This window comes from Sinohyriopsis cumingii, chromosome 12, assembly GCF_028554795.1.
Source record: "Sinohyriopsis cumingii isolate HCF-2022 chromosome 12, ASM2855479v2, whole genome shotgun sequence".
NCBI classification, from domain to species: Eukaryota; Metazoa; Mollusca; class Bivalvia; order Unionida; family Unionidae; genus Sinohyriopsis; species Sinohyriopsis cumingii.
This window is the reverse complement of record NC_142972.1, coordinates 121,872,086-122,016,264: the sequence shown is the minus strand read 5'-3', so window position 1 is coordinate 122,016,264 and position 144,179 is coordinate 121,872,086. Positions and strand designations below refer to the sequence as shown.

The following is a 144,179-nucleotide window of genomic DNA, read 5'->3' as shown; positions in this document are numbered from 1 at the left end:
TCTAGTTGGTTTTAAATGATAATGGTGTTGCCCGGACATCCAGTATGGCGATCATGGATACCAGCTTGTTGTAGCCTCTGCTTCTGAGTGGATGGCCGTATTGATATGGGGTTTTCACTAAAGACTTGTTAAGATGGCTGAGTGGATGGCCATATTGATATGGGGTTTTCACTAAAGACTTGTTAAGATGGCTGAGTGGATGTCCATATTGATATGGGGTTTTCACTAAAGACTTGTTAAGATGGCTGAGTGGATGGCCATATTGATATGGGGTTTTCACTAAAGACTTGTTAAGATGGCTGAGTGGATGGCCATATTGATATGGGGTTTTCACTAAAGACTTGTTAAGATGGCTGAGTGGATGGCCATATTGATATGGGGTTTTCACTAAAAGACTTGTTAAGATGGCTGAGTGGATGGCCATATTGATATGGGGTTTTCACTAAAAGACTTGTTAAGATGGCTGAGTGGATGGCCATATTGTTATGGGGTTTTCACTAAAAGACTTGTTAAGATGGCTAGTTAGTCTTAAATATAAATTGTACCAGTCTGAAATCTTGAAATCAGTGGTTATCTTGAAAATCTTGCATACTTGCCAAAATGCATGTTAAGTGAAACACATGATTATTGACTCCTAAAACCCCCATGACATAGTCACGTTTTGAAGAACACAATTTAAAAAAGTCCTATGTTGGAAAAATAAATATTTTCTGACCAATGTCTGAAAAATGATGACTGCGTCTATATCAGTAGTAAATAGTCCTGCCTTGAGCCCATGTAACACTATCCTCAGTGCAGTTTATACAGGTGATTACCATGGAGTGAGTTAACATATAAGGCAGTCAGAGATAAACAACCACAAAATCATAGATTACTGAATTGGCTAAATATAGATAGAATGATGCAGTATCATGGCATTTGAATAGTGTTGTGGGAGTGCCCATTACGCTAATTTGAACAGTCCAATTTGTTTGAGTTACCTACAGGCTGAGAGATGTATATTGAAGAATGTAAGCTATTGCACATAATTGCCTTGAATGAGAATGTTTAAGCTGTCATTATTGAAAATAATTGTCACATTTGTGATCAGGTTTGATTTATACCATCACACCAAAGTGGGTCAGAGTTTATTTGGTATATTAACAGTATTTAAAAAAAAAAGCTTACACATGATGCCGATTTAAAGTTCAGAATGACTGTTTTGATGGCCATGCTGGAGATATTTACCTGGCTGTTTCTTCTGAACATGGTCTTATGGACACAAGATTTCATTTAAAATACAGTTATAGCACTGCGTGGCTGTTTCTTCTGAACATGGTTTTATGGACACAAGATTTCATTAAAATACAGTTATAGCACTGTGTGGCTGTTTCTTCTGAACATGGTCTTATGGACACAAGATTTCATTAAAATACAGTTATAGCACTGTGTGGCTGTTTCTTCTGAACATGGTCTTATGGACACAAGATTTCATTAAAATACAGTTATAGCACTGTGTGGCTGTTTCTTCTGAACATGGTTTTATGGACACAAGATTTCATTAAAATACAGTTATAGCACTATGGCTGTTTCTTCTGAACATGGTCTTATAGACACAAGATTTCATTAAAATACAGTTATAGCACTTTGTGGCTGTTTCTTCTGAACATGGTCTTATGGACACAAGATTTCATTAAAATACAGTTATAGCACTGTGTGGCTGTTTCTTCTGAACATGGTCTTATAGACACAAGATTTCATTAAAATACAGTTATAGCACTTTGTGGCTGTTTCTTCTGAACATGGTCTTATAGACACAAGATTTCATTAAAATATAGTTATAGCACTTTGTGGCCGTTTCTTCTGAACATGGTGTTATAGACACAAGAGTTCATTAAAATACAATTATAGCACTTTGTGGCAGGGTTCCCACGTTGGCATGTGCTCTCTGCTTGATAAACCAGACTGGCCAGATTGCTGGTTTTTGCAAAAAGTATCTGACTTTCATTTAATATAATTGAATTTCTGTACAACAACATTAAAAAGAAGTTTGTTGTTGATATCACATGACTATTGGACTTCTAATGTCTTCATTTGAGATTTGTGAAGTCATGTGACTAGTAATGCAAATGGAAAGTACTGGGTCAGCTTTCATCTATGCCGTAGTTTCATCTTGTCTTTCAGTGGATTAACGACATAACGATTATAATACTTGTCATTTCTGAGAAAATAAATCATTTTTCCATCAATTTCATGCAGATATGAGTTGATATAACATAAATTTTTTAGGCCTGCTGGTAAGTAATTACTATATGTCTCTACCACATGGTGGCGGCAGATTGCAAATTTTCGATATACAGTTGCAGTGACCCCACACCCCAACCTAAATGTCCAAATATGAAAAATGGGGAGGGAATATTCAGAGGAAACTTGGATTAGAAAATGGACTGCTATTCGTTTTAAGCCAAATTTGTAGTCCAAATTGCTGAATCTCAGAGCTGAAATGAAAAATTGTCATCCCTTGTATTATATATGAAAAAACATTATGAGCCCCTGGATCAGTACAGGTTTGGGGACTGGTTTAATGAATTACAAGAAGAGAAGATGATTTTACAGAAAATTCAGTCCTTGTTTATATAACAGTATATAATTTTGAAGGTCTTTTGTCAAAATTAAATCAACCCTTTTGAAAATGTTTTTTTATATGATTTTATTGGTACAGATATATTCAGGGTTAAACTCTTTCGTTACAAGACAAGAATCTAATTATTTGCATGTATTGTTTTTTTTTTATTATACTGTAATAGGAAATGTTATTTTCTCTGAGATGCATATATATAGTCAACTCTGCTTATATGCATAGCCTCGGGACCGGACCCAAGCTATGCATATAAACAGAGTATGCATTTATGCAGGATTCATGTATATTTGCAATGAAAAACAGGACCACACTTTCGTTATGCACTCAAGCAATCTGTGCCATTAAGTGATATGCATTTAAGTGGAGCCAACTGTATTGCTGTAGAATTCTTTAGAATTAAAGGTTTGAAAGAAAACAAAAGATAGTTTATGTTCATCACGTTCTTCCCACTTAGCAACATAATGCAACAAAGTAAAGTTAGAACTTTTATTCTGTACATTGAAATGACTTTGTATGCCAATGTATACGAATATAATCAAACATGTTTCATGTGATACATTTTGTGGTTTTGTACATGATCATCTTTTCTGACTTTGATGTTTTTGGAGAGTCTTCAAAGAGAAACATCTTTAGATTTAGAAAATACATGTTTTATAATCTAAAATGTTCCATAATTCCATTCAGTAATGGTCATATGTGAACCTTGAAAAAAGTAATTTCATCCTGGAAAAACCCTGGAAATGACCTGGAAATTTATCTTTAGAAAAGCGTGGGAACCATGTGTGTGGCTGTTTCTTCTGAACATGGTCTTCTAGACACAAGATCTCATTAAAACACAATTATAGCACTATGTGACTGTTTCTCTGAAGGAAAGTTGTGTTCATCTCATCTATTACATGGCACCATAGTGGCTGTCTCAAAAATCATGATATCACTTGCATGAATAGTGGCATTGATATGGAGTCTTTACTTCCTGCAATAATTAATGAAAATGGTACCAACCTGACTGCAAATATCAGCACTTTTGTGAAGGAGTTTTGATAACAAGACTTTATTGATGTTGGGGTCAAGTCAGAGGTCATATTAGGCATTTTTGTACTTCTTTGAGTTTGTCAACACAGTAATTTATATAAGTTTATATAATTCGTATATTTTGACATTACTACTTTTTATTTAGTTGCATTTCAATCAACAATTTGATAGCCAGCACTCAGAGATTGATTTTAAGGACAAAGGCTTGATTGTGTATATAGCTGTACATTACACTGTACTGATATTGTCTGGTTCAGTGACTATCTGTCCATTATATCCGGTTTAAGGTCAGAATTTTAGCATGCATTTACCAGTATCTTATCAGCATGTTAAATGAGACATTTAAGAATCTGGTTTTGCTATTAAATTATTTATGTTAAAGTTCTCAGGAATATCAGAGGTAACTTCATAACTCAGCAGTTAACAAGAAATGTTTTATCATAATTTCAGCCACTAGAGCATCAGGCCCTTCATTGGGCTCTTGTTTTAAGATCCTACAGACATTAATAATTGTATAAAACCTCATTTACTCAAACTACAGGTGTTGAAATGATTTACTTGATCCCTCAGGTATTAAACTATCATGATTATACCTGGCTCCAAACCAAAGCACTTGCATTCCAAATTTCAGGCCTGTAATATATCCCTTGTTATTTTATTATAAAATATAAAAGGAGGGGATTTCAAGTGCCCCTTAAATTAAGATTTGAAAAATTTAAATGACTAATTGCTCAAGCTGGACCAGTTTTAAGGATAAGGTTATGTATTCAGTTCCTATCAAGGTACCAGTCAAAGAACAATTGCTTTAAGGTTTTTGTTAAAGTTTTTTCATTTGCAAATGTTTTTCATCATCCTGCCACTAATTTATTATGAAGCTAAGACATGTCGCTAAGAAGCTATTGTTTTCAGAAAAGGTATCTTTGATGTTGGGCTGATAGTAGCCTTATGATTTTTGTGATCTTAATTCAGTTTTTGCATCTTCTTTTGTTCATGACATCAGCAGCATGTCAGATTGGTTATTGTCAGGGTCACCCATTTTTACCTGAAGAGGGCTTTTTGGGGTCAGAATGAAATCCCAATTTGATAAGATGTAGGTGTAAATAAGTGTAAAGACTTAGATTTTCTTGTGGTTTAAGAGGAAGAGCAATGAGGGTGGGGGGTAACTGCTTCTCTAGATGCCATTCTTTTGGCAGATGAGCCCAGATAATGTTTTTGTCATTTCATATTTTTCAGAGTGTTTGGCAGTCTTCAAGATGGTTATTCCTGTTAATGTTTGGCCTTCCTACAGCAGTAATCAGCATAGTGTGTTACAGTCTGTGCTGCATGGACACGATTGAGGAGGAAATTGAAAGTGATGAAGATTCTGATGAGGAGATAGAACCACCTCCCTATGCTAAATGTACGGCACTCCTTGAATATTATTGCAAATCATATGGTTTCACCCTCATCAAATGTTCATGCATTTAGTAATTATATTTCTACCAAAAAATTGATGCAAGTAAGTGTATATCAATGTATGTTGCATACACGGTATGGCATGCACAATATAATACCCATTAGATATGCAGTAAGCCTAATAAGTAGGTAGGGTGAATTAGTCTGACTGTCCAGTAACTGGATATTATGATCAGTCTTACTGCCCTGTCACTGGACATTATAAGTAGTCTCACTGCCCAGTCATTGGGCATTATTAGTCTGACTGTCCAGTCACTAGACATTATGAGTAGTCTGCCTGTCCAATCACTGGACATTATGAGTAGTCTCACTGTCCTGTCATTGGACATTATGAGTAGTCTGACTGTCCAATCACTGGACATTATGAGTAGTCTCACTGCCCTGTCATTGGACATTATGAGTAGTCTCACTGCCCAGTCATTGGGCATTATTAGTCTCACTGTCCCATCATTGGACATTAAAAGTAGTTCTCACTGTCCAGTCACTGGTCATTATGAGTAGTCTCACTTCCCAGTCATTGGGCATTATTAGTCTCACTGTCCCATCATTGGACATTAAAAGTAGTTCTCACTGTCCAGTCACTGGTCATTATGAGTAGTCTCACTTCCCAGTCATTGGGCATTATTAGTCTCACTGTCCCGTCATTGGACATTAAAAGTAGTTCTCACTGTCCAATCACTGGACATTATGAGTAGTCTGTCCAGTCACTGGACATTATGAGTAGTCTCATTTCCCAGTCATTGGACATTATGAATAATCTCACTGCCCAGGAGAAACTGAAACTTTGAATTCAGACATATTGACATCTGAATATCTTTACCAAATGGAATCATTTCCTCTTCACTTGTGAAATATTCCCTTATATCTACTAAAAAAAGGAGTAAAAAGTATTTTATTATTTATTTTTTAAGTCAAAAACCAATTTTTATTGGATTTGTTTTCTCCATTCTGTGCCAATGTATATAATGGGTGCAGTACTGCATAATTAAAAATAATTTTATTTTACAATAATTTTGTGATAGTAAACTTTTTTTTACAAATTTATTTTGTACAGCTAATGTTTCAGATTACATATTTTGTCCAATTTTTTGCTGTTTTCTTATGAAACTACTGAGTTTTATTTTTGATAACTCATGTCTTACGCAGATTCATTCAACGAACAATGTTGGGGAGGGGATACCATAGTAACATCACAGAGCAATGTGTCTGCCAAACTTCATGTTATAACACATGTAAAACAAAATATTTAAATGAATGCAGCCTGTATCACCGTTTCCAATTTACCGGAAAATATAGCTTGACAGACTCGTAAGGACCACCTTAGGCTGAAGCACAGGGCCCCCTCAAGAGCGGGGCCTGGGGCTGTCGCCCCACTTGCCACCCCCAAAGACCGTTCATGGGTGTACTGTTTGATGTAGAGTTTAACAAGCATACCATGCTGTATGGGTGACTCAGCATGTAAAATAGAAATGGATCAAGGAAGTTCATTTGCTGAGAATTTACACAATCCAAATTGAAAACTATTTGTAAAAAGTTAACACTTTAAGCTTTTTGTTGTTCGTAGTTTGTTTTTAGGCATTGTTTACCTGGCACACCCTCATTAAGACATATTTTTAGTTACATTCATCATGATAGATGAAGAGGAAGATAGGTACAAAAAAGATGAAGAACACCAAAAAAGATCAGTTGTGTCAATTTATAGAAATATGAGTTTGAATAACCTAGATAAAGGCAAATATATTTCCTAAATGGGAAGTTCAGATATTTTTCCTAAATGGGAAAGGAAAGTTGTTCCAAAAGATGTACAGTAGAGCCTGTCTTGAAAGACCATCCTCTCAGCCCCAAAATTCTGGTCTCTCATTACAGATTATAAACGCTATATAATTGATCAATCTGCATTTTGAGGACCTACTTTCTCAAGACTTGGCCTCTCATAGTAGTGGTCTTTGAAGAAAGGTTTTACTGTATTACCACTGTGGTGATGAAAGCAGTATTGTTGCCATGGTGATGAAAGCATTATTGCTGCTGTGGTGATGAAAGCAGTATTGCCACAGTGGTGATGAAAGCAGTATTGTTGCTGTGGTGATGAAAGCATTATTGCCGCTGTTGTGATGAAAGCAGTATTGCCACAGTGGTGATGAAAGAAGTATTGCCACAGTGGTGATAAAAGCAGTATTGCCACTGGTTATGAAAGCAGTATTGTTGCTGTGGTGATGAAAGCATTATTGCCGCTGTTGTGATGAAAGCAGTATTGCCACAGTGGTGATGAAAGAAGTATTGCCACAGTGGTGATAAAAGCAGTATTACTGCTGTGGTGATGAAAGCAGTATTGCCACAGTGGTGATGAGAGCAGTATTGCCACAGTGGTGATGAAAGCAGTATTGCCAAAGTGGTGATGAAAGCAGTATTGCCACAGTGGTGATAAAAGCAGTATTGCCACTGTGGTGATGAAAGAAGTATTGCCACTGTGGTGATGAAAGAAGTATTGCCACAGGGGTGATGAAAGCAGTATTGCCACAGTGGTGATAAAAGCAGTATTGCCACTGTGGTGATGAAAGAAGTATTGCCACTGTGGTGATGAAAGAAGTATTGCCACAGGGGTGATAAAAGCAGTATTGCTGCAGTGGTGATATAAGCAACATTGATGCTGTGGTGATGAAAGCAGTATTGCCACTGTGGTGATGAAAGCAGTATTACTTATGTGGTGATAACAATTTTCTCCCATATATACAGTTCAGTATCTCATTATGAAATACATTGCCCTCCAATCAATAGCCACCCAGACCACCAGTCACCCCTCAAGTATGGCCACCCTTCTAGGCAGGATATTGATGTAAAAACTGACAAATTTACCCCTCACAAGCAGACACATAGTAGTAAATTTGTTGATGTCTAAATTCAATACATGGACATTTGTCCCAACATGCTAATAAAGTCATTTTAATCCATTCAGTGAGTTAAGTAATTTGATTATCCTTACACGATCATATGTTCCTTAGATGTTAAGTTTTTGTCACCTTGATTATTACTGGCTATTAATACCACCAATAATTATCAAGATAACAAAAGCAAATCACTGAGAAGCACAGTATTGTTCAGATCAAGTCAGCATGAAATCCAGTTGCCAGGAAGTAAAAACAGTATCTTCACTGATGTTGCTTTTCTATTTTTAATTACCCATTATACCAGTACTTTACAAGGCTACCAGACTAAAATGAGTTGATCACGTGACCAGCTCACTAGCTTTGTAAATAATGAGCATCTTGTTAAAAAAAAGTACACATTACAAATAACAGGAGTAAATTGTTGCACAAAGTGAAATTGTTCTCAGTTTAGAATGAAAGGGAAAAGCAATTTGACTGAACAAAAAGGGAAGTAACTTTTGATCACCAATGTAAAATTTGATGTTAGAGAGATTCAAAACCACATCATCAATATTAATTCTACCACAGTCAGAAACTGGAATAGACAGATAGGGATAGTTACAACTATATATTTGTACCCTGATTTTACTGACGAGGTGGTTCTGTACCACCTTTTCTATAATCATGTCGACATGGGATTTTCACCACAATTGCTGATTATTCAACATTGATAAAGTTTTATCATATTGATTTCATAATATTTTTTGTGATTTGTGAAGGAAAGAATTATGTTTAAAATCTGTTTTGCATTTCATATTTTGTATATTGTTATCGGTGTGATCCATCTTTGGAAGGGCCACCACTCTTATTAGGCCATTTCCCTGCTGTAGAAATGCATGGCCTTGAAAAAGGGATACCACTGTATATAATAATATAAGATATTTGCATGACAATTCAGGAACCAGTCAGATATTTTCAGTGTTGAATATGCATAGTATTTAGTCATACAGTCACACAGGGTAGGAGCTTAATGGAATAGAACCCAAATTACAGCCACTGCCATCAGGAATAGAAGTACAATCTTACTCCGTGATATATTATTACTACCTAATTTGTCATGCTTATTTCAACAGCAAGATAAAAAAATAACTGTACATATTGACATAAGCTCTCAGTTCCAACTTGAACAAATTCTTTGTTTTCTTATCGTTTATGTCAACAAGATGCCTGTTGTGACCCATACTTTGCTCTTCAATTATTTGGTGTTCCTGGCAGGCTTTAACACTGCCATTGCATTAACAGATGAGCCTGTTTGGTTTTCAGAGGTTTGTTTTTGTTTTTGTGGTGACTTCAATAGTGTGTGCACCCTACATCAAAACAAGCCAGCTACAGCCTTTTTTAAAAACAACACACCCTTCATCAAAAGAAGTTCTCACCAAACCACAAGTGGCCAAATGGTCTAAAGTGCTTACCGTTACGAATCACTGTCATCTCACCTCTGTCTGCGTGGATTTGAGTCTTGGGCTCAGCCAGGGTGGGTATATAAGAAAGATTGCCGGTATCTTCTTATGGGCCAGTGGGTTTTTTTCTAGAGTTTTCCTGGGTTTTTCCTCCACCATTTATACTTTCTGCCATGTATATCCTATCTTGTGCTGAAAAATGGCATTAAACCCTACAACAACAACATGAAATCTTATCAATTGTTGCATTTTACAAAGTTAACAGTGATTGGAACAAATTTACTGTGTCATGCAGTTTTCATTTTGTGCAGGATAAACCTAATTATATGCTTTATTCTATTCTGAAGCTTGTGAGTGTTTTACAAAATTGCAAGTTTTACTTGTGTTTAATTAATACAAAAGTTTTTGACAGGTTTTCTTTTCCCTATGAGTAGCCTCTTTCCCTGTGAGTAGCCTCTTTCCCTTGGTAGTCTCTTTAAGAAGTATATGTTTGTTGTCTGAGGCACTTGGGCAGCCCAAAATCTAGGTAAATTTAAGTACATAACATTAAATACTGTAACAATTAACACCCATGTGCTGCTGGGGACAATTTATATCGTAATTAATTGTTTAGTGACACATGTTGGTTGACAATAGATCACACAGTGCATAAAAAAAGACTACCATTTTTGTATAGATGTGTTTGTATATGGTATGTGACTGATACAGGAATTTTTTAACATGTGACCTATAGCCAAATTCATGGATTTTTCAAGTGCATGTACTGTATACATCATGCATTATGGATTGTATAACACAAAGGTAACACAGATGTAAGTTTTCAATATGCTATCGTATTTGAAACTGGTTTTGTATTAATTTAATCAAAATTTGTATTGTTTACTTTCTCAAAGTGTAAATCCTATGCACTGATAACAAATTTCACTTGTATGTTAAATTTTGATTTTTTTATAGCCACCCCAACTTATCTTGACAGACACTAATGTCAACAGTATTGCTTCAGGCCCGAGGATGTCAAGGTAAACGGGCAGTACTGTAGTTTGTCTCTCAGCTAGTGCACATACCACAAGGCTAAAAGATCTGGACTGGCTTTTTTTGTGGAGATTTTATATTAAATTTATGAAATTTATTGAATAATATTGATTTTTCACCTGCAAAGTCTTGAATATCATATAAGGTATTCAGTATATTTCACAATCCTTAAATGAAGTTAGTACTTCTTTGATATCCTGTTTTCAATATTGTATACATGATGATTATTTTTCCAGTATCGGAGGTCATAGAGTCTGAGGCTAAACAGAAAGAGCTGGGCTTGAAAGAGACACCAAGTGGAAAACAGCAAACAACTCTAGAGAATACAGGTGGCACTAGAAGGCGATTGAAAGACCTGGTGGAGAACAAAGATTGATGGGATAAAAATTTTAAATGATAAAATCAATTTTGTATCCATCATATAATGATACATGCTAAGTGGCAAATGAAAGACAGGACAGATGTTAGAATTTGCTTAGATAATGTGTTCATAAAATGATATCCCTCAGACTAGATGTCAGTTTCTTCTAAAATAGGTTTCTAATTCTTACTGTGCCAATTAAAGTTATGATACACTGACTGAAATTAAGTAAGAAAGTACATTCATATGTGAGATAAAGTAATTTGTTCCTTCATTAATCAAATGTCAAATATAATAAACAGTCTAAACGTTTGATTTCATTGTGACGTTGTAAATCATAAGAAATTTTCCATTTAGCAAGCATATTAATTGTCTGTTACATGCAAAGTTATTGGATGAATATGATATAAATTCTAACACTTGCATGGGATTGGAATATTTGTAGCCACTGACAGTTTCATGATGGCCATGTTTCTAAGGATATAATACATGTAGGCAGGTGGACATTATTTATTGACATTTTGTTTATGATTTTGGCATTTGTTCACATTGCATGAGAATCCTTTGTACTAGAACACAACCACAGTTCAGTTTGTCTTGTATTATGCAGCACATCAAATAAGTTAGAACTACTGCCAAAACATTGCCCTTTAGTAATTGGCTGAAATTCTGTGTTGCCAATATGCTCAAATTAACGAGTGGACAAAAACTACATGGCACTAAAATATGGTGATTTACAATGTCATAATTATGCTTTGTAACATAAAGAAAATGACAAGTTCTTTGCATAATACTTTTTTTAAGTATTTGTCATCACTTGGAAAATTACCTATTATTTTTGGATTTTATAACTTTAAAAGTGGTTTTACTGTAGATGGTATTTGTTTTTTCTGATTCTGCTGCCACATTGATACATTTGCAGCAGCTAAACCATTGTTAATGTTCTCTAATTCTCAAGTATGATATAATTTTACTAAAATTCATTATCTTGTCTTGGTAGGCAGGTAATAAATTTACATGTCTTTTTGTGGCTGCAGTGACAACACAATCATGAATGTTGACATGTTGTATTAAAATGTTTTGTAAGTCATATTTCAGGTCTCACTTTCCTATTAGGTTGTCAAATCAGTATTGAACACAAAATATTCTGGCAGGAATTAATAAGAATTTATTATAAAATGCATTCCAAATTTATGTGAAAACCTCAGATGCAGTCTGGTTATACATTTTCATGGATTTGTAAATCGTAATGAAACAATGAGTAGGAATTGTAATATAACCATCATACATTCACATGACTATCATATATTCATTAAATAATTATTACAACCTAAAATAATTAATAGTCTAAATTGTTGAATAAAGATAAGACTAGATTATTATCAATTTTGTGGGAAGGGCTTTTGATTTTAATTTTAACTTGCTTTTCATTCCCTGTTAATTTGCAAAGTTGGTTGTTTTTTACTTTGATTTTATTTGTTGGAATACTCAGGTGATAATATATCCAAACCAATTTTATGTTTGACACCCTGAAAATTCCTCTTGAGAAGATTGAATTTTGTCAAGAGGTAATGCCAACTTTGTACATTGCAAACCAATTAACTCTCTTAAAGTCTGAATGTTTGGAGGGATACTACATGGTTCATGATCGTGGTACTCTAATTCACCCCAACCACCTCCCAAAAATTGATATTAATAAATCAAGTCATAGACCGTTGAGAAAGGTGTGCACTTTTGATCAGTTGAGTAGTGAGAATATTACAACAATTATCGTAGCTGAGTATACATGTCAGTATTAAAGGTCGCTTGAATCAGAACAAGCTAACACTTATATTTATTTTCAAATATGTTTAAAGCATTAGTCTGTTTTTAAAATATGTTTGTAGGCAGTTATCAAGATCAGTGCAGGGATGTGTATGATTTGAAACCAGTGTGTACTTCTTTTTATGTCAATTTAAAATTTCAGTATACTTGAGGTGATGTGATGGTGTAACAAGGTCATTCAGTGCAAATGATGAACAATTGGCATGGTTGCAGTATCATATCACATTTGAATGAATGTGGTATTTAAATTTTCAAGGCAGAAAATATTGTAAGCACTAGAGACTGGTAATGGTTTTGATGTAATAATGCACAAAGCTCTAATAGTTGACTAATGCAATGCAAAGTTATTATCGGTGTGGTTTTAGCATCATAGCCATAGTAAATGGTTGTCATTGTCCAATAATACTGAGTGTTTACCCCAGTGTAAAAAAAAAGCATGGTAGTCATATTCCAAATTAAAACTCAAAAAAGGGTACTTGAAACTTTAAATTTGATACAAGTTACTTTGAATTCTATCATTCTTAAAAGGGCACCTTATTTCATCATTAATTGTTGTTGTTCGTAGCTTAATAATGATAATAATAATAATCATTATTATTATTATTATTATTGTCATGATGAAATATGTCATGATGAAATATGGTGCCATTGAAAATGATATCCTCATTTAAAGGGGCCTTGATATTAATATTATTATTAGTATTATTATTGAAATGCTATCAAATTATGAAAATATTTAACCAGTTAAAAAAAGAAGTTAAATACTCAGTATTGATTTTCATCTTTTATCTTTCCTTAGCAGAAGATACATGTGGCAGTAATGCTATGAAAGGAAATTCAGTATTTACAGTAACTATAGGTGACATGTAAGAAATTTATTTATTTTACCAGGCTGTATATTTTATTTTTATTTTATGCATGTTTTAATTCCTTGCATGAAATATGATTTAATTTATTGAGGGACAGGTTCTATTTGTTTACTTTTTTCATTAGATGTACATTTAATAAATAATTCTGTAACCAGTCAATAGCATTTAATGTACCTTTGATTTCATACTTTTGAAAATACAGTCCATTGTAGGAAATAAAAATGGGCACTGTGAGTGAACACATTGTCTGAAGATATTCAAATAAACAAAGACTTCCTTTATCACTGTTTTTGTATCACCACATAGTGTTAATCAGTGGACAGAATGAATAGCCTAAGCTTACGGTACATGTATTGGCACTGTGCATGTACCAGCTTGAACGGAATTGTCACTATACATGTACCACTTTGAGCAAAATTGTCAGCAATCATGTTTTTTCATTAATCTGAGATTTTTTGCTGATACATTTTTAGTGACATGCTCCTAATAAAATCCAGTGTGTCAGTCAGAGTTTGTGTGTAATGTACATGATGCTGTATTGAACCAGGTTGGATCTGGCAATAACAGCTGGTACATCACCAATCCTGTCACTTAATTTAGCAGAAAAATCAGTCACTTCCTGGCAATTACTTATTTTGCAATATGACTATTAGAATTAACATAATTTAAGAAATCAACATCCTGAGTACTAGACCCAAACAAGTGTAGTTCATCACGTGCAGTAACCAACGGGAATATCATTATCATCATTGTTATTACTGATAATGACATCTGTTTGCTTACTTTAGCAAAACCGTTTCCAATACAGCCCATGGGAATGTTGTCCCATGTACAATTAATAACATACTGATTCATGAAGGCCCGTGAAATATGTTCGGATTAAAGCATTGATATGTTGATCTCAAAATGAAGACAATGATCTCAAAACAAAAATGACTTCTTGGAACACATTGCTTCAAGCAGTGCCTAATTATTCAAAAGGATATCTCTAAATTATTTAGTCAAAAAGTACAAACGGAATTTCTTTTAAATGATTTGGTTGAAACATGTGCTTCTAAATTTAATACTGATTATGAATGAGGTAATGTTTACACTTTTCTTACCTTTTATTACACCTTTGTTATTTAAATGACACACATTGCTAACCAGGCTATGACATGTCCAGTGATTAAAAACAAAATTTAAAACATTTTTTTTTTGGGACCACACAAATCAAAGCAGGTAAACATTCTAAGAAAGGAATATTATAACAGAGCATTATGTAACAATTAGGAATTTGGCCTTCAAAAATTCAACTTAAACATTCTTACAGAGAAAATGTATTCGAGAACTTAATAAACAATCTTTATTTGAAATAGAAATACATGTACGAAGAAAACAGGTGAAAATTTAACCTTTTCATTGATCTTTCAGATTAACCTAATTTGTTTTAAATTTAAATTTATTCAGTAATGGAAGTAGTCCACTAACAACTGGTAAATCAGTATAAAATACAGCAATTTGGAAAAACAAAATAAAGAAACAATTTCATGTGTTCTAAAACTCATAGGACACCAAAAATATTACTTTCATTTTGTGTCCCAAGTTTTATGGACCATGACAAAAATATTTTTGAAAATAATTAAGATGCCTCATGTTTCATAGTGTCCCTTTACAGTTTGTTTTATAATGTGTCATATTTTTGGTAATCTCTGCATATAGTTGAAAGAAATACAGATATATATTACCGTATATACTTGCATATAAGCCAAATAATTTAGGAAAAAATAAAGGCCTGTAAGAAGGGGGTGGTGGCTTATACGCGGGTCAGTATCTAAACTTGACAGTTTTTAGGTCCTTTTGTTGACTACTGTAATGGCTGTAAATCTTGGGACATGAAACAATGATTTTTTTCTGTGTCCTAAGACATAGGCATGTAAAATGAAGTAACTTTCGGTGACCTGACAATTATTAAACTGTTATAAAGTACTATGATTGATTTTTTTATTATTTTGCATGTGCATGTTTTCTGATTTCTCCAACACAAGTTAAATAAAGGTAAATACAGACTTAATAATTTACGGGCCGGTTGAGTTTTCCAGGGAGACCATGCTGAACTATAATGTACAGTACTTGCACAATGCAAAGCATCACTTAAATTCTTACTTATTCCAAAACATATTAGATGCAGATTTTTGCTTTATTCACTGTTTCGACCAAACTGCATTCTTCCAGATAACATTTCAGCTAGTCCTTAATAACTGTTTCATTTAAGTTGAATCACGCGCTCATGAGTTACTCATTTTCAATGATATAAGCGATCCTACAAATGGAGGTAATATTTTTAAAAAGTTACGTTTAATTGTACAAGGCACGTAACCAGCATAATTTACATGTTCACGAAAGTGGTAATAATAAAGGCTAAAATTCTCAATTAGTTCAACTAAGATCAACATCAATCAATTTTAGTTTTGTGTTTTAGCTGAAAAAACAACTTTCCATTCAATGGAAAGCGTGATGTTTCTGCATCTCCTGTGTTGATAGTCGGCAAATTTCTTTGGTTTTGCGACAGAAGTACAGGCCAGTTAATCATTAAAACCTTGAAACTAGCTTATGATAAGAGGGAATTTTGGCTGGTGACTATACAAGTACATTGATGTGTAATTGACTTTTATTCCTTAATATTAGCACGATTACCATAGTTTTATCAAACAGGGTCAAAGGCATACCTATGAACTTTTCAAAAGCCAAGTAGGGAGACTGGATTAAAAAAAATAAAGATTGGGACCTAAAATTGGGAGGTTTTTCATCGCATTTTTAAAGCCTTGTTTTCACTAAATATTGATCGATTTTCCTGGTCCAATATGCATGTAATTTGCAAAAAGACTCGCCGTTTCTCACTGTGACATGCACTATTTTCCCCCAGGACATGCCCTATTTTCATATTCTGGTTAGCTGTGGGCAAACTGCACAATAACCAAAGATTAGTCGTAAATAAAGAAGCAAGAAAGCCAGCATGACTAGTTAAAAGTTAATCCTTATCCATGCAACTATTTGTGAAAATGATTGGCCCTCCACTGTAATTCAAAGAAACCACGTACTACACTATTGTGTGTTACACAAGCACCAGAAATTGAATGGCAAATAAAGGATTTCCAGTTTTTTTAACTAAAGGTACCAAAATAGCTAGCCTCATTGTGCCGTACATGTGGCAACTATCTTCCCCTCTTTGTATATCTGACCTTATTCCCTTACTGTCAACTCATAAAGCATTTAGTATTGTTCATTATAAAACATGTATTCTGGATTAGTTTTTTGAGGACACATTTGCTGCGTGGTATTTATTTTCATTCCTTGTTTTAATTGAACAACGGTAATTATTTGGTATATACGGTATAAAAATGCCAGGTGTTCACTCGTGTTAAGTTTCTTTGGTGGGAATGGCGTTATAGCATATGGAGTTACAGCATTCATAGTGATCATTCTTGGGATTGAAATTAATTGTGGATGATTTTATTGTTATGGTTTACTTTTTTGTTCCAGTTTAATTTTTAGTTTTGTAATAATGTAGAGGTAAAAAAAATGATTAATTTACATGAATAATGTTTAAACTTAACATTCTATTTAGTGAAGAAGCGAATTCTTTATAGTAAAGTAATTATTTTGTCACAACAGTAATTCACAGGTGATACAACAGAACATGTAGGACTTTTCTTGTTTAGAAGAAATGAAAATCGAAGGCACAATGTAATAATCAGCGTTAAAGTTGACAGATATGATGTAAGGTCGCTTACATCAAAGCAAACTACAAATCAGCTTTTACGGTATTAGCATCAAATCGTATTGTTTGTTCATTGTGTTGTCATACTGGGTTTACATTTTAATAAGTTAGGTATTTACAATTTCAAGTCAAAGTAAAAACGTAATTACTGGTGCACTGATTTAAAATGTCCAATGCAATAATGCATAAACAAACAATAATCAAGTCAAAAGAGAGAGGTAGTGTTACAGCAACTCGCGATTCCTAAATTCTTGTCATTGTTCGATCAAATTATACACAAATCTAAATTAGGCAGAAACAAAAAAGAAAACAGAAAATCAAATAAATTACTTTTCAAACAAGTTTATACCATTTCTTTTTAATAATCAAAAACAATACAAATATATATTATACAGAACAAATGTATACCATACAAAAATACCAGTGTATAACATATTGACTACCACTTATAAAGTCATTTTAAAAGATTTAAATCATGAATCTCTCAATCTGTATTAAGGAAATGGTTCTCTTTAGAGCCAGATGGAAAAATTAGCTTAAATTCTGTCAGGTCTTTACATGGTTTGTTTCCTTCATAAAGTTTGGCAATCGACAGTCTGCATGATTGACCTACTTTTCTATACCAGACATGAAGTCACTGTACTTGTTATTATAATTTAAATACACAGCCTTAAAAAGTTAACAAAAGAAATATAAATTATATGATTGCTATTTATCAGACATAAATTTATTTTGACTGGAAGTTTCAATAGCTGAGACACAATGAACACTATGCTTGATGCAGGATTTATAGTCAGTAGCTAGATTGTTTGTGTTTATTGTTCTTGATTGGAATTTCTCATGTAGGTTTGAGATTACATAATATCCGTTGTCTAAATAATGATATATGGAATACAGTTTGCTCATGTGAGAAAACCATGTGAGATACATTTAGCACATATGAGTGTACTCATTGACACTGTTGATGGTGTTTATCAAGGACAAATTTGCCTGGTCAGTAAGCAGTAATTTGTTGCATTGGGGGTATCTCATTACTATGTAATCAACTGAATTAGCCTCAAAATTTGTCTTGTCTGTTCAGCATAACCATATTGGTAATGACAACCTACCTCCGAAGTTGAGAGCATCCAAATGAGACAAAGGAAGCTAAGTCTTCAAATATTTGCATACTTGTAATGGGGGCATTTTTTTAATAATATTTGATGGTATGCACTCATTACGAAAAGCTTAAGCCTCAAAATTTCCAAATAATTGTTAAATACACAGTATAGTTATTACATTGAATACAGTATGTGATATTTTCCCGGGCAAACATTCTAAGAATACAGTATGTGAAAATTTCATTGTACCAGTCTATGAGGTCTAATTAAACATTCTAAAAATACAGTATGTGATATTTTCCATGTACCAGTCTGTTATGTTTGGCAAAACATATTCAGAATACAGTATATGATAGTTTGCACATGTATATTAAGTCTGACAAAACATTCTAAGATAACAGTATGTGATATTTTGCGCATACCAGTCTAATAAGTCTGGCCAAACATTCTAAGAGATTTTAATAAATTGTGTCAAATCATGGGAAGAGGGAATGATTCCATGTGTATTTATCTGGTATTTATACAGCTATAGTGTGTTCATGAAATCAGTACACATTGTTTCCAAATTTTTATTTTGGGTTTTGGATAAATATTCTTACACACTGTTAGGAAAGCTGGTTCAATATGCAGCACAAAAATATGATGCAAATTAACTGACAGCAGATGATGAGACTGTTGACCACCTGTACTTTGATATTGTGAACTATATTTTGGATTTATTGTAATCTGGTATGAATACATTATATATAGTATGAATTGATGTATAGAGACGGGGATGACTGAAATTCATCTACATGTTACTTGTGTATTACTCAAACTACTGAAAACAGATTTAAGGGATGGTCAGTTGGTGCTCACATTAAGTTGATGATCCACAAGACAGTCAATTTGTTGTATATCAGACATTTTGTTTAGGAGCAGTTTCACACTCCTCAGAGTGAGTTACCTCCCATTACATCTTAGATAACACCACTGCCACTACAAGTTATAATTTGCTAAAAACTTGTAAAGCCTTGCTTTCAAAACTAAATTAGAAAATTTAAAGCAGTCTTAATAAATTTATCAATAGTTTCATAAAAAAGAATAGCTAAATTGATTGTTCCAAAATATGACCGACCCTTGGTGTCATTGGGTTTGTGCAGACAGTGTTACAGTGCGACCATGCCATAACGTGCCCTGTGATAACACAAATTCGGATATAACACAGTTGTGGCATGGCTCCAGAAATTTCATATATTCAATGACACATGAAAAAATATTTGTTGTTCAAAGTACATGAAATAGTGTATGAAAAATGTATTATCATTTTGGGGGAGAGTTCGTGAATGAATTCGAATATAATATTTATCTTGGCATGCCTCCTAAAATTTTAAATTCATGTACGTGTATTTTTCTCATACTGAGGAAGAAAAAAAATTTTAAGTACAAGAAATAATGTGTAAAACATTTATTATCATTTTGGGGAAGAGTTCATATATGAATTTGAATATAATACGATCGTGGCGTAGGTTCTGAAATTTAACAATTTCACCAGGTTCTTGAAGTGTTATGCCAGAATAAACATTATCACAAATGTTACTTATTACTGATCCATGAGTAAAGCCAGTAAATCGTCTTTGTGATTGTCTTCAAATAAGTCTGTATACAATCGTTGCTCAAACAATAGCCGACATGTGTTTCTTCTTTAACTGCATACACAACCAAGCAGTAGACAATGCGGTGGTTGATAAAAGATTCTCATAATTTAATAAACTTCAAAAAACCAAAGCCGCCAACATGTTTGCTGGGCTTGGTGGTTTTATTAGATGCAGTCAGTTAACCAGTAAATAATGGCCGCTTTATTAACCGGAAATTGAAAGGGTATGAAATTGTACATGCGTTCAGCTTAAATTTTTTATAAAAGTGACTCATGACGATTGCAGACCTACTGCACTTAGTTCTCGGGTTTTACATGTGTATGGTGTTTGCTTATGAACTCGTTATTAATTTCCTATTTATTATAAAAATATTTTACCGTCATTAAAAAGCAAGTTCACAAATGCAAGTCGTTCTCAGAACTTTGCACAATGATTGGCATAGTAGTTTTCACATGTTTCTTTCGATATTCCCAAAATCTGAAGTAAAAGTTAATGCACATTGAAATCATGTGTTGATTGTTAACTTTATTGCTGTAGTTGTTCAATAGAATAGGCATACAAGCATTAAATATTAGAAATTTACAATGGATAAATGTACATGGAAACACATATGAGAAAATTTTAGCAGTATGAAATTTGTACAGACACCATTCATAGACACTGGAATGTAATGAACCATACACATGCTTTGTCTTTCTTAACCTAATTTTGCTGTTAATTTTTCCCATTGAATTCAGACACATAATGATCTGTGACAAAATTATTGAATAGCTTAAATATGTATGCAGTTTTTGCAATGGAATTACATATATTATGGATTAATTGCAAGCCCCGACGGTACGATATCAGACGGCAAGTAAACGGTGTTGATTCTCTGTTCATGGTGTATATTAGATGTTGAATTCAGACACAATGATCTAGGGAAAAAATTATTGAATGTTGTAAATCTCTGCAATTTTTCAATGGAATTATATGCATTATGGATGAACTGCATGCCACAATGACACAATAGTAAATGGTGTTGATACCCTGTTCATCATATACATTAGACATGAATAGACGTATGTGTGCCAATGCGTTGTTCTCTGAAAAAAGTAAAATATTGTAAAACCCCGCATTAATGCGACCCCACTACTAACGCGATCCAATATTTTGGACCCAATTATTGTGTTATTGCGGGGTTCCACTGTATTGTCAGTCATGAGGGGACTTTATTTTAAAGTTATGTTAGTTCAGAGTTATTGTCTGTTGCTAATATTTCAGTCAAACTTGAGGGAACTTGGCTTAACAAGTCTTGCTAATGTTATATAACACAACTGATTTGTGCATACCAGGCATTATGTAAAAGCCTTGTTGTATTAGCTATAGATAATTAGATGTCCAATGTCTGGATGACTGACACAGTCAGAACATTTTGAACTTACATTTGAATAAGAAATTGAATGTTGTATATTTTCCAGATATGTATTTAAAGTGACTGTTTATGTTGCCCATACTACCACATGAACACACATGTACGCACACACAGACATATGAATATGCACATAAACACAAAGTTTTTTAGATGGTGGCCCAATTTTAAACTATTGTACCAGTTACGGATGATATTCTTGGAAATATCTTTTCTTCAGTGATTGAATTAATAAGTGGTCCAATGTAAATGACTTGCATGATTTAAATAAAAGATAAAAACCTATGTGCAATTTATTTACTATTGATGAAATATTGATAAAGGATACACGTGTTAAAAAACCAGTAGGAACTGAAACTTCTGTGCTGTGCTAGGTTCTGATTTATATGAACAAGATAGCATTTGTTAGTTTAAATTTACTACTGGTAACACGTTAACCCCTGGAGGTTTTTGTCGTTTTCGCCTGAAAATCGAGTGGGAAACACATTTTGAAAGCTATTTCTGAATAAATCCTAATAAATCAACTTCAGTGTGATTTTCCAATAACATAATGCCTAGTTGTGTTAGAAACATCATTTTACATTGGCTATTTGGCTCGCATATGATCAGAAGCATAAAAGTTGGAGGTTTTTGTGGGTTATTTTGCTTAATGGACCCATTATTTTCATATCGAGACCACTCTTTATTCCAAATGCCCATCTTATCCTACTTTTTGCAAAGGTTCATCTGTCTGTTTACAGTTCATACCAGTCTGCCTTAGATCTGAGACCAAAAAGTCTAAAATCCATACACAAAATCGGGTCCAAAAATGAAGTTTTTCCCTCTGTATTTTGTAGTGCAACTAGAACTTCCAAATTATTTGGTATCATTGTAGAGCTACATCTGTCTACCTTTCTATAATACCACCCACTTTAGTGTATCATGCATGACCTTGACACTACAGAGCTTGGCAGTAGGCTACTACCTCCTCCCGTGTAAACTTGTCACCAGAGGTTAATGTGTTAACAAGGATTTTTTAATTTTTTTACAAATCATTAAGGAATGGCTAAATTTGTAATTTATGTGCAGTGTCGATGCACAAGTGATTAAATGCACAAGGAATATTCAAATTTGGTGACATCATCAAAATGCACACATTAACCCCTGGAGGTTTTTGTTGTTTTTGCCTGAAATTCGAGTAGGAAACACATTTTGAAAGCTATTTCTGAATAAATCCTAATAAATCAACTTCAGTGTGATTTTCCAATAACATAATGCCTAGTTGTGTTAGAAACATCGTTTTTCTTTGGCTATGTGGCTTGCACATGAGCAGAAGGGTAAAAGGTGTTTTTTTTAGTTGCTTAATGGACCATTATTTTCGTATCAAGACCACTCTTTATTCCAAATGCCCATCTTATCCTTCTTTTTGCAAAGGTTCATCTGTCTGTTTGCAGTTCATACCAGTCTGCCTTAGATCTGAGACCAAAAAGTCTAAAATCCAGACACAAAACCAGATTCCAACCACAGGCGAATTTTGGGTGGAAAAAAATCGTCCAAAAAATTAGGTTTTTCCCTCTGTATTTTGTAGTACAACTAGAACTTCCACTTTAGTGTATCATACCTGACCTTGACGCTACAGAGCTCGGCAGTAGGCTACTACCTCCTGCCACGTAAACTCGTCACTAGGGGTTAATGTGTTAAGAGGTTTACACTGTGCTGTCTTTTATGAGTGCGTTTTTATATGAAATCTCTTCCTAACTTTATGTGATATGTAATCTGTATACTTGAAGGTATATCTGTCAGTCTGTGTACTTGAAGGTATATCTCTCAGTTTGTGTACTTGAAGGTATATCTGTCATTCTGTGTATGTGTCACTCGAAGGTATATGTCATTCTGTGTATCTGTCTACTTGAAGGTGTATCTATCAATCTGTGTACTTGAAGGTATATGTCATTCTGTGTATCTGTGTACTCGAAGGTATATCTGTCAATCTGGGTACTTAAAGGTATATCTGTCAATCTGTGTACTTGAAGGTATATCTGTCAATCTGTGTACTTGAATGTATATCTGTCATTCTGAATAAAGTATTTCATTCTAGAAAGTTGCTTTCTTTCTCCCTGAAGTTTTTGTGGAGAATTTAATTGAGTTCATGGTTGACGATGACTACAGATAGTGTACAAAGTACTGTTAATGGTTTATTTATGTAGCATTTTGCATCACAGCAAGGTTTTTATTGACCCAGACATATTTATTGCTTTCCAACATGCTGCACAGGTAAATTCACAAACACGCAGTATAATGATATCTGACAAATTTGGTGTTACTGAAGTTTCATTAAGGATAAACAGACATCAAGAACCAGCTGAGGACATATTACTGAACTTTGAGAATAATCATGTTGCACGTGCATATCATCGTTTGATGTCATTCATGGGACGTGATCAAAATGTTGACACTGGTTTACAAATATCACAACTAGATTTTATAAATTTATATCTGATCTATTACTTTTTGCTGGAACATCTGGATTTAGATAGACAATATGTTGTTGATGCATACTTTCGAGCTCGTGTGGAAAGAGGAGCTATAGCTAATTACAGAGCAATCGCTGTTATACTCTCAGACAAAACAATATTGTTTGAAGGTGTTGGTGGACGAATGAGAGTTATTGATGCCCCAGTAGAAAATATGTAATTAAATCGCTCATGATATTATAATGTCATATTATCACGTTAGTGTCAGCCTGACTCCTGGTAAGATTAAAAAGCTTCAATCAGTATAAAAAAAGAACTCTGGAACATAAATAACACTATAAAAAGATCAGATCACAGGTGGTCAAAATAAACTATCATTGACTGAACGTCAACTCAAGCACTTCAGTAATGCCAAATGATGAAATACTGGTGTTAGATTTGATCTTTCTGCAGATGCCATTAAAGACATAGTTAAAACAGGTGGTATATTTCCACTTCTTGCAGCTATGCCAGCATTAATAGCCAATATGGATCCAGCTCTTGCAAAAGCAGCTGCACTTGGTACTGTTGGAATTGCTGCTGAAATGGCATTAAAGAGAGCAACAGGAAAAGGATTAAAGACTTCTAAGAAAAGGGAAAGGGTCTAAGGTTGCCAGGAACACCTCATTGGTATGGAAAAGGTCTGAGACTTCCAGGAACACTTTGATGATTCTTCCTGTCAAATTTTGATTGATGCCGCTAAAAAATTAAATATAAAAAACTTCAGAGATGTTTTTATGCGTGATCAATTACCAAAACAACAAAACAATTTTGAAACGGGCATTATTAATCTCAATAAAAGTTCCAGTCCTGGTACTCATTGGGTTACATACGTGATTGATCCACATGGAAGTGTTTATTTTGATTTGTATGTGTTGTCTCCACCAAAAGAATTTTTTAAATACGCAAACACAAAAACTCCAGTATGGCATTTAACATTAACAACACAAAAAATAACCGATCTGCCAATATGTGGGCATGAAATAATTGCTGTACTCAACACTGTGTCAAAGTCCCTAATACCACCTCATAAAGTGGTACATGAGTATGCAAGAAGACAGTCCAACATTTTAAACAGATCTTAAAGTATAATAGTAATTATTTACGAAATATCTTCTCTGAGTAAAACTCGGGGCAAACCTCAAGGCAACTTATCTAAATATGCAACCTTTGATGAGGTCAAGGATGAACTCGCTAATCTTTTGAGTCTTGCAAATGTGGAAATATCCTGCTGACAGGTATTATTCTGTGGGTTCCAGCTACAACAGAAGATAACTTAGTGGTGTTTACTAAAAACGGTAAAATTACGAACTCGGAGGAATCAGTTCTATCAATCATGGGAGAAATTGCTGGACGTTTCAGAAGAATTGGGGATATTATGTATGGCGATCTCAATATGAGTAAAAATACAATTATTAATGTGAGAGAACCAAAATCAGATGATGAGTTGGTAACAAAAAGATATGAAGACAGCAACAACAACAACATGATCAGAACTGAGATCAATGATCGTTTGTTAACCACAGGTGATACAATCACGGGTTCTCTCAATATGACTAATGATAAATTACTGGTCACAATTTCACGGTGTTATCCACTTCTGACTCCATCAGGTAGATCCTCTGGATATATGTTAGTTATGTTGGAGCAAAACGACGAGGAAACATTAGTGGTGGAACCCAAAGTATATAAAAAAACGGCTTGATTTATTATTGGTGTCTTAAATTAGTTGCTAAACTACCACCTACTTAAAATATAATGAGCTCCCCAATCAGCGTTCAACATTACAGATACAATCAAGCATGTGAATGGCAAACAAAACTAAAAGAATATCGTTGACAAGTATAAAGTAAAAGTAAAAAAAATATCGCAGATGTATAGTTGTCATTGACATAATTGTGTATTCGCTGTCTGCTGTTATGGCAGGACCAAGCATATTGTTATCAACAATAACAATGACATCACCAGCAGTTGTAACAATTTTGATTCAGCTGCAACAACAATTGCTGGTGTTGTTAATATCATTCAAAAAAAAAAATGCACATGCACAGACACAAAATTACATGATTATATAGTAAAATTACACGCATCAACGTTAGAATACTTCAAATTATCTTCGTTTTTATCAACATGTCTAAATGATGGAAAAATATCAGATACTGAGTTCATGGAGATGATTAAGATTTACAAAGAAGAAATGACTGTGATAGAATCCACGTCTGATTTAGAAAATCGGGATTTAGAAAATAATAATAATAATGTCAACCCCGAACGAGTTATTATAGCAGATTGTCGTTAATACAACTCTGTTATAAAAAAAACTACGATGATTTCAGTAAGTTCAACCAATCCTGAATTTAGCATAAACTTTCCAATGGAAATTCCAGCAAAAGAAATAGCACTTGCACAATTAAAAGTATATCATAGCTGGCCAAATATTAGATCAAATTCATTCAGAGGATTACCAACAAATAATTCTTTGTATTTGCAAATAAAAATAAACCAAATGGAACTCCCGATTGGCGATTTGTTGGAATTCCCAAGGCAATTATCAAATTGAAGAAATCAACGATGAATTCCAGCGCAGAATTAAATCTATCGTGGAAAAAGAATCCGAAATTGGTATCACTATTCACGAAACAACTTTATCAGCAGCGATATAAATAAATTTACAAGACTACCCTGTAGATATGTATCAATCATTGATTCGAAGCATTTTAGGATGGCCTGAAATAGCACCAGAGTATAAAAGACCGCCAGAACCTCAACAATTTTTTTTATATAAATGAATCACAATATCGAGAAAAAGAATCTCCTTTACAGCCTGTTCTTCGTGTTTTATATCCTGCTTCTCTAGTCATAAGTAATAAAAACGATGTACATTTTATTAAAGAAAGAATATTCAAATCATTATCTAGTAAAATTAAAGCTGAACAAGCAATTATATCAGCAGTACTGGAACGGTTATTTCAAAATTATATTCTGGAGTATGCTAATGACAATCTGAAAAACAAAATCATTGAAAAAATAAACATTTAAATCAAATTACATCAGGCCTTGAGTATATTAATCAAGCAACTGTTTATGCTATAAAAAGTAATGCAACAATTTTAACACATCATAAAAAAAGAAATTGGTTTATAGAAATATTTCTCAATCATTATAAAGTAACCGAGGCAGATCTAGCAACATTTATAATACCAGAATTTGAAACTGTCAAACTCAAAATACGTGTTAATGATATTGTCAATGTAAATTTTCCAAAAATTGTTGAGTCATGGAATAAAAAAAAATCCACCGGTAGGTATTCTCAAACATAATAATGATCCGGACAGTGGTGGCTGACATATTTCACTAGGCATTGTTAATATAACATCAACGATCGCAGTCAGTCTTTTATGTAATGCAATTGACGGCAGCTATCAAATTGATCTTGAAATATCTAGTCAGGCCCAGCAAGGACATATTTTTTACACATTTACGCCTCAAGTACCTCCTGGATATTTGATCGTACAAGAACCCATTAATCCAGTCTATTTGACATGTCATAATCAAGGATACATTTCAAGCTTACTGACCAATCTGGACGGTTACTTGATTTACGAAATAAAATTTTGAATTTGACTCATAGATCTTAACGTCAGTCATTGATTGTTAATCTTGTTTCATAATTAGGAGAAATAAAATTATATTATTACAGAATTTAATTTTTTACTGATTTCGTTCAGATTTCAGATAAATAATGCTCAAAATAAAAGAAATTAGTTAGATTTTATAATATGATGGGGTATATGATACTTGAAATTATGAAAATTATTCAGATTTTATAATTGATGGGGTAAAATGATACTCAAAATAACGAAAATTAGTCAGATTTTATGATTGATGGGGTAAAATAACACTCTAAATAATAAATATATCATCGAAAACACAAAAAATAAAATACTACATAATAATAATTTCATCCTTGACTTTGTCAAAAAAAACACCCAAATAAATATATTACAACAGAATTTATTTTTTTAGGGATTATCGAACAATTTCATCAATTTGAATGGGTTTATTACCCATAATTTTTCAGATTATTAGTCAATTTCATTAACACTTTTAAGTTCAATAATTTTATTTTCATTTTTATTGTTTTTAAATATCATTTCAGATTATCAAACAATTTCATCAAATTGATGGGTATATTTCCCAAATTAAATCAGATTATGAAACAATTTCATCAAATTGATGAGATAAATAATACTCAAAATAATAACAAAAATCTCATCGAAAACAGAAAAAAATACGTAATAATAATAATACTTCATCCTTGAATTTGTAATAGAACAAATAAATATATATATAATAATTATATTATTTACTTATTCTCATTCAGATTTCGGGTAAATGATACTTGCAATCATGAAAATCAGTTAGATTTTATAATTTAATGGGGTGAATGGTACTCAACCTTGACAAAGTCAAGGCAGACAGATTTTATAATTTTATGGGGTGAATGGTACTCAACCTTGACAAAGTCAAGGCAGACAGATTTTATAATTTTATGGGGTGAATGGTACTCAACCTTGACAAAGTCAAGGCAGACAGATTTTATAATTTTATGGGGTGAATGGTACTCAACCTTGACAAAGTCAAGGCAGACAGATTTTATAATTTCTTAGAGTATATGGTACTAAAAATTCTTAAAATCCAAATAAAAACAGAAAACATAACAAATTATATTATCAGAGTAAAAAATATTATCAGAATAGATATTTTAATTTTATTCTTCACTGATTCTCAAATTTAATGAGGTATATGGCATTCGAAATTGTTAAAATCAGTCACATTTTATAATTTAATGGGGTATATGGTACTTAAAGTAATAATTATGGGACTGATTTTATTATTTGATGGGGTATATGATACTTAAAATAAGAAAATCCTACTAAAAACATAAATTACATAATAAATATTATTATCAGAACAAATATTATTTTTCTTCTTCTTCTTCTTCTTATCATTATTATTATTATTATTATTATTATTATTATTATTATTATTATTATTACTATTATCGAATGATCTTTGCAAATCAGTTAAATTGCTGATTTTCGAAGGGTCAAACCTCACGCGCTTTCTTAATTGAATTTGATGATTTATTGATAAATTGTCATGAAACACAGTCTGAAGTAATTTTTGATCTGATTCTGATTACATTTCCACTAAAACAAATTTAACAAAATTAACAAAATTATCAATAAATCCTAAAATCCCTTAGAGAATTGTATCTGGTTTCACCCTTCGAAAATCAGTAATTTAACGGAATTTTTACTAACAAATTGACTAAAATCAATGAAAAACAACGATAAATGTTTATTAAAATCTCAGATTTTTTAAAGAAAATCAGCATCATTCATAATTATAGGTTACTGCATTTGTATGGGAAAATATGAGCGAGCTTTTTGGATGGAATACTGCACGACCATGGGAGTGCAGTATATTCATCCGACAAAACGACTTCATATTTTCACATACAAATGCAGTAAGCTTTTTATTATATGCTCATTTTTTATTCTACCTAAGGTTTAATTATATAAACACAATACACTACAAGAAACAACGTAAATGAATGTATGCCGCATTCCAAACTAAATACAAAAGCGCAGATTTATCAGTACACAACAACATTATTAATGCGCATATAACTCCGCCCAGATAAATTTGAACTTAGTCGCGCACTCGACATAACTTTCGAAAGAAAATGGCGTGTCTAGTTAAAATTGAAATTTGCAGTCATATTGTGAATGAATGTGCATTGCAACAACTTTTCCATTTGATCTTGAATGAATAGATTTTGGTATTTTTCTCGATTCTAGGAAATTTCGTGATTATTGACTGGATGTGTATGTGACGATTCCACATGAAATACATGAGATTTAATAAGCTAGGGAGAAGCGTGTTGACATCTGCAAATGTGTTTCTGTTTCTGTCATTGAATGTTTGAAATGATAATGTGGGAAAAATATGAAGTCTTTCAATTGCAATTATCAAAAAGACGCTATGAAATTTAATGCTTATTTCATTTTGAGTGCAGTAAGGAAGATGCAATTGCACTTATCATCGAAATTACAGCACAATTTCAAAATGTGTAATCCAGATTGAAAACCTATGACATGGCTCAAGCAATTCGGATTTGCAGAATTAAGAAAATACATTTTGAGGAAATTCAGGATGTAAAACTAAGTATATTTTATTTTTCCATTCTTATCACCAGATAAAGAAGAGAGTATATGACTTGTCACTTGTATGTTATTTGTAAGGACCTTATCTTGCGTCTGTTATATAATGTAGCTAGCCTAAATCCATAATATTCTATCAATGCGGAATGTGCCAAAGCAGCTGGTATGTGGCAGGTCACGAAACATCTGTTTTAGTTCATTCAGAATAAAATTTAAACAACCACAACGTAAAGAGCCTCTTACGCGAGTGTACATGATTTGTGTACAAATCAAAAGTGCTGGCATCTGCGTCATTGTTTGTTTACAATAGAAAGTAGTTCCTTTATGCACGTGAATGTTATATGTGTATTGTCGCGCGAATTCAGTATCGGGTAATACTGGACGATTCTGACAATGTAAAGATAACGGGGGGGGGGGGGGGAATGAGCATATAATAAATATTGCTATTATCAGAATAAAAAAGTATTATCAGAATAAATATCATCAAAATTAACATTATTATCTGAATAAATACGATTATCAGAATATAAAAATATTATTTTCAGAATCAATATTATCAGAAATAAATCTGAATCTGGATAAATATTATCAGAAATAAAATATAAATAAATATTATTATCAGAAATAATTCTGAATGAGAATAAAATAGTATGAGAAATAAATCTTTTCTCAATCAGTTACACAAGAAAAAGTTGAAACGATCGTTGCCATAAATTTCACTTTCACAATTACTCACACTTTCATTTTCACGATCAGACATAATCTTTATCAATTGCCTCACACGTGTGAAAATAATTTTTTTTGTTTCGTATTCGTTAGATAATTCTGATCTAATTTTTTCAATTTCGCGTGAGAGAAATACGAATTATTTAACTTCTGTATCTTTTACTGTCGCCAAGGATTGGAACATAGCTTGTTGAATGAGCTTAAGGAACCTATATTCTGCTGGTAGTGTATATCTGACTTCAAATTTTCTCTGCTGTAGTGATTCAAAATCACAAATAATTTTTTTCAGGATTTAGTTCATCAGATATTTTTATATTTTCATGTTTTAATATTTTAATTGCAGAAATAATAGCATTACTATTTTCGCAGTTCATTATATTATATTATAAATATATATTTAAATTACAATCCTCAACCAAGACGATATAATACAATTGTGTAGTATAGCGCAAACACAACCGCTAGATTACTAAATAAATATTTCACTTAGTTCCGTTCACTCCCGAATGCACTTCCAGACTACAATAAACGATATTGCTGAATTAGGAACGAAATTAAAATTCCCAATAATAATAAAAACAATAACAGCAGAGATTTTGTACGAATCGAAATATAAATCTAAAGGAGCTCCAATAGATAATAATGATCATAATGAGCATGCGTAGACATCGGCTATAACAATATTTCCACATGATCGAACTGTTGAATTTTATAACGGTGATATATTTGATTTTATTAACGAAATAAGTAAAAGTGACCCTGTATCAGTGAACAGAGTTTCGATGATGGAAACCATGATCAGTTTATACGACCTAATGGAGATATTCATCGCACAGAATCTCTCCACGAAGAAAAATCTTGCGCTGAAAAATACCAACGATCATGAAAAGATGCTTAGTAATTGCTTTACGATTCCATCTATCGCGGCTCATTTTGCTAGAGAGAAATATTCGTGGAAACCAAATAGGTTTGATTTTTTCGAAGATATAATATCGAGTTGTGTCGAATACGGACATGGTGGATTGTGGAATAGTAAATATGATTATCAGGATATTATCTCGGTTGATATGGTTGCATGTTATCCAGGAAGTTTTCTTGGCATGGGAACGTGTTCTAAATATGTTGAGTGATTTCGACATTCAACACACAAGATGTCCAGAATATCGATAAATAGAACCTTATCAGATTTTGATCTGACTGGATCCGCTTGTATCGAGTCGTGTAAGTTTGCCGAAGATCTCCATAAGATTTGTTATGTCTGGTTTGGCAAACATTTTCAGAAACAAATGTGGGCAACAGCAGTATTATTACCATATATGCTTGATGTAAAAATACTGATATCGTTGATTGTAAGTGAAGCAATTATATCATATAGTTCACAGAAACAAGTTTGGTTACCACAACAAAAGAAATATTCTAATGATGAAAATCCTGACATGACTGATTTTGAGAATAAAATCGTAAAAGATCTTGGCAGAAAAATAATCGGTAAATTCACCCAAGGAGGATCATATGATTATAAACGACATTGTACAAGATTAATTATAGATGATGCTGAACTCGATTTTATAATTGATGATACAACGAATAGGAACATATTTATAAGTCAAGAAATAGTTTTCTTGCCAAAGGGAACTAAATTAGGTACAATTGTGAGTTATATTTTGATAAGAAAATATACTTATTTATTCTGAATCCGCCGACGTTGAAATCAAAGATATTTATTTTAAAAAATAATAAAATATCAAAATTGTCATCTGCGGCATCGGTATATGAACCTATAGCTAGACATAAGACTGTTTAACTTAATGGGCTTGGAGGATCAGGTAAAACAACTCGTGTAATCGAATTATTCTTGAACAGTTGTTTAGAAATAGTTGTATTAACACCTACACACAAACTCGTAAGAGAAATGAGAGAAAGAAATATTAAATCATGCACTTAACAAAAATTCTTTCGATGGAAGGGAGATAAATGGACTACTGAACGAATGGGAGAGAAATATATTCCAAGGATTATCGTTTGGGATGAAATATGCATCGTTCACTAGAAACGTTAAAAATATTTCTTGATTGGTTATTGACAAAAGATACTGCTGTAAGAATGTGTGGTTCATCATGGTCAACCACCACCTTTTGTTGGATTATCTCCGCACGAATGGCTAAACAAAAGTTCATAGATTATTATGAAGAAATAATTGATGATCATAGACTGCTTGATCCAGACTTAAGAGAGTTTAAGAAAATAATAAGACTACAACCGGAAAAATTCTGTGTGAAATAATGAGTGACATAATTTCAGAAACCCCTATAAACAATTTTTTTTAATTTATGGAAACCAGATGATTTGATAGTGGCAAGTAGAAAGATAGTTTGTGATACACTTCAACAACAATTATTTGTTACAAAAAGAAAAATTTCAAATCTACCTGTACCATTATGTTATCGACCAGCAGATACGCGACGACAGAATATTGACGTTGATATACCAGGATCGTCAGAGAAACAAAATCTTGTATTAAATGATAGTGTTTTAGTTCCTGACAGTGTTGTTGAGAACGCGTTGACTATGGACAAAACTCCGTGGACGCTCGGATACTCAATGACGATTCATTCATCACAAGGATTAACCATCTTTGATACCAATGTTTGGATGGTCGTTGATCGTATCAAATGGTCAAACTTAGTTTATCTTGCAGTGTCTCGAGTTAGAAGAACATATCAGTTGCGGAGGGTTATAAAAGACTTCACAGAAATTAATAATCAACTTCAGGAAACTAACGATGATGTAGCAAGAAATAAGTTAGTTATAAACAGTGTAACAAATAAAATAATCGCGACTTTGATCTCGATGCTGAATTTATCATGACAGAATAATCATTGTGCGAGCTGTAACACAGTAATGTTGTGGCAGTATTCAAATAATAATCCAATACAATTTACCATAGACAGAATTAATAGTAGTCTTGGTCACATAAGCGAAAATGTGATGCTGACCTATCTTGAGTGTAATCGACGTCGAGGTGCTAGTTTACAAAAGTGAATGTGGTGGTAAGTGTGTGTCTTCAGGAATTACTTGTAACTGCCCGCGTACAAATCCACGTTGAGGAGCAGTTGAATCTAATCTGTAGATTGCGGATCTACCCGTGGATCTTATCACGCTGAAAATTGTATGTGTCGTCACACTCCAAAAATAGCATCAGTAGCTCTTTTTTTAACACCTTCAAGTTCACCGGGTTTATATAAATATCTTGCAGTCACATTTTCTAGTACTGGTTGTTTTGAAAAGTCGTGTCGTTATATTGGTATATGTTTTTCTTTTGTAATTGCATTAAAGGGTTTCATAGAAACTGCACTAGTAATTTCATTATTTAACGCAGCTATCACACTTGGTAATCTTGGACACATTCGCGAGATCTCATATCTTTCTGAATTATTTCCTTTGCATATTGATATCCAAAAAAAAAAAACGCTCAGCAAGTGTTCGATTAAATCGTTAAACAATTGCCTGATTAAGATCAATTGCGGTGTGTCGTCGTCTGATTTTGACGTTATGTTCTTTTTATATCAGAGATGATATTGCATCAAGAAATTCCTTGCCAGGATCAACCTTAGCAACTGTGGCCATCGCAAGGGTCCCCGTTGATAAATTCGTTCAAAAGCATATTCAGCCTCAGCTTGTTTTAGTTCAATGTGGTTCTGCTTCTTAATATCTACTTGCAACGTCAACGACAGTGAACGCGCATTTGTATGTACGTAATTGACTTCTACCATTTTAATAGTATCATGTGGTAAAAACAAAATATCTGCGTGATGAATTTCACTAGGAGTGCTGACATCAAAATGTGCATACTGAATTTATTTAGGTGGTGGTAGATATATTTGCCATATTGCCTGTCGTACTAACCAATTTTCAGCAACAGAACGTGTAACATTTGCTGCATCAGCAAGTTTACTAAAAGCTGCTCTACCCCTCCATTATCCTCTTGGGCTATAATAAATCGATTCCATTATTTTAATAATCGGATGATTAATTACCGGCTTCTAATACTAGTTTAATTTTCATCTCACATTTTATCAACCAATTAGCTAATGATTCTCTGAAAGATTCTTTTTTAATGGAATTTAACAAGTGAATCAACTTCACATCTGCAATATGTCGTTGTTGTAAATCCATATTTTTATATGCTACATCATGAACGTGACATGCTTGATCAATCACATTTACTGGATACTCTCCAGGTCTTGGTTGATCTCGCTCGTCAAGTCGGATGTCAGGTCGGGTTCCAGGATAAAAATAATTATATCCGGAAAGATGTTTTTCTCCTGGATACTAAGCCCATGGAACTCCTGGTAATTTTCCTAATAACGCAACGATATCACCATCTGTTTTCATACGAGACGAAATAAATTTATATTTTTTTTGTACCACATTTTACACAGTTACCTGTAAGTGCACGCTTTTAATTTTCTGTTATTATTGTTGTTAATCCACTGGCGGGGGTGGATGATCTACATCGAACGCAGTATAGATCCATATTATGTCATTGATTTCTCAGCGACACGAAGGCAAGAACCAGTAAAAATATTTTAGCATTACCGAATTCCATCAGAATGATAATAATAGGTCCATCCGGATCGGGTAAAACACAATTACTGCTTAATCTGATAATGCGACGGCTCAAGTGTGATAGGTTATATTTAGGGGCACCATCCATAGATGATCAGAGATGCTGCGATGTGCTTAAAGATTTTAATGAAAATGCAAAATTGTTGTACGAGGACGGAAATGATATTATTAATTTTATCACCGATATTGATTAAGCCCCATCTGTAGATGACATCGATGGATTTATTAATAATTTAGCAGTATACGATGATGTGATGCTGGACAAACAGTCAAATCTTCCTAGAATATTTTCTCGAGGCAGGCATAAAAACACAGACGTGATTTATGTTACTCAGCGATATACACAAATACCTAAAGGGATCAGAGATAACTGTAATATTTGAGTTGTGTTTGATAGAGCCGATACACATATTCTGTGAAATATTCATCAGACTTGGTGTTCAGGAGAATGGACATGATTAAGTTCAAAAACGTCTTTTCACAAGCACAATTTACCCCACACGGATTTTTCACGATAAATTTACATAATCCTCGATCACGATATCGTATAGATGTTCATAAAATATTTGGTTGAGAGACTGATATAATAATGATTTAATTACTCATACATTACAGCAGCAGAGAGGGTGCAACTTCAATGAAACATCCAGTGGGTAAACGAACACACATACAAATTTTGAAAAGCACAAACGACAAAGAAAAAGTAACAAAATAAACTAACCCAATTAGGGAAACTCTCGGTTTTTGTTTACAGGCTTCGATTAGGCGTTATTGGCCTTATATTTTTCATTTTCGTTGGAAGCCTTTTTTTTCAAAAATGACGTTTCAGCAAAGGGGCTGTTCACCCTCTCTGCTGCTTCCGCACCACATTTAGAATACTGATGAATCTCTTCATCGTCCTCCTTCTCCTTTTCAATATCATCGGTATCATGAACAAGAACTCTAACGGCATATAACATATTAACCTCCTTCCCTAAAAAGAGAGCAAAGAATAAGCTTGCAACAAAAAGAATAATGTCCACCTTCCCCTTTTCTCGCATTGTTTGTCTTTATCTTCTGTTTTGCTATCAGCTTCGTAATTGGCACTTGATGCGAAATGGAGATCTTTAGTAGAAACCATGTCAGACGTGAACATGTTTTAATGGTTCTTAGACATAAAATCCACGTGTAAATCCTACATATTGAAAACGCTATTCTAGCGGGGCCTGGTTAAGGCGTTGGGAGCCCAGGGCATTAAGATAGGGGTCCCTTTATAGAGCTCACCATAAAAACTGTGCTTACACTGCCCTTTATAGGGTAGAGGGGGCAAAACGCCTCCATGGGGTAAAAATGGACTGGTCTTTATACAGCCAATTTGCCCAGGTTACAGGCCTCTTGAATGGCGGCCATTGCTGGGTACAACCGCACGCACGATTTTTATGCAAAAATATTACATTTTTGGCATCTTCCTATACAAGTGTTCAATCCATTTGTTTGCAGTATTTTTGACTGGAACTGCCTTTAGAAAACAGTGTATGATGCTTTTAAACAAGATAGTATAGAGATGCATTAAGTATAATACTTCATGATTCTCAGGAGTTGTTAATTCCGCCTATTGTTAAATTGTCAATGCCGTACGATAGGGGTAAAACGCCCCCAAGGGGGTGCGTGTTGCCCCATAAATGTTTAAATGTTGTACACTTTTTTTTAACTAACCGTTCATATGCCTAAAATTATTCTATACTTTTCTGCAGATGGTGCGAACTTATAGAAAGAAAACTGATCGAGGAAATTATAGGACACCAGCTCTAAAGCGGCTCTTGAAGCAATTCATTCTTCACTGAAAGCTGCTGCCAGGAATTATGGAACACCAGATAAAACTTTGCGCAGACATAGAGATTTGAAGGTTTCTCAGCCTGGATTGTCAAAACTGGGAAGAAAGACTACTGTTTTCAAGCCTGATAACGAGTTAATTCTAGTTTAGCACATCCAGTCCATGGAAAAGGCATTATTTGGACTTACCACTATTGACGTACGGCGTTTTGCATACGACTTAAACAGTTCATCTGAATATTAAAAACCATCCATTTCAAGGCAATACAGCAGGTATTGATTGGCTGAAAGGCTTTATGTATTGATTGACTGAAAGGCTTTATGAAAAGGCATCCAGATCTAGCTATTAGAACTCCAGGGGCAACCAGTGTCAGCAGAGCCGTAGGCTTTAACCGGCAACAGGTAGTCACTTTTTACCAAGTATATAAGGAATCTCTTGACGCAGCACTTCCTGCTGGTCTCAGAATATGGAACATGGATGAAACAGACATTCCACAAGCCAGTAAACATCATTGCATCGAAAGGTGTTAGATCAGTTGGTAAAGTTACAAGCGGTGAACGTGGTCAAACTATTACTGTAATATGTGCCATGAATGCGGCTGGTACCTTTGCACCGCCAGCATTTATCTACCCACTTAAATGAATGGTTCCATCACTGATGACTGGCGCACCAGCCGGAGCACTGGGCTTGTCTAGCTTAAGTGGGTGGACAGACAGTCATATATTCTTGTAATGTCTGGACCATTTCACTTGTTTTGTGAAATGTACGAAGGACTCTCCACACATTCTTCTCCTCGATGGGCACCATAGCCATAAAACGTTGGAAGCTGTTCTCTCTACACGCGAGAAAGGGATTGTGTTGATAACCTTTCCTCCCCATTGCACACATCGGCTCCAGCCTCTTGATATCAATTTTTCAAGGCACTAAAAAGTGCCTTCAATTTGGAGCCTGGAAACTGGATGACAAGCAATCCAGGAAGTCGAATAAGTGCATTTGAAGTTGCTAAAATAATTCTGCAGCATATAACCGATTTGTGAGTTTACAGAAAGCTGTCATTGGTTTTGAAGCCTGCGGACTTTGGTCTTTTAATCCAAATAAGTTCAAAGATGACGATTTCGCTCCTTCTATGGTAACTGATGCACCTCAGCCAGTATCAGATAGGCCCAATAACAAGCACCACCTATGTCATCACAAGTGATTGAATCAAATAAGACAGTTGATCACCTGTTGGTTACTGGCTGCAGAGACATGTCGGAGGGGTCGGCTGATGCAGAAACATATGTTCAAGAGGACAAGACAGCTGGCAAGCAATCAGTTGGTATTCCTATAGCTATTGCAGGTGAGGCAGGCGATACAGAAACATTGAATGAGGGAAATAAGTCAGTTGATGATCAATCGTTTAGTAACGTTATGATCACTTCTGACAATGCAGAAATATTGACTGAACCAAGCGAAACTGTTGAATTTATGTTAACTGGTAGTTCTACAGCCACTGTGAATGAATCGGGTAATCTAGAGACAGACAAAACAATTTATCCTGTTACCTGATAATCAACAAACACATAACTCTGCCATCACCGTCAAAGAGACAGGCAATCGGAAAATGTTTGACGAAGCTATTCTTGCTGGAAGAACAGAAAGTGCTATCTTGGAAGTATCTCATAACGAATGCAAAAATGCAGACGATTCAGCATTTATGAACATATTGCTTAACCTTTCTCTAAAGCCTAGAATACCCAGTCAGCGCACAAGAAAGCGAAAGGCAGAATCAGCCACGAACTTAACATCATCACCGTATAAAAAGAAAGATGATAACAAATACAAAAGGCAAATGTGATTGTACTGTACAGGCAAGTGGGAGCAAACGGAATGAAACCAATGCTTCGAAACAGAAAGAAATACAGAAGAAAAAGAAGCAGACATGTAGTGAGGAGAAAAAGATAGGCAGAAAACCATCTAAGATTACGAATTCAACTTGTATATAGAACCATGAAAAGGGAAAATAGGCCTCGGGTCCAAAGTCAGCTGGTAAACAGCCTTGCCTTGTCAGCAGACACAACACATAATAAAGACAACATTTGTGGAAACGGCGAATTTGAATATAGAGGAAGTGATGATCCCTTAATAGAAGATTCCTGGTCGCAGTGCAAGGAATTTTCCAGGTGGTGCCATGAATCCTGTGACACCACCCTCAGTATGCAATTTTGTTGTGCTAAGTGTGAGTAATAAAGAATTTACTAGGAACATTCACGACTTTTGGGCTTTGTCTTTTTCTTCAATAACGGTGTTGTTGTTGTTGTTGGGTTTAACGCCATTTTTCAGCACACGATAGGCTATGCATGGCGGCCAGTATTAGTGGTGGAGGAAGAACCCGGGAAAACCCCAGGAAGAACCACCGACCCACGAGAAGCTACTGGCAAGCTTTCTCACATACCCACATTGGCTGAATCCTAGACTCGAACCCACGCAGACAGAGGTGTGATGGCAGTGATCCGTAACGGAGAGCGCTTTAGACCACTCGGGTCCCCCATTAACGGTGTAAATTATGGACTATTTAGACTTGAGCATTGTTGTAGCTGCTGTCTTATCCGCATTGCTGTACTAATTTAAATGATGCAACATTATGTAGTTTCGGCATCTTTGCCATATATATCATTTCCATATAGGAATAATACTCGATTTTACAGTTCAATAGTATCCCTGTAGTTTTACAGACTTTTACAGATGTCGAATGCATTGTGGGGCAAAATGACCCGGGGGGGGGGGGGTGTTGCCCCACCATAGGGGTAAAATGCCCATTTATAAAGTTTTACCATTTTTCGTTTTTCTTGTAAATAGTTTATTCATTGTAACCAAACATCATTTTATTATGTTAGACGTAACGCATACTTTAAATAAATTGTCCATCTGCGAACACATTAATGTAAATCATGCCCTAAATTACAACAAGTTGTTAAATGGGGCGTTTTGCCCCCTCTACCCTATGTGAACAATTATTATAGCTGTATTTTGGCTAAATATAGACCATATTATATCTATATTTGGTCTATTTAAATACGTGTCATTTTATCTACAGCAACCAGCCCCCACACCATATTCGGCACTGTATTCAAGTTGGTGGTCCGATTTTAAAAAATTTAAAGTAAGGTACGGTACTGAATGTTCCTTATCCTTGAGAATGGTACATTGCTCAGTACACAATAGTTATTTTCAGCCGTATATTATGAAGACAGTGAGCAGACATAGGCAAAATTCAAGCACCTTTCTTTGAGAGCTCACCCATTTTAAAAACTGTATTTTTTAACGTTTGAAGCTTGGTCCAGATTAGGTGTCCCTTTTTCAGTGTTTTCATTTAAATTACTTACGTACAATATACGAGATATTTTTTAAAAAATCTTTTGAAACGCGTGAAATGCCATTTGTGGATTATGATAGGAGTATGGGGCACAATTATCAGCAAACAAGTATAATATATGATCCAATCTTACAAGAAGTTAATACACGTTTTTAAGGATCATTATTGTAATGAACAATATAAAAATATATATAAATAAATAATTTCAGGAGATATTAGATGAAGATAGATGAGAACAATTTTTAGTGCAGTGAAACTTGCATAATTTTAATGCATTTAGTTAGATACGTCTTTCATTAACTTGTATTAGCGATAGATAAAGCGGTTTTGTGGTTTGACGGTTAGTTGACAGTATTTTATTAATTCTGAGCATTTCTTTTTTATTTTGGCACTGGGGAGTACCCGGGTAGAATCGCCCATCATGGGTGTACTACGTAGTTCTCAATACCCCTGAGGTGCATCGCCAATTTAGTGTTATATGACACTCTGCGAGATCTGGTTTCATAGCAAATGTCACATGTCCGACGGTGAACTTAAAAAACGGGGGAATTTAGAGTTGGATTACGTAAGCGTATCGTGTCGCATATTAGACTGAAAAGAATTTAATTACACGATGGGTATGCAGCGACTGAAGAAAGTAAGTTACAATTACAGATATAAATTTACAACCTTGCCTAAAAGAAAGCAAGTTCAGAATTTATTTTCTTATGGTTCCTACCATCACAATATATTTTATATTATTTATAATTTTTAATGCGCTATTTATTTAGAAATATTAATCAAATTTTTTTCTTACGATTTAGATAAATAAATTGATAGTATAATTTTTAAAAAGAAATGATTTTTTAATTCCCAGTTGAACATGCTTCTTTAAAGCAAAGTGACAGAATAGCACACACACACACTATTGTACGTTATTAATTATATGTTATTAAAACCATATTTATTATTTGTATTTGTTCATCACTTTTTGTTATGAATTATTATTATTATTATTATTATCATTATTATTTTGTCCTTATGTTATTTTTATTTGTAGTTTACTTTTTGTATAAAGTCATTAAACAACAATTCCTTCTTGATGCTATATTTAATGATAGCAGTAATTTATTCAATTAGAGCCGTTTTATTTCTCCATTGTTCATCATCGTGACACATTATCCATGTCTCATAACCAACTGTTCATTCAGGTGTGTGTATTTTATGAAGAATACACGTTTGCGAATTTGGAATCATTTTTTATCTTTCTTTCTATAATATGTCCTAAAGTCGCGTGAAACGTTGAGGACCAGCAAAACGATTCCTTTTTTTTTAAAAAGAAACTGAAACTAAGTTTCAATATATTTTAAATGGAGCAAATTGTTAAGTAGTATAGAAATTGGGTAATTGGCTTAATGGCTCTATACACGTAACAGCCTCTAAACCCAAAGACTTTAGCTCATTTTAGTAAGCAAGCAACACACGTTGTACAGCCCGTGGATTATTAGCATTAAATAATCATGAATGTGATGTGGCCCAAGCAAGAGTCATACACTGACACAAACGTAACTGGCAAAAACAACCACTTTCACTCCACTCAAGTTCTCAACTGTAATCCACTTCCCACTGCCAGATCTGCAATCACTGAATCTGAGTCACTGTAGAGCAGCATCAATAATGGTTTTACTAACCGCAGTTGATATTATTAGAAACAACTTTCCAAATGAAGTCTTTTTAGAAGACAATATCAGACATTTTCTTCAAAAATTAGGCTCCAGTCAGGAAAATCGAGAAGAAAAAAATTATAAACATTTTCTTAAATGAAAAGAAAGATGGTCCAGTTTTCGGTCTAGATGAGCTTGAGTTTTCAAAATGGATGGAAGATTGCTCGTTAAATTTCAACAAATATTCAAGGTTCAACTTGTACCATGATACGTATTTTGTCTGCAATAGTTAGCAAAGTGTCTCTTCAATCCACGGAAAACCAAAACCATTCTAAACTTTGGACTAATAACAATGCCGAATCTCTGAAAAACCAATGAAGCAAGCAACTGAATGGAAACACCTTTGACTTCCGAAACTTATGGCCACGGTTTCAAACACTCCAATCATAGACTTGACGCTCTCTGTATAGGAGTGAGAACCATACATTTTTGGGAAATACGTGTCATTCCTTATGAATGAAAACACTTTGCACAATGTAAAGCCTGAGCTGAGAAGAAAAGAAAAAACTTATTTTCCCAAAATTTCATAATTCCCAGCTTTACACAAAAATTAAAAGTACCATTTATATTCTATCAACATGGAGCATGCAAGTTTAAGAAACCGAAAGATACTGCTGGTCGAAATCAGGGCAATGCAACCGGCCGAATGCTGACGGGGCAAAAGTATTAAACATCAATGACTAGGACAGGTTTTGTTAAAAACATGCCTACATATGTAATTGTGTGCTAGATAAATAATGTGACTGCTTTCTCGCTCCGAGTTTAATTTTACATACAGTTTTGGGCAGTTGTTTTTTTATATATATATAATAGTTTTGGGTATTTCCTACTGCGGCATTTAAATAGGTATAGTTATTCCCTTCTCAGTATGCAGCGTCATTTGGGCATTCCGTCCCCAATCCAGTCTTTAGTGCATGTATGCCAATCTGCCTTGACAAATATGCTATTCCGTCGTACTGGCAATTCTGCCTCATAGACAGTGCCTGTCGGCTGGCTATTCGGCTTTGACAATTCTGCCATTCAGTAGTACAGGCGATTGCGCCTTTAGTGTATGTCGGCTATTCAGTCCTGACAATTCTGTACTGGCGATTCCGCCTTTTGTCGGCTATTCGGCCTTGATAATTCTGCCATTCGGTAGTACATGTACTGGAGATTTCGCTTCATAGATACTGCACTCTTCTCTATCAGCATAAACTGACCTCATAACAATAATGTTGACTTGCCATTGGTACAATGCCTAATCTTTACAAGCTCTAAGTACTTTACAATATTAGATACGGTCATAAAAACATATACAACGACAACATTACAAAAACACACAAAAACATGCAAAAAATAATTAAGGAAGTAAACGTTATCACGTCTTTAAGTCTGTTCTTGTAGTCGAAATAGGCGAATTTTAAGAGCAATCTTGAACGAGATCACAGTGTCCTTGTGTCTAAAATCAATAGTCAATTTGTTTCACTTAGCTCGGCATTGGTACGCAAAAGAACGTCTGTATGACTTCACTTTAGCAGTGGAAAGAATGCGAATATGAATATCGGAAAAGGAGTGCAAGTTTCTAGATGTGGTGTACGCATGGGAGAGGTCAGTAATTATATTGGACATGCGCAGCAGAGGGTTAGACTCAATGAATGCCAAAGATATCTAAATATGTACTTTTTAATAGCTATATGATAGCTGTTTAATTAAACATTTTGTATAGACTGCTTCTTTATTATTGCTTCATAGGCTATGAAGCATATTATGTATAGCTCAAAACCCCATATGACCTAATTCCAGGTGTTTTCCAGAACAGCATAAAATTATAAAACCCTTCTAAACCTGTGCGAACCCTGCACTCAAACCCCATGATGAAGATGAATCCATAGTAACAACAATACAGAACTCGTCTTAAAACAATACAATAAAGAGGACCATATCAAGTTTTCACAGTAATCACCAACACCCACACGACTGGTTTCAGTGACAAAATTCTATCATAAATTACCTCCAGCTGTAAGTCAACTCTTGCCGAGATATATACCTTGAGATGATGGCTTTAGTATGCATTGAGTTTAACAGCAATCAATAAAAATCTTCAAGAAAAAATGCTGAACAAGTTGTGCAAATGGGACTGTGTCACATAAAACAAAAAGGGCAAGAACTCGAAGAGGCACTGCAGATGCAAAGTGATCTGTAGTCATGTACATCTTCAGGTCATGATCATAATATCTGCCAGGTTTCAAGGAAATCCATCAAAAACGGGGGACAAGTTGCACAAAAAGACAAAAAGGGCAATAACTCTATATAAAAAATATATGGGTGCAAATTCTGTCAAGATACACATCTGCATTATTAACAATGCTTCTTGGTAATATATCAAACACAGAATGAATAGTTTTGTTGTAAAAAATAAAGTAAGGATGGACAGAATGGACAGATGGATTACAATACACTACAACCCCAGGAGTATAAGTGATTAATAAACACTCCCCCCTCAGGAGTATGATGGAATACTAAATACCCCGATATCATTAGTATAATGAATTATGACAGGGATATAATGGATCACTCTATGTCCCCACCTCAGGAGTATAATGGATTACTAAACACCTGACCTCAGGTGTATAATGGAATAATATACACCCAACCTCAGCAGCATAATGGATTACTATATTACCACCACTTTAGGAGTATAATGGATTACTAAACACCTGACCTCAGGTGTATAATGGATTACTAAACACCCAACCTCAGGAATATAACTGATTACTATACACAGCCACTTCAGGAGTACAAAACAACAATATTCCTTAAAATACAAAATCAAAATCTTCGATATTAACTTCAGTTTTAAAATGTGAAAGAACTTCTAAATGGAGCATCTTCATGGGATGCATCCTGGTGCCTCCATTAGCCAAATATTTTGATGTGCTGGAAGATTTCAAATGAACAGGGAAATAAACTGTGATACAACCATAAACTGTGTCCACTTCTCCAAAAAGTACTTGCCTGGTACAAAGGTATCAAAATATATAGCATCTGAATTTCAACTCAGTGATCCAAATATCATCAACAGGATACAGAACCGTCTAATGTCGGCAGAATGCAATGACAAATAAACAGATGGATTTGCATGATGTTAATGACCAAGAGAACAAACCTGTAACAGAGCTGTGCTTTTATTAAATATCAAAGAAAGTAAACAATCTCACAAGCAAAATAGTGATTTTTGTATAAATAAATATAAACAAAAATCAAATGGCAGCATGCTCATTCATTTAACTGAAGCAACAAAGGGAGAGGACAAGGAATTTTAAATGCTTGAACGAGGTATAACAAACATTGTTATTATTCAGGGGTAGAAAAATCCATTGCCTGGGACTGCACAAGCAAATGATTCAAAGTCGAAGCCCAGCCAGAAAACCATTTCTTGCTGAAAATGTTCTACAAGTATGTCTGCCATGATGCAAAATCAGTAAAACGGGCTCTCTACATTAAATGACATGAAAAGTATACTTTTCTGCACTAATTTCACAAATTTCAAAAACTACATTGAAAAGATTCAAATACGGGAGTAATTAAATTAAAATTATCTTCAAGAATTTGAGCTAGACAGCCAGATGTTTCTGCTGGGCACCAAATTTGTCAGTATGCTTGTCTGGTGGGTAACAATGCCTTTAAAAATATATCTAACCCTGTTAATGATTACACTTTGGTAACATGTTTGCAATTTTTTTTTACAAGTTTAAGCTTATTTGCCACAAAGATTTCTGCTGACCAAAAACTGTATGACATCAATTACTCAGGAATCATTATTTTCTTCAAAGTCAATTATTTGTCAAGTAGTATGCAGAATTTCAATTCAGAGACTGAATCTGAACCACTTTAAATACCATTATTCTATGAATTTGTCGGGCAACTGAAGGTGTGAAGTTAGTTTGATGCCATTTCATCACAGACAATGGTCCTAAACTGCACAATCAATATCTAATAACACAAGAATAAGGTGTTTATGTAAATAGATTTTTTAATGTTACTTTCCTGGGACTGAAAACATTTCAAATAAATGACAAAATAATGAATGCACATTGTTCTTTAGTTTCTACCTACCATTTTTGGGGAGTGCATTTCGAAACCATAGACGGTGACTTGTTGAGATGACGGTTTAGTTCACTTTCCTGAACTGATATTCCATCAAAATGTCAGACTGGATAAGAGTAACATTTGCACCAGACAGATTACCAAGTTGAGAAAACAAATTTGGGGTTAAATTAATTGTATTCGATTTAGCAGATGAATAATACTTGCAGTCCTCATCATAGAAATCATAAGAATGTGAGAGAAAGATGGAGAAAAAAGCTTTTTATAAACACTCTGATCGTCATTTACATTGAATCAAAAGATTTCTCGATTATATAAAGTACAGCCCACTGGTGCTTATCTAAGTCTATTGCATTTAACTTTTTTTGAAAAATATACTCAACTGTTGGGTAACAAATAATTCCATGTGTATCAAGTTCCTTTAAAAGGAAAGAAAAGCCCTAAAATCATTTGTGCTGGATGCATACCAACTATTCCTTTTCATGATTACAAAGTACATCATCACAACTGAACCAGTCTCACTGCTATTTCAGATATCCTGAGGTGATACTTTGTGTCTTGAGAAAACTTTGTCTCAAGAGTAACTTCCCTTTGGTGGTTAACGCTTCTTTATGGTATAAAAAGTTTTAGCCTTTCCAGAGGAAGCATGCTGCATAAATCCCCAAGATTTGCATGGCTGCAAATGGGTTGGAACAAATGGGATTTTATTTGTCCTATTACAAAATAATGCTCTATTGATATTTGCCATTGTCTGTGGGAAGGACTTGTGTAATGACTTGTCAGGACTAGTAAATTTCTCAATCAAATAGTCCCTCTGGCTACAAAGAAATTTATTTTAAATTATAGGCCTGTGATCTGGTATGCACTGATACTGGCAGTATTTAACAATATGGTAAATCAGACAAGTTTATGTATAAATGGATTGTTAATTATTTACCTAACACAACTAAACTAATAGTACAAGTCTTTAGTTTTACAAGAATGACAGAAAAGATGAACAGTAATTATAAAACAGTTGAGTTTCCGGTGTCTACAAAATCTTGTATCTTATTTGTGTATTAAAGCCTTCATGTAACTTCTAGACATTATTAAAGACATTATCTTTTCTGATATGCACAATTATGGCTTTTCACCTGAAAAGTAAACCACAAGCTCAAAACTTCATCATATTGTCAAGCTTCATCTTTTGTCTTCATTAAATGGAGGGGAACCTACCTCCCCAAGACAAACATGTAATTTTCATTTCAAGAACAGACCCTGTATGAATCAGTTAAAATGCAAAATGTGAAGCATAAAGATAAGCTAAGAGAAAGTTATTAAAATAAAATCAGAGAAAATACACAATAGAGAAATGGGTAGCTTCAGTTAGTATACAGTGATGTAAAATAAAAAGATACCATTTCATGGCACAGTTCCTAACACTGCAGGGACCAATCCTCCAAATTCCAATATCAAGAGATTACTTCTACATGTTTGTATACCACAAAAGAGAAGAAAAAATAACCAATTAATTGTGAAAAACACCTTGATTAAATTATCACCATTTAATTGTAAAAACATCCCATATTAAATCATCACCATTATACAATGATAAATCCTAACATATATACTCATTTATAAGGCAGGTCCAACTGCAAACAACATTGACCTGATCTGCCACTGCATAATGCACCTGCATATCATGGTTTATATTTGTTCTATTGATTAGTCATGACAAATTATGCAATGGCAGATCATGGTTTATGTTGTTTGTTCTATTGATTAATCCTAACAAATTATGCAATGGCAGATCATGGTTTATTCTATTGATTAATCCTAACAATTTATGCAATGGCAGATCTGGATATGCAGCTTGCTCTCGACTTATATATCATAATTTTTTCCCACTATTATTTGCAAAAAACATGCAAACAAATAACATGACACTTATGTAACTAGTCAAAAAGCCCCTGAAACACATTTTCAAAAAGTGCAAGCATTTTTCTGCTCTCACACCTAAAACAAATTTCAGTTTTAACAATAGAACAATTTGCCAAAAACAGCTATTATTACCCTAAAAACATAACTTTAGTCTCAATATGTATAAAGAATTACATTTACAGGGATTTACAACAATGGATGTAAAACAATTTAGTGTCCAACTTAAGAATGGCACCGAATTACCACAACTTGCCTTCTGCAAGTCAACAACTTAAAGACAAATTTTGACAACGCACAAAAGAAACTAAGAGGAACAATCAAACATGTATCGATTAATGGATCAGTTATATTATCTACATTTATCATACATCTATCGCCTGTGAGCTTTGATGAAGTTGATGAGACCATTGGTGGATGAGTCATGCGATCCAACTTTTTCTTTGCCTTGTAGTTCTGGTTGAATGACCTTTGCAAGTTGTTTACCAAGCTCAACTCTGAAAAGACAAGAACAGATATAATCTAATGTCTACAGTACTTGAACTTTCATACTCACACACATGAGCACTGCAATCAGCCTTGAAATGGCTAAGAATGAACATATATGCCATTGCTATATGTTGCTGTTTTAGGTTTAGCACCAATTTTTCAGACCTTGATAGTCCATAGATGGTGGCCAGAAGGAGGAAGAACCAAGAACCAATGGCCACAGGAAGCTAATGGCAAATTTTCTCACATACCATATGATGATCTATAAAGATGAGTGCCTTAGACCACTCACCACCCATGGTTCCAATTGATATATGAACTAGAGCAATAGTAAACATGTGTTCACATAAACATATCACCACCTCCTGGGCATGTAGCCCATACACCAAAGCTGGAGATGAGCCTAAAGTACCATTCCCGCATAAAAAAGGGCAACAATTCTGACAATCTTGGAAGCATCATGATTGGTCATTGTTGAGATCTTCAAAAGATGACCAGGATGTTACAACCAACTGCTGAAATCCATCAGCAACTGCATACTAACTGAAGTGACAAAAAAATCTCATATTTCAAAAAGCAGTAAATCAATAAAGGCAGAAACTAGTACAAAAATAATTTTTGTTTAGTGATTACCTTTAGATGCTAAGCATTAAATATACCAGCTTTAACAGCAAAATCCACCAATAACTGCAATAGTTTATCTAACCTGCATTATTACTAATGTTGATTAAATTATGTAATATATTACATCTTGCTGTAACTTCACAAGTCCAAAAGGGGCAATAACTCTTCCAATGCTGTACAATGATCGGTCCAAGTGTGCATCTTCTGAGAATGGCCAATTCCACCAAGGTCCATTAAAAAATTCTGTGATAAGTTGGGTTCACAAAGTTTTTGATTTCCTGAATCCTGCTGCAAGTCAACACCTCCCACCCCTGAGAAATCTTAGAAGCAAAAAGATTTGTCAATGTGTGCATCTTAAGCGTGTAAGAACTGTAAATAAAAAGTTTCACAACAATCCATCAGAAAACTGGGAAACCAGTTGGGTTGAAAAGAAAGATTCTGTCATAGACTAGATACAGCTGGCAGTGCAAAAGGGCACTAACTCTTACAAAATTGCAGCACAGTGATTTGTCATAATTTGTGTAATCTTAAGGCAATAACCCTTTAAATTTACCAAGCTTCATAGAATTACTTCAAACAGGAGGCCCAAGCAGGATGGAGATCACTCATCTGATTCAGAGACATGATTTTGGTCTTCCACAAAAAAAGCTGAAAAAATTTTAAGGGGGTTGGGGGTTGGAGCAGCAGGGGGGGCGAATCGGACATTTTGTCCAATCGTTATTTTGCTTAATTATTACTTCTGCACTCAGCGGATCCGGTGTAATCAGCGCTGGTAAAAAAAAAACGACGTCGGTCCATCCTACACGATGGTGACGTCATTTGGTTTAATTAACACCTTCTGCGCGTCGATCCCCAGCGTCGTCAGCGTCCGGTAAGCACATCGACGACCGCGTCGATGTCATCGCCCCCCCTGCTGCTAAGTGGTTATTTACAATGAAAATTATTTACAATTCAACCGAATATTTGGTCAAGTCCGATACGATATCGTGTCCGAGGATCATGTAAATTTATCGTTACAAATCCATGTGGGGTCGACTGAGCATGACTAAAAAAGTTTCGAAAAACATTAAAGTCCATGTCACCGCCGCACCATGTCTGCCAAATATTTCGTAGCGTGTGTGTATCAACGCCGTTGAACACAGCAAGAATATTACAGTTGTCTCTAATTACTTTTGGAATCTGAGTGTATCGTTGAGTGACATATATCACGTCAGTGTTTTTATGCCTGCCTCTGGAAAATATCCTAGCTGGGTTTTTTTGATTGTCTAACATAACATCATCGTACACGACTAGATTGTTAACGTCGCCATCAATATCATCAATACTCGGTGCATCATTGATATCTGTAATAAACTCGATGACATTTTTTTTAGCGATCGCTGATGCATTCTCGTTGAAATCTTTCAACACCTCGTAGCATCGTTGATCATCTACGCTAGGGGCGATTAAATACAACTTATCCCACTTCATCCATCTCATTATTAAATTAAGTAACAATTGCGTCTTGCCGGATCCAGATGGTCCGATGATAATCATCCGGATCGAGTTTGGTAACGCTGCAACATGCTTAACTGGTTCTCTTGTTTTAGTCGCCGAAAAATCAATTATATTCATATTTCTATACATAAATTATGGATCTATATTGTGTGAAGTGTAGAGTACGTACTGGCACAAATGATATGACAACCGCTACAACAAGAAATAACAGACCGGCGCTTACTGGTAAGTGTGTACAATGCGGTACAAAGAAATTTAGATTTATTTCTATTAGACCAGGAGATGTTTTAAAAAAAAGCGAGGAGGTGACATCGCAGCCAAATTGGCAAAACTCCCCGGAACACCGTGGGCAAAGTATCCAGGAGAAAAGCACCTCCCAGGATATAGCTACTGTGGCCCCGGAACACGATTAGATATTAGACTCGATGATCAAAATCAGCCCAAACCCGGTGAGTATCCAATAAACGCTATCGATAAGGCGTGTCATGCTCATGATGTTGCTTACAAAAGTAGCGATCTGCAACAGCGTCATATCGCGGACGTAAAATTAATTCACGCGTTAAATGCTATTCCCGATAAATCCGTCAAAGAAAAATTGGCCTCATGGTTGGTAAAATCGGCTATGAAAGGTAAATTAATGGTGGGCGCTGGTAATTAATAACAACATGGAATCCATCTATTATTCTCCGAGAGGATACTGGAAGGGGAAGGCCGCAATTGGTAAGCTTGCAAGCGCTGCAAAGGTAACAAAGGCCACTGCGGCTAATTGGTTATCCAAACAGGCTATATGGCAAATTTATCTACCACCGCCTAAACAAATCAACTTCTCGCGCATTGATGTCAGCGTACCTAATGAGGTTCATCAGGCTGATATACTATTTTTGCCGCATGACAACGGTTACAAATACGCGCTAACCGTAGTTGATGTTGCGAGTCGATACAAACAAGCGGAGCCGTTAAAAACAAAGTCAGCAACTGAAGTAGCCGCTGCGTTTGAAAGAATTTATCAAAGAGGTCCTCTGCGCTGGCCAAATCTATTACAAGTTGATCCCGGTAGTGAATTTCGCGGCGCTGTTTTATCAACGCTGAAACATCATAGCGTCGTGATACGACGAGGTCATACTGCGCTACATCGTGATCAGGCAATTGTTGAACGATTCAATCGGACTCTTGCTGAACGGTTATTTGGATATCAATACGCGAAGGAATTCATCCAAGAAAAACGATCTCGTGAATGGGTCAAAAGGTTGCCAGGCGTAATTGCAGCGTTAAATAACGAGATTACCCGAGCAATCAACATGAAGCCCAGCGACGCGATTAAATACGAGTATATACCCGGAAAATCAAAAATAAATAGCGTTTCCAAGCCGATTCTTGGCGATGTCACTGTTAGATATCTATATGAACCAGGAGAGCTTGAAGGCGGTAAAAAAAGAGCTACTGATCCTATTTGGAGTGTTACCACACATAACATATCAACGATAACACGATCAACTGGTAGACCACCGATCTACAGACTGGATTCAACTGCTCCTCAGCGCGGATTTACACGCGAGCAACTACAAGTGATACCTGACGATACTCAATTACCCCCGCGTGGTCTTAACTAGCGCCGTTGCGTCTATTGCACTCAAGACATGTCAACCTCACATTGTTTTTAACATGACCGAGACTGTTATCGATTCTGTCCACGGTAAATTGGCGAGCGTCTTTATCCGAATAACGCCAGCGCATTACACAATTACAACTCGCGCAGTGATTATTCTGTTGTTGTCGTAACGCAATTATTAATTCGGCATCAATATCAAAACGCCGCTGTTTTTTTTTATCCTGTTGGCGGTAACCCGAGAGTTTTCTATCAATGACGCTTGCATCGATAATGTCGTTGTCGTTGGTGACTCCGTCACTGACTTCGTCAACAACAATTCTTCGAAGCTGATTTATTCTCCGTACTTGGGATACTGCAAGATAGACTAGATTTGACCATTCGATGCGATTATCAACCATCCAAACAATGGTGTCCGTGATGGTTAGTCCCTGCGAGGAATGTATTGTTGTTGCGTATCCTAACGTCCACGGGGATTTATCAGCACGTAGCGCGTCCTCGACGACGCTGATATCAACGAGCACGATATCATTCAGCACGAGAATTTGTTTTTTTGTCCCTGACGCTGTCGGGGCCGGGATTTCAACTTCAATGTTTTGCCGCCGTGTGTCCGCGGGTCTATAACATAACGGCACTGGGCGCGTTGGAAACTTTTCCTTATGCAACGTAAACAACCTCCGCTGAAGTGTGTCTCTGACTACCTTTCTACTCGCTACAATCAAATCGTTTGGTCTCCATGTTTCCCAGAATTCATTTAACGGCGTTTCCGGAATCACCTCGCGAATTATTTCACATTGAATTTTATCCGGCTGTAATCTGATTAGTTTTTTAACCTCGCGCAGTTGTTCATCAAGTGCTCGATAATCAGTATCGGTTTCTTCATAATAGTCCACAAAACCCCTTAACCAATCATGTGGACCCTCGCCGACAAATGGTGGTGGTTGGCCATGGTCGCCACACATGATCACCGCTGTATTCGCGCGCAGCAACCAATCAAGAAACATTTGTAAAGTATCTAACGAAACAGTACATATTTCGTCCCAGATGATAATGTCGGGAATAAATTTTTCACCCATTCGATCAGGAGTCCACTCACCGCCGCTGTATCGAAAAAAGCTGTGATAAGTAACGGCGTCAACATTTCGTTGTTTTATCTCTCGCGCTAGTCTATGGGTCGGTGTAAGCACGATTATACTTGCCCGCGTACGAAATAATTCAATTGCCCGAGTCGTCTTTCCTGACCCGCCACAGCCGCTTAAATAAACTGTTTTGTGTCTACAAATTGGATCAGAACACGATGGTGCATTAGACCATTCTGACAATTTATCACCGCGTAAGTAGTTGTTCTCAACGGTGACATCTGCTGACGGGGAATAATCGCGTCGTATTTCATTTTTAATTCTCCATGTACCCCAACTCTCGTCCGGACTAGTAAACTCGGCTACGTTTTCCTTATACGCTACGTCAACATAAAACGAATCAACGGCTACTCTAACCGCGGTATCGGGGAATCTATTTATCATCGAGAATAAATTGATAGCGGCATAACCCAGCATAGACGCCCTCAAATGTGGATACGCCGGGCTGTCTCCGTCGCTGTAGGTAACAACTGTACCCAACCTCGTTCCATTGGACAAGAAAGCTGTTTTGCAGTTCACGTATCTATTTTTTGCCACTGCGTCCTTGATTACGAAATCATATTCTGCGTCATCTATAATCAGCCGTGAGCAATATCGTTTGTAGTCGTGGTTTTTTCCACCTTGTGTGAACTTACCAATTATTCTTCTATCGAGATCTTTTGCCTCGCGGTTTCGTTGGTTGAATATCCTCCTAGACCATTCGATGATATATTCCTCGTCGGCATCAATGTTTTTTCTGGACTCGTCAATTATGCTATCTAGACGCTCTGGTTCTGGTAACCAGACTTCAGTCTGTGCCCGGTATGATATAATTGCGTCACTGACAATCAACGAAACTAGCATGCTACAATCAATCATATACCGTAGCAGCGCTATTGGCAACCACTTCTTTTCAGCCATGTGTCTACCGATCCAAATATAGCAACAGCGATGGAGTCCTGCCGCGAATTCAAATGATACTATGCGAGCGAATCCGGTTAAATCAAAATCAGGCAGTGGTCCATTAATAGCAACACGAGTCATTTCATGACTGGGGTGTCCAAATCGTCTAAAGTACTCAGCGGCGGATCCATACCCGAGAAAACTCGCTGGATAACAGGCAACCATATCAACCGAGATCATAGCGTCGCGGTTGTATTCAGTGTTCCATAGTCCACCGTGATAGTATTCCAAACAACTGGATTGTACATCCGGTAGAAATTCCTTGCGCGTTGGTCTCCACGCATTTTTCCTTGCTGCAACATGAGCTACAACCGATGGAATCGTAAAACAATTTGTTAGCAGTTGTTCATCATGCTCTTCAAATTCCATGGCGGTTTTTTTCATCCTGTTGTGAAATGCTTCAGTGCGATATAATTCGCCGTTTGGTCTTACAAACTGATCAAAGGTATCCGCATTGTTTTCAGCGCTGCGAAGTAACCACACTGATACAGGGTCGTTTTTACACAAGTAGGCAATAGCATCAAATAGTTTCCTCTCCGCGAGAAAACCATCCCTGGAGAATTGTTCTCCCAGGAATTCTTCGGGTATATACTTTACTGTTCTATCCCGTGGAAATATTGTGATCGCGGGCGTCCATGCGTGTTCGTTATGATCAATAATTTTGATTGGGGCTCCCTTCGATTTATACTTCGATTCGTATAATACTTCACCGGTTATCGTTGTAACGGTTATTGGAAATCTCAACGACGTTTCTAATCTCGCTATGTCGCTGATGGTCGCTCCACGCTCTTTTACGGTTAGTTCCCACTGGTTGATTTTGCTACGTCGTAAATCAGTCAATTTGTTTCCTCGACATGCATTTGTAAAATGCTCTATTATTCGTTCTGCTACACAATTTATCCCCGTTGACTGTTTCATCGGTTTCAGTTTTCCGATATCAGGTTTCTTATTTAACGGGTATATTCCATAAACAACTGCTGTTTCAGGATACGCTCGTTCATAGTATGGTCTGTCAATTCCGGTTAACAACCCCGGCTTGGAGTCGCGGCTGACAGTGACTGTTTTCTTGTCGCTGAAAACTGGTTCAAATTTATCACGTATGATCCAATCGCCTGATTCCACCCGGACAATAAATTTTACTCTGAAGAAATACTTTTTACCGTCAAGTTGTGATATTATCATTGCTGCGCGGTTGTCGTTCATGGTAGCATCAACAACACCATCAATTCGAAATGTTGACCAACTATGAGATGCACCATCACGTTTGAATTCATTGATACAATCGCGTATTTTACTCAACAGGGTTTTATCGTTTATTAACGCTTTTGGTGTGTCCTTGAGGACTCTATCAAGATTGAACTTAATATTTTTCCAGGGCTTAATTACTGCTAATCTCTCAAACTCATCCATATAATTAAAACAAGTATTTAAATAAAAGAATATAGTATAATGAACAAATGCAAATGGTTGATGATTGGGTCGATAACCCCGTGCAATAAATCATGTAGAGGTGAATTCTGCGGGTATCATTTACAAAGCGTTCGTAATGGTTCTCTTGGCCCCCTCCCGTGCTTGGTTTGCCACGTTGGTGTAAGAGGAAAATCACAGTTGTGTATTAATTGTGGCGGAAAGCGATACAGAGAGTTAAAACGCTATTATGACAAACGAATTAAAAACGCCGTCATTGACCCCACCGCCGACTTCGTCATCAAAACCCCCCAAGACTACATTGAAAGGTTTATAAATAAACCAAATAATGAATTAGACAAGTAGTATTATTATACAAATGGACCAAGAATTTCAGCCGCATCCTGTGCTCGTTAATTACGAGGCATCTCGCGACGGTATTGTTAGAAATTGTAGACTGAAGAAGCCGGTTGGATGGAAAAATAATCACGGGTATTTGCAATTTGGTGCCGGAAAGAAGAAGTATTATGTTCACAGGATGGTGTATGAAGCGTTTAACGGACTGATCAACGACGGTCTCGTTATTGATCACATTGATGGATGTCCTCAAAATAACAGACTGTGTAATCTAAGAGCTGTTACACCGAGTCAAAATTCCAAATTTGGAAAAACAGGAGGGACGAGAAAGGCAAAACCCGTAAAGTCATTTGATACAATAACGCACGAAGAAAAAATATTTCGCTCTATGAATGCGGCTGGTAAATACTTCGATATTTGTAGTAAATCAGTTCGAGATGTTGCGGAGAATATAACTAAAACAGCGATCTCAAAAAAGACGGGTCACAGAATTCGATTTTCATATATAACATCAAAGGGAGATAACTCGTTTTGTGATAGCGTCTCATGACAAGAGTTATGTCCCTTGAAGTCCAATTAATGTTGCGATTAATTAATCATTTTACGATGAAAACTAATGAAATACACACTGTTATCTAACAGCTGTATTCTTTTTTTTAATGTTTTATTTGAGTATTTGGTTTCATTTAAATGCCGTGAAACACCATTAATAAGTATTTAAGGGTTTAACGATTCAAGGGAATTCAAATTAACACACACCTTGTGACTGACGCCGCTGTATTAGTCACTTTATATACAAGATGACTCGTTATAAGCCTGGGGCTTTCGAAAGCCAATTCAACTAATCAAAACTAACCCACGCTCTTGACCCGGGCGTGTGGTTGTCTTTTGTTCACAATCATGCAACCGGGTTAATTTAATTGGGTTGCTTTTGATTGGTTGAATTGACCATAGAGTTCCGCCCCGCCGTTTTATGTTTGTGCTGTCTTGTGCCGTCCCATCATCCATCAATCATTTCATCCTTAATTAAGTACATGTAGTGATGTCCCTAAGCATATCTTCTGGGAGGTCTACGATGACGTTTGTCACCCTAGGCCTCCCTCCCGGAGATGTATGTTTAGGGTTCCAAGATGTGAATGTCCTTAATTAAGTATATGTGTATGCCTGTAATCTGCCACAACACTCGAGTGGAGATTTACGGCATTGTACTGTCCATGTATGCCTGTAATCTGCCACAACACTCGAGTGGAGATTTACGGCATTGTACTGTCCATGTATGCCTGTAATCTGCCACAACACTCGAGTGGAGATTTACGGCATTGTACTGTCCATACAAAAAACGGGGTCAAAAATGACCCCAATAATTTTATTAAATTTTAACTTAAATTTTATTAAAATTTTTGATATTAGAAATAAGATGTTTTATAAGAATAATGAATATCGAAGACATCAATAATATATTAGCCGAGATTTCAAAATTAAAAAATCAAGGAATTGAATTATCTGATGGTCTCGACAGTGAAAAAATATTATCCGATTATGAGATTATTAACGAACAGTCGAAACGGGGGCGTTTTACCCTGGCCCGCGAGTACTTTTTTATAAAACGATTGCAACATACGATTAATGAAAACTTGTACCACAATGACGCAAATGCATTCATTGGACTATTTACTGCCGTTGAAATAATACGAAAAAAACTCGGACGTGTTTATGAACGACGCCGGGAGATTTCTAGCAAGATCAAAAACATTAGAAGAATTATAGACGAAAACTCCGTGGAACCCCCGATGGTACACTCGGCGGAAAATTAGAAAATTGCGGATCAATTTACAATAATGGTAGGTGAATCACTTACTACTCGGCTAGCCAGAGAGCGGCTAGCGGCGCTTAAAAAGTTTATACCGTTACGAGATAGAGTGAAAGAGAAACTTCAAACGCGACAACAAATGCAAACTGATTTTGCTGTTGGAAGTGAACAGTTATTTGCCCCGGTAACTAAAGCGACTAAGGATGTTACGGCGGCAACTGTACCCGTTCTTGGTGCGCTTGAAAAGATAGCGGCAGAGACAAAACAAACAAAAAGGTCTTTAGAAACACTCCCTGCAAAAATAGCGGCTGCTACAACACGGAGGCCACCACCACTCGCTATAACCGAACCACAAGAACCCTATGTTACAATGGCCGATGAAGAAGAACTAGGCGCCACCGCAAGAGAACCAGAAGAAGAAATACCCGAAGAAATACCGGAAGAAGAAATACCGGAAGAAAAAGAGGGGAATATACCCCGTATTGTACTCAAGAAGAGCACAATAGATCAAATTAGAGGCTTCAGCAACAGGGAAGAATTAATTAATTTTACTGCCAACAATTTTGCTAAGAGCATACGAGATAAGAAGCATATCAATAGCGGTTACGAGAAAAATATAAAGTCGTTAAAGGACTGGGCAAGAATAGTGTATTTAGCAAGTAAACATAAAGATGCATTACCACATCGTAGTAAATCCGATTACGACGCATTCCACAAGGAAGTTAAGAGTATAACACCAAAAAAAGGAAAAGGATACCCTGTTGGTAAAGAATCCTACGGCGTTACCTGCCCTAATAGTGTTCTCAGTGATATATCACGGCTAGAGGTACTAATTGGAGGAAAACGAGCCGGAAATAACTCTACGGAAATAATCAATGAGGCCGCTGATATTTGCAAGCGGTTATTTGCAGGCGGTATTATGGACATTAATGCATATCGAACGCTCATAGACGAACTCGTGGATGATTAATTGGAAAACTGGTGTTTTTAATAAGGATGATCATACACTACAACCATGATAAACCAGTACTCGTCTACGTGGTAAACTCGCGATTGCCTGTTTACCGCGCGTACTATGGAGATGGTCTCGGTAGCACCATTGCGGGGTTATTTACAAGAATGGCTCCAAAAGTAGCGCCGTTAGCCAAACAATTAGGAATGAAGGCTATTGATGTTATTCGTGATAAGGGTATTAGTGCCATTGGAGATGTTGCCGGAAGGGCGTTTTCTGCCGCGCGGGACAAACTAATGTCATTGGTGAAATCTAAGAGAAAAAAACAGAAACCACCGGTAATGCCATCAACGACAGTGATGCCTGTAAATGTCAGTAAAGTAATAAATAACGCCGTGGAAGAAAAATTAGAGTCGTTGGCGACGACTCAGTCGTTGGCGACTTCGCCATCCGCCGATGCGGCAACCAACGCGCTCATGAACGCGATAGCGGGGAGTGGTTTAAATTCAAAGAATTTACGACGAAAAAATCGCAATTGAAAACATCAACATGATAAATAATAAAATGTTTGCGCGAACCGCTGACCCCGCGTTTGATATGGACGCCCCAGTGCACAGGGATGATTCTGTCCGCGATTATCAATATTATTCTTATTATGCAGCGCAACCTGACCTACGATCGCGAATTGAACTTCAAGTCCAAGATACCAGTAAATATTTTTTGCCGTGTGAAGCGTTTATCGAAATCGAGGGAGAACTCGTGACAAATGCCGCCGATAATGCACCATACGCAGATGACCATCGTGTTCGAGTTGGCTTCGTCAACAACGGTATCATGGCGTTATTTGAGAGCGCCAGATATCTTATTGACGGGCGAGAAATTGAATCAATAGAACGCGAGGTTGATGTTGCAACGACGATAATTGGGTTGGCGAGATACTCGGATGATTATACAAGATCGGCGGGCCCATCTATGATGTTTGCGAAGGACTCCACCGATAACGCTGACCATCTTCAGTACATCAACGTGCTGGTGGAAGAAGATACCGCAACTAACCCACAGGCTGAAGCAAATAACCCAGACCGCAGAGCAAGACCAGGCGCTAATTTCACTGTTATAAAAAGTACTAACGATAATTTTAATCTAGGATTTGCAACACGAGTAGGAATGTTGCAAGGACCACGCCGAAAGTTTTCATGCGCGATTCCACTCCATCACATATTTGGATTCTGCAGAAATGTCAGGAAGGTTATCTATGGAGCTAAGCATACAATCGCGCTGACGCGAAGGGGCGATGATAACAATGCAATATGGCGTGCTGCTGGCGTCATTGCCGGTAAAGTCATTTTAACTAAAATGGCATTGTGGATGCCGGTGCTGACTCCATCAGTTACCACGGAAGCACGATTGTTAGCATTTATGGAACAGGGAGGGAAATCGCTGTTGAGTTGGCTAGCGGTAACAACTGATGCTAAAGAGGATAACGTCGCCGATACGTTTACATGGCACCTAGCATCAAAACAGGGTGTTTCAGCCCCGCGTCATATATTCATAGCGCTACAGAATAGGAATCGATTGGGTAATCAAGAACACAGCCATATGATATTTGATCAATTAGGAGTCAGGGATGTTTCGCTGAGAATAAACGGACAACAGGAACCATCCGAGGATATACAGCTTAATTACGGTGACAACCATATCGCACGTGTGTATCATCGATTGCTGTCATATATGGGTCGTGATCAAAACGTCGACACTGGTTTGCAAATATCACAACTTGATTTTAAAAAACTGTATCCGATTTATTATTTTTCGCTGGAACATCTTGATTTAACGAGACAATCCGTCGTTGATATACACTTCCGAGCTCATATAGCCCCGGGTAATGTTAATTATAGAGCGGTTGCTGTCATTCTCAGCGATAAATCAATGCTGTTGGAAGGCGTTGGTGGACGAATGAGAATCATTGATGCACCAGTGGAAAACATGTAATTGAAAACACAAACGCGTTTACAATAAAATGTCGTATAGTGTCGTCAGTGTAGAGTTGACTGATGGTCAAGTCAAGAAATTACGATCAAAGTCGGCTAAACAATGCGGAACCACAATAACGCTGAAGCCGTCGCAGATGGCGGGCGGTAATCATAAGATATCGTTGACGGCGCGTCAAATAAAACATTTCAATAATGCGATGAAGAATAAAAAGGGTGTTCAAATAGATTTTTCAGCCGCAGCGATTAAAAACATGGAAAAGACCGGTGGGATATTTCCGCTGTTAGCTGCGATTCCAGCGTTGATTGCCGCGGCCGCACCAGCAGTGGCTAAGGCGGCTGCGTTGGGGGCCGTTGGTACCGCGGCGGGAATGGCATTAAAGAAGGCAACCGGGAAAGGCTACAAAAAAAAACGACCCGTGGCCGGAAAGGGTCTAAGACTACCGGGGACCCCGTATTCATGGTATTCGGGAAAGGGTCTAAGACTACCGGGAACCGTTTATTGACTCGGGAGTCAATGACTCCTGAGTCTATGATTCCAATGTCTAATTTTGATTTAATAGACGCCGCAAACGCGTTAGCGATAAAAAACTTCAGAGGTGTTTTTATGAGGGATCAATTACCGGCGGCCCCAAGGAATACTGAAACAGGCATAATTAACCTCGATGGGTCCTCCGGAGCGGGGACTCATTGGGTTGCATACGCGATTGATCCACGTGCAATCGTCTATTTTGATTCATACGGGTTAGCCCCGCCGAAAGAGTTCATGCGGTATATCCGGGCGTGTTCAGCCCGGGCGTGTTCAGCCCGGGTTTTTTATTCCACGCTGCCAACACAGCAATTAAGTGACCCACCGATATGTGGCCGTGAGGTATTAAACGTACTTGCGGCGATTTCATCATCGCGGAAACCACCTCATGTGGTTGTAAACGAATACACTAGTGGGGTCGTAGAAGCTCAACGGATTTTAGAGAATAACATTTACAATAATAATGATTGATATCTGGGGACGACCGGTTTCGGCGCTGAAAAAACCCCCGGAAACGCCCGCCACCGATGACATAAAAAAACTAATTGAGGATGAAATCGCTGATACGTTGAACTTAACCAGTGTTGACCCAGATGAAATAGTTGTATTTCAAGACCGCCAGGGTAAATTGAAATCCAGTAATGTGTCGCTGGATGACGTTTTAATACGACAGCGTGATACCGCCGAGGACACTATCGCGCTGTATACCAGCGACGGATGACTCAAACCGGGTGAATCCATCTTGACGATAAATGGAAAAATAAGTACACTTGGCGACAATTATATAACCATGTCAAATTCGTTAAAGGGTTTACGTAGTGAAATTAAATTATATGAAGAACGGATCGTGTTGACGCTAACGCATTTCGACGATGTGCGACACATTGTCGATAGTTTTTTTCGGGGACCCTCGACGGCAGACGAACCAAATCTTGTAATAATAAAAAATGCTATTTCGGAACTTACGGCGATGTCGGCCAATTTACCCCCGTTGCGAAAAAATGTTAACAGGATCGATGACAACTTTGATAAATTCTTTGGTAAAAAAAATACCAAGCCGGATGAGATTACAATAACTATAAATGATATCACTGCGTATGGACAGGAAATAAAAACAATCAAAACTGATGTTGCAACAAACAAAAGGAGTGTAGACGCGCATGAACGGGAAATAGAAATAATCGGCGCTAATGTTGCAACGATCATAAATAATGTAGACTCGCATGGACGGAAAATAGAAACAATCAAAACTGATGTTACGACGATCATAAATAATATGGACGCGCATACACAGGAAATAGGAATAATCAAAACTGATATTGAAGCGAACAAAAAGAGTGCGGACGCGCATACACAGGAAATAGGAACAATCAAAACTGATATTGAAGCGAACAAAAAAAATGTAGACGCGTATTGGCGGGGAATAGGATTAATTAAAACTGATGTTGCAGCGAACAAAAAAGGCATAGACGTGCATACATATGAAATAGAAACAATCAAACTTGATGTTGCAGCGAACAAAAAAAGTATAACCGAGAATACACGGGAAATAGAAACAATCAAAACTAATGTTGCAGCGAACAAGAATAATATAGACGCGCATTGGCGGGAAGTAGGAATAATCAGAACTGATGTTGAAGCGATTAAAGACGGGCTACCGAGAGTAGCAGAGCAACTCGAAAAAATAAAAACCCCTCATGAGAACATCATCAACACAGTATACACAATTCGGCATGGATCATTCGATTGGACTCCTACACAGAATACAGTAAATATCACCGCAACTGTTAAGGGTATTTATCGACTGACACTGGTTTCAATGATGCAGTTTAATATATTATCGTCGAGTTCATCCGGGTTTAACAATACAATATCAACAATTATAGACAAGAACGCAACTGAACTGTTTACAATTTATGCCGTTGATAGAAATCTAGCCGGGGCAAACATCACATGGTATGTGGAATTTGTAGCGAATCTAAGTAATTAAAAACACTAGCTCTTTTAAAATAAAAATGACCACCAAGGAAATTGAATCAGAGGTATCACCGACGTCACATCAATATCGATTCGATACCGCAAAAGAATTATCCGCGAATTTGAAAACGCTTTCCGAACAATACCGTATAAAAATAAAAAAATACCGCAGAAAAATAACCGCCATCGACGCGGTCGTGTACTCGGTATCGGGTATAGTAGCTGGCGCCGGTGTTATTTTATCCACGATGACCACGATAGCCCCGATCGCTGTTCCAATCGCTGTCTCCGCGATGACAACAGTTGCTGGAGTCGCCAACGCAATCACTAAGAAGATATCATCGTGTTTTCAGAAAAAACTCAACGAGTATACAGTAAAACATCAAATAGTATCCGACGCGTACTCGAAATTATCCGGGTTGATCTCGTTGTCAATTGATAATTTGTTCGTATCCGATGTTGAATTCTCCACGATGGTCCAGTTGTATAGCTCCGCGATGTCAAAAATCGAGGATTTTCAACTGGAAGCCGGAACCACCTGGTTGTTGAAATTAGACACTAAAGACAACGAATAATAATAATGTCGCTGAACCCCGAAGGGTTTCAATTACTTCAGCGGATCGCGGAGAACACCACTCCGGTACAAACAAGTATGATATCGATAACGTCAACGAAACCCGAATTCAGTGTGAACTTCCCATCGCCGGTTCCAGTGAAGGAAATAGCGCTGGCAAAATTGCGAGTATATCACAGTTGGCCTAATATCCGAGCGGACGCATTTAACGGACAACAACCTAATAACTCGCTGGTTTTTGCACGGACAAATAAACCCGATGGAACCCCAAACTGGGATAAGGTTACAATACCAACTGGGTCATACCAAATAGAACAAATCAATAAAGAATTTCAGCGCAGAATAAAATCGATCACAGGAAAGGAATCAAAAATCGCTATTACGGTTCATGAACCGACGTTATCGTCGACGATTGAAATAAGCACACCGGGGTATATGGTTGATATTTATAACAGTTCAATAAGAACCATACTAGGTTGGCCTGAGAATCCACCCGCGGACACCCCCCCATCAACTATCCTCAGACACGATAACGGAGATGGTGGTAGGCATATTGCTCCATACAACGTAAATATTGCATCAGTGATAGCGATTAATCTAGCGTGTGATGTTATCGAAGGGAGTTACCAGGTAGATACCAAGCAATCAAATCAAGCTCAACAGGGATATATCCTTTATTCATTTTCACCAACAGCCCCTCCGGGATTTTTAATCGTTGAGAGTCCGATTAATCCGGTCTATATGCGATGCCATGATCGGTTTTTAACGAGAATTAATTTTAGACTTACCGATCAGTCAAATAACCTAATTGATCTACAGGAGGAGGAGTTAGTGATCACTCTGTTTGTAAGATCATTGTAAATAACCACTTAGCAGCAGGGGGGGCGATGACATCGACGCGGTCGTCGATGTGCTTACCGGACGCTGACGACGCTGGGGATCAACGCGCAGAAGGTGTTAATTAAACCAAATGACGTCACCATCGTGTAGGATGGACCGACGTCGTTTTTTTTTTACCAGCGCTGATTACACCGGATCCGCTGAGTGCAGAAGTAATAATTAAGCAAAATAACGATTGGACAAAATGTCCGATTCGCCCCCCCTGCTGCTGTTGGTGGTCCTCCTCCAATGGGGTCTTGAGGGACAACACCCCTGATCCAGGGGGCTGAAGGTCCCCATCCAAAAACTCATTTTACACTCATAAAAAACTGCTCCTGGTGCAACTTATAATCATAAAATAAACCATATTCATGGAAGAAAGGCATCATTTGTTTATAATATATAGACTTGTCTAGGTGTTTGTCATATTTGGTCAAATTCTGTTGAGCAATTGTTGACAAGAAGTTATATGTTTTTATGTATAATAATGGTGGCAATATTTGACTGAATCAGCACAAGTTTGTACAATCTTGAAAGGTCTTCATGCCAGGAAGCTTTATGTCAAGTTTGTCCAACTATTATTCAATAATTTGGAAGAGATATTGTATCAAGGTTTTCTGACTTTTAGTACTACTAACCATATCTGACAGCATATCAATGTCGCTTCTATCCATTGGAAAGATCTACAACTTTCTGTAAGATATGATAAAATTCTCTTCAGCAGTTTATGAGAAGTCACATAATGTGTTTTTCTAATTCTGGTAATGGTGGCCATATTTGATGGTGGCTCATTGACAAATTTCAAAGGCCTTCAATGCAGGACAGTTTTCGACAAATGTATGAACAAATTCTATACAGCAGCATTGGAGAAGATTTTAAAACTTTTTCGGCCCATCATATACGATGGTGAACCTGCTGTAAAAATCTGAAAGTCCTTTTTGCACGGACTTGGTTCAGTTTGATCAAATATTATTAAGCAGTTTCGGAAAGGTAATTTAAGGGGTTTTCTGTTTGTAGTAACTACAGCCATATTTGATAGCAGACTGGCATTCTTTTATAAAGAAAAAAACTGAATGTTCTTCATACCAGGATGTTTTCTGTCAAAGATGATCAAATTCTGTTAAATGGTTTTGGTGCTGAAATAATTTTTATTACAGTTTTAGTATTGGTGGTCATATCTGATAGTAATTTAGCATCAGTGGTACAAACATTTCAGATCTTATCAAAACTATTAAGCAGTGTTTGAGAAGTTGTTAAAAGGAGATTTTAATATTTATAGTAATATTGGCCTTATTTGACGCAGACTGGCAACAGTTGTACAAATTTGAAAGACCTTCAAATCAGGGTACTACTTACCAGATTTGGTCTGGTTCTTTTTAAAGAATTTTAATATTGTAATTGTTTACTAATGCATGACAGATACAAGGTCATATCATAAGTTCACTTGACCTTATGGCTAAAAATGGGGCACTAGGTGCATTCACAAGATCTCAACAATGCATCCAACGACAAGTTCAAAAGGGTAAAAACTCTTGAAAATTGCAGGAGAACAAATGATTTGAAATATTTACAATCTTATAATTAATGACCATAACATGCATAAATTTTCTTAACAACCCAGCAACAAAAGGTCCAACTGAGCCTGAGATAACTCACCTAACATCTTCCCAATAACCAAATGCAAAGGCCTGAGATAACTCACCTAACTGACATCTTCCAATTGGCCAAATGCAAAGGCCTGAGATAACTCACCTAACTGACATCTTCCAATTAGCCAAATGCAAAGGCCTGAGATAACTCACCTAACTGACATCTTCCAATTAACCAAATGCAAAGGCCTGAGATAACTCACCTAACTGACATCTTCCAATTAACCAAATGTGCCTGTATAAAGCATCTCTGCTGATGTTTACCCTTAAAAATCTTGGGTTTATAATAAACCTGGGCACTCAATGAGTAAAATCCCTAAAAATGCATTCCAAATTCTTTGATCTGAATTTCCTCTGAGCTTCTGTACAATATATCAAAACTGTCTGCTACATCTTGGATAGTAATATCTGTCTCTTTTCAAATTTACATTCACAGATTTGACTATTTCTTTTGAAAATGATGTCCTTTGCCTACCTTTTCTTGTATCATTTTAACAGTCTCACTACCACCTCTAAATGTTTCATGCATCTAGTTACTCCAGATTTAGCACTGCTTTAGGTCCAAGTCAGCTTTTATTTTCCTCGAGTACAATTTTATAATCACTCTTCTTGAAATTGGACTTATCTGCCCTTTTTCCACAACATATAGGTATATAACAGAAAAAGATGACACAAAGCATGTGGCATTATCATTTCAAAAATGACATCATGTCCTAAATTGGGATATCTTCAATTATAAACATGCAAATTTTTAAGATGTTGGGTTCCTTAGCTTAAAAGGCAAGAGATATTGAATTTGTCGCAGAACGTTTTTAATCAACAAAAGTACGAGGCATCATTTGAATTAATTGGAAGATCTTGATGCATGGGTGTTTTAGGTTAAATTTGGTTGAAGTTTTTTGAGTGTGTGTGTGTGTGGGGGAAGTCATTTTAAGGTTTCTCTATTTTTAGTAACAATGGCCATCTTTAATTGTGGATTGTCATCATTTGCAAAAAATTGGGAGATCCATGCCAGGATGTTTTCTGTCAAACAATTCTCAAGAAGTTGTTTCAAGGTATTTCAATGTTTAATAATGGTGGTCATAATTGGGGGTGGATCAGTATCATTTGAACCAATCTGAAAGACCTTCATGCCTGGATGTTTTCTGTCAAATTTAGTCAAATTTTCATCAGTAGTTGTAGTCATCATGTTTTATTTAATTCTTTAGTAAGAACTGCCACATTCGACTGCAGCATAATTTGAAAAAAGTTTTAAGCCATCTATGCCTGGATGCTTTCTGTAAAATCTGTTAATGATGTGTCCAGCACTTCTTGAGAAATTGTTGTTTTAGAGGTATTTGTATTTATAGCAATGGTGTAGATGAGCATGATCTGAAAAAGTCCAAAAGTATCATGCCAGGATGCCTTATACATAATTTGGTCCAATTCTCCTGAGCAGTTCTTGAGAAGTTTTTTTTAAAACTATCTTTCCATTTATAGTTGATGTTGTTGTTGTGGGGTTTAACGCCATTTTTTAGCACAAGACATATTTGGCAGCCAGTATTAATGGTGGAGGAAGAACCTGGGAAAACCATGGAAAGAACCACCAACCCACGAGAAGCTACTGGCAAGCTTACTCACACAGGCTGAACCCGCGACTCAAACTCATGCAGACAGAGGTAAGATGGCAATCATCCGTAACGGTGAGCACTTTAGACCACTCAGCCAATCAGGGCACCCTCCATTTATAGTAATAGTGGCCATATTTCATGGCTGATCTACATCATTCTAACAAACTGGAAACAGCTTCATGCCAGGATGCATTCTGTTAAATTCGCTGATTTTAATATATAAACAGCTACTGTGAATGGACAATGCACAACTTAAGATGGATGATACACTCATGACAAAAGATCATATCGCAAGATCTCTTGTCTTACAACCAGGGGAGATAAAAACTGCATGACTAGTATCATGGACTAGACTATGCAATGCATAAAGGAAGGATGTCCAAACAGACCTAAGGAATAATATATAAACCTGCTTTACAAAAAGAACTGATCCAAGTTGGACAATTACAGTAAGGTACTGTAACATCTAGTTAATATACATACACCTCTCCCTTGATAACTCACACACATTGGAGTCCACAAACACAGACCACACTATAAGCCTCCAAAAAACCCACTAGTGATCTAAAAAAATGCAGGGTTTGGGGGGGGGGGGACTTGGCCATTTAATGGCAGAATCCTCATTTTATAATAGAGTCAAGAAAATTTGTCAATAAAGCACTTTTTCTGATAAAGTTGTTCGTTATTCTCTATAAATTACATTTATTTTCAAAATGTCCAACATCTGAAAGATCAATAACATGATTCCAACTGGTTTCAACAACAAAACATGGTATGCGAAAACATTAGTGCATTATGTAACAGCTTTTTGTTTTGTTGATAAGTCTGGTTCCCAGATTGATGAATAATAGTATTTTGTGAAACTGAAGCAGGGAACCAGACTAACTGTTGATACATTACCAAAAACAAGATTCCTTTTTATCAAACACATGCAACATTTATTTCATGAGACAAAACTAAATTTTTGTATTTTCAAGTAAGATATTGATGCCATGATTTCACTGCAAGTAATAGTGAAACTTCTTATCACTGCAAGTAATAGTGAAACTTCTTATCATCTCTATGTGCGAATTCTGGAATTCTATGAAGCTTGTTTTACCCACCATGGTCCATATCTGTGAAACAAAGCTCTTTATTTTAAGAAGTACTCATTTCGCTTGGTTGCCTTGCTATCTTTAATCAATTATGACTGAGCGAGTTAATATAATATAATTAGATTACAAACAAAATAAAATTTATAACAGTGTTTGATTGATCAACTGAAATGAGCTACCCAACATACGACCAGGGCTGCTGGTTCTTAAGCATGTAGGATTTGTATGCCTTTGAACTTTTTTAATTCCACCTCCTTTGATTGATTAAAAAGATGTAATTAACATGATAACAGTAAAGTAGGCCTGCTTTTTATTTAGTGCAACAATACAACAATGCTTCTGTTTGTCTGATATCAAAACAAGATGGGCACTTAATTAGGTTCACAGAGAAATGCTTATGGACATAGCTTTTACAGTAGACACATTTTACATTTACTTACAAGAGGACACGTTGCATTTATGATGATTACACTTAAAAGGAAGATAGAACTAGAACACAAATTTTAATTGATAATTTTTAACAAATTGGAATATTTTTATCAAAGTACTCCTCCACTAGGTGTGACATTTTCAATGACTGAAATGTCCTTGAATATTATTAATTGCCATGTACTAAGAATATCGTTTGAAAAGAAACTGACAAATTATATTACTTTTTATTAAACATTGATATTTCATAATGTTGATTAAAATTTCCAGGTCCTATCTACCGTTTTCAAAGATAAAACAAGCAGTAAATCAAAGTTTCAGTTACCAATTTTGATCACGATTTTCATCAAGTTCAACAAATAGGGATCAATTTTCCAGTATTTTCTGGTTTAAAAAATGGGATCCACGCCTGACCCTGAGTTATAAGCGGGTTTGCGAGTTAACAGGGCACTTGTTATCGAGGGATTGGTGTATATGCCTTACTGCTATTTAAATTATTGAGGACTATATGGTGTGATCTTTGTACGCACTTGTTGCCAGCAAAATTTAAATGCTTTACAATATGAGCCATTGGAGTTTTTGCATAAGGTTTTACCTTTGCCACTTTCTGTTTCGAAACCATTAAAATATCAATATCTACATTAAATTTATATCTGTGGAAATGTTATATTTGTGGCAATTGCATAAATTTTGGGTTAACTGCTCCAAAATGATGCAAATTATATCAATAGCAAGCTGAGGTCAAAGGTCAGTCATATTGGCCAAATAGCCTTGAACGTCAGAAGCTTTACTCTCTAGTCAAGAGCACTCCCACCTTGTTAACCTTGGAAAAAAATCAGTGGCAATATTGATGAAATTAAAAATAATACATACTTCATCAACAACGGCAAAAAATTAAAAAAATAAACATTGCATTACTTTAATATTGTATACAATTTCTGCATGTGCAAAGTTTTGTCTTAAAAAAAAAAATCGAAAAATCCATACATGCTCTTATTTTGTTTATTTTACATATGCAGTTATGGTACTTACTAATACAGTACATTGGTTATGGTACTTACTAATACAGTACATTGGTTATGGTACTTACTAATACAGTACATTGGTTATGGTACTTACTAATACAGTACATTGGTTATGGTACTTACTAATATAGTACATTTGTTATCAATGAGGAAATATCTGGAGCTTTGATGCAATTTCTATAAAAATTACGGCATTATTGTAAATAAATGTGTTGAGTCAAGAATGGAATACTTAACAGACAGGAAAACTAAATTACTCAAAACTTGTAATAAAAAGATACCTACCCCCACTGATCATAGGAATTTATATCCCAGATCACTCCCTGTACAAAGATCTTGTGTTCATACATCACTGAAACGGATAAAACATTGAGATTTCCCTTTTATTTAATCTTTATGACAGAGAGTGGTGTTAAAAGAAATTTTAATATGGATTACTAATGTGTTATTATTTTATGCTGACATAGCAAATTAAGCTGTTCACCCTAACCTATTTAGACATTTTTGAATTTCTGTAGAATGTTGGTGGAGCAATACAATAATCATAATCTTCAAAACTTTTAACAAGAGATTAATAATGCTGATAATGTCATCACTTCAAGAAAAGTAATACCTATATTTTGACATTCATAGATGAGACAAGAAGTTAATGTTTATGATAGACAAATAATTGTTACTTGCTCAATTTATCAGTACCTAATTTCCAGGAATGACTCTTGGAGATCTGAAAAATATTGCCGATTTTTTTACCAACAAAAAAGATTCCAAAATCTGAACATTGATGGCAAGCACAATTAATGCAACTGTCATATAAACTGACAATGTTTTTGAATTTCATAATTAAATTCAATTTTCGAAAAGACCAATTCATATATTCTGTATCATTAATGTCATATTTTACATCATTATTATACTATTTATTAAGTTTTACTTTAAAATCTTTTATTTCTGAAGGAAAATTAAATCAATGAACAATTCATATTAATAAATAATTAAATATCACACAAGTATAAAAGTAAATATTTTTGTTCAATTTCATAAAAACCTCACTTCAAAGAAGTAGAAAATTTTGAGATTCTTTACAGAAGTAATTAATATGGTTCGAGGATCATACCAGTCAAAGCCCCTAGGACGAATGGAGACAGCTTCTGAAACAGGATGGAGTTACTGGGTCTATTGCCCTTGAACACCTGCAGATAGATTTAATAGTTTCTTAAGTGACAAATGTAAAAAATATTGGAGAAATGAAACTTATTATTTTCATAAGGTTAGTAGCGATTCAGATCAAGTGTCATTTAATACATCATGTATTTCTGTATCATTTTCAAATAAAAATGTACCTTAGCCAACATTCAAAATAAATGTACTTTCAGCCTGTAACTTGTACGACTGTTCAAAAAGAAAAACTCTCAATGATTCTATTGATTCTCTCTATTCATCACACTACCGATTACATTTGTCAAACTTTATTAATGATTTTCAATGGTACAATCCAAAAGTGTGATCTTTGTTGTTTGCAGTTTGACTCGACTTATAAGCAAGTATATATCGTAGATACAACACCAAAGCAATGCAAAACTGGGAACTTGTACTGAAAATATTGAAACTGCTCAAGACTTTAAATCTGTAAAGATTTAAAAAGGCTTCTTGAGGTACAAAATTGATAGTGATGGGTGGACAAGTGTTTTGCAAACAGAATTCTAGCTAATAACCATCTTATATAAAAGACCACATTTTTGATTTCCACCCCAAGGTCTGAGCATAATGTGTAGGTTCCTGCAGGTAGGAACTGAATCAATGGCAAACATCAGTTGGGAGGGTGTATGTCTTTTCATGCACAGTAAATACATAGCTGCCAACCTTCCAGGCTCACAATTATTGAAAATAGGGAATAAAAAGTCGTGAATTTGGACATGAATTAGTGAAAAATACCATGACAATAACTCCATCCACTCTGACCATCAATACAACACTATATCAAGATCGCAATATAAAACTAAAACACTACATATACGCAGAAATATATCTGCATTTCTATTTATTATGGTATTCATAAACTTCACTTGTTCTTGTGGTTATTTATCAAGACATGATACTGTGGCAGACTTGAACTTCCTCAACTGCTTGATCGTAAATTTGTTTTCTAAACAGTTCAGACTTCTTGCCTGCTGGCTGATCTTTGTGACTAAAATTGCTGACAAATTTTCAGCAGCTAAGGAGGCCTTAAAGTCTGTCTTATTTTTCCTCACTAGAGAAAATAATTTTGCTATCACTGCTGCTGTAAGGAATGCACAGGAGCTGCAGCACTTTTGGTTCTTCCACAGGAAAATCTGGAAGCGATTTTAGAGTCTGGGAACATTTGTCGAAGCAAATGTTTTGTATGGTCTCCAGCTGATAAAGGTAGATTGTGTTCAACAAGAAAACTCACAAATAATGCTTCAGTGTTGGTAGCTTGCGGGTCTTCGGCCAATGGCTTAAAATATTCCAGAGCTGAAATCTGCGAATTCTTAATTTTCCCAACTTCTACGTGTTTTTTGCAACTGATGTGCTTCCTCATGTCGTCTCTTCCACTATGCCCAATACTACAATTTGTGGTACACTGTGTGCAAAAAGCATGATGTATATCAATGTTTAATGGCAGAATGCATGGCCAATTTTTGATATATTCCAAATTAAAGTTCACTTTTTGAGCAATACATTTCTTTTTCTTGGTGGTAAAGACATTTTCAAGATCTTACATGCGATGCTGAACAGTAACTCAAATCAGTGCTGGTGACGTATGCATGAGAAAAATTCCAGTTAGGCCCTAGTTTCTCTCAAAAGCATTTGTAAACTGCTCTTATACATGTACATTAAAATAGGCTAAAATGTTTGCAAACCGGGCAAACTGTAATAATCGGCTGTAGATCTAATATCGTGACCAGCAGTACCAGACCGTTTTGGCAATTGTGAATATCACGACTAGTGCTTAACGGGAAATCGGTTATTTTATTAAAGATCTAAAATAATTGAGAATTGGGGAATTCGTGAATTTTTGGCTTGCGGCGTGAATCCGTGAATCACTGAAAAAGTCGCGAAATTCACACCAAATTCGTGAGGGTTGGCAGCTATGTAAATATGTAGATTATATGGTGGGATCTAAAACGTTCTCAAGCTATGACACAAGGTCTTAGACCCTTTGAGAGTAAAGACCCTGAAGCCAATGACAGCTGTATGTATAAACTGCCCCATAAGTGTATATAAAGTTTACAGGGTAGTGATCACAGAGATTTCAAAGCTCTGTCCCTGGACTGAATTCCTGGGGTAGGGATGAACTTTGGGGTTTATATCAGTTTCAAACCTAACTGTTGTTGGGTTTAACGCCATTGGTCAGCACAAGATATGCTTATACATGGTGGCCAGTATAACTGGTGGAGGAAGAACCCGGGAAAACCCTGGAAAGAACCACTGACCCATGAGAAGTTGCTGGCAAGCTTTCTCATGTACTCACATTAGCTGAGCCTTAGACTCAAACACACACAGACAGAGGTTGAGATGGCAGTGATCTGAAATGGTGAGTGCTTTAGACAACTAAAGCCTAGTAATTGTATATGTGGTTTGTGGTTATAGGATGGGAATCTCAATAGTTTATGTTATAACACATGGAGCAAAGTTATTGGGGGAAGGAGGGGAGGCTAAAACTCCTGGCAGGACGTTTTAGTCTGACATGAATGTGTTGACACTTGGGTCAATGATGAAACTGGTCAAAATCTCAGACATGTGAGCAATTGAGGCAAACAACTCTGAAATTTATGTAAAATCAATCTTGTCCCCTCCCTAACTAGTCCCATCCCAAGAGGTGATAAAAAAATTCCAAAATTGTTGTCTGCAACTCATAAACCTATTGATCGTTGACCGAAGTTTCATGTGCTTAGCTATAATTATAGTAGGGCAGTAAACACATGTGTGACAATATTACATGTAACTATGATAATATTACATGTATGTGTGACAAATTACATATGTGACAATATGATATATTAATGTACTGTATCAGTTTCCCTGTGCTTCTTTGCATGTGTGGTGTAAGTATTATTTACCTTATGAGGAAGGATGTGCTCCAGGTCAGCTCGCTTCATTCCTGACTTTTCAAGTTCTGCTCGAACCTCCGTTTCTGACTTTCCAATCATTAAAGCCTCAGTTTGTGCCAAAAAGTTGGCCTGCAAGATCTGAGGAGGTGACAGAAGACACGATAAAAATACTGAGCAACTTAAGTATAATTAAAATTCCTATCAAACATTAGAAAAAGGAGGAAGTTCAAAAAGGAGAGTTCCCATGTGAATTTCAAAACCACAAAACTCTGAAAATAAAATAAAATCCTAACACTATATCATGCCGTAAGGGCTAGTCCAGAGTAAAATCAAGTTGTAATTGAGTAGCAGTCCACAAGATATATCATGCTGTAAGGGCTAGTCCAGAGTAAGATCAAGTTGTAATTGAGTTGCAGTCCACAAGATACCTCTGCTTAGTGCCACCAATCAGTATCTTCAAAAAAATTCAATATTCCAAAGAAAACAAATGTAAATTATGTTTCTCTGAGAATACGTACACAATCACATTACATTAGGAATATTAGCCTGCTATCTTGCAAACCCAGCCCTACTAAAAGACGAAAATTTGTCTTTCCCTATCTATGGGGGTGCTCACCAGTTATTATGTACCTTTGAGAAAGTGACATATGTAAGGTGAAGTTGTTTGCATTTAAAGCATGCACAGTAGACAGAATGTTGGCATACCTCTAGGCTAGTTTAATGTAATGTAGCTGACATTTCTTTGGATATTGTACTTTTGGAAATTGTACATGATATAAGCACACTGCTAACTAAAAAAGACTGCTCCTTTGTGCTAAAAAAAATTAGCCTGAATTAGTCTAAAGTACACTATCCATAGCAGCTATTAAAATAGGGAAAATGAATTTTGCCAGACTAGACAATACCTGCTCCTGAAAGTGCATTAAATGAATTACCAAATATATAAAATGTAAAAAAAGTTATTAGCTCTATTTTTACAATTAAACTTTGAATTCGAGGAAGTGAAAATGACCAAGTGGAGCTAGCAGTTTTTTGAAAGGTGCACATCTGGAGTACAACCAAGCTGTGTACTCTATAACCCACAGTACACCCATCAATCATACACCAAAATAAAGGGAATTAAAGGTTCTTTGAACTATACCTAAGATATACAAGGTATTTTTTTAAATAGTTAGTATAACCTGGGAAAATTATTTTTCTTTAAAATTGTAACCCTATGCAAAATACGAAACTCTAGAGCGCCACCTATATCATTAGACAAAGGGCAAAAACTCAGGCCCATTACCTTCCCTTGATACCACCAGGTGTCACCAGCTTTTAGGTGAACAAGATACCAATAAATATGCTTGTATGGTGGGGTGGTTGTGAGGGTGTTTAAATAATGTGATTGGGCAAATATTATCGGAGAAACTTAATTTACTTAAAAATATGCTCTCCTTTGAATACATTCCCCAGTCACATTATATTAGGAGAATAAATAATAGGAAGAGGGGATGCTAAGCATCCGACCCTACCTTGGGTATCCTTGTAGGGAACAATGGCTGAATTTCCTATATGAATGATCACCCATTCTCCTAACTATATAAGTAACACAGCCTGAGGGCACTTGACCTGTGACCCTAACATACAGTTAAGAAGATTATTGAAATAATCTTACCTACAAAAATTTCACCAGAAAATCCAGCAAAACTAACAGACTGTGTTGATTGTTCCCAGTTGGGTCTGGTGGCCATCTGTGCTGCTGCCACTGGACCCACCAGACTCTAGGTTGCCTCTGCAATGCCAAATCTCTGAAATGGAGGCTTGAGAAGTTGGTTCTGCTTGCCAGCCAACAGCTTCTATTATATCTCAGCTTGGAAAGTTGTGTTTGAATGCGAGGCTCACAGAGATTGGTCAAAACTTCTGAGAAGTATTCTGTTAGGTTACTCTGATCTGGTGAGCCATCAGTACACCAAGTATATGACCCACTTCAGCCACAAAGAAAGGGCTTAAAGCGTAATATCCCGTGTTCTGGCTCACAGGTATTGCTCAAAACTTTGGAGCAGTAAGCTACATGTGGCAACTCTGATCAATGACATGTCTAGAGTACATCAAGTGTATGACCCACTTCAGCCCCAAAGAAAGGGTTCAAAGCATGATATCCCATGTTCCAGCTCACAGTGATTGCTCAAAACTTTGGGGCAGTAAGGTAGGTGAGGCAACTCTGATCTAGTGAGACGTCAGAGTACACCAAGTGTACAACCCACTTGATCCCCAAAGGGCTTCAAGAGTGATATCCTGTGTTACAGCTCAACCGGAAGGAAGAAAGCATTTGCATATGCCACGACTTGTCTCTGCACTTCAAGTTAGTGCTTGAATGGCTGCTGTTCTCGACCCGACTATGGAAGAGAGCAAGCAAGTGACAACTGAATATCTACAGATGGTAACCTATTTGTGCTATGAAGCCAAATGGTGTCATGTGAACCACCAAACCCTCCAGTCTGAACTGAAAGGTCGACATAAAGGGGCATAGAGCTCTCTTACCCTGCATGCAGAAGCTAAAGCTATCAGTAAACATGATCTGTATGATAGTGACTTTAGTGTAGGCTACAAGTTCAAAGGAATTTGAATCGAGCCAAGTTAAAACTCAGGATTCGATCCACTTGGAGACAAAATGAGTGATGCTGGTCAATTGAGACCAATATTGTCTAAAAGATCTGACAGGTCATGTTTGCCATGTTACAAGAATGTGTTAAAAATCATGAGACAGTTGCCTTTGGTAGCAATTGGGGCCCAAATGTTTCTCCTCAAACAGCCAGAGAAAAGTCAGCTAGCTGAGGGACAGAGGTACGCAGAGGAACAATGTAGTTACTCTCGACATTCTCTCTACAATCAAAGGTTTGAATTGCTTGACAGGAAAGGTTTTCCTGGTAAAAGTGAAGCATGTAGAAGAGGGTGGTCTGTGCAGGTAAGGACTACCTGTGACAATGGATGCTGGAGAAGATTTGGGTTGGCCAGTATCTTCCTGGGTGTACTATTGCTAGAAAGAGTAGATCTGCGAGCCAGGGCTTGTCCCATTGGAAGGGAGGAACTATCAGAATCATCTTGTCTTTCTGACACCATAACTTCTGGGTCCTTTTTTGTCTCAACAGCATAGGAGGGGAGGCAAAGGCCCACAACCCCTCCCAAATGATGGACAGTCAACCATGGCCTCCAAATGATGGACAGTGCAACCATGGCCCAAGTTTTTGAGTCTGGAACTGAAGAAACGAAGGTGGGTAGCTTTTGATTCCACCTCGTCGCCAAGAGGTCAATCATCGGATGCCCTCAAAGTGCACAATTCTGAGTGAAGATCAATTGATGGAGAGACCATTCTGTGTGAAGGATATGACCATGTCTGGATTGATTCTCAGTCTAGACATTAATACTACTAGGAATGTGTCTGATTTGTATGTTGATAAGGACTGTTGCACCTACGGAAATAATGCCAAATCAGAACAAACCGGTAGAGGGATTTGGTGGTGCCTCCATGTTTGAGGTCACCACCACAGTTGTTGGACAGAATGCGCACTGGCAGCAATACCTACTGTTATTTCCACCTGGGGCTTCTTCAGTGGGATCCCAATGGTCAGCCGCACTGGAATGCCCCACTTATGCAGGAATGATCAAATCTCTGGCATGATCATGACTGTTTAAATGAAAGGACATTAAATGGGGAGCCAATATACTGGCAAGACCTGCACAAATATACAGCCAAGCAGGATCAAGTCTGCTGCCACATAAGAAACCAAGGAGTTGCAAAAACTCTCCCACTGAAATCCAATTTCTGCTGGAAATGGACTCGATGAGATCAATGATTCTTGTAACATGAACACAAAGTGTCACATCAGATTCTGGTTGGTTAAGAACTCCATTCCCAGATGGCGCGTTTGAGTAGGATTGAACTTGCCATGTGTTTCTGAAGGATGCCACCCTGGTATGCTGCTGTTGATGTAGATGTCGGACGAACAGGGAGACGACACAATCAATACTGGGAGTGAAAGCACAGGGGCTGATGTTGAAGCCAAAGAACAGAGGGTGAATTGATAAATGGTGCAGTGATAAACAAATCAGAGAAACTTGTGGAAGATGTGGATAGGGATGGTAAAGGATGCATCTGTCAGATTGAGGCTGATGGCATATTTACCCTGTCTGACCAAGAGGCGGACTGACCTCACAGTCTCCATCTTGAATTGGATGATGGTGGGCCTCAACCTGCTGTTTGCATTCTGAAAGAGAAATAGCCTTGAGTAAAAATTATGGAGATTGTGGTCACTGCACAAGCTCCTGCACCCTTGTTTTTGGATGAGTGACTGTATCTTCTGTTGTAGAAAGCATCCATCTCCCAATCTGACCGTGTATTGCTGAAGAGGGGAGAGGGGATTTTTGATGAACAAAACCCAAAGCCCTTCCGAATGACCTGGATAAGCCATTCTTCTTTCTGAGGGGATAGGGAGGTCCAGTGAGCTCAAAAACTGATTTCATACTGCCCCTGTACAATTGCATCCTGGGGATCAATGTTGGTACACATGTGACTAAGGAGATCCCCTGTCCTGAGGCTGCTAAACATCCCTTCACACTGATGGGGACTGAGTGGTTCCAAACACCCATGTTGGTTGAGCAGCAAGGTGGAGGGGCAGTTCCTGAGCTGCCTGCCTTTAAACTTCCCAAAGTCTTCCTCCAAAGCAACGGTGACACAAACAGGGTAGTCCAAAAAGAGAGGGTATGATAAGGTAAAAGTGACATGGATCACACACACGTGACATCATATCAAGAGCAGACTGGTCAAACAAGTCAGAGTTGGTCATGTTCCAGTGAGCAGCTCTTGACAATGACCTTGGCAATCCTGGCCATCACCTCCCAAGCCTGGTTGTTGCCATGTGACTGCAATGACATTTTTAACCAGCTCTAATGGACATGTAGCAGATTTGTCCGTCCTAAAAAACAAACAAGCATATGTATGAACCACTACTAAATTCCTGTCAAGTGTCGGAGATTCTGAAGGCATCTGTCACCTTAAGTCCATTTCTTCCTCTTCAACAATGGTAAGGGTGAGGGCATTCTGATATAGCCAAAACCCGAAAAAAGAAATTGTCCTCGAGGGTGGCTTGAAAGCTATTTTCAGTCCGTTCCATGTTGGATTTTAAGGAGTTCTGTTGCACACACTGTATTGAGGCCTAACTGGGCCTACCTGCAGCGCTAGAGAATACATACAAGGTGGTATGAAGGCTCAATTCCATCCTCTGTACAACTTCACTAGCTCTCCGTTGTGGCCAAGCAGTGAACAGATGGAAGCCCAGCACTGCCGGCAATCCCAGATGGTCTGCATGGTGAATGGTTGGCATGGAAGCTGGCAGTATAGAAGGCGGTCTGGCTATCCACGTTAACGGCCACTCCTAAAGCTTGGCTGGATGGATAGATTTCTCACTGAAATCTCTGACACAGAAAGGATATGTCACTGACAGTATGGTTTTATGAACGGATCTGTCAAATAAAGTCATAGGTACATTAACTTGTAATGACCTTGCATAAGGTCAACAATAGCATGATGGGACAGTGGTCTTAGAAGACGAAGTCCTGACAAATGACAGATCACTAAAAAGGTGGCAGAAATCGTAAAATAAAGCATATAACCTGCAATAGATCAATAAATGTACACAATAAATCCAAAATGAACATTGGATGGGCCCAAAGGAACACAAAGGGTTGGATTATCAAAGGATAAATTATATGAAAATGCAGCAAAGCTACGGTCTGACAAGACCTGGTGGTATCAACAGGAGGTAATGGGCAAGACTTATTGCTTGTTGTCTTTTGATATAAATGGGAAAGACAAATTTTCGTCTTTTAGTAGGGCTGGATTAGTGATTATAATGTTACTGGTGAATGTATTTGAATGAGAAAGTAGATCATGACTCGGTATCAACGTTCAACACAGTTTAATCCCATGCTTAATGCAGGTTTGGTGGCAACAGGTTTAAATGCGTAAAATCTGACATACAATCCATACAAAATGTTCAAAATCACTGAAAGAAAACAAAATGCCACAATGACAGTTATTATGCATAAATGTGTATACCCGAAGATGCATCCAGTTTAAACTGAGTGGCAATATATGAGAAAGTATTGGAAATAGAGACCATATGCAATTTATAAAAAAATATATCAAATTCTGGGAAGTGGGTCACAGTCACCCATTTCTGGTGCATGATACACTCATTTCAAGACATACATGTGATCAGTTTGATGTTAATAGATGTAGTAGTATACAAGTTACAATCTGATGACACCAGTGATAGTCACCATCATTTAGCAGTAAAATAATGAAAAATCTGCAGATGTAACTTATCTTCTTATTTAATTACCTACTGAAGGAAAAAATATTTGCTACAAATGTATCAATATGTTGTTGGCTCAAGACAAACAAAATCACATATCACATGCTAAATCTGACAGAGGAGAACTTTAGCAACCACTATTCCACACTGAAGAGAATCTGGGGAAAAAAGCAGTTCATATCAAATTATTAACAAGAAACCCCTCCTTGCAGCACCCCACTGTCTATTCAGAATGCTTTAATTTCTGGTCCCAAAATGTTCAGAGGAGTAAGGTTTTACTGAATGTTGAAATGGTATAGTGGATTCTGAACAAAACAGGCACATGAACTGGTGCACATGATTTCTTGCAGAACCGTGGATAAAACAGCTGCAACATATCTTGTCCAACGTAAGACAAACAAAATTTGAAATGTAAATCAATTTAGAAGATTTTAACTTTATTATATCTGATAAATCATTCATAAAACTTAAATATAAAAAAGACAAGTGCACACCAGTATACCTTCTACTTTCCCTTAAATAAATGCATGTAACTATGTAAGGAATTCTTTCCAAGACAGACATGAAAAAAGGTATCATACTGACTTACCTCATGGTGTAGACCATTCTGAATAGGATTGTGAGTTTCAATTGGCATCAGAAAGTCACAGGGAATCAATCTGGTTCCTAAAAAAGAAACATCTGTAATACTCCTGTATCTGTATGTGCCAAAAATAACAGGAATGAAGATGTGGATAATGGGAAACTAATTTAGATCAAAGAGAAGATACTTATCTACTGCACTGTAACATTGTTCCTGACCCTCCCTCCCTCCCTCTCTCTCTCTCTCGCTATATATGTTGCATATGCATGAATACTTTTTATACACGTTCAGTGCAAAGTCCAAAATTATGTACTGCATTGTTTTGTTCTTCATAGTTATGATACAGCCTCTATGAACTCCAAGAGATTTACAAGTAGTGATTAAACATGTAACAACTATTGTCTTGTATTGTCATTTGGAATCCAGCTGTGCCAATCAGACTGACCAGCAGTTTTTATTTGTTGCCTTCTAAATTACTGCTGCTGCCTTCAAGAATGCTATAATCAAAATTATTCAATTTGTGTCATATATAATGTTATGTAACACTATGTATATAATGTTATGTATATCTGCATGCTTAACTTTTCGTCAATGATTTTGCTGGTTGTCATTTAATGTAAACAGAATGTTTATGTAGCTAACGTTTGTCCATATTTGTTAAGTTGAAATTGAATAATTTTTTTGTTAAGTTTGCTTTTATTCTGCAAGTCCATATTTTATGAATCATTTCTGTAAGACAAAATCATAAGGGGAGGCAAGTCAGCATAAAATAGGTTTCCTTACCCTGGTGAATAAGCTGGTAGAAAGCATGTTGACCATTAGTTCCTGGTTCCCCCCAGACGATTGGGCCAGTTTTGTAGTTTACCACCTGGCCATTCCTAGTGACATATTTGCCATTACTCTCCATGTCTCCTTGTTGGAAATAGGCAGCAAATCTGTGCATGTACTGTCAAGTATATAAAAATGAAATACTGTAAAGCAGGAAGTTTTATAACTGCAGATAAATTTTAGCAGACTCAGAAATCCTGTCAAAATTTACCACCTTGAATACCTGAACCTGTTAGTTAGAATCACTCAAATTTAACTACCCAAATTTAAAATCCTCTTTTTAACCGAAATTGACATCTGCAAAAACAAAATACCACTATACCACTATGTGGCCACCCAAGTGTGAAACATGTTAAAGAAAATCTGCAAAATCTGGTGTAAAATCTTGGTTAGGTAATTAGCTATCATTACGGAAATAAAATACTACAATCTAAACATGCAAGTTAAAATATTTTTAAAAAGTTATTTTTTAGCTGTGAAAAAGAGCTTGGAACAAAGCCAGGTTTTAAAAGAACAAAGAAGCCAGAAGACCCTAAGTGAAAAGTCTGGTCCATAATTTGTGTGTGAGTGTGTGTACAGTATGTGTTTTAAAAATGAAAGAAGATATAAAACTTGTATTTCACCTTGTTTTCCTTTTCTTCTAAAAGATATTGTTAATCGCTACAGGTTTCTTTTTTAAATCATAAAGTTATTCTGCACATATTAATGAAATTCAGTGTTGTTAGAAAACATTCATCAAGTCTTATGATTTTTTCATTTAAAACACAAAATGAAAAAAATATAACCAAGAATTTACAACTCGTGTACATGTACAAATCTGCTCATAATAAAACACTGAACTTCTTTATGATTAAGTCTACTGACCCAGTTTACTTGAAATCGGATTAAAAATTCTAAAAAGCAGGAACAAGATTAACCAAAATAATATATTTCAGAGTGGAAAGAAGCAAATGATGATGGATAGACAAATAGACACAGCACCATACCATATTCTCATATGGTCTTACGACCAGGTGGGCTAAAATGCAAAAGTGCTCCAACTCCCAATGTTTCCTTGAAGATCTCACCCCTTTTACAGTTCACGTCTACATAGCATGATTCTGGATAATACAGCACTACTATGGACCTCATGACAAAAATCACACCAATGTATAACAATATCTACTGAAAGAAAGCATTTCCTTTTCAAAACACAATTACTGAATGAGTTTTAATAGTGCCTGATATAGCACAGCTCTGTATTATTTTCAGTATATAAATGTTCCATATATATCCCAGTTTTCAATATAACATGGTTTGGCAGTTATAGACTATCATATTATAATGATGGAGAGCTGCAATACTAAACAATCAGAAAAATTAGGTTCATTTATTAATTTTAGAATTCCACCCAAACCAAACCTAATGAAGTTTATTGCAACATGTTATCAAGCTAAAACTGTGTTAGTTTAGTATCAATACGGTATCAAAATTCCCAATTCTGATCTTGCCATCATATAACATATATCGTGATACAGAGATGTTTCATGGAGGCTGTATGTATCAATTTTATATGCAATGCAACACATCAACTGTTTCAAGAATATACTACCTGTCGTATACAAGAACCATCTTTCACTTTCATCTACTACAACTTACCGGTCGTATACAAGAACCATCTTTCACTTTCATCTACTACAACTTACCTGTCGTATACAAGAACCATCTTTCACTTTCAACTACTACAACTTACCTGCACAAAGCAGACAGCTGATAAAGGGCAAGCATACTCTATATTTACCTGATCATAAGGAAGAAGTGCCTGTGTCTCAGCTCCAAAAAAGTTGATGTACCAGATTCCAATCAAGGCCAGAATGACTGGGATCTGAAAAACAAACATCAATTAAAATGTTTCATGAAAAGGAGCAGTATTCTTTTAATACACTGTTTACAGCTTTGTGCCATGCTTTAAAGTTCAAGAAAGAAATCAAATTTTTGCTGCCCTTCTATTTTTTTTTACATATTTAATTTCACTGTGTCATAAACATTGATTTTACTAATAAAATGTTTTTAAAGAAGTCTAGATTTTCCTCCCCTAGTTTGATTGCCAATGCTGTATTTATCAAAGCATTTATTGACGTGTTGTGAATGTAACATAATGTAATTCATTGTAATACAAATATTGACATTACAGATGAGACTTTGGTACCAACAGAAATTAATTGACTGCAGTGGACAACAGAGAGAAGAGTAAGTGGTGTCAATATGAGCTGCAAACATTACTATAGGGTTATCATTTACCATTCAACTTCACATTAACAGGAGTATAACACTATAACACTTGTACAGATTGGCTGGTATTCAACAGGGTTAACATTATTCAAAGTAGAGCACCATGCTCTATCTCTCTAATTTGCTTACTTGAATGTGAAAGAAGAAAAGCTTCAATGACAACACACAAGACTGTCATTTACAAATATGGTGAAGCTGTTCATTAATGCTTTAAACGGGATTTTTCAAGGAGTTTGTTTGCTATTAGTATTCTTCTTTTTTTTCTTTGAGTGATTGACTAACAACGTCTATTTGACGCTGGGGCAAATGCATTCAACATATACTTTATAAAAGGCAGTTTATAATTTGGATAGGGTATCATGCATGTGAGTTAGCAGTTACCAACAAGTTACCAAATCATGAAATGGCTTAAATTGGACAGATTCATTTATATTTTAAAATTTAATTAAATGGTATTTAAAACTGAAGTTTATGCATACCCGATTTATTAATTTATATTTTGCTTTTTAGCAAATGTGTTTTTTGGCAGGAATATTATTAGTTTCAGAACAGAGTTCTTGCCACATCCAATACAAATTTCTTTGAACCATCAACTGATGTTAATATGCACACACGAAAAATGCAATATAAAAATATGTCATTTGAGAAATAGTACTTTTCAAGTATTTTCCCACAAAATACATGTTAAACTGATAATTTCATACAGGAACTACTGACCATCTTCTACAGGCAGTGTAGACTATCCTGGTTTCTGTCTTTCAGAGAGCTGCATTAAATTACTGTTCTCTCTCTTCCTGCAAACTATTCCTGATTTTACTTAGTGAAGAAAATTATGGTCAAAAAAAAAAACCGCCAAAATCATATGGTGTATAAAACAATTGTTCACAGAGAAAACAAGGGTGTAGAACGGTCAGAAGACATAGGGTAAAGACCGTAGTTCAAGAAAACCATTGCAATATCAAATGCTGTTGCACTCACATTATGTTCCAATGGTGTGTTTAAAAAATGTTGATCCATGAAATGAGCACCACACAGAAGATCTACAAAATTGTCCATACCTGTCAAATAGAAAACTTTAAAATATAAATATTTATTGCACAATGACTGTAAGCTGCCAGCATATATTGATATCACAATGTAATTAATATTGATATATTACAAAGAGTGAGATAATACCCAGCCAAATAACTGGCTGACACGTCTTGGCAATTTAATGGTACCCTGTTGAACCAATAATAAGTGGTATGATTCCTAACGATTTACATTTCTCAATTATGCATCCATGCTGGCCATGATGAAAATGTCATAACTTTCAAATTCCATTATCTAAAAAGCTATATAAACACACACATCCAGTCATGGTTATTTTCTTTGATGAGTACCAATAAATCTAAAAATCATTAATAAGTCATGATTACTGTGTAATTCTTGGTGAGCCAACAGTTAGTTTCCTCTGTATATTTGCCCATACAAATTATGTGATGCACAGTATCTGCAATTCTGCATCAAAATGGACAGGCTGCTGGAAAAATGCATTGCTCACTGAAAACTATTCAGAATTTTTTTTAAAAACAGAACATTTACTTGTGTAGATCATTATATACAATTTTGTATGTTATTATGTATATCTGTGAATATCATTATGTACACTTTTGTAGGTCATTATGTATACTTTTGTATGTTATTATATATATCTGTTTACAGATTATTATGTACACTTGTGTAGGCCATTATGTACATTTGTGTTGGTCATTATGTACATTTGTGTAAGTCATTATGTACTTTTGCAGATTATGTACACTTGTGTAGGTCATAATGTTCAATTGCATAGGTTATTATGTACACTTTTATTATGTACACATTTGAAGGTCATTAAATACACTTTTGTAGGTCATTATGTTCAAGTCCCAGCTGCAACAATAGATATGTCTAAAAGATTTTGTGACAGAAGAATTCATCAGTTGATTCTTTGTATGCACAAATGAAATCATGGCATGATCATATACAATATTATTTCCTTTTTTTATATAAAAAACTATAAACTGCACTCACCTATAAAAAGTGCTATAGACAGTCCAATGGCAGACCACAGAGAATATCTTCCACCAACCCACTGTAAAGAAAATTGACAAAAACCATAAAAAATACTTAATGACTGGTTACATTTACTCTAATTTGTGACACTAATAAGAAAATTCAGTAATTTGTTTCTCCTGCCCAATGTATTGCATCAATAAGTATACAATGACGACATCTATGATCTTTGTGACAAAACCTTAATTAATTAATCGGCAGATATGGATAGTAAGCAAGTTTCCTGACTCTACCTGAAAGGGCAATAGGGTACAAGAGGGGAAAACAGTATGATCAGTGACTTTGACCATGGAGATAAAACCACAACTGTGATACACAAGAAAAGTTATAAAATTGAAAAACAGAACTGCAGTATTATTTATCTTTGTACATCAAACAACTTTTGCACACAAAAAAGTAGAAACAAAAGAAATCATAAATTTTTGATCTGGAAAACAGAACCCTAAATGTGAAATGCAACAAAAATTCAAATGACTACAAGTATACCAAGTTTCATCCATTTATCTTTAAATACTCTTAAGCTGTGAAGGTGAAGGAAAAATGTTACCTTTGCCTTGAAGACAGAACCACAATGTGTTATAAGTAATGCTTTCCAGTGAATGATAAGTTTTCCAAGTTTCATCAATTAATCTCAAACTGCTCTAAAGTTATAGGATGAAATGGAAAGAGCAATGAAACAAAAAATATTTACCCACGGCATTTACCTCAAATATACGTCCCACCACCCATCAAACCCTACATGGCACACTTTCTCGTGATAACTATACAGAGTTTCACAAATAAATCTCAAATGGCTCTAAAGATTACAGTACAGCATCAAAGTGTTTTTTTAAAAACAGGCCACTACAGGCACATCAACACCTTCAGCACTGGATCTTATTTTAAACATCACTGGAATCTAATTAGAACTTTATTCATTAGGATTGGTGATAAAACTTTCTATTTGTTATTTAATTTGCATTACTGTAAGTTCTTTTTTAAATTTTCACTTTTATATTGTAGGGAAATAAATTTTTGTTTAATTTTACAAAACTGTGTTGCTTTTCGCTCTTTCTATTACTTAAAGACCATGTAGTCATAATAGTGTACTATATCATTAGATTGCCACCTATATGTAATGCAAAGACATTTCTTGTGTACTGTGTCATTAGACTGCCACCTATATGTAATGCATAGACATTTCTTGTGTACTAAGTCATTAGACTGCCACCTATATGTAATGCAGACATTTCTTGTGTACTTTGTCATTAGACTGCCACCTATATGTAATGCATAGACATTTCTTGTATTATGTCATTAGACTGCTACTTATATGTAATTCATAGACACTGCTTCATGTTTTTATGATAGGGTAACTTTACATGTAAATCCAAGGCAGAGGTTATAAAAAATTTATTTCAATGACTGAATGAGTTTTTTCCCCCGTTTTCAAAAACAAATTACAAAACAATTTCTGATTCTCAAAGTATTTCAAGCCATTTAAGTACTATTTTGTTTATTTTGGTAAAACTCTCTTGTCATTATGTTGGAACTCTCTTCTTCAATGCAAGTGTAAACAGCTTCACTTTCCTTATTTTTCTGTGTTCATTTATTGCACTTTGAAGTCCTTTCTATTTAATTATCTCTAGCTGTTTCTCCATTCTGTTACATGGGAGGTCTGGGGCAGAAGGCATGCAAAGGTAAGACAGCCAATCAAGACTCAACAACTGGCAATTACATCACTGGTATTTTTTCCATACAGAGCTGGCATAGACTTCCAGATATAACAAGTAAAACATTTGGAAGACTTAAATTTGCCTACAGTGCTTATTTTCTGTGCTATCATGAGCACAGAGACAACAATATTGCAGCATATTCTTACAATTTGCAGGAACTGCACAATCAGAACCTACTTGTAACCCCTGACCAGATGAGAAAATGTAATAAAACACTGCAAACAATAAAACCATTACCTTAAATGTGGAACTTGACAAACCTTGTCAAGATGATAAATCTGTTTCATTACTTAATCCAAACAATTGTAATTGTGGGATGGAAAGTATGATGGAAAAAACAACTTCAAACATTGAACAGTGATGATAAGTCTGTAGACAGTGTTCTGTTGAGTTGTTTTACTAATGTCAATGTTCTTGGGTAATTTATTTGATGGAGAAATGAAAATGTCTCAACTGATAGAAATGTAGATACAAACTATGTACCCTGATAGGAGATAATAAAATGCAAGTTTGGAAGCAACGTTGATGGAAAACATGTAATGGTAATGCATTATATTCTGAAATGTAGTAATGGTAATGCATTATATTCTGAAATGTAGTAATGGTAATGCATTATATTCTGAAATGCAGTAATGGTAATGCATTATATTCTGAAATGCAGTAATGGTAATGCATTATATTCTGAAATGCAGTAATGGTAATGCATTATAATCTGAAATGTAGTAATGGTAATGTATTATATTTTGAAATATAGTAATGGTAATGCATTATATTCTGAAATGTAGTAATGGTAATGCATTATATTCTGAAATGTAGTAATGGTAATGCATTATATTCTGAAATGTAGTAATGGTAATGTATTATATTCTGAAATGTAGTAATGGTAATGTATTATATTCTGAAATGTAGTAATGGTAATGCATTATATTCTGAAATGTAGTAATGGTAATGCATTATATTCTGAAATGTAGTAATGGTAATGCATTATATTCTGAAATGTAGTAATGGTAATGCATTATATTCTGAAATGTAGTAATGGTAATGCATTATATTCTGAAATGTAGTAATGGTAATGCATTATATTCTGAAATGTAGTAATGGCAATGCATTATATTCTGAAATGTAGTAATGGTAATGCATTATATTCTGAAATGTAGTAATGGTAATGCATTATATTCTGAAATGTAGTAATGGTAATGCATTAATGGTAATGTATTATATTCTGAAATGTAGTAATGGTAATGCATTATATTCTGAAATGTAGTAATGGTAATGCATTATATTCTGAAATGTAGTAATGGTAATGTATTATATTCTGAAATGTAGTAATGGTAATGCATTATATTCTGAAATGTAGTAATGGTAATGTATTATATTCTGAAATGTAGTAATGGTAATGCATTATATTCTGAAATGTAGTAATGGTAATGCATTATATTCTGAAATGCAGTAATGGTAATGCATTATATTCTGAAATGTAGTAATGGCAATGCATTATATTCTGAAATGTAATCATTTACATCATATCAGTATTTCTTTATGATCTTTAGTCTAGGTGTCATTGTACAAATCGATAGTCCTTTAATGTCTTTGCCCCAAGTAACATAATATCATAGCTAAACTTGCTCCAAGCAACATGAAATCATAGCTACAGTTGCTCCAAGCAACATGAAATCATAGCTACAGTTGCTCCAAGTAACATGAAATTATAACTAAACTTGCTTGAAATGGTTAATGAGATTATAACAGGCAAAATTTATAATGAAGACTTGTTATGAATATTGTGTGTGTGATTTATATTTTTAATGTAGCTTTAACAATTTTCCAGTCATATTGCTACGATGTCTGCAGTGTGGCAGTTTAAAGTGATGTCTACACTGGGGCATCATGCTGCAGACATGTAGTATGATGTCCCACCCAGTCACATTATCCCGACACACCAGTCCTAACACTAACCTCATAATGCTGAGCGCCTAGCGAGGCAGTTGTTAGTACCATTTTTTTAAGAAGTCTTTGGTATGACACAGCTGGGTTTCAAACCCACGAACTCCAGCATCCATGGCAGACCCTTTGACCACTAGGCCAATGGGTCTGTTATGAATATTGTGTAATATATCACCCTTAAAATTACACCACTTTCAATTAACTGAAATATAAAACCCAAAGTTACTTATGCTATGCACTAATTCTGCATGACCTAAGCCTATGATACAAACATCTGCAATACTTACATCCCAAAATTCAAACATGTTTTTCTCATCAATTCCAAATTCTTTCACTTTGGTCTGAAAATAAACATAAAAATATAAATGTAGACTAAGATATCAAACAATTTACAGATGTTTTTCTGTACTGAAAGAAAATGCAACATAGAACAAGAAAACCAGCTATAGTGTTAAGGCCAGATTTCAAACCTTTGCTAAAAGGTTTTGTACTTCTTATGATTCATCCTAAACAGTCAAATTTTCACCCTTCTGAACATGTGTAAGAGAAATAGACAATAAAAAACATCTTTTATACACCTAAAGATCAGGCTAAATGAAAATCTCTTTGAAGCAGGTGTTTGGGTGTAATCATAAGCAACACAAAAATGCATTTCCAAACCCCATTTCATGCGAAAATGAAAATATCCAAGGGTCATGAGTTAATGCAAAGGAGAGTAAAAATCATTGATGGAAAATTTTCAATTACACACCAATTAATCCATAAGCAACAATAACTGAGAAACTGATCTAAATCTAAATGCAAACACAAATAAAGGGACCATGAAATACAGGTTGCAGTGACACACATTTAACTGTACAAGTAACAGTACCCGAGAAAATGACCAAAATGCAGATGGAGATGGACAATCAATGTGGATGAATAGCTTTGCAATCCAACCAAAAATCTTGTCTATCTTATCACTCGGTAGGTGTTCTATTAATTTCATTTTCAAGGTAAGTTCTGAATTAGAATGTTCTGGAGAAAAGTGAAGTATTATTGTGGCATTTTAATATTCAGGTAACATGTTACATATACTCATATGAACTGATATTATTCTGGTTTGTAATAAACACTTTGAACAGCAAGCATGCAATACTTACACCATTTGTTGACAAGGCTACAAAATGTTTTGCAATGGCACTTGCCTGGAAAAAAAATAAAGTTACATTATATACTGAAGTGCAGAAAATATTAAATACATGCATATAACAAGGAGTAAAATAGCAAGACAACAAGAACAAGAAGAAAAATAATTCTTCTCATCTCACATGTAAGTGGTGAAAAATAAGCATCACTTTTAATGGCAATGATGCCTTGGTCAACTACTAGGTGCTTTACTAACTGACTTCACATTTTTTTCCTGTGCTCAGATTGGTATTTTGTCAGCAGTGGACTTTACTAAAACATCAGCAACGACATATGTGCATGTGAGGGTTAAGTTAGATTCCACTGGTTAGTCCAAGTCTCTGATGTTAATCTGTATATGACATTCCATTGGCTGAGTCTCTGATGTCACTCTACATGACATTCCACTGGTTGGTCCAAGTCTCTGATGTCACTCCACATATGACATTCCATTGGCTAGTCAAAGTCTCTTTGACATCACTCCTAAAGTGACATTATTGTCTGGGTGACATCTGACCCTCAAATTACTAGTAGAAAATATCAAATCTAAACTTGTACTATTTATCTTTATTAAAATCATCTTTCATCATAATTCCAATCAGTTAAACTACATCTGAATGTAATAATGTAACAGCTTCCTTTTTGTTGCACTTTTCCTATGAAATTTCATTTGGAATGCACTTAAAACAGTAAGTGTCATCTAAGTACTATCTGTAGAAAATTAACACTCATATAATAAAACAATTACAGACTTATCAGTTGGGTTTATACAATATTTCACCAATCCCAACCTCCAATTATGTATGACCTTGCCCAATGGCCTCAGTGAATATCACTTTTCTGGAGTTAATAAATCCTTGTATCTACCTCAAGAAAAGTTATTAATTGCCAGTGTTGCAAGTTTGTGAAAGTCACATATCTGCTACTGTGACTAAGTGGTTTAGGCACTGGACTTGCAATTGATAGGAACCTGGTTCAACACCTACCATCAGTCTGGACTGGCTACTGTGTTTTGCCCCTGGACAATACAATTTTCTCAACTTGCTTCTTGTTTTGCAATGATGTAAAATGCCAAACCAAACAAACCATCAGTTTCTATATTTAAATGAAACTACAGAATAATACATTAATATATGACCATAATGTTATAAAAACAGTATTAATGAAAATATTATCTGGTTTCTTAGCAACAGTCAAGCTTTAGAGTAAAAAGTTCATTCACGCAGGTAGGATTTCAATTTATAAAAAATATTAGTTCAGTGTTTACCAGTACTTTTCTGATGTTGAAAATAATATTAAATTGACTGGATATAAAATGGTCAAACTTTATTCATCCTAGGTTCTCTCATGCAAAAAACTTGGCCTCAGTAATACATTACAAAGATACAATTTAAAAATGTCTGGTTGGTTAAAAGTTGCTCTTCTGATTGTTTTAAATGAAAATATCCAACCACTGTGCAAACCATGATATAATGACAAATTCTAATTGTTTTCAACGAAAATGTCCAACCACTGTGAGAACTACACTATCAGGACTAGTTTAGGATGTATGAAATGGTAGTACCTACCAATGGCACAGCAAACACCCAAGAAACTCAGTAACTGTGGGAAGCTCAGGTCCAGTGTAGGCCCAAAATTCTTATCAAACAAAATTTTTACTGAGAGGATACCTCATCTTCAAAAGTTTTGCAGGGAGACTCGGAATTTCTTGCTACACCAGTGTACACAACCACTATAAGAACTATGCTATCAAGACAACATCAGTATTTTTTTTAAATGATAGTACCCTAACACTATGCTAAACATGCTATCATGAAAAGTTCTGAATGTTTAAATGACTCAACCACTATGCTAAACATGCTATCAGGGCAAGTTCTGGATGTTTAAATTACCCTACCACTATGCAAAACATGCTACCAGGGCAAGTTCTGGATGTTTAAATGACTCTACCACTATGCTAAACATGCTATCAGGGCAAGTTCTGGATGTTTAAATGACTCTACCACTATGCTAAACATGCTATCAGGGCAAGTTCTGGATGTTTAAATGACTCTACCACCATGCTAAACATGCCATCTGGGCAAGTTCTGGATGTTTAAATTACTCTACCACTATGTTAACCATGCCATCAGGACAAGTTTTGGATGTTTAAACTGTAGTACCCAACCAATGGAAAAACACAATCAGATTGAGCCGTAATACTGAACATTGTTGGTCTATTCGATTCATTGTAAATATAAGACTTGGTGAGGTATCATAATTTTGTTTTGCACTGTTCACACAATATCCCATCAAATTCTTAAAAATGCCATTAGTTGCAAAAATAGTAAAATAGTAAATTAGTAAAATACCTAATTTATGAAATCTTTATCTACAGCTATAGGGAAAGTATCATATTCTATAAGCAACTCACATCTTTAGCTGCATCTAGTAACCAGATTTTGGCTGATTCGGCATTTGTGATCGTTTCTTGAGTTGTAAATGTCTGGAAAAAAATAGAAGATGATGCATAACATGAAACTATGGTTAACTCAATAAAGAAGTGCACAGAAATATATTTCTCCAACTGGAGAAGTAGTTACTGTGTATACAAAAAATAGGACGGATGGGTTATACTAAGTACACATCAAAACTCAAATGTTACTTAAATTCATACTGCATGAAATATATTTTTTTTACTTCACATCTCTTGCAATTTACCCTGGCTCTCTTGCAATTTACCCTGGCCCTCTTTGCATGAATTTAAAAAGTTTACATTAAAAAAAATGCCTGCCTGCAATTCATTTCATATCCTTTTGAAGAGTAAAATATCATTTGATATTTTTTCTTTATGGGTTGTAATAACCTTTAAGTATTCAAGAATCTGCAGTAGTTTGTAGAAAACAGTTCTTCACCTCCTTAGAAAACAAGTATTCTTTACCTTAGATGCAATAATGAAGAGTGTCGTCTCTGGATTCAGTTTCTTCAACGTTTTGGCCATATGAGTACCATCAATGTTTGAGACAAAGTGGACATTTGGCCCACACTGGTATGGCTGGAGTGCTTCTGTCACCATCAGGGGTCCCTGTTATATACAGCAGGACCAATATAAAAAGTGTATTGCAGTTTACATTGGAAACATTCTCTCCTAAAGAATTTATGAAGAAATATTAACCAAGACTGACTGAAAATTTGACAATATTTCTGAATATTCAGTGCTCAGATTTTATATTTTTCAAAACTGTATTTAACTCTTCAATATAAAGTAAAGATCATATGTAATAGTTATTTTTTGGTGATTCACTTAAAATGCCAGGTAATGAAAACAATATCCTGAAGGATGAATTCAAAATATTTTCTAAAATGTTAGCGTGCTTGTTATCAGTCTATCGCTTATGACCGTAGTCTTGTTTTCATGTCTCTGTGTCTTACAGGATGCTGGGTTTGGAAAAGTTATAAATTCCTTCCAGTAATACTGAAATAGAAGCATTGCAATAAAAAAAAGATCAAATGAATCAGCCTTCATGTTCACTGTCATATATTGTAAGCTTTTGCGATTAATCTCTTCAAAATTACTTACAAGATCTGATCCTCCGATGCCAATGTTGACAACATCTGTAATTGACTTTCCTGTGTACCCCTTCCACTTTCCACTCAATACCGCATGAGTAAATTCACGCATATGCTGGAGTACTTTGTTTACTTCTGGCATTACCTGCATCAAAATTTAATAGGACTGTGTCAAATTTATGCTTTCTATGAAAATCACACCATTTAAATCAATCCCTGCTAAGGGATCCACCTTGCACATATGTATCATGTAGTATAACCTATAAAACATTTCAAAATACAACTAATAAAAAATGACAGCTTTTCAGGGAAAGTTAAAAGTGGTTATCCACCTGGCTGTTATGCAAGTCCTACCAGTGCCAGGGGAACCATCGTTGCTATGGGAACTACCTCATGCACAATCTTAATAAAGTTTGTATTAAGGAACACTCATTATCTACTTTGATCAAAACAGACTCAGCTATCATGGAAAGTCTCAGATTTTCCACCTGGTTACCAAAATAGTTACACTGTTGCTAGAGAGACTGTTATGACTCTATGGTCTTAAGATTATTAAAATTAACAAATAACTTATTTCTCTAAGTTTGAATGTAAAAATTTAAGAGAAACTTGTAGCATTGCAAATACAATCTCAAATAATCCTAAATGTTCTATCACAAATCAAAATATTTAGAATGTTCTAAATGAAATCCAATATTGAATGAGCTGATATACAAAGTCTTGAATGTGATGATGAATCAATAGTCTTGTTGTTTCACAATAATATAATCCAGAATGTCTTTGAATGAATCCACAATAATCTCAAAGTATTTCCAAGTCCAATGAGCACTTTGTACTTCTAATGAAAAATTTAAATAAATGACCCCTCTCAAATTATACCTGAACATAAGAGAAAATGATTCCTAAGAATTTGTTTCCTTTTACTACCCTGACAACAATGATAGATCCAATGGGATTGGGCCAAATAGTTGACAAAATGTATAAAAAATAACAGATCAGGTCATCACAATCCTAATCTCTTAAGCCCCTGAAATTTTTATGAGCCTATGTTTGAACAGGTTTCAAAGTGAGGTGAATTTACAAAATAGATAGTGGAAATGGTGTGCTGAAGAATAAGTTTAATCTTCCATGCTTTCATTTATGAGCATGTCTGATATATAATAAAAAGAAAATTTTTTTGTCCTGCGTAAATACCATACATATTTTATTTTGTGGTACCAAAAAAAAATATAGTTTTGTCTTCTCCACTCGTTAAACTATCAATTTTTTTTATAGTACATGATAAATTATATCTGGTAATAATGTAGGAAAAGAATGTTTCCTCTAATCTACCATACACTGCCTTCTTATCGTGTTACAATTTATGTCAATAAGCTTCTGGATCTGAGAAATAAAAAAAAATTAAGAAATGAATAATTACACATATTACACATTCTCAGCTCCCTGACTCCCTCCCTAAAAGACCATAACCCAAGGGTCATGATCCAAGATCTGTTCAAAACTGTAAAATCATAAATATTTGTGGAGGATTTATTTTAGTATTTTTGCTGCTAACAAATATCCATGAAATTAGATCTAATAAAAATGAAAGTATCGTTTAACCCAGTGTGGTAAACAGTGAGACCCCAGGAATCTGTATGCGAACAAAATTGTGTATTTACTCCAAACGCCATAAATGGCATCCACACAAATAGGTAATATTATACAGTATATGTCTTGCTACTATATTAGCATGTAGTTTGGGAAAAAAGAAATTTAAAAAGGTGAATGGAACACATTTTTGAACATTTTACCTCTGTCACACCACCCTCTCCCCACCCCCCTGCCTCTTCCTGGGACACCTGGGAATGTTAGTAAAACCTATACTCCTTTTGCAACTTGTTACTATAGAAACAGGATAACTACCAAGTCTGAATATAAATCATTCTGACTGATGAGAAGACAGCAGCTAGATACAATTGCAACTAGCAACATTTTATTCCATTTCAAAATATAAGAATGTGACAGTTTTAACTCAGGGCAAAAAATGTTAATCCTAACTGTGGTGTGACCAATGACTGACTTTATCAACATCATAGTTTTAATTAAAACAGCTCATCCAAAATGGAAAAATGCCACTAGAGTACAACCCAAAATGACAGTTATTCAGACAAATCACGTGTATGGTGATGTTTGGACTATGTTTTCACATGGTTCTTTACTAATCTGGAAATAATCCATCACAATAATTATTTAAAACAAATGTATCTTGTTATGAGAAACTTGAAAACCTCATGATGCCTACATCTTTACCATCCACAAGTATGGGTACATTTGATCTGTTCCGCAGGGCAACATGAAGCACAGCTCTGTCTTCAGTAAAGTTTATCTTGTCTCCATTAAACATGGACTGGCGCATTTCTTCCACCATCCTATCTTTGGCCTCCATGAAAAAAATAAAAATATGTCCATGAAAAATGGCTGTACATGATTTACATCAAGTGTATTCAAAATGCTGCAAGCCGGCTACTTTAAACAGACCTCAGAAGGTCAGTTTTTCAAGCGAAAAATTTAGAGCTTTTCAAACACTCCTACCATCCACCATCCATATTTGATAAAGGACCCAGGATAAGCATTGTTTTAAGATTATGACTGGACGAACAGAACTTAAGTTTCAAATCCAGAAATCTGACTAAATGAAATTTGACTTAAAACCGACCAATAAAATGTATTTAGTCAAGATTTAACTTGATGCTTGTGTTAATAAAACTGAGTACCAGTTTTATTAATATTTCCAATCTCTCAGTCCCACATTAAAGCTTATCTCTTTATTCATCACCAAAATATTGGGCCACCAACAGCTGCCTGGTTTGAGTGACTGCACATAACTCAGGTAAACACAAGAATAAAAACTTAAAATCCCACAATGTGGTCAAATCGGAAAGAATCTAAGGTAATTTTGAGCTTCAACAGCTTGAAAGTTTCAACTGGATTTAGCTCAAACTCTGAAGCATGTTCATTTTTAACAGCAGCAGAAAATTGTATTGATTAATCAAGATTTTCATTTGCAAATGAAGGTTGTGGGGTTCTGAGCAAACAATGAACTATTAATGGGATTTAGGCCAGCTTAACTAAAAACATTCAAATTATTACAGGCATGTTTTCTGTATAATTTCACAGCATTATTTCCAAGTTCAACCAGGGACTAATGAAAACATCTCCAAGTCATTTATCAGTCAAATGACTGACTATCATGGCAACCGATGAAGTGGCTTAAATTTATGTACATCCTTGTGCATTCATCAAAATCTGTTATAACATGTCACAATATTTCATTAATAATGACAAAATGATTCACAGAGTAGTCACTTTATCAACACGTAAATATTCAACAGAACCATTTTAGTTTCTCAGTAATAAAACTTAGAGGTGTAAATGAAGGTCACGGATGATGTAATTTCAAGGAACCCACTCATTCCCTGTACACAATATTGAATTTCTAGATCACATGTATTCGTATATTTACAATATTGAATTTCTGGATCACACGTATTCATATATTTACAATATTGAATTTCTGGATCATACGTATTCGTATATTTACAATAATGAATTTCTAGATCACACGTACTCATGTATTTACAATATTGAATTTCTAGATCACATGTACTCGTATATTTACAATATTGAATTTCTAGATCACATGTACTCATGTATTTACAATACTGAATTTCTAGATCACATGTACTCATGTATTTACAATACTGAATTTCTAGATCACATGAACTTTTGCTGCCACAAGAAGAAATGGGCATATGTTTGGTTCTCCAAAGCTGTCCTTTAGCGGTGATTTCAATAACACAGGCACCCTTCATCAAAGAAAGCTGACTACAATCTTCAATAAAAACTTTTCTTCATAGGAAGTTAGTACCAAATTTAATAAAAGTAATGGAATCTGATGGATTTTTGCATTTTCCAATGTGACTGGAACACATTAACTGTGCCATGAAAGTTTCCTTTTTGCAGGGAAAAAGTTTATGCTTATGAACGATACCAACAGCAGCTTCAAACGCAAACCGACTTTTACCGACTTAGGACGTACTGAAAAGTAAACGTGCTTCGTCATTCATTACATAATTGTGCTATGTTTTTCCACTGAATTCAGACTAATATGACTGTGACAAAATTATTGAATATTTTAAATCATGTGTGTGCATATTTTCTATGGAATCACTTGTGGATTCAATGTATATGATGGGTTTTGCATGTGAGTACACAGTGCTGATACTCTATTCATGCTATACATTAGACATGTGTGTATATATATATATAAACAGTATTCACATATATGTACCAATTCATGGTTCTCTAAATAAAGTAAACTATTATATATGCCTTCTGTTTTCACCATAGGTGAATTCTCATTTAATATGCATTGATTTAAGATGGTTAACTGTGCCAATGAAGCATGTATTTTACAGCCTGTATTTATTACCTAACCCCACTGCAAATTGTTTGGGGTACATGTATAATTTTCTTCAGCTAACTGACCTGGTTGCTTATAACATGGTTCAGTCTATAACAGTCAGGTTCTATGGTTCCCAACTACCTTGCTATAGCGGGATCAAATTTGTGTCAACAATTTTCCATACTGATATCCATATCAATACAAGAGATTAAAAATCTATACAAAACGATAATTACCCTAAACAGGTTACTTTAATCTCTAGTAGTCATGAATAATTACAAGTTGTTTGTCTTCTTATTCTTTAAATTCAGAATTCAAAGATAGCTGTCACAGGCATTTTCCTATCATTTCTGTCAGATTAACAAAAAAATCTATTGACAACACCCATTTGCCTTCAACAAATTAACACAAAGTGGTTTGAACTAGCATGGTCTGAAATCTCTCCTTCAAGCCAGTTCCATGCTAATTATTACATGCTATCTGCATGTTCAGCTACAGCTAATATATATTAAATAGCCACTTTTATGTGAAGCTTCCCTGTTGCTTTACATCTTGTCTACTTGAAATGATTTGACGGCTACATTTCCAGAGTGTCATGCAGTCAAAATATGTTACATTCAATTTTGATTTGCTGTTATCGTCTGTTCAAATCCAGGTCAAAACAATGATCACCAATCAGAAACTAATTTAGTCACTACACGACACATTGTAAGCATTGCATGAGAACTCTAAACAGACACAAAGCAACAGATAAGCTTCTCACAAATGTGGTTATTAAATGATCTGTAAAGTAATCAAGTCATACATGGAGAATAATGTCTCCTTTTACAGTGATATATATTATCAGCAACTGATTGTGCCAAGTGGATAAAAAAAATATTAGCACAGAACTGGCCAGAGAGTAGATTCCAAACAGCACAAGTTATGGTCACCTTGTTAATTTGTAGAAGCGGAGTGGACACTGTCAATCACTTCCTTTTTCACTGACAGAAACAAGTCCTGTGGCCATTTTAGTTTTGCATTTGAAGTACAATATGAACGATTTGGCCAACAGCTGTCTCTGCTCCCACACTCAGACTGGTCTCTTGATAAGACTTTTCTTGAAACAGTTAATTGCATTATTTCTTTTGTTTTGAAGACAAGACTGTAATCCCTTCCAAATCTAAGTGAAGTCACGAAATAAGATGTTTTTAAAGCATTTACACAGAAAAACAGAGTATGGTGACCAAGTTGAGTCCTGCATCGGATCAATTGGAGGAACCTAATATGCTCTAAAGGTTAATAAAAATCGATGACAACTGGTGGTCTATTCAGAAACTTGAATCACAATGCCATATGACCAGATGATAAAACTGTCTGTAATCTGCAAACTGGCAATACTACAACAATGTCAACATATATATAACACCACCATCCATACATGACAGACTTTAAGATGAAAAGACCATCAATTTAATATGTGTAGCGATAATGTATCTTATCACAGGTTCTGAATTGTGAATCATATCAGGTGCATCGTTTTACCCTAAAGTCTTCAGTAATTTAAACATACCAGCTGGAATAACAACTGCATAACATCATCATTTATCCGATTTTTGGAGTAGTCCAGCAGAATATCTCCATCTTTAGTTGAAAGCTGGACACTGAAAAATAAAAATACCAAGACATATACATTGTTTGTTGGTATTAAAAGTGTTTTTAATACATTGTTGGCTGTATTATGTCTATGAACAGAGGACAGCCATGTGACTTTCCCATCAAGGCAGCTCATCCAGGTTTGGGTGGGTATCGAACTCCTGACCATTGGGTTACAAGCCCAACAATATACCAGATGAGCTACCACAGCTGTCATTCAACATAAACTATCAATAAAACATGGACGTGATGTAACATGGTTAGTAAATATTGTATTTGTATCTTTTAGAATATTTTTATCATCAATAAATTCAACTAGAACGGTTCTAAGAATTACTAGTTCTTAACCAAAAAATGAGCAGTAATAACATTAAATTCTGAAGAAAAAAAATAATTATATCTCTCACATCTCAAACAGTCAGGCCAGAATATCCTTGCATAATAAATTCAAAATACAGGATATCTGGTATAAAACAAAATCAAATTTAGATATTTTGTCTTAAACTACTGTCACAAAAATATATCAATATTTACACAATAATAACTTACCAAGTGCAATGAAGATGCCTGCTTGACCATGTGCCAAACTTTATGGAAAATACCATTGTTTTTGCCACCAAGATCATTGCCTGCTGCAAGGGCACCATCTGATTTCAGATTGGGTCCCTCCTTTATTCTAAGTGAGGTACCTGTCTGGCTTATTGAGAAAAAAAAATTGTTTCTCCGAGAAGCATTGATAGTACTAATGTAATGCAGAAATATATTTTCAAGATGTTGAAAGACTAGTAAATTAACATTCATCCCCATGTATGCCACTTACCCTTTCGAAGATCATCTACTTATCATACTTCTATCAACAGCCATTTACCTCCCCTTGCCACTAGTGTTTGAGCTTAAAGATATACTAATGAGGATACCCATATGATGGGGTGGTTGGAAGGATTTTTAAGTATTGTGACTGGGTAAATATTCTGAGAGAAACAATTTGCTTTCTGCTTCAAATATGTTCCCCAATCACACTAACATTAGGAGAATAGTTAATAGAGGGAATGCTGAGCATCCAACATCTACCTCAGGTATCCTAGGGAATGATGGCTGGATCCCCGATGCAAAAGATAACCTGTTCTCCTAATTGCATAAGCAACGCAGTCTAGGATCAATTGATCTGTGACCCGTACATATGGTTAAAGAATTACTGAAATCAACATCAACTTACTTACAAAATTTCACTGGTGAATCAAGCTAAGACTGTGTTGATTGTTTTAATTGGGTCTAGTGGTCATCTGGGCTGCTGCCACCAGACCTACCAGATTTAAGGGATTATCTGGGCGGGCAGGATTTGCTTGGTAGCAGTAGTTCTCCTAAAATATAATAATTGGATAATTTTTTTTTTTTTAAAAAAGCCCATTCTGATACCATATTTCTGGGGTATAATTAGTTCATGCTAATATGAATGGCATACACACACTGGTGCATAATGCACTTACGGATCAGGATTCACACTGTTTTTACTCTAATAATTTAAAGTGAACAGCACAAACCAGTGATAGTGTATTATGCACTGACAGACGCGAGTCTACATCATTGGTATTTTACTACCCTATAGTGGAAATTGACTTGTATTACCAGTTACTCTAATTACCAGCTGAGCTCAAGGATACAAACTACAGGTGTTAACTGACAACTGTCTACTGACATGCCGTACCACAGTTATGGACAACAAGGATACAAACTACAGGTGTTAACTGACAACTGTCTACTGACCTGCCATACCACAGTTATGGACAAGGATACAAACTACAGGTGTTAACTGACAACTGTCTACTGACCTGCCATACCACAGTTATGGACAACAAGGATACAAACTACAGGTGTTAACTGACAACTGTCTACTGACCTGCCGTACCACAGTTATGGACAACAAGGATTTTTAGCATTTAAACCAGAAAACATAAGGGACTAAAAACATTGAGTTGGAAAATTTATGTTGAATTTCAATACAGGTACTATAATTCAAATATCTCAGATTATTTACATTTTGAAGTATGGGCTTATTCTATTCACCTTCTGTATGTTTCTAAAAACTAAGATTCAGCAACTTGTAATAAAACATAAATTTCTTGATTTGAAATATATATTCCCCAATGTATATAAATGACCTTGTTTTTGTTTAATTTCATAATAAGGGATCTTTCAAAAAAACATTTTTTACTTCAAATCATAAGCAGGTCACATTCAAATGTTGACAAAAATGAGGGGGTACTTATAGCCAAACAGGCTTATCAAAGGTATATAACACCATGTTGGCCAATTCTGCACGTCGGGTAATTCTGCACAACGATGTGCCATTTCTATAAATACTGGATCACATAATTTTATATATATCAAAAATCCATTTTTTTATCAAGAAAGAATAATCATACTTTAAGAAAAGTGATATTCATGAAGTGTACAAAAATATCCCACATTTCGAATCGAAATGCATACGAAAATGATTTCTAAATATCGACATAAAGACCCACTCCATGACCTTGAACCTGAAACCCAGAAAATCCTATTTACTATGTCTCTGTTAGAATCATACAAATAAATACATTATATAAAAGATGGAAATGTATACCTTAAAAAAACTGCTGCATCTAAATCCAAGTTTCCAATTTTGCAAGATGTCCCACACATACAAAATCATCTGCTACCGAACATGTCTACTTGCTGCTAGAAGATAAATTTTCAAGAAATTCCCTGGCGTATAGTCTGTTTCTAAATTCATTAGTAACTTTTCCACATAAACAAGACGTTGAAAACAAGTTACATCCTATTCATCGTTGTTTCTCTTCCACATAATAGCTTATTTTTTTATAAAATGTTGAACTTTACTTACTTTTTTTACATGACTGGCTTAGTTTGCTTAATATATTTTGCCGTTTATTGGCATTGTTACACTGAATTTTGTAAAACTAGCTATAAACCTGACCTAATTACTTGACTGAACTGCTGACATAAAAAGTCCAAAGTAATTTATTTCATTTCATTTCTATAGCCAGATGGATAAAACTTCAGCTGTGCGCATAATTGGACAATATTCACGAAAACAAGGGTGGTATCCTGTGTGTCTAAATTAATATTTTGAACAGAATATTCTGGTGACAACTGCCCCTTTTCAAATGGTAAGCATTGCAGGATTTTATTTTTGTCAGTCAGCTGAATTTGGTATGCATTTTGCTTCAATATTGGAGACGGAAACCTTAGGTGCACAGAAATGCCCAACAGCATTGTATATTAATAATGAGGACCAATGATAGATATTTAGTGACATGCTACTCTGTACGCCCCAGTTGTTTGGTATCTAGCATTTTCTAGGTGCCATAGTCTTCTGTAAAAAGATGTTCTCAACAAAATCAACATCTGAACATGAAGTGTGCATAGTTCAGCAAGTTTATTCACTTGCCAAGTGCAATTGATATCTTCAATTTCACATTGCCTTAGCTAGTGAAAATGTATAAAAAATAAGACAGCACCAGAGGTAATCACCAAATGACATTAACTTCATGCCCTTGTGTAAAAGAATACAGTTAGGTTCAGTTGAAAATGAGTCAAATTCCTACAATGAGAAAAGCTAACCAGGATTCTTGGGGGAGGGGGGTAGTCTTGCCTTGTAAGACACCTCAACCAATAGTTTCATTTTGCGGGTGTGATGTATTACTGCTTTAATAACAGCATTGTTTAGTGAGTTCCAAACAAGAGGTCAAACTTTCACCATTTCTCACACACCTGGCAGTACATATTGACACTCTTCCACAAATTTAAGTCTAACTGATATACTTAATTTGCTTTCCTTATCCTGATGGAATCAAAATACAACATTAGCAAATGGACACATTTTCAGGTTCCGTTAAAGTACATTTTAGTTGGATGGAATGCGATTGAAACTGGGAATGATGAATCAGATTAAGTTGCAGCACTTTTCTTCAAAAAAAATTAATAAAAATATACTAATATTGAAGAAAGTGTTTAGATAGCTTCATTTCATTCAAGATACTTGTCATCCTTTTAACCAATTTCGGCATTCCCAGCTTCCTCACATTCCAACTAACTGTAATGAAGATCAAAACAAATTCAAAACATGTCCATTTGCTTGTGAGAGTGTCAATTATAATTATTTATTTAATTTATTATAATTATTTTGTTTAAATCAAGTCAAGTCCACCTAAATCAACATGACTTAAATTTGTGGAAAGTGTTGATATGTGCTGCCAAGTGTCAGATATTCCTGAAAATATGACCTCTCGTTTCGATGTCAGTCAATATCAGAACATGATGCACAACATGATTACAAAAATACCGGTGAGGTGTCTTACACTGTAGCACCAGGGGTGGAGGGAAAGCCACTCTACTAGTCCTACAATATAAGACGTATCATGTTATTTATGTTTAAGTGCTACATCTTACTGCACAAATAACGGCCTTGTAAAGTGTGTTTTGAGGTCAGTTGACATCGGAACGAGAGGTCAAAGTCTCAGAAATATCTCACACACTTGGCAGTCTATATCAACACTCTTCCACAAACGATGTGTAATTAATATACTTACTGTGTTGTTTTTATCCTGGTTGAATAAAAATCTGACAGCAGCAAATGGACGCATTTTCATGTTTCACTGACATATATTTGAATTTGTTGAAATGCAATGGTAGTCAATGTATGCCAAAGTATGTTCAAGTAGGTTCATGTTGGAGAAAAGCTTTCTTGAACAAAATGAAATGCTGCTTACAGTCCATTAGGCATAATACATTTTTATTCATATTGTTAAAGAATCATACTTCAACTTAACCCAATTTTGGCATTCCCAGCTTCCATCGCTTTCCAGATAAATTAAATGTAGGCTAACAAAACTTGAAAACAGGTCCATTTGCTTGTCTGGGAATTTTAATTTCTTAGGAAAAAGCCATCAGAGTAAGTAAAGTTTCGCTAATACATTATAACTTTAATTCGAAGAAAAGCGCTGATAAGGGCTGCCAAGTGTGCAAGATATTCCTGAAAATCTGACTTTTGTTATGATGTCAATCAACATCAAAACATACTACACGGTGCCATCATCTTAGTCCTACAATGTAAGACAGCACATGTTTTTTATTAAGTGCCATTTCTTACTATCCAAATAACGGCCTTGTATAGCATGTTCCAATGTCAACAACATCGGAGTAAGTAATCAAAGTTTCAGGAACTTCTCACACTTGGCAGCCCATCTCAACACTCTTCCACTAATTTATGTGTAATTAATATACTTAACGTGCTGTCTTCATCATGGCAGAATGAAAATACAATACTAGCAAATGGACACATATTCACGTTCTGTTGACATACATTTGAATTTGTTGCAATGCGACGGTAGTCGAGGTACGCCGAAGTAAGTTCAAGTAGATACCTGTTGGGGATATGTTTCTTGAACAAAAAGAAACCGTTGCTTACTGTTCAATAGGCATAATATATTTTTATTCGTTTCGTTAAAGAATAGTATTTAAACTTAACCCGATTTTGGCATTTCCTACTTTCATTGCTTTCCAGCCAACTGAAACGTAGGCCAACGAAACCTGAAAACAGGTCCATTTCTTTTGTAAGAATTTTAATTTATTAAAGTCCGACTAAAACATTATGACTTTACTTTGTAGAAAAGCGTCGTTATTTTAGTTGTCAGTTGTTTGAAATATTCCTGAAAATTTTACTTTCATAACGATGTTAGTCGACATGAAAACACGCTACACAGCACCGTTAGTTAGGCTGTAAGACCTTGACACCGACAACATAAATATCAGCGTCAGGTCTTACGTGTTGGACCGATTGTAGGACTAGCCTCTCTACATAATTATCGGGATAGAAATGTAACACTGAAACCTGTGCCATTGTTGACATAATATCACATTGTTTATCATAAAGTTACCGCACACCTTACAAGTGCATATTGGTTCTTACTTATATTTTTCAAAACGTTTGGGGTCACTCTTGAATAGCTGCTGCATCTCTAGATGAGTCCCATGTTGGTCAAAATAATTTTGCAAGTTCTTCCACGTTGGCATAGACGTTAGTGCCGCACGTTTAATGCCTGCCATGTTCTCCACTGTAGCACAAATGAAGAATAGTCAGTTGTCAACTTTGCTGCACGCGTGCCTCTGTTACCCAGACACACGAGCTAATACCCTGTAGAAACCGGCAAATTGACAAGTGTCTCCTTCAAACTGTCCTTGACCTTAGTATCTATTTTTACGACCTCTACGACAAGACACAGACCTTGATTCAGATCCCATGATAGTTTAATGTCGTCTCTTAATACGGTACAACACTACTACTACTACTACTAATAATAATAATAATAATAAAAGAACAACAATAATAACAAAAATATAGTACAAGTCACTTGGGTCATGTAAGTGCATTTACTGATATAACTTTTTAAAAAATTATTTTATTTTTAAAATTTAATCGTAATATAGTTATAACAAAGTTAATTCAATCGTGATTTTTTAGTGATTTACAATAATAGTTCTCATAACAAAATTTCCAGACGAAAATTATCGATCGCTATGGACTTTTACAATGGCGGTTTGGCATTCCACTGGGTCAAGAAAGTTGATACTGGATTGAACTATTACTAGTGCAAGGGGAATGAAGGTACGATCGCGTGAACAAGAACTCGCACGCATCTTCATTTATCTCCTGTTTGGATGTTTAACTATGAATGGGATTTGTACTAACATACCATAAGTTTTATTCTTAGCTGGAAAAATATGACATTTCTTCAAAATGATCCTTTAGCATGATGTAACATTTAACTAAAATATATCTGAATTGACAGCCGTGTTTGTAGTCTTTTAGGAATTATGGAGAACTCGACCCACGGAGAACTCAACCTGGGAGAACTCGCCCCATGGAGAAGTCGTTCTGGAAGAACTCATTTCAGGTGTCAGGAGAAGTCGCCCCATGGTGGTCGGAGAAGTCACCCCACTGCGCCTGGAGAAGTCGCTCCAGGGATCATAAATACTAATTCTGAGATGACGCCACATGGTTGTTACGGCTTTATTTATTGTTGTTTTTCTTCAGCTTAATAACTTATTCGATCCACAAAATGTGCAACTTTTCAACTTTTCCATTTGATCAACCCCGCTTCTGTACTTAACGAGAAAGAAGTGTTCTCTGTCCCTTTTTGCTCTGCTCTTCAAATGATTAGATTCATTTTAGTTGGAAACATATAACGGATGTGACGTTTGCAGTTTTATATATGAAAAGGTTCCAACCTAATAACCAAAGTCATCCTGAAAGGACTTTATCGCATGGACCTCTATAACCCGAAATTGACTGAATTGGTGCTGACCGTCAGTTAGCTACGATGTCGTAGCCTCAACTTGATTTTGTTGTGGTTGAGGCTACGAACTGATCCCATATCAGGTAATGTTGCAAAAAATATCATCACTAAAGTCAGAAAAACAAACAGTATAGAAATCAACTACATAAGTATAATCATGCTGTGAAAGAAGTTTGGCTTATTTTGAATGTATTAAGCCCTTATACGACAAAATAAATTGGCATGGTTACTCTAACCTTATACTGTGCGCCATGACAGATAACGCGAGACTCTCGCCGTGACCCCTTTTCTACGTAAGGCTTGCCAGACCATATTTTGGATATTCTACGCTATATTATTATCAATCAAGTGTGAATAATCGCTTCTTGGTGAATTTCAAAGTTGCCGATAAACCGTATTTACTTTTAATGCGCAGAATTTCTGACCCAAACGGCGCCAAATTTTTACTAAGATTTGTTTACATTTCCAAATAAGGCGTCAATGTCCTTATATGGCACACAAACAAACGAGGCTGAGAACGGAAGTAATCATTATTTGAAATAATATGGAGGACGATCTAAACGAAAATATCGGCTAAAAAAGGTAAACGAGATTTTTCAACTATTTCTACAATGATTTTCGATATTTCCGGTATTAAATAAGAGGACTACTCAATTTATTGGATTATATGCAAGGAATATGTTTAAAGTGTTATTATTAGGCTAAGAGAGCGCCGGGTGTGAATCACACCCGGCTTGCTCCATTAACACGTATATGCTCATGTTAGTACCCTGTCCACGAGGTACAAGTAAGGGTACTAATATTAGTACTAACCGTCAGTAATCCAGAGGATTACAGTATCGTCTCTCTAAATGAGCAATTTAATCGGATTTTTCATGGAGATTTGCTAACCATTGACGCATGTTACTTGAACTCGATAAAAAGCATCGCTGACGCCAAATTAGGAAATGTGATCGCTACTGAGTTCAACATCATGGCTAATGCGCAGAATTCGGACCGTTTCTGAAAGCTCACTACGCCCATCATTTAGTTTATTTATACTTTCTTGTCAGTTTTCGTAATTTTATTATTTCTCAATAAAACAAACTATTTAAAGTTAAAGAAGTTTAAAAAATATTTCACTACTAAATTGCCGATGCAAAATAAACATGATTACGTTATTTTATTATATATAACAACACCATGATCAAGCGAACTAACGGGATTTTGTTACCTTAACTGCATATTTGAACTGCTCTACTAGACCTATAAATCAGCCCTTCACCCGTAATGATATGATTTTCGGGTGCCACAACATCGTCCATCAGTATCAACACAGATTTGTGGGGTTGACTTACCGGACTATTGCTCGACCTACATGGTACATGATGAGGAGATCATCTTTAAAAACAAATTTAAATGTCACATTTAAATCCTGGACTAAACTGAATAATATTTCACATGGTCCGAATCAGCTTGGAAGTTGTGCCGAATCATATGGGAATCAGCCAGAAATCTGGGCCTAATCAGTCAGTAATTGGAACAGAATCAGCCTGGTCGAGTTTGAGAGTAATTACCACAATAATGAATAATGTTAGTATAATATCAATCAAGAAAGTTAATAGTAACATTTGTTTTTTTTTTTTTTTTAAATTCTCATGGTGTTCCGATATGTATTGTTATCAGAAATCTGACGAGTTTATATGAACACAGAGGCTTGCAATTATAAGTGATTTAATTTTATATTATCGGCATTAGATAAACAAGATGAATGCAGAATGGGAAGGAAGGGTTTATTATACAACGAGTGGAAAACAGTCTTGAACGTTAAGTGTGGAAAGAAAATGCATATTCATCCGATGCAGTTACATACATCAGCAAAGGTGCATAATAAATTGACGTTGGAAACATTGAATGACAACGCTTAAACATGTCTCAAATGTTATTTCATTTGGTAGATAATTTCTTACTTTTCAAGTATGGAGGGGAAAAAAAGAGTTAAAAATCGAGGATTGCTCCAGTACCCATGTTAAAATTTATTTATAATAAAAATAGCAGAGCTCAACAACAATATAAAGTAAGGATTTCAAAACGCATACTGTTTGCTACCAATATTGAAACAGCTTTGCTGTATAATTGTCGGAGATGAGCACTGATGGAAAATAACGTCAATATTTCCCATATTATTCAGAACCAAGAGTAGGGTCGTCTAAGAGAATGAAAAAAAAAAAAATATTCGGATACGCGATGAACATTTTCAATCAAGAGTAGTGAATAGGGACGATTCAGCCTCAATGGGAATTAGCATTACAGACCCCCCCCCCCCCGGGACTGTTTAGCCTCAATGGAAATTTAACATTAACCACCCTGGGACTGTTTAGCCTCAAGGGAAATTTAACATGCACGAAAAATCGTGGGACTGTTTAGCCTCAAGGGGAATGGAACATGGTAATATGGGAATAAACAGGGTGGGACTGTTTAGCCTCAAGGGGAATTGAAACATGGGGAAAAAAGTCTTGGGTCACTCTATTTTTTTTTTTTAAAAAAAAAATGGGGTAGGCAATGGAAAGTCAATCTCTTTTCGAGAAATGTGGGTGGCCCTGAAAAGGGCCTTTGGGTTTATGTTAATGTATCCATTAACATAAGGGGCACTGCATTGGTCTTCTTCTTGTCCTTAGGCTGCGCCTCACTGTAGGACCGTAAATCAGGACTCTTTTGAGGCATCCTTGTCTTTCTACATAGATCCTACGTATCCACAGACTGGTGTCTGACTTGTCGACAACTGTCCACTTGGATCGGACATACATTAGCATGTCCGTCCTAAACATCATTGAAGACACAAGGGTGGATGATTCGACTGTGGTCCACATCTTGAGGCGCCTAGAACAGGTGAATCAATGCAGTGAACTGCGCTTATTTATAGGGGTAGGAAGGATTGAAATGGATTGAGTTCATTGACCAATCCAAACACGCGTTACAAAATTCAGTCAGCCCGCATCCAATCCGAAGAGAGCAAATGTATCAGACTTCTTTATTGCGACCGAAGCGAATACGACCTTCCCGAGCGAAACACGTCAACCCTGTGACTAAGCCTACCGTATCACCCTTAGTGATTTCAAACAAATCATCATCATCAACAGTACGCAGTCCAGAAGTAGGCCGTGGCCGTGGCAAAGGCTTAAGGCAGTTAAAGTTGATTGTTTAAACTCACCCCTACACTAAAAAAGGCCCTTTTCAGGGCCACCCACGTCTCTCGAAAAGAGATACACTTTCAATTGCCAATAACTCAAAAAAAACCAACCCCATTTTACCCCTATAGTACGTGTATATGAGTGCGTGAGTGTAGCTTCTTATTTTAAAATCAAAAGTAGTGAAGTGGGATACTTTACGGACAATGGAAATTCCAGTCAAAACACCCCTGGGACACTTTACGGACAATGGAAATTTAACATGGCGAAAAATCGTGGGAACATATACGGACAAGGGGAATTAACATGGGAATAAATCGTGGGACACTTTACGGACAAGGGGAATTTAACATGGGAATAAATCGTGGGACACTCTACGGACAAGGGGAATTTAACATGGGATTTTTTTTAAAAAAAATTTTTTTAAAAAAGGGGTAGGCAATTCAAAGACTATCTCTTTTCGAGAAATATGGCTGGCCCTGAAAAGGGCCTTTGGGTTTTTCTTCTTCTTCTTCTTCTTTTATCTTCTTAACTTTTTCCAACATCTTCTTAATTTGTCCATCATTCCTTTCTTCTTTTTCTTTTCTGTTTCCGGCAGCCAGTCCGGGTGGCCCATGGCCCGGAACTTCTCTTGGATTTTCATCCAGTTTGTGTTCAGTTTTTCTAATTCATCCTTTTTTCTTCTATTTTCTTCGTCTTTTCTTTCATTGGACCACTTTTCTTTTATCTTCTTGACCTCTTTGGTCAGCACATTCCTCATTAGTTCTTCAGCTTTCTTAAGTTTTTCTAACCCCCACTTTGCGAAACACCAATCTGTCCATTCTACAACGTCTTCTAAAAAGCACCTTGCACTTGTCACATGATCTATTGCTTCTTTTAACTTACCCACTTTGACATACGGTGGGTTAATTAAACCTCTGATTCTCTTCTCCTCATCCTCTATCATTTCTTTCACGATGTTTACGGCTAAGTGCAGGCTCTTTACTTGTCTTGTGACGAAGTCTTTTGTCACTTCATACCTCCATTCCTGTTCAACCCTTTCTGCTACACTCAATCCATCTACCATCCAATACCAACTTCCCATAAGATCGTTGTATAAAGCTGAAGCTGCTGGCATCTTCTTGTTTGCTTATTCCGTAGAATGAGCTCCAATGGTCAACACTGTTAGTTTTATACTGAAAGTGCGGACGTGATGGAAAACATCCCCCTAAAAAACATAAAATTGATCTTACCTAGATCATGACCCAACAACGCGCGGACGTGAAGGAAAACATCCCCTACTTTTTCATTTCATTTCATATAATATAACCCAAACTATACTCTCCCCATTTGCTAAGAAACAATAAATAAACCCATAATCTACTTTATCACTTACAAACACAAACTCACAATCACACAAACACTGACCCTCACATTTTTTAAAGAAAGAGTTAGTGTTTATATTCACACTACTCTACCTACACACATTGGCAAATCGATAGTTATTTCTTTTCTAGAGTATTGGGTAGCCCTGAAAAGGGCTGTTTTGTTTGGAACTTCATGGGCACCTGGTTAATGGTGGCACCTTCCAGGCCTGGCGCCACATACGCATCTTATCCCCCAGTTACTTTTTACCTTTTGGGGGGAGAGAGCAGAGGCAGGATATGTCGCTTCAGAATCCCAATTTTCGCTCTCTGGGATTTTGAAATTTTTTCTTCTCTCCTTTTCCTCCTCCTCTTCTTTCTTTCTTCTTTCCTCTTTATATCTTCTTTCTTCTTCTTCTTTATATCTTCTCTCCTCCTCTTCTTTGTTTCTTCTTTCCTCCTCTCTTATTCTTCCCTCCTCGACAATGGCTTCCGCGGCCAGTTCATTTAATATGCGCCTGGCATATTCCAGATGCACATGAAGCTCCAACAGTTTCTCAAGTCTCGTGTTCATTTTTTGGTGTTGATCAATCAACAAGGGTAGCTGGACTGCCGAACGAGTTTCAATTTATACTGAAAGCGCGGACGTGAAGGAAAACATCCCCCTAAAAACATAAAATTCATCTTACCTAGATCATGACCAAAAAAACAACAACAACGCGCGGACCTAAAAGAAACACTCGCTCACTTTTTTATGCTACCCATCACTTCAATTGACTATCCACATACTCAAAGCAATCCAATCTAACCCCAAATATACACCTCAAGCAGCCCCAAAAAAACAAACATCATTTTTAATCTACTATCCACACCAACCTACTTTATCACTTACAAACACAATCACACAAACACATACCCTCAAAATTTTTAAGAAAGAGTTAGTGTTTATTTTCACACTACTCTACCTACACACATTGGCAAATTGATCGTTATTTCTTTTCTAGAGTATTGGGTAGCCCTGAAAAGGGCTGGTTTTTTTGTTGTTTTTTTGCTATGGCATTCTTTTTTTAGTTTCTAAGAATGCGATGTCCTCTGAGGATAGACTTTCTGGCAATAGGTCTGCTTCTTCGGAAAGAGAAGAAGAATTCTTTGGTGTCGATACGACAATCGACAAAGCCTCTGTCAGCTTCAGGTTGCTGCTGCTGTTGCTGTTGTTGCTGCTGCTGTTGCTGCTGTTGCTGCTGTCTCTGAAGTCTGTACTTCTCTGTCCATTCTTCTTTCTCCTTGTTCATTTCTTCTCTGAAGAGCTCTTCTATCAGGTCTTCAGTGATTTTTAACATTCTCACATTCTCTATTTCTTCTGGCTTCGGTATCAGACTGTGTCTGACCCTATGCAGATTCACGTAGGCTTCGTTGAGCTTAGCTAGTTTGGTGCACATCTTCTTAGGAGGATGAGTCGACAATGGATGGCTAGACTGGGAACAACCCGGTTCTTAAAGTGAAAGCGCGGACGTGAAGGAAAACATCCCCCACACGGTTTTCGAGCCGCAACGTTCATGAGAGGGATAGTAAGAAATGAAAGAGCATCAATCCAACATTCTTATAGCTAAACAAACCACAAAGTCATTTTTTTCTAAACACAACATTTTTTATTCAAAAAATCACTTAACACTAAACATCAACATTTTTAACAATAATCCAACATGATAACATCAAACAATTTTTTTCAAATCACAAACATTTTTTTTCTTCAAATACAATCTACTTTAAACAGGGCTGACAACGTTGTGAATGAAATTGTGATTTCCACTGTTGGAAATCATTAGGCCATTGATGGACACTACGTTTCCTAGCTTGAGACAAAAGATAAGCATAATGGTCACAAAACCATCGATCTACTTTCACATCGTTTCTAGCAGAAGAACGAGGATCAAAATGAGTCACTAAATGTTCTAAGGAATAGCCCAGGCTGCGATGATGCAGAAAATACACACAATATTGTCCACACACCAAGGAATCTGTGCCTTGTAATTTCACGTTATTGAATCGGGTGGTTTGAGCATTTCTTCTCATAAAGTCGATGATATCGTCTTCCAAAGGGGGCAATCCGTACGAATCGAAATATTCCACACAGCCTTCTTGAGGAAAGTAGACGGCTACCCAGTGGGTTCCTGGGAGATGACTGTCGTCCGTGTTGATCACGTAAGCTTGATGGTCTTTAGGTTTGCGATGAGGGAGTTCATCTTTAGCACAGACGACAGGATTCCAAGAAGACGTATACGAACTGTGGTTCAAAAGGTAATAAAGTTCCCAGGTATCCATTGTTTTGTGTTTGTTTTCTTCTTCACAGGTAATAATAAGTCGTCAGTTCGATCCTGACTTTTTGCTTGAAAATGTCTGACGAATAAACGGTTATTCGTTCTGTTTCCTCACTCTGATTCAGGAGAGCTTCGATACGATGGATCTCTTGAGTGGTTAATGCTGGACAAGAATGTTCACGCAAGTCTTTATACCACTGGTGCAACACGTCTTTGTTCGAGATGAGACTCCAAGCTTCGTCCAGATACTCGTCCAATTTTTCTTCTTGACTTAACATCAGGCATTTATCGTGTTGAATTTGACTGGGATGATCGTTTTGACATCCATAGCAATTTTTCTTGATCAATTCCGTTATTTTGTCGACCAAGTGTTTGGCAAAACAGGAGACTAAATGGGCTTCTTGTTCTGGCCATCTCGACTTCATCATGATATCTTCTTCGTCTTTGTCTTGAGATTCTTCTCCTTCCACGGTCTCCTTACATTCCATCTCCAAAGTTTCTCCACTAGGTAAAGAGGGATAACAGTCTTCCATGGCTTTCTAATAATCTAGAATGACTTCTCTCAAACTGTTGATTTCTATGGTATTATCTAATTCTGCATACAGGATGACGTTCACTGTCTTGTCCAGTGGCTTTGCAAACTGAAGTTCCACACGAATCTGGCCTGATTTTATAGGGTGGAAATGTCCCTCGTCGCTGCCTTGGTCTAGAGTGAAATCGAAAGCCCACAAAGCATAGCCTTCTGCATAATCGTCATACTCAATGCCGTGACTGGTGTTGGTTCCTAACTGACCCGTGGCTTCGTACAGGGACAAGTACGATCTCAAGTAATTCTTCTTCTCAAAGTCAGGTTCGAAAGGTCGGGTACACAAGGTCTTGCCATCACGACTGACTTCGATTTTCTTCACGTCGAAGTGTTGAAAGTTGAAAGGATTTTGATCGAAGGCTCCGTTGAAGGCTGAATTCGTGACCATACCAAGGATTAAACGCTTGGGTAACTGTCCTTGAAACAGATGATCTTCGGTTATGGATTGAAGGTTAGCGGGAATGGTGAACGTTTTCACTTCCACACGTCGGATGGGATACTTGGCGGTCGTTCTGCTCAACGTCTGACTGATGTCGTTTGCCACTTTAGGTAACACTTCTACGCGTCGTACGTAGAGTTTGGCTTCTTGGATTATGGTTTTAGGAGCCTTAGCAGAATCAGCAGCCATCAAATGGAAAGCGGCACTGCTGCGATTCAGTCTCAAGCGGACATTCACCCCGTTCAGCAAATATTTCTCTTGCAACCACATGTCCAAATGCAAACGATCCATCAGTTCTAAACTCCTCTTGTTTAAGATTTTCTCTTCTCTTGCCTCAAAGCCGGGATTGCTTCCATCTGTTTTTTCGAACTTCTTCGCTTCGTCAGCTACCCACAGCACGCAGGCATTGAGATGACTATCCTTGGCATCTATTCCGTACGTCAAGAGATTTTCCAAGTAGGCACGGTAAGGGTAAGTATCCATGCTGCTGCTGACTAGTTTGTTATTCAAGTACAAATCCACTGAGCTGAACAAGGAATGCATGAAATTGTTGACGGGAGCTATTTCGTCAGCGTCATCTACTCCACTATCATCTTTTTCTAGAACTTGGACTTTCAAGTACAAGTAACTGCTATTCAGATCGATGTAATCTTCGGGCTGCCCCTTGATTTCAAACTCGATGGGAGCGGAATCGGTCAGTGTGGAGATGGGATTAAATTCCACCCATTGGGATTCTTGCATGGTCATCATGGTGGGGGGCATGGCAAACAGATCCAGTTCCGTCTTGGAACAGGCGCAAGACTCTCGGTGCATCATTTTTGTTGTTGCTGTGTTTCAATAATCGAAAACGTCTAAGTCTCGAACGGTTCTTCTTTTCTTGGCCTTTCTCGCTTGAAGTCTGGTGAAAGGGTGTTTTCTTCTTCTTCGTCTCTTTCTGCCTTGTCCTTGCTGAATGCTTGACTCGGTAGCGTGCAGGGCATTTATAGGTGTGTCTCGTCGGCCCAAAATGTCTTTGCCCGTTTGCAGCAAGACATTTTTACCTGCCCTCATGAAGGCTTCTTTAGGGTTTTGTTTGTCGATGATGACATTTTGGAGAAATTCTTTGCCTTGTGTCAGTGCCGCATCTTTCAAGGCGTGCAATCCGCGTGTCACCATCGGTTTCAACACCGGGGCCACCGAACGAAAGGCCGATTTTAACATGTCTCCTAAACCGTGTCCTCGCTGTCGAGCCACCCCTTGGTACACTGGATACATGACTTACGAGTCGTGAGAGAACCGTTTTCGAAAATGGAGTTTCACCGTGACTTTTCCTTTGGTGAATGGAATATTTTGTCCCAAATCTCCTTTTATAGTAATGTTGACCGTGTCCAAATACGACTTGCTGACCGGCAAATAGTGAGGATGGACAAATTCGCGGTGGACGTGGTAAGTGTTTCCACCTTCCTCGTCAGCGTTCGTGGCAGAATCCACTTTGAAAGGAATGACACGCAGTAACGGTACGGAGGTGTGTCCCACCACGTTGTATTCCACCACATCGGAGTACACAAAGATCAAATTCAGTCCTTGGTTCAGTTCTACCGGGGTACGAAAATACTGGCCAAAAGTCACGTTGTCGTAAATGACTGGTAATTCGGGTGGTGTTTTTTGTTCTAATTTCTTCCTCAGTTCCATGTCCCCGCCCAACATGTCAAACAATTCAGGACAAAATATAATGGAGATGATTTTACTTCGCTCAAATTTCATCAAGAAGCGACGAGCTACTTTGTGGTACTCCATGGTGACACTTTTGTTCTTGACAATCTCAAAAGCTTTCCCAAACACGCCATTAAACCTGGAGGCTATGGCGCTGACCAAATGATGACCACTGAAATAATAGCCTGGGAGAATGGACAAGTGGTAGGTCCACGTTTTAGTTTTCTCATCATAGGTTTTAATGTCAGATATGGTTCTCTTATCCAACTCCTGTTGCAATTGCTCGTCATGAACTTCCACCGTAAAAGTATTTTGATTGGGAATGACATTGAGGACTTGGGTCGGGTGAATCATTTCTACTAAAGCCACTTCCCAATGGGCTTCGTGATCTAAGGGGATGGCTTGAGGTAATTTGGCCGTGTAACAGCACAACGTGTTGTTGGGAAACACCTCCATGGAACTGTCACTGGGTAAGGTTAAGTAAAATTGGTTTTGGTGACTCATAATTCCAGAGTTCTGTGGCTGTCCGAGGGAATATTAGTGGATGTCAGAGGTGTGTCTCCGCCCAAAATGGGGTTCTGGTTGTGGTTGTTGGAGTGGTGACTGGCACTGGCACTGGACACAACGTTCCCGTTCGAGGAGAATTTCAGGGAGGGATTGGGAAGCAGGTAACCGATGCAACTGCTCAATAAAATGGTCCACAATTGTTTGTCTCCTTGTTGCAAACTCAAATTGGCGATGGCTGCCCCGATGACACAATACACCACGAAGATTTGGCAGAAAAAGACGATTTGCGTTTTAGGCACACGTTCTCCACACCACACCCACAAGGGTTGTTTTTGTAAATCTTGCACAGAAGAACTAGGGGAAGAAGGACTGGTCGACGTAGCTGCGTCTGCTGCTGTGTGAAAGGGCATGATGGTCACTTCTTCTTTTTATAGTCGATGACTTGCGAAGCGTCGATCCAAGAATCGAAACTGGGTGGATATCCTTTCCAACGTACTTTGACTTCTTTGACACGTCGTTTGCCCACTTTACGGGTTCTGCGTTCGAGAATGCTTTCGATGTCGTACACGTCGTCTTCTTTTTTGGTGACACGTTGTAACTCGGGCAAATAAAACGTTCCTTTGAGTACTTCTCCGTTCATGTCTTCCAATTTATAGACGGCAGGATGACGGCCATGCACTCGTCCAGTGACGCGAAACAATTCGGTCGTCCAGTTAGGTAAGTAACCTTTGTCGAAAGTGCGTTTGGTTTTGCCAATGCGCACCCAATCTCCTACGGTCAACTCTCCACTTTTCTTGGGGACAGCCCTCGTCGGGGACGTACCGAACAGGCGCTCGAACACCAGCACTTCGTTGTCGGGAGTCACGTCTTGCGGGGCACGTCCGATGCTTCGATGGTAAGATTGGTTGTACGCTTGCACCAGGTGCGGTAAGATGTCGATGTACTTCAGAGTGTGGTGATGCGTAAAATATTTCCACATGCGTTCTTTCAAAGTGCGTTGAAAACGTTCCACGATGCTGGCTTTGGTTTCGGGATTCTCGGTGGTAAAAAAATGAATGTCACGTTTCTTTAATTCTTTTTGGAAAGCTTGGTTCAGAAATTCGGTGCCTTTGTCCGTTTGCCATCGAAGAGGGTGACGACCGCTTTGTTTCAACACCCGTTGCAGGGCTCGCACTAACTCGCTGCTGGATTTGGAAGTCAAAGGCACGACCCAGGCAAATTTGGAAAAGACGTCGATGACACAAAACAAATATTTGTAGCCACGATTGTAGCTGGCCAAATGAGAGACATCGGCTAAATCGGCTTGCCATTGATGATCGATGCCTTCCACTCGGGTGCGACTTCTGGCAAACTTGCGGCGAATGGGTTTGTGCAAAGTGTAGGTAGCTTGTTCTTGTAACCATCGTTGCACTTGAGGTAAACGGAGACTTTTCAGTCGCGTTTTGGCAGCACGATACATTTTTTGAACTCCTGCGTAACCTGCAGGATGGGAGGGATCGTAGTAAATGCTGGCTAAGACTTTTTCCATTTTTTATTTTGTGTTGGCGTGTTAATAAGTCACCCACTCTTGGAAGAGGCTACTCTTTTTCTCTTGGGGTACTTTCTTGGATTGCAAGGCTTTGCGTGTGCGACCGGCAATAGGTGTCGAAGAGGAGGATGTCTGAGCAGGGGATATCGGTTCTTGTTTCACTTCTGTCTTCACTTCTGTCTTCACTTTCTTTTTCTCTTGTGATGAAGAAGGGGTGGCCATCATCTTTTTAATCCATCCAATTCTGGAGGTAGGTGGTGTTGTTAACTTGCGTACTTTTTCGGGTGGAGTTTGAAACCCTTCTTCTTCTTCTTCTTTTCCTTTTTCTGTCTTGGTCACGGGTAGTGGTGGAACTGGTACTGGTACTGGTGATGGTGCTGGACTTTTCATCAAGGTCTTAAAATCTTTCAAAGTGGGTAGAGCTGTTTCGTCTAAAGCTTTCTGGTGAAAGAGTTGCAATCGTTGCAAGAGTTGACCGTACTTTTGCGATTTTTCTGTTTCGGACAAATCTTGGCGATCCATCAAGGACTGCAATTCGTGTTGTAACTGGGACATTTCGCTCAAATTGGGATTGGGAGGTAAATGTGGGGTGCGTTGTTCTTGCCACCGATGGTATTCCATCCATCGTTTGTAAGGCACTAAAGCTAGTTTTCGTCCTTCCATGGGGTTGTCAGGGGTCGATTCTGAGATCTTGGGACTTCCGAAGGCCTTTTTATCTTGCTCCCACCAGTCCTCCCAACATGGTTCCCAAGACTCCTTTCAGTATGGGGCCTAACAAGAGAGGCAAAATGCCTCCACGTTGGACCAACATCTTCTTTTTCTGACGAATGGGAACTTTCTTTTGAACCATTTTCCGAAGAACGTGACGATGTTTGCCTAAGCATTGTTTCTGGTGTTTGGACAAAGGGATCGTGCCTTTCAAAACGTTCAAACAACATTCGCACACGGTATCGATGACCTCTTTGGAGGCCGTTTGAATGAGTTTTTTTCGTAGGGGTGGAGAAGCTTTGGACAGGACAGATAACAGGTCCCCATGTTTGGCTAAACGTGGTGGTAGTCCTTTCCTTTTCTTTCCTTGGGGTTTTCTGGAGGGTGACATCTTTGAGTCTTTAGGAGCACCTAAAAACACTGATACTCTACTCGGTCACAGGCCTTTTTTATACTGGAACGCGTCGCCACTGATTGTCTTTACGGCGTATCAGTTTGAGGACAGGCATGACACGTCGTGCAGGGGTACGTAACGGACTAAATCGAGCCAGTTCTTGCTTTAACAAATCCAGTAAACTTTGTAACATGCCCGATCTTTCTTGAACTTTGATTTTGGGAGAAGGTACTTTGTGAGCAGCAGCCACTGCCGCTAAATGGGAAGGTCCTGCCACTGGGGAAGTTCTTTTGGGGGTCATCAACGGAGAAGTTCTTGGTGTAATCAACGTCTCCAAGTACTCTTCAGTTCCTGGTGACATCAACGGAGAAGTGGACAAACGTGAGGCTGCCGGAGACGTTGTGGCAGGTCGTGGCTTGCGAGTGTAAGGTTGCGTCCTGGCCGAAGTGCCTCTCTTGCGACTAGTTTTCTTCTGTGGACTTTTCTTTTTTTGAGGACTTTTTCTCTGTTTCTTTTTCTTGGGGCTTCTTTTCTTTTTCCGGGGTGATGGTGGTGGTGTCTGGTAAGAGGAGGGTCCCGCCACTGGAGAAGTTCTTCTTGGGGACTTGGTCTTTTTCTTTTTCTTCTTGGGGCTTCGTTGGACTTTTGTCTTAGGGATAACTTTGGGGGCATTAGGATCCCATCTTAAGAGTGAGCGAATAATGACCCCTCCTAGAGTACCGCTCCCTCCAGGTTTCAAAATGATTTGTTTTTTGGTTTGAGTGTCGATGCGGGGATCGGCCAGTTGGACCAAAGCGACTTTGTTTCGATCGAAAAAGCGTTGGGTTTGATGAGGAATCTGAATGATTCCTTGGAGTAATTGACGTGCCGTCACCGTGAACCATCGTAAGACTTCTTTGAGACTAGCTTCTAAGACACGGGCTCGTGTTTGGGGATCTTTTTCTCGGCTGATGCCATACAAGGCACGAATCAATTTGACGGGAAGATGCGACTGAAGGGACGTCATGTTCACACTGTGTGAGACAGACGAGAAAGGGTCTGAGGTTTTTATAGATTTTTTTCATGGGGAGTGAAATGAAGTCGAGGACGGAGACGTGTACAGGACAGGCCCTCCGTCTTGGCACCAGTGGTGAAACAAGTGGGTACGAAATCGCAAATCCTCGGGGGTCGTAGGTTTCAAATCGACGAGTAAATAGGCGTGTGGTGTTTGAGTGGCATCGTCGTACGCCTGAGTCAGCCAAGGCGTTCCTAACTGTTTGGCTAAGACTTGCACTTGCGATTTATCTCGAGGGCTTTTAAACAAGACCAGGTAATGCGCATTGAGACTGATGGTGCGATGGGCTTTACTTTGTTGAAACAAATTTTGGGTGATGTAAACGACACTGGCATTACGGTGATGCCCTTTGCGCGTGAACCACAATTTAATTTCTTCTTCGTCTTCTCCTAACATGTCGTCGAAAATGACCAAATGGGTTAGACGGGAGTCAGAGACGATGCCGTCGTCTTCTTTAGGAATGCCTTCCACAAACACGATGGAATCGCCTTGACTTTCACGCAAGAGGCTGTACGCCGATTGCCACTCTTTGTAACACCACACGATCCGTTGAGGGGGCCGATCGATCAAATGATGTTTATGTTCGATCAAACGTTTGACGAATTCGGTTTTGCCTGAACCGCTAGGTCCAGCAATGAGCATGTTAAAGGGATGGCGAAGATACAAAGCCTCCCAACTGGCACGATCTAAGTGTTCGTCGATGACTTTGACAGTAGAGGAAGAGGGAGCAGAGACAGCAGAGGTAGCCATGGTATGAGAAATGTCACTTGTGACACGAAAAAACAAACAAGACAAGAGTTTATATACTTTTTCAGAACACGTTTATTGAATGTTTCAAATATGAACACGAAAGACAAAAATACATACAACCCAAATAATGATGTACAGGAATATAAAACACAGCAAAGCGATCAAAGTGGAATATAAACAAGTGTCTGTACAACATGTTTTGGTTAACCAAGATGTCCTAGGGACAGTGTGTAATGTTCTTACAGTCTCTACATGAGGTATTGTCACACAAGTGTCCTCCCGGAATGACCTTTCAGGAATGTCCATGACAGTCCTGTCCTGAAGCGAGTGGTTGTTCTCGGTGACGGGTTCTTCTGGCACCGTCACTAACACAGGTTGAAAAGTAACTTTTTTCCTTGAACAACTCTTGTGCATACTGGGCCACTTCTTGGGTCCAAACCTCAAAACCCCCCTTTTTCCAGTCACGAACATCTGTCCAATGAGGGTGTAAGTCACAAGCTACACACACATCGTCATACACGTCTTGGGTAGCTAAAAGTTGACGAATCTTTTTTTCCTGTTGAGGTCGAGAAGTATCCAGATGAAACCGCAAGGCTTTGAGCAAAAGGAGTTTTTCGTGACCATTTAAGGCCATGGAGGTGGTAAGTACTGATCGTAAAGAGTCCACAAAGAATCGGCTGGTAAACGAAATCCCAGAAAACAAGTCACTAAGACACACACCACTTGTCGTCCCAAATTGAATGGATACAGTTCTTGCAATAATCGATGGTAATGATCCACGGTTTGAATATGGTCATTGAGTTCCTTCCACGGAATCTGTTGGATTACATACGACATAAGTCGTGGCATAGCTGCCTGTTTTTATAGTCTCTTTGTTTCGAAAAGAATACACGTACTTTCTAGCCAGTGATGTTCGTTTTCCAGTGGGTAATGTAAATCTTGCATACTGTAACCGAAACGTCAGAGTTCGATTAGAAGTTTCCTCTTCCGCTAAGTAGATTCCACGTAAAATATGTTGGTAATCTTTTACCTCGTCTTCCTCAATGGGTTGCTCTAGGTGAATCTCGAAGTAACCAAAATGATCAACACGTGAATCATCGGGGGCCTGGAAGTATTGAACAAGGTCTGACCACTGAAACAATTTCTGACGAATCAGTTCTCTTATACCCTTCAGGTACCAGTGGTTAAAGATCTGGTGACGTAACGGATGCAATTGTTCTTTACGTTTCACTTGTATTTTCACCAGCTCTCGGTAAATGCGTTCTCTAAACTCCACAGGCTAAGCACGAATGTTCTCTTGTAAAGTATCCATGAATAGGTCATACTAAATCCTCTTTGGTCTGACACAAGAAATGTACTCTTTGCACAAACATGGTTTCACTTCAGTGTCGAATTTAAATCGTTGAGTCACTAATCTACACATTACAATTCGTTCAGAAGTTTCCTCTTTCACCAAGTTGACATTGTGTTCAAGATGTTGGTAATTCGTTAACTCTTCCTCTGGAATTCGATGCAGTACGTTTACAATGTAGTAGATAAAATCGTCCATACCAAACCATTCCTTTTTATAACCAGGAGGTCGTTGATCAATGTCTGTCCAATGGAACACTTTCAATTGAATCAGTCCTTGTATAGCCTTCAGGTACCAGTGGTTCAAACACCGGTGACGTATCGGATGCAATTGTTCTTTACGTTTCACTTGTATTTTGACCAGTTCTCGATAAATGCGTTGTCTCAACTCCACAGGCAAAGCACGAATGTTCTCTTGTAAAGTATCCATGAACAGATGATTATGGTAAAAAGTTACTTCAATGTCTCGGTCCCACTAAAGGTAAGTAATGACAATTCGGTGACCATCGAGCATGTTCTACGTAGGCCGAATCTTGCGGTTCCCAGTGGTGAAGTGACACATCGCAACTGAAGCACTTGACTTTATCTCCTTCGCCCAAGTCGAAAAATCCGGCTCTGGCTAATTCTTCGGGGGTCGGTCCTCCCAGATACTTAGGCCATTTTCCTTTGAACGATTGAAGACGATTTTCAAAGTCGCAGTATTCCGACAAACGCACAGGAAACGAATATTCGTTTTTCACAGGTTCGTTTCGATGAGGGTTGAGTGAAATGGGCAGGAGTTTGCTCAGGGCTGGATGACATCCGTAGGGAGGTAAACGTGAAGGTCGACATTCCCCTTTAAAACGAAACCCAGTAAAATGTCCAAGAGGACGAGCAGCATCGCTTTCGCATCCCACAGGTTTGACACGCACAGCATCACTTTCCATGACAGGGGTAGTGAGAACAAAGTTCCCATGATGCTTTACGGCATCGCTCAGGTCACAACGTACAGCATCGTACACATCGCAAGGCTCACAATCGCACTCGTCTGCAAACTCCGTTACGCAATTACAATGGTAACCGCATGGACAATCGCAGTTTCCTTCCGGACATTTTCCGTCGCAATGCATGGGTCTTATCCATCCAGTATTAGTCACACCAGAGGAAGATACAACTTTTTTACAATCCCCAAACTGGAACGATGTCTCTTTCAAAGTATTCATCTTGTTCGCTCGATCTTGGTAGTCCCAATGAACTATCGATCTTGCCTAGGGTTCCTTTTTTATATACAGACCAATACCGACGTGACCGTACGGTAAGGTGAAATGATTGGGAAGTCGCACTCGCTTCTGGTACACGATTTGATAGACTTTTTCCAAGGGTCGACTGACGATGTGGTGAGTGGGTAAACGTACAATCTTGTTAGGTTGGTGAGTGGTCACTTTAAAGTTTCCATCCTCTCCCGATTGCAAGGCTTCTTTCAATACCCCAAAGTTGACCACTCGACTGGTACGATAATTCAGAGTCAGTCCTTTCACTTTGCACGTCGTGTGCACTTCTCCTTGTTTGTCCCGGTATTCGTAGCCGTAATTTTTGGGACCGCCACTGACGAAACTTAGAATCTTGTCGTCGGGATGCTCGTCTGTCCAGGCTCCTAAACGGTCTCCTTCGATGTTAGGGTGATGTTGAATCGGGTGATGGATGTAAATGCAGCTGTCCGTGTCAAAGTACAGGACGCGTTCCCCTAACAGTTCTAAAGCTTCGTACAATTTTAAGCGAGCATGAGCTGTCACGTAAGCCGCAATGATGACATTTCCAAAAGGGTCGTCTTGTACAAAGTCCAGATCTTCTTCGTAATTGACCAAGATCAAATTCTCTCGAACGACGTCCAGGTGTGTCATGTATTTGGTTTTGTCGTGAATCATCTGGAAGTAGCGGGAAGGTTCTGTCAAATATTCCGTCTTGGGTAAACACGGTCGTTGTGCCATTTTACCCCACAAGCAATTTAACATCACTTTGGCAAACGATCGCCTGCCTTCGTTTTTCTCGATGTGGTCTAAAGTGATGCCTTCTTGTTCGTAGTATTTCTCTTTGAATTGTATTTGGTCTTCGGGAGTGTGACACCAGGAAGGATAGCCGCTGGCTTCTTGCTTCAGTTTCAAAAAGGCATCCACGTAGTCGGCGAAAATGCCTTTCTGACTGGGATCACCCTTGCAGTACTGTTGTGTCTTGGGAAAGTGCCAAATTTCGTACACTTCTAACAGTTGGTATCCCATGTCCAAAGCTTTGAACAATTCTACGCTGACCCAGGTTCCCGTCAAGGCCCGTTCTTCCTGGCTGTGCTGACAAGGTTGATCTTGGTTGCACGTTTCGGCACAAGTACGGCACAAAGGAAACATCAATTTGCCTTGACAATGGTGAGGTAAGACGGGATGGTATAGGTTCGTGGGAGGCAAAACTTTACACTTGATCAAGCCTTCGTATTGTCGAATGTTTTTCAGGTCGATGTGTTCCGTTAACAATTGCGGGTGCCCTACAGGAAAGCGACAATATTTGCACACGTAGGGATACAGCGAACACACGTCCAAGTATTTGATTTCTTCTCCTATCTCTTCCTCGGCTTGGTACAGCAAACAGGTGGCATTGGTCCTTCCTCCGTACAAACTATCCCTCGGGTTCAGCGGGTCCATGAACAGGTAACTTTCCACGAGGCGTTTAAACTCGGGATCGGTTTTCAAACGGTGATCGTACTCGTGTTCCCACATTTCCACCACTTGGTATCCTTGCTGTTCTAACTTTAGGCGTCGCTGACAAGTGTCCTGGTACAAGTCTTCCATGGTTCGTTGCAAAAACTGATTTTTAGTGCCACGGTCAGGGTAACAGACGGGACATCCGTGAAATAAGCAACCGTTAAACTCGTACACGATCTTGGGGTTTTCTAAGTCCCAGCCATCGACCGAATACGTTCCGATGGTTTTTTCGCCCCCTCCGTTGCGGGCATGCTGAATCCACTTGTCTTCCTTGTCGCACAAGTAATGTAACCAACGTAGGGCTTTGACCGAGTATTGACGCTTGACAAAGTGGGTCGTTTGAGGGCTGATGACAGCCACGGTGTTTTCAGGCATGAATCGTTGTCGATACACTAGGGAACACGCTTTGGCAATGGTGCAAGCTTCTTTCAAAGGATCGACCCCTCCGTGTTCCATGAACAGTTCTCGAAATTTTCCACAGCAACGCCGTAAAATGTCCACGTCGGAACGACAATACTTTAGCATTTCTTCCTGAAAGTCGAAAGGGTCCGAGGCGTGAGCCTGGTACCAAGCGTAGAAAGCTTCTCGTTGTTCGGTACGCATGTTGTCGGGGTCGTAATAGTGAGCCTCAGGCAAATGGGGTAGAACGGCGTGTTGATTGGCTTCCGTATTGAAAAAGTGTGGAAAGTACCCTTTAGCCATTTCTGTCATTCCAAACGTTTTAGGCATTCGACTCAAAGGCATGGCCAAGTAACTCATCGAATCTTTAAACTGTACTTGTCCCACTTGCATGAAAATGATTTTGGCTCCGTTCAAAGTCACTTTAGGACGCTCGGTGCCTTGTTCCGTATAGTATCTGAGAAGAAACTGTCCATCGTATCCGGAAAAATTGTGAGCCATCACCGTGGCATGACGATGACAATCTCCGTAACGTTCGATGTCCTCTTGGCTCCACGTCTTGTCGACGGGGTCTAAGACCCATTGGGCAAAATCGGCTAACGTGTTCGGTCCCCGAAAGATTTTTTCACGTCCTCCAGGAATCTTGCTACAGTGAGGGCAATGACTGAAGATAGGTTCTTGAATGCACTTCTCGCACGCTCGATGAGCCACGCAGAAATTAGGGATGTGAATGCCAGTCTCTTGCATGCATTCGAAATCGAAAAAGATGAAATTGCCTTTCTTCTTGTGACCGTCCTCTTTCTCTGGTGGGGGTTGGTATTTTTGCACGTAACATTGGTGTTCCAAGTCCACGATGTGGTGACAAATGTGACATTTTTTCTTTCCTCGACATACGTGTACCTTGGCATTGTTGGTAAGTATGCCTTGTCCACACGTAGAGCACAATCTCAGGAGTTGACAAGCACATTTCTTCTGTGAACCTTGTGTTTTCAAATGTTGTTGGTAACAGGTAGGGCTGACAAACGTGCGCAGACAAGTGGAACAAGGCACTGGTTCTTCGCTCAGACAGGGTGGAGAGGCCAAACATCCTGAGCATTTCCATCCACAATGTTTGTGTTGCTCTCGATTATTATAACCATAGTCACATTTCTCACAGTAATAACCGTATCCCAGGAATCCGGTGATACTGGTAATGGTATCGAAATGGTCATCGTGATGATAAAGGTGAATGTATTTTCCGTCCTTAAAATCTTGGCCTCGAAACAATAGAGGCCCGCGCATTTCTTGAGGGTGCACTTTCAAGGTGTAGCGTGGAGCTAGGGCATCTTGCAATTTTTGCATCTCAGGAATGCCACAGGGTGTGTCTTTGGGCAGTCCGGCTTGTTGTAACAGGAGTTCTGCTTCGTTTCGTTGTTTGGCTCGGTCGGAACGTTGAATAGTGTCCCAGGTTCTTTTCCATTCTACCGTGTCGTTCTTGTTGGCATAGGTTCGTCCCACCACGATGGCACGGGCTAAACACATCTGGTCTTGAGGGTTGTTAATTCGGACGAGACTCTTTTTGGTGTTGCGAAGGTCGTCCACCAATAACATCTTTTTGCGTCCTGTCCCTTGAGGAGGAGAGACGTGGGTCATGTCCAGTGTGGCTTTACCATCGGTGATGTCAAACTGATCATTAGATTGTTGTACGTGTTGAATCTTGTCAATGACTTTGGAAGCGGTCAATTCTGCAGGGGTGCTAAACTCGATCCAAACAGGGGATTTCAAACCGTCGTGTTGTATGGAAAGTCTCAAGCGATCGTCTTCTTTGGGTTGACATTGTCGCTTGAGTGCAGTGAGCAAAGAATCCCACACCTCGGTGATGAACACTTCTGCTTTCTCTAACGGCACTTCAGCCTTGAAATCTTTAAACTTCACCGTGTATTTGTAAGCCGTAGTTCTAAATTTTCTAGAGGAGCGCTTTTCCGTCTCTCGAATGGAATAGTACTTTTCAGGGTTGACAAAGGGTGGTGGACTTGGTTTAGAGGGTTGGGATTCTGGTTCACTCATGTCCTCTTCAAAATCACTGGCATGAATTTGTGCCAAGATTTCAGCCCTGGTACGAGGCGATAGATCACGTTTCTGCCTCTTACTTTCTTCTTTCTTCTCGAATGAATGGGATCGTTTCATCTTGAAAGCAAAAAGTCAAATGACTCAAGTTCAAACACCATAAACTACTTTATAGTCATAGTAGACCAGCGTATATAAAAGGGTGTGTGTCTTGTCCTTTCACTATTCATTTCACTCTCAAGCCGAGCACAACGATGGAAGAGACTAACCAGATGGAACGTTTCGTCAGAGCTTTGCGAGGGGTCATTAGAAAATTCTCTTCAGACCAGCCTACGGACTACTCTCCTTCCTTTAGAGATAAAAGTCAAGATACTTGCTATATCTGTCAGAAGAAAGGGCATTGGTCTTCAGAGTGTCCAGACCGTCAGAAAAGAAAAAAAAACAGGGGATAAAAAAGACAAAAGTCAAGATACCTGTTATTATTGTCAAGAAAAAGGACATTGGTCTCCAGATTGCCCCAAAAAGAAACAAGAGGAGTCAGAAGAAAAGAGGAATTCTTCAGAAGATGAGAGGGATTCTTCAGAGGAAGAAGAGGAAGAAAAAAGACAATTCTATTTAAATGAGGCAAAGAAACACGAGAAGAAAAGAAGAAGGGAAGAAAGCGAGGAGAAAGAAGAAGAGGAAAAGAGTGTGACGGTGAAGAAATTCAAAAAACCGAGAGACTAAACAAGGAGAAATCAATGAACTTTTTATTAAAGTGTTGTGTTGTGAATTGTGAATTGGATTGTAAAAAAATGGAGAAAAGAATAAATGAATGATATAAGGTAAGTGTCTTTGAGTTGTGATTTTAAAATAAGAACGTACACTCACGCACTCATACACAGACACGTACTATAAGGGTAAAATGGGTGGGGTTTATTTTTTTTTTTTTTTTGAGTTATTGGCAAATTGAAATTGTATTTCTTTTCGAGAAATGTGGGTGGCCCTGAAAAGGGCCTTTTTTCTTCATGGTGAAAGGGTGAGTTTAAGCAATCAACTTTAACTGCCTTATGCCTTTGCCACGGCCAAGGCCTACTTCTGGACTGCGTAATGTTGATAATGATTGGGTTGAAATCACTAAGGGTGGTACGGTAGGCTTAGTCACAGGGTTGACGTGTTTAGCTCGGGAAGGTCGTATTCTCTTCGGTCGTGATAAAGAAGTCTGATACATTTGTTTCAGACTTCTTAACTCTGCTAAAATGTCCAACAGTACCGTGACCGTTTGATTTTCACCCTCTTGTTTCTTTGCTGCTACTTCTTCTTGCTGTTGCTGCTGTTGTTTTTTTCTTACCTCTTCTTCTTGTTGCTGTTGCTGTAGGAGAAAAGCCTGTTCCGCTTCCTTTTGTCGTTGTATAAATTTCTCCAATTCTTCTTTTTGTCTCTGTCTAAAATTTTCCACTTGCGGTAATGAAGAAGGTAACGAAGGTTCCGGAACAAATTCTTGCGAGGAGAGAAAATCCACAAAATCCCAATTCACCTCTTCTGAAAGTAAGTCCGAGTTCCCTTGGGCAGTCTCCCCTGCTGGTGCACCCCACTGGATCGTTTTCTGAGTTTCCGTCATGTTGAATCACTGTCGCATAGATTGACTGCACACAAGCGCTAGCGAATCTATATTGACTACGTGACGTCACAGACTGCTCTCTTCGGATTGGACGCGAGCTGACTGAATTCTGTAACGCGTGTTCGGATTGGTGAATGAACTCAATCCGTTTCAATCCTTTCTGTCCCTATAAATAAGCGCCGTTCACTGCATTGATTCACCTATTCTCGGAGCCTCAACATGTGGACAGACGTTGAATCTTCAACCCTTGTGTCAACAATGATGTTCAGGACGGACATGCTCATGTATGTCCGATCCAAGTGGACCGTTGTCCACAGGACCAACAGCAGCCTGTGGATAAGAAGAGTCTATATAGAGAGACAAGGTTGCCTCAAGAGGACTCTGATGTATGGCCCTGCTGTAAGACGAAGTTTGAGGACAAGAAGATGTCGCAAATGCCCTTTATGTTAAGGGCATATTAACATAAACCAAAGGCCCTTTTCAGGGCCAGCCATATTTCTCGAAAAGAGATAGTCTTTGAATTGCCTACCCCTTTTTTAAAAAAATTTTTTTAAAAAAAATCCCATGTTAAATTCCCCTTGTCCGTAGAGTGTCCCACGATTTATTCCCATGTTAAATTCCCCTTGTCCGTAAAGTGTCCCACGATTTATTCCCATGTTAATTCCCCTTGTCCGTATATGTTCCCACGATTTTTCGCCATGTTAAATTTCCATTGTCCGTAAAGTGTCCCAGGGGTGTTTTGACTGGAATTTCCATTGTCCGTAAAGTATCCCACTTCACTACTACTATCAAAACTCAAAGACACTTACCTTATATAATTAATTTATTCTTTTCTCAATAGTTACAATCCAATTCACAATTCACAACAGAACACTTTAAAAAGTTGATAGACTTCTTCTATCTCATTGTTTACTCTCTGTTTTTTCAATTTCTTCACCGTCACAGTCTTTTCCTCTTCTTCCTCCTCACTTTCTTCCCTTCTTCTTTTCTTCTCCTGTTTCTTTTTTTTCACCTGTCTGCTTTCTTCCTCTGAAGAATCCATCTCTTCTTCTGAAGAATCCCTCTTTTCTTCTGGCTCCTCTTGTTTCTTTTTTGGGCAATCTGGAGACCAATGTCCTTTTTCTTGACAATAATAACAGGTATCTTGACTTTTGTCTTTTCTAGCCCCTGTTTTTCTTTTTTGATGGTCTGGACACTCTGAAGACCAATGCCCTTTCTTCTGACAGATATAGCAAGTATCTTGACTTTTATCTCGAAAGGAAGGAGAGTAGTCCGTCGGCTGGTCTGAAGAGAATTTTCTAATGACCCCTCGCAAAGCTCTGATGAAACGTTCGATTTGGCTAGTCTCTTCCATCGTTGTGCTCGGTTAGAGAGTGAAATGAATAGTGAAAGGACAAGACACACACCCTTTTATATACGCTGGTCTACCATGACTATAAATTAGCCCATGGTGTTTAAACTTGAGTCATTTGACGTTTTTCACTCAAGATGAAACGATCCTATTCATTCGAGAAGAAAGAAGAAGAAAGTAAGAGGCAGAAACGTGATCTATCGCCTCGTACCAGGGCTGAAGTCTTGGCACAAATTCATGCCAGTGATTTTGAAGAGGACATGAGTGAACCAGAATCTGAACCCTCTAAACAAAGTTCACCAAGCTTAGTCAACCCTGAAAAGTACTATTCCATTCGAGAGACGGAAAAGCGCTCCTCTAGAAAATTTAGAACCATGGTTTACAAATACTCAGTGAAGTTTAAAGATTTCAAGGCTAATGTACCGTTAGAGAAAGCAGAAGGGTTTATCACTGGGGTGTGGGATTCTTTGCTCACCGCACTCAAGCGACAATGTCAACCCAAAGAAGACGATCGCTTGAGACTTTCCATACAACACGACGGTTTGAAATCCCATGTTTGGATTGAGTTTAGCAGACCCGCAGAATTGACTGCTTCCAAAGTCATGGACAAGATTCAACACGTGCAACAATCTAATGACCAGTTTGACATCACCGATGGAAAAGCCACACTGGACATGACCCACGTCTCTCCTCCTCAAGGGACCGGACAACGCAATAAGGTGATATTGGTGAACGACCTTCGCAGCACCAAAAAGAGTCTCGTCCAAATTCATAATTCTCAAGACCAGATGTGTTTAGCCCGAGCCATTGTGGTGGGACGAACCTATGCCAACAAGAACGACACGACAGAATGTAAAAGAGCCTGGAAAACTATTCGACAATCGGACCGAGCCAAACAACGAAACGAAGCAGAACTCCTGTTGCAACAAGCCGGACTGTCCAAAGACACACCCTGTGGCATTCCTGAAATGCAAAAATTGCAAGATGTCCTAGCTCCATTCTACACCTTGCAAGTGCACCCTCAAGAAGTGCGCGGACCTCTGTTGTTTCGAGGGAAAGACTTTAAGGACGGAAAATACATTCATGTCTATTATCACGATGAACATTTCGATACCATTACCAGTATCACTGCATTCCTGGGATACGGTTATTACTGTGAGAAATGTGACCATGGTTATACTAATCGAGAGCAACACAAACATTGTGGATTGAAATGCTCAGGATGTTTGGCCTCTCCACCCTGTCTGAGCAAAGGACAAGAAAGAGTACATTCTCCTGCTTGTCTGCGTACGTTTGTCAGCCCTGCCTGTTACCAGCAACATCTGAAGACGCAAGGTTCACAGCAGAAATGTGCTTGTCAACTCCTGAGATTGTGCCCTACGTGTGGACAAGGCATATGTACCAACAGTGCCAAGAAACACGTATGTCGACGAAAGAAAAAATGTCACATTTGTCATCACATCGTGGACTTGGAACACCAATGCTACGTGGAAAAATACCAGCCCCCACCAGAGAAAGAGGACGGTCACAAGAAGAAAGGCAATTTCATCTTTTTCGATTTCGAATGCATGCAAGAGACCGGTATTCACATACCTAATTTCTGCGTGGCTCATCGAGCGTGCCAGAAGTGCATTCAAGAACCTATCTTCAGTCATTACCCTCACTGCAGTAAGATTCCTGGAGGGCGTGAAAAAATCTTTCGGGGACCGAACATGTTAGCCGATTTTGCCCAATGGGTCTTAGACCCCATCGACAAGACGTGGAGCCAAGAGGACATCGAACGTTACGGAGATTGTCATCGTCATGCCACGGTGATGGCTCACAATTTCTCCGGATACGATGGACAGTTTCTTTTGAGATACTATACGGAACATGGCACCGAGCGTCCTAAAGTCACTTTGAACGGAGCCAAAATCATTTTCATGCAAGTGGGACAAGTGCAGTTTAAAGATTCGATGAGTTACTTGGCCATGCCTTTGAGCCGAATGCCTAAAACGTTTGGAATGACAGAAATGGCTAAAGGGTACTTTCCACACTTTTTCAATACGGAAGCCAATCAACACGCCGTTCTACCCCATTTACCTGAGGCTCACTATTACGACCCCGACAACATGCGTACCGAACAACGAGAAGCTTTCTACGCTTGGTACCAGGCTCACGCCTCCGACCCTTTCGACTTTCAGGAAGAAATGCTAAAGTATTGTCGTTCCGAAGTGGACATTTTACGACGTTGCTGTGGAAAATTTCGAGAACTGTTCATGGAACACGGAGGGGTCGATCCTTTGAAAGAAGTTTGCACCATTGCCAAAGCGTGTTCCTTAGTGTATCGACAACGATTCATGCCTGAAAACACCGTGGCTGTCATCAGTCCTCAAACGACCAACTATGTCAAACGTCAATACTCGGTCAAAGCCCTACGCTGGTTACATTACTTGTGCGACAAGGAAGACAAGTGGATTCAGCATGCCCGCAACGGAGGGGGCGAAAAGACCATCGGAGCGCATTCGGTCGATGGCTGGGACTTAGAAAACCCCAAGATCGTGTACGAGTTTAACGGTTGCTTATTTCACGGATGTCCCGTCTGTTATCCTGACCGTGGCACTAAAAATCAGGTTTTACAACGAACCATGGAAGACTTGTACCAGGCCACTTGTCAGCGACGCCTAAAGTTAGAACAGGAAGGATACCAAGTGGTGGAAATGTGGGAACACGAGTACAATCACCGTTTGAAAACCGATCCCGAGTTTAAATGCCTCGTGGAAAGTTACCAGTTCATGGACCCGCTGAACCCGAGGGATAGTTTGTACGGAGGAAGGACCAATGCCACCTGTTTGCAATACCAAGCCGACGAAGAGAAAGGAGAAGAAATCAAATACTTGGACGTGTGTTCGCTGTATTCCTACGTGTGCAAATATTGTCGCTTTCCTGTAGGGCACCCACAATTGCTGACGGAACACATCGACCTGAAAAACATTCGACAATACGAAGGCTTGATCAAGTGTAAAGTTTTGCCTCCCACGGACTTGTACCATCCCGTCTTACCTCACCATTGCCAAGGCAAACTGATGTTTCCTTTGTGCCGTACTTGTGCCGAAACGTGCAACCAAGATCAGCCTTGTCAGCACACCCAGGAAGAACGGGCTTTGACGGGAACCTGGGTCAGCGTAGAATTGTTCAAAGCTCTGGACATGGGATACCAACTGTTAGAAGTGTACGAAATTTGCCACTTTCCCAAGACACAACAATACCACAAGGGTGACCCCAGTCAGACAGGCATTTTCGCCGACTACGTGGATGCCTTTTTGAAACTGAAGCAAGAAGCCAGCGGCTATCCTTCCTGGTGTCACACTTCCGAAGACGAAAAGACATTCAAAGAGAAATACTATGAACAAGAAGGCATCACTTTAGATCACATCAAGAAAAACGAAGGCAGACGTTCGTTTGCTAAAGTGATGTTAAATTGCTTGTGGGGAAAAATGGCACAACGTCCGTGTTTACCCAAGACGGAATATTTGACTGAACCTTCCCGTTACTTTCAGATGATTCACGAGAAAACCAAATTCATGAAACACGTGGACGTCGTTCGCGAGGATTTGATCTTGGTCAATTACGAAGAAGATCTGGACTTTGTACAAGACGACCCGTTTGGAAATATCATCATTGCGGCTTACGTGACAGCTCATGCTCGCTTAAAATTGTACGAAGCTTTAGAACTGTTAGGGGAACGCGTCCTGTACTTTGACACGGACAGTTGCATTTACATCCATCACCCGAGTCAACAGCACCCTGACATCGAAGGAGACCGTTTAGGAGCCTGGACAGACGAGCATCCCGACGACAAGATTCTAAGTTTTGTTCAATACTTCCAGGCCCCCGATGATCCACGTGTTGATCATTTTGGTTACTTCGAGATTCACTTAGTGCAACGCATTGAGGAAGACAAGGTAAAGGATTACCGACATATTTTACGTGGAATCTACTTAGCGGAAGAGGAAACTTCTAAACGAACTTTGACGTTTCGGTTACAGTATGCAACATTTAAATTCCCCACTGGAGAACGAAGATCTCTGGCTAGAAAGTACGTGTATTGTTTCCGAAACAAAGAGACTATAAAAACAGGCTGCCATGCCACGACTTTTATCGCATGTAATTGAACAGATTCCGTGGAAGGAACTCAATGACAATATTCAAACCGTGGATCATTACCATCGATTATTACAAGAACTGTATCCATTCAATTTGGGTTGACAAGTGGTGTGTGTCTTAGTGACTTGTTTTCTGGGATTTCGTTTACCAGCCGATTCCTTGTGGACTCTTTACGAACAGTACTTACCACCCAATCAACATGAAAGTGGTGCCTTTAAATGTTCACGAGCGACTCCTTTTGCTCAAAGCCTTACGTTTTCATCTGGATACTTCTCGACCTCTACGGGAAAAAAAGATTCGTCAACTTTTAGCTACCGAAGACGTGTATGACGATGTGTGTGTAGCTTGTGACTTACACCCCCATTGGACAGATGTCCGTGCCTGGAAAAAGAGGGGTTTTGAGGCTTGCACCCAAGAAGTGGCCCAGTATGCATGAGAGTTGTGATCCTTCCTTTCAACGTCCAAAGAAAAAAGTTACTTTTCAACCTGTGTTAGTGACGGTGCCATAAGAACCCGTCACCCAGGACAGGACTGTCCTAGACAGGCCTGAAAGACCCTTTCGGGAGGACACTTGTGTGACCTTACCCCCTATAGAACTGGTCAGAACTTTACCCAAAACATGCTGTACAGACACTTGTTTCTATTCCACGTTGATGGTTATCATGTGCCTTTTATCGTTGTACTTAAGCCTTTGGCTTTTATGTATTTTTGTCTTTCGTATTCATGTTTAAAACATTCAATAAACGTGTTCTGAAAAAAGTATATAAACTCTCGTCTTCTCTATTTTCGTGTCACAAGTGACATTCCTGACACTATGGCTACTTCTGCTGTCTCTGCTCCCTCTTCCTCCACTGTCAAAGTCATCGACGAACACTTAGATCGTGCCAGTTGGGAGGCTTTGTATCTTCGCCATCCCTTTAACATGCTCAATGCCGGACCTAGCGGTTCAGGCAAAACCGAATTCGTCAAACGTTTGATCGAACATAAACATCATTTGATCGATCGACCACCTCAGCGAATCGTGTGGTGTTACAAAGAGTGGCAATCGGCGTACAGCCTCTTGCGAGAAAGTCAAGGCGATTCCATCGTGTTTGTGGAAGGCATTCCTAAAGAAGACTCTGAGTCCCGTCAAACCCATTTGGTCATTTTCGACGACATCTTAGGAGAAGGCGAAGAAATTAAACTGTGGTTCACGCGCAAAGGGCATCACCATAATGCCAGTGTCGTTTACATCACCCAAAATTTGTTTCAACAAAGTAAAGCCCATCGCACCATCAGTCTCAATGCGCATTACGTGGTCTTGTTTAAAAGCCCTCGAGATAAATCGCAAGTGCAAGTCTTAGCCAAACAGTTAGGAACGCCTTGGCTGACTCAGGCGTACGACGATGCCACTCAAACGCCACACGCCTATTTACTCGTCGATTTGAAACCTACGACCCCCGATGATTTGCGATTTCGTACCCAATTGTTTCACCACTGGTGCCAAGACGGAGGGCCTGTCCTGTACACGTCTCCGTCCTCGACTTAATTTCACTCCACAAAAAAATCTATAAAAACCTCAGACCCTTTTCGTCTGTCTCACACACATTTTGAACATGACGTCCCTTCAGTCGCATCTTCCCGTCAAATTGATTCGTGCCTTGTATGGCATCAGTAGAGAAAAAAATCCACAAATACGAGCTCGTGTCTTAGAAGCTAGTCTCAAAGAAGTCTTACGATGGTTCACGGTGACGGCACATCAATTACTCCAAGGGATCATTCAGATTCCACATCAAACCAAACGCTTTTTTGATCGAAACAAAGTCGCTTTGACCCAACTGGCCGATCCCCGTATCGACACTTAAACCAAAAAACAAATCATTTTGAAACCTGGAGGGAGCGGTACTCTAGGAGGGGTCATCATTCGCTCTCTCTGAAGATGGGATCCTAATGCCCCCAAACTTCTCCCCAAGAAAAAAGTCAAACGAAGCTCCAAGAAGAAGAAAAAGACCAGGTCCCCAAGGAGAACTTCTCCAGTGGCGGGACCCTCCTCTTACCAGACACCACCCCGGAAAAAGAAAAGAAGCCCCCAGGAAAAGAAACAGAGAAAAAGTCCCCAGAAAAAGAAAAGTCCACAGAAGAAAACTAGTCGCAAGAGAGGCACTTCGGCCAGGACGCAACCTTACACTCGCAAACCACGACCTGCAAAGGCGGTGACCGCGTCTGTGGCAGCCCCACGTTCATCCACATCCGCGTTGATGACACCAAGAACTGAAGAGTACTTGGAGCCGTTGATCACACCAATAACTTCTCCGTTGATGACCCCAAGAATTCTCCAGTGGCAGGACCCTCCAATTTAGTGGCAGTGGCTGCTGCTCACAAAGTACCTTCTCCCAAAATCAAAGTCCAAGAAAGATCGGGCATGTTACAAAGTTTACTGGATTTGTCCAAGCAAGAACTGGCTCGATTTAGTCCGTTGCGTACCCCTGCACGACGTGTCATGCCTGTCCTCAAGTTGATACGACGTAAAGACAATCAGTGGCGACGCGTTCCAGTATAAAAAAGGCCTGTGACCAAGTCGGGGTATCAGTGTTTTTTGGTGCTGAAGACTCAAAGATGTCACCCTCCAGAAAACATCCCTCTTCTACACAGCCCCAAGGAAAGAAAAGAAAAGGACTGCCTCCTCGTTTAGTCAAACATGGGGACATGTTATCTGTCCTGTCCAAAGCTTCTCCACCCCTACGAAAAAACTCATTCAATCACCTTCCAAAGAGGACATCGATACCGTGTGCGAATGTTGTTTGAACGTCTTGAAAGGCACGATCCCTTTGTCCAAACACTAGAAACAATGCTTAGGCAAACATCGTCACGTTCTTCGCCAAATGGTTCAAAAGAAAATTCCCATTCGTCAAAAGAAGAAGATGTTGGTCCAACGTGGAGGCATTTTACCCCTCTTGTTAGGTCCCTTACTGAAAGGAGTCTTGGGAACCATGTTGGGAGGGCTGGTGGGAGCAAGATAAAAAGGCCCTCGGAAGTCCCAAGATCTCAGAATCGACCCCTGACAACCCCATGGAAGGACGAAAACTAGCTTTAGTGCCTTACAAACGATGGATGGAATACCATCGTTGGCAAGAACAACGCACCCCGCATTTACCTCCCAATCCCAATTTGAGCGAGATGTCCCAGTTACAACACGAATTGCAGTCCTTGATGGATCGCCAAGATTTGTCCGAAACAGAAAAATCGCAAAAGTACGGTCAACTCTTGCAACGACTGCAACTCTTTCACCAGAAAGCTTTAGACGAAAGAGCTCTACCCACTCTGAAAGATTTTAAGACCTTGATGAAAAGTCCAGCACCATCACCAGTACCAGTACCACCACTACCAGTGACCAAGACAGAAAAAGGAGAAGAAGAAGAAGAAGGGTTTCAAACTCCACCAGAAAAAGTACGCAAGTTAACAACACCACCTACCTCCAGAATTGGATGGATTAAAAAGATGATGGCCACCCCTTCTTCATCACAAGAGAAAAAGAAAGTGAAGACAGAAGTGAAACAAGAACCAATATCCCCTGTTCACACATCCTCCTCCTCGACACCTATTGCCGATCGCACACACAAAGCATTCCAATCCAAGAAAATACCCCAAGAGAAAAAGAGTAGCATCCTCCAAGATTGGGTGTCTTATTAACACGCAAACACAAAAAAATGGAAAAAGTCTTAGCCAGCATTTACTACGATCCCTCCCATCCTGCAGGTTACGCAGGAGTTCAAAAATTGTATCGTGCTGCCAAAATGCGACTGAAAAGTCTCCGTTTACCTCAAGTGCAACGATGGTTACAAGAACAAGCTACCTACACTTTACACAAACCCATTCGATGCAAGTTTTTCAGAAGTCGCACCCGAGTGGAAGGCATCGATCATCAATGGCAAACCGATTTAGCCGATGTCTCTCATTTGGCCAGCTACAATCGCGGCTACAAATATTTGTTTTGTGTCATCGACGTCTTTTCCAAATTTGCCTGGGTCGTGCCCTTGACTTCCAAATCGAGCAGCGAGTTAGTGCGAGCCTTGCAACGGGTGTTGAAACAAAGCGGTCGTCACCCTCTTCGATGGCAAACGGACAAAGGTACCGAATTTCCGAACCAAGCTTTCCAAAAAGAATTAAAGAAACGTGACATTCATTTTTTTACCACCGAGAATCCCGAAACCAAAGCCAGCATCGTGGAACGTTTTCAATGCACTTTGAAAGAACGCATGTGGAAATATTTTACGCATCACCACACTCTGAAGTACATCGACATCTTACCGCACCTGGTGCAAGCGTACAACCAATCTTACCATCGAAGCATCGGACGTGCCCCGCAAGAAGTGACTCCCGACAACGAAGTGCTGGTGTTTGAGCGCGTGTTTGGTACGTCCCCGACGAGGGCTGTCCCCAAGAAAAGTGGAGAGTTGACCGTAGGAGATTGGATGCGCATTGGCAAAACCAAACGCACTTTCGACAAAGGTTACTTACCTAACTGGACGACCGAATTGTTTCGTGTCACTGGACGAGTGCATGGCCGTCATCCTACCGTCTATAAATTGGAAGACATGAACGGAGAAGTGCTCAAAGGAACGTTTTATTTGCCCGAGTTACAACGTGTCACCAAAAAAAGAAGACGACGTGTACGACATCGAAAGCATTCTCGAACGCAGAACCCGTAAAGTGGGCAAACGACGTGTCAAAGAAGTCAAAGTACGTTGGAAAGGATATCCACCCAGTTTTGATTCTTGGATCGACCCTTCGCAAGTCATCGCCTATAAAAAGAAGTGACCATCATGCCCTTTCACACAGACTCAGCTACGTCGACCACTCCTTCACCTAGTTCTTCTCTGCAAGATTTACAAAAACAACCTTTGTGGGTGTGGTGCGGAGAACGTGTGCCAAAAACGCAAATCGTCTTTTTCTGCCAAATCTTCGTGGTGTATTGTGTCATCGGGGCAGCCATTGCCAATTTGAGTTTGCAACAAGGAGACAAATAATTGTGGACCGTTTTATTGAGCAGTTGCATCGGTTACCTGCTTCCCAATCCCTCCCTGAAATTCTCCTCGAACGGGAACCACGGAAACCTTGTGTCCAGTGCCAGTGCCAGTCACCACTCCAACAACAACCACAATCAGAACCCCATTTTGGGCGGAGACACGCCTCTGACGTCCAGTAACCCCTTGGACAGCCACAGAACTCTGGAATTATGAGTCACCAAAACCAATTTTACTTAACCTTACCCAGTGACAGTTCCATGGAGGTGTTTCCCCACAACACGTTGTGCTGTTACACAGCCAAATTACCTCAGGCCATCCCATTAGATCACGAAGCCCATTGGGAAGTGGCTTTGGTGGAAATGATTTATCCAACACAAATTAAAAACATCACTGAAACTCAAAACACTTTTGACGTCGAAATTCTGGACCCAACAGTGCAGCAAACCATGATGACCACTTCTCAACATAAATCACTTCCGAGGACCCCAATACCCCGCAGCAGCAGTGACACTTCTCCTCCTTTTTACGTTTATCACTTTAAAATTAACTCAGGCCATTATTTTAGTGGTCAACATCTGGTGGAGGCCATCGCTGACAAATTCTATGCAGCATTTGACAAAGTTCTGAATGGACTAAAAAAACGTGTCACCATTGAGTACCACAAGCTGTCTCACCGTCTACTCATCAAATTTGAAAGTGAGGAAAAAAGTATACGTATTAAATTTTGCCCTGAATTGTATGACATTTTGGGTGGAGACCTCAATTTGGTCACGGATAAGCACTCCAAAAAAATTGAGAAAGCAGACATTGACAACAACGGGCATTTTGCAAGGTATTTTCGTTTCCCGGTAGAACTGAACCAGGGACTGAATTTGATCTTTGTGTACTCCGATGTGGTGGAGTACAACGTGGTGGGACACACCTCCGTGCCATTACTGCGTGTCATTCCTTTCAAAGTAAATTCTGCCACGGCCACTGACGAGGAAGGTGGAAACACTTATCACGTTCACCGCGAATTTGTACATCCTCATTATTTGCCTGTCAGCAAGTCGTATTTGGACACGGTCAACATTGCTATAAAAGGAGATCTGGGACAAAATATTCCATTCACCAAAGGAAAAGTCACGGTTTTCGAAAACGGTTCTCTAGCGACTCGTAAGTCATGTATCCAGTGTACAGAGGGGTTGCTCAACAGCGAGGACACGGTTTAGGAGATATGTTGAAATCGGCCTTTCGTTCGGTGGCTCCGGTGTTGAAACCGATGGTGACACGCGGATTGCACGCCTTGATAGATGCGGCACTGACGCAAGGCAAAGAATTTCTCCAAAATGTCATCATCGACAAACAAAACCCAAAAGAAGCCTTCATGAGGGCAGGCAAAAATGTCTTGCTGCAAACGGGCAAAGACCTTTTGGGTCGACCAGAAACACCTGTAAATGCCCTGCACGCTACCGAGTCAGGCATTCAGCAAGGACAAGGCAGAAAGAGACGACGAAGAAAACACCCTTTCACCAGACTTCACACGTCTAAAGCTAGAAAGGCAAAGAAAAGAAGAACCGTTCGAGACTTGGACGTTTTTGATTATTGAGACACAGCAACAACAAAAAAAAAATGATGCACAGAGAGTCTTGCGCCTGTTCCAAGTCGGAACTGGATCTGTTTGCCATGCCCCCCACTATGATGACGATGCAAGAATCCCAATGGGTGGAATTTCACCCCGTCTCCTCATTGACAGATTCCGCTCCCATCGAGTTTGAAATCAAGGGACAGCCCGAAGATTACATCGATCTGAATAGCAGTTACTTGTACTTGAAAGTCAAAGTTCTAGATAAGGATGATGGTGGAGTAGAAGACACTGAAAATATAGCTCCCGTCAACAATTTCATGCATTCCTTGTTCAGCTCAGTGGACTTGTACTTGAATAACAAACTGGTCAGCAGCAGCATGGATACTTACCCTTACCGTGCCTACCTGGAAAATCTCTTGACGTACGGAATAGATGCCAAGAATACTCATCTCAATGCCTGTGTGCTATGGGAACCTGACGAAGCGAAGGAGTTTGACACAAAAAATAAAAGCAATGACGGCTTTGTGGA

General features: G+C 37.6%; 2 protein-coding genes across 3 annotated transcripts in view; one reads left to right on the top strand and one right to left on the bottom strand.

Annotated features, from left to right (window-relative positions):
* The window catches only part of LOC149787366 (protein disulfide-isomerase TMX3-like), a 337,613-nt gene extending 314,108 nt beyond the window's left edge, over nucleotides 1–23,505 (top strand). For both annotated transcript variants that reach the window (XM_089977943.1, XM_089977942.1), the window contains 2 exons: nucleotides 4,886–5,051; nucleotides 10,700–23,505. In XM_089977943.1, coding sequence (XP_089834069.1) covers nucleotides 4,886–5,051; nucleotides 10,700–10,839 — 306 coding nt within the window. In that variant the 3' untranslated portion in view covers nucleotides 10,840–23,505. The remainder of the gene's footprint in view (nucleotides 1–4,885; nucleotides 5,052–10,699) is intronic.
* Nucleotides 23,506–45,521: 22,016 nt separating this feature from the next.
* On the bottom strand, nucleotides 45,522–107,868 carry LOC149787365 (glucose-6-phosphate isomerase-like). Its single transcript, XM_089977941.1, has 17 exons — nucleotides 107,584–107,868; nucleotides 101,533–101,623; nucleotides 97,818–97,955; nucleotides 95,544–95,678; nucleotides 94,905–95,048; nucleotides 94,398–94,469; nucleotides 91,960–92,004; nucleotides 91,105–91,158; nucleotides 87,117–87,177; nucleotides 86,043–86,122; nucleotides 84,574–84,657; nucleotides 82,749–82,911; nucleotides 81,972–82,048; nucleotides 75,036–75,164; nucleotides 72,071–72,146; nucleotides 71,242–71,308; nucleotides 45,522–48,873 (listed from the first exon to the last, which is right to left on the bottom strand). The coding sequence occupies exons 1-17, from the start codon at nucleotides 107,718–107,720 to the stop codon at nucleotides 48,750–48,752; spliced, it is 1,677 nt and encodes a 558-aa protein (XP_089834067.1). The 5' UTR covers nucleotides 107,721–107,868; the 3' UTR covers nucleotides 45,522–48,749.
* Between the last annotated feature and the right edge of the window lie 36,311 nt (nucleotides 107,869–144,179).

Excerpts from the sequence above, each read along its gene's own strand:
- LOC149787365 (XM_089977941.1), bottom strand. The coding sequence starts at position 107,720 with ATGGCAGGCATTAAACGTGCGGCACTAACGTCTATGCCAACGTGGAAG. Across the intron at positions 95,679-97,817 it reads TACTTGTGGATGGTAAAGAT|GTAATGCCAGAAGTAAACAA; the intron begins GTAGGCATCATG and ends ATTTTGATGCAG. Across the intron at positions 82,049-82,748 it reads CTACCAGCTTATTCACCAGG|GAACCAGATTGATTCCCTGT; the intron begins GTAAGGAAACCT and ends TTTCTTTTTTAG.